Here is a 120,118-nt window from a genome sequence, read left to right as displayed (position 1 = left end):
CTTGTGCATACTGATGCAAAGGTGAATGTGAATTAAACAGTAGTTATCTGAAACAAATCAAGATACCTTGGCTGAAAAATTTATGAATTTCCTCTACAATAACTTCAATCGTGACAGCGGATAATAATGGATTTACTTTTTATATGCATTCATTTCTAAGAAATATCAAACAGCTGTATTTTGTCATAAGAAAATACTAAGAATAACATCTTGAATGTAGTCTTGTGGTACGATAAGACTTCAGTAACTTACGTGATTTGCTCTTTAATAAAGAAATTATGTAACAGCGCACTTCCTTCTGGTTTATCTTACAACGTTAACATGAATATCTACAGCATTTTCCAAGAAGAAGAGAGCACAGCAAATACCAGCAGAGACGTTATAGTTCTGACACTGAAGACCCCTTTTTTTTTTTTTTTTTTTTTTTTTTTGCAGAAAAACGTTTTTGGAATATTTTTTATCCCTAATAGGGAAATCATTATTCCTAACATACTACATTATTTCTAACGCCATCTTATAAATAATAGCAAGTCCCTCTTCGCACTACTGAAAATTATAAAAGCTGCTTGAGAACAAAGTCTAAACACGGGCTTTTATTTATTTTTTTATTTTTATTTTTTTTTTTTTTCCCAAGCCCTTTCCGTAGGCGTAGTTTAGAAATTTGTTTGGCAGTTTGTTAATAAAAACTTGTCAATATGGCAGCTGTTTCCTTTCACTCGTTTGTTCCTTAATGTGTTCTCCATTTAGAACCAGATTTCCTTTTAGTTGTCAACATGCCTATCAAATCTTCTGTGTTCGAAGAGTGGAAAAGTATTCATAATCAGTATTCAAGTGATGTCGACCTTATCTGGTAAAGTCCTGTTTCCATTTTAACGCTCAGATTATGCTTATGACATTTGTGTTTCATGTAGAATATTGTTCATGTTTCCTGAAAAATAAATAATGAGGAATGAACGAGCTATCTATATATGTGAATATGAGAATCACAAAATTAAATGAATGCCACTTTGTAACAACTCTTATCACATTCAGTAAAATATGACAAAAATAAAGAGCAATGACAAATCCCTGAGCAAGACCTTTTTTTTTTTTTTTTTTTTTTTTTTCCCCTTTCTTCTGTTTAATTTTCATGAAAATCTTAATTATGCATCTCGATAAAAACATTCCATTTTAAGTTACGAAATTTTTACGAATGCATAACAGCAGTCCCAGTGTAAGCATTGCTGCTGTGCAGAAAGGACCTTAGATAAAATTTAAAATGATATCGAATCATTTATATAAGTTGCTTTTAATGAATGATTATATAAGGTCGCTTACTATTTTAAATAGTAGAGAATGCGAACACTGATACGATAAAAATTGTATGATAAATAAGTTTCTGATATAACAAAAAATGTATAAAAATAACATGTATATATAACCATTAATCAGCCTTTAGAAGAAATGAAATTTTTCATTTTGGGATTATTATTTTGGAAAACTGATTAATAATATTTTTGCGATCTGGCCGTTTGAGAGTATCTTTTTCCTTAGTCTTACCTGTTCTGTAGAATTTCTTAAAGGATTTTTCATTCATTGTTAAAAAATAGGGGGAAGGGGGTGATCTGATCTTCTATTGCTTTGTTCATGACGCAGTGTCAGTAATATATAGTAATAAATCGTATATTATGGAAAATTGTAAATAAAACTGAAATACTGTTAAGAATTTGCTGGGCATACTTAAATAAACTCCTAGCAATATTTTGGTAACAGGAAGAGAAGATGCAAAACATTGTTAATTTTCTGTTTTTCTGTTATTTTTATGATATGATACACATCGTTCGGGATTTACAATTTTTGTTTTATCATCATTAAAATAAATTTATCAGTTCATTAATATCAATGTCACAGAAGCAAACTTTTTTTATACTTATGACCCGGCACATTATTTAAATCTTCAGATTATGTTGCACACTATTTCAAATATTTGTTGATTTTTTTTAAATATTTTTTTGTATTTCGTATCAACATCGCCAGTAATTTTGAAACAAATAGCATAGAATGTATTTATTTTAAAAACAGCTTGATTAGTTAAATTAGTATCTTCATCCGCTTAGTTTCAACGAAAACTCGTTTTTGATTTCTGCATCTTTCTTTCTAGAGAAATCATATTTATTGGGGAGCAGGAAACGTGAAAAATGAGCAAGGGATCCGATCTCCGGATCTCCCGATTGCTAGCCAGACGTGCTTCCAGTTGGACACGAAGACAGTTTAAAAGTAGAGAGAAAATGCCTTATATTCTCCCCCCTTAAAGACAATTCCTTATATTCTCCCTCACTTAAAGACAGACTGGAGAGCAGAAGTCCCAGTCACCAAATCCTGGTGATAACGAATTATCGTCCACCTTATTTTAGCTCAGGAGTCAGTTGTAGAATTATTAGGTTTATTTTGGACTATTAATAATAGTAAACCACTTTCAAAATAGATGGAAATAATTCACTTAAGACAAGCTCCTGGGAAAGCAGTTTCAGACTCATCCCTAAATAAACTCATTCCTGATAATGGCCCACAATTTGCCAGTCAAATTTTTAGGCATGTGCGCGATTAAGCATTTTAAGGTGGTTCCTGATCGATCACAATCAAATATTGCAGAATGGGTAAATCGAAATCAAAATTATTAACGCAAAACATACAATTTACTCCGAAATTGCTGCGTCAAAGAGTTCGCTCACGCATTAAGATAAGCTAAACATGACAAAACGGTAAAAGAACCCGCAGAATTATTTTTGAGGAGGAACAGCTGGATAAACATTCTTTCTAACAGAAAGGGAAGAAATTTTAAGATGAAAGCTATTCAGAAATCGGTAGATCAAGCAACTAGTAATTCAGATAAAGCTCGCGCCAAGTAACAGCTGTATTGTGATAAGAAATGGTATACGGTTAGTTTTAAAGTGTTAAAAATTAAGCATTCTTTATCATCCATACCACAGACCAAAGAAAGTTATGCCCCATATCTAAAGGTCCATATGCAATTAAGCGTAAGCGCGTAAGAGTAGTGATAGTTTACTTGCGGAAAAGACGGTTCTGAAGTTACGGCAAATGTGGATCTTATCAAGCCGTTTTATGAACGAGGATATATCACGTTATTAAGGGAAGTTCTTTATGCTATAGAAAATCGGCTGAGAACAAAAGTCAACAAAGGGAGGGGTCAAATATCTAGTGCCACTATGCCTGCCGTTGGTGCACTTAAGAAAACAGGATGGTCGAAAGTGAAGAAAGCGCGAAATGGCCTAGAATTGAACCAGCAACGAAATGGAAACCAAACTATCAAAGGAGCAGTAAAGACCAGTGGCGTAAATAAGGGTATGCAAGGAATGCCGTCGCATAGGGGCCCGAAGGCATAGGGGGCCCTTGAATGTCCTGCTGAACTACATTTTATACGTATGTATGTAGATATATATGATGCAGATAGGGGTCTGTTATGTTACGTAAGGCGTTACGTTCGAACAATGGCTAGCTCAGAAGGGATTCGTAAGTCATCTACCCGATGAATTAACAGCTATCTTGTCATAAATGGAGTACTTCATTTAAACTTAAGCAAAAAGATTTATTTACACATAAAGACAAGTTAAAAGAATAAAAAATATTTATCTAGCTACAATATCTATCTAGCCACATCATGCAAACATCGTGCTTAACTAACTAAACCGCAACTGTTCGTTTTCCTCTGGCGTCCCATGACGTCAGTCTCTATCTGGCTTTTGATTCGTTGGCTTAGTGATGCCATTCCCAACATCCTCCCCCCTTTGAGTTGCTGGATAGCTACTCAAAACATTCAAGTCTATCAAGTTCAGTCTAAGTGGCATCTTAACAGTTCTACCAGCTCGTGTCTTTATAGTCTTAGAACTGTCATATACATCGGAAACATCAGTGGGGTCCGGAGATCGGGGTGACCCAGAAATTTCTGAATGATGAGAGGTACTCATGTCATCTCCACGATGAGAATCTGAAGACTTTACAGCAGATTGATGTTTTTGAGGATCACTTGGATGACATGAACCAGACAAATCATCATCTTGGATTTCTAGGGGAAACACTCGTTGTATCGGACGTACTAAATTGTTAGTTTGCGTTCTTAATCTAACTGTTCTCACTTTGCCGTCCTTTCCTGGAATCAGTTCCGTAACCCTGGCTAAAGGCCAATTCAATCTCTTTTTGATATCATCTCCTATCAACACAACGTCATTCACTCGAATATTTGGAAAGTGTGAATTTTGCTGTCGTTTCTGAATAAGTAGTCCTAAATATTCCTTTCAAAAACGTACTCGGAGATCTTCCATTAATTTTGCACGAAATCTGATTCTTTTCCTGAGATGATTGGTGTCTACTGTGTCTATATCAGTTACATCTAAATTGGATCTATCGGTCAGAAACATGGCAGGTGTAAGTGGAACTAAGTCTTCTGTATCTTCGGATACATACGTCAGGGGTCGCGAATTTACTACCCTTTCACATTCGCACATAACTGTTTCCAGTTCTTCATAGGTAAGAACAGCTCTGCCCAATGTTCTCCTAAGGAGTTCTTTGACTACTCGAACAAGTCTTTCCCACCATCCGCCCCACCAGGCAGCAGTGGGGGGGGATGAATTTCCATTCGATCTTCTGTATTTCTGTTTGTCGAGTTATTTTACTCCAATGAATTTCTAAAAAATTATTATAAGCTCCCCTAAAGTTTGTACCGTTGTCTGTATAAACCACTCTAGGTCTTCCTCTTCTAGCAACAAAACGTCTAAATGATAACAGAAAAGCATCAGTGGAAAGCGACGTTATTAACTCTAAATGAATTGCTCTATAAAGAGCACACGTGTAGAGAACCATCCATACTTTGTCCCTACGTTTTATAAATAGGGGACCTGCTAAGTCAATACCAACTACTTCGAAAGCTGCAGTATTTTCCACTCTATCAGCAGGTAAGGAAACTGGTTTAGTGATGAGAGATTTAATTTTGTATCGTCGACATTTAATACAGTCCTTCACAACACTACGTATCGCTCTTCTTCCTCTTGTAATCCAGTACTTTTCACGCAATATGCTTAGTAATATCTGGGTTCCAGCATGACAGTTTTCTCGGTGAAAATATTCAATCAGTCTTTGAGTAAAGATACATTTATCAGGAAGAAGAATAGGTGAAATGAAGAAAGGCTTATCTATGCGTTCAGTAATTCGAGTTTTAACTCTGATAATTCCGTTCACATCTTTGAAAACACACAAATTCCGAATAGAGGTTTCACTAGGAAAAAATTGAGCTTGCACATTACGAATAAGCAGAATTTCAGCATTTTCAATCTCCTGCGTTAGAAGTTCTCCCCCCTGTCTAGTATCATGATGCGATCTTACATTACTGATAAATCTCAATATCCATGCAACCATTCTAACTATTGAATGGAAATTTGAGAATTTAATGGCATACCACGGGACTCTCTCTTCCGACAAATTAATATTACATAACCTAACCTTTCTCCTTTCAAGTGTTATTTCGGGTGTTTCCGTTATCAATATTTCGATGTCAGGCCAGTTGTCTCTTGCTTGCAACAACCATGCCGGGCCTTTCCACCAGCAGGATTCTAACAATTTCTTAGGGGAACACCCTCGCGAAATCAGATCAGCGGGATTCATTTTCCCTGGCACATGTCGCCATTCATTATTAGGAAACAGATTATTTATTTCTTTTACTCTGTTCGAGACAAAAACTGTCCAATCACCACGTTCTTTTAACCAGTATAAAGCTACCCTAGAGTCGCTCCAAAATATTGTTTTAATCTCATGGGCATTTAAAGCCTGCTTCACTGAATATGCCAACCTGGCACCAATGCAGCAAGCCATTAACTCTAACCTAGGGATCGTTACTTTCTTCAAAGGTGCAACTCTGGTTTTTGCTCTAACAAAGTAAATTTTTACCCCTTGAGAGGTTCTCGTTCTAAAAAAAATACAGGTGGCATACGCCTCTTTGCACGCATCTACGAAAACATGCATCTCAGTGGAATCATTTATTTCAACATAACGTGAGATTTCGATATCTCTTAATGCATCTATTTCTCTAAACCATCTTTTAAATGACATTTGAATACTATCTGGTAAGGGAGTATCCCACTTTAGATTTAAATTCCACGTTTCCTGCAGTAAAAGCTTAGGTGGTAAGATTGCAGGACTCAACAAACCTATTGGATCATATATTTTGTGAACTGTAGCTAAAATGATTCTCTTTGTAAAATTCTGATCTTCACTTACAAGATTAAAGTTTAAATTACACTTAAGAGTGTCCTTATCAAGATCCCACAAAATTCCCAATACTTTCGTGACACCAGTACTATTAGAAACATACTTACATTTTACATTACTCTCCCAGTTTCTTAAATTAAAGCAACCCCGTGACAAAATTTCTTTTGCATTTACAATAAAATCTTCCTGATCCTCAATATTTGCAACACCAGAAACACAATTATCTACGTAGAAAGAATGTTTCAGTTTTTGTGCTATAGCATCAAATTCATATGGTACATTATCTAATAAATGTGTAATTGAGGCTGCCAATAAAAATGGACTCGACTTTATAACCCAAATACTACTCTGCGATGTCGGTAAACAATCTGTTCAATCTCGAACGGATAAAAAAACCGCAAGAAATCTCTATGTTGAGGGGCTATACTTAGCATCAGAAATGCTTTCTCAATATCTGAAGATAATCCTATTGGATGAATTCGAAACCTATCAAGTATCTCTGGAATTATTTCTAGTAAGTTCGGACCCTTATACAAAAGGTCATTCAAAGAGCATTTACCACTTTCTCGGGCTGACGCGTCAAAGACAGGTCTGATTTTTGTAGTGGTACTGTCCTTAATTACTGGCCGATGAGGTAAAAAATGTCCCGTCTCAGCATTATCAGATACCTTTTCAATTATATTCAATTTCTCCCATTCCCGGAAAATCGTAGTATATTCTTCTAAAAATGCTTTATCTTGTGCTCGCTGGCACATCCTTTTATGCCGCTTCCAAGTTAAATCTTTATTTGTCGGCAAATCGGCCACATCAGATTTAAAAGGTAAACAAAATTCATATCTACCGTCCGAAAGAATTTTCACATTATTTTTAAACTCTTCCAAAACTCTAGAATGTTCTAAATTCTTTCTATTATTTTCAATGGGATCTGAAATACCTATGGATTCTAAAGACCATAAATCCTTTATCGAATAATTACTAACATACAACGAAATTGCATTCAAAACAGTATCATCATTGCTATCTCCAAATGACTCATTCTTCCCAGTTAACACATGTCCCAAACAAGTGTCAATCAAAAATAACCCTGACTCCAACCGAACAGATTTATTAGTAAATAAAGCGCCCACAATATCCGCTCCCAAAAGCAGATCAATCTCACGATCAGAAGAACCCAAATCAGACAAACTGATGCCTCTATCTTTCAGTTCATTAATAATTTTACTATCGTTCACTTTTGGCACTGTGCCACAAATTTTGCTCTCGGAAAGTGCTTCGATTTGAAAGGAGAATGTTTCATCTAATGCCGAAATCAACAAATTACTATAAACATCGTGAATCTGCGTTCGCGTTTCTCTTCCACCGAATAACGAATGCTTCAATTTAATTTTCCTTAATGGTTTAATGTCATATTTCTAGCAGTAAAACATTCTTTAGTTGGGTGCCGTTTTTCACAAAAGAGACAGTTAAAATTGCGCTTACCTGGGCTCTCAGAATTTGATGTACTTACTAACGCAGCTGCGGTGGCGGAATCTAAATTTTTATTTAGTGTATCCTTTTTCTTAGAAATATGATTAGAACCAAACCCAGTGCGGGCTAACACGACCATCTCTTCTCCTTTCACTTCTTGTTTCAGAAAATTCATCAAATTTTCAAGGCATCGGTCATCAGGCTGAGGTGCTTCTTTTAAATTTCTGTTTCTCTCCCAAGCAATTAATACTTCTTCGGGCAGGCAGGATTCAACTAAAGGCGTTAAGAAATCACCATACTTCACTTGCGTTCTTCCAAGACTTTCTAAAGCTCTAATCTTGGTTTCTAAATCATCGTAGAGAGTGGGAAGATCCGTCTTCACACGTCCACCGCTTGCATTACGCATAACCATGCTTAGAAGATCTCTGACGTATATCTGTACAAGTAAGTCTTCTCTTCCAAACCTCTCTCGAAGCTGGGCGATTGCTTTCGGATAATTCGAGGCCGTTGCCGGAAAGCTCTCCACTACCCGTGCGGCTTTGGACTGAGGAACAATTGCTTGCAGAAGGTACTGGAATTTATCTTCATCTCGAATCGTCGGATCTTCATGGATCTTCGAAAACTGGCTCCAAAACGTCAAAAATTCTTTTGCTTCGCCGTTGAATTTCTTTAGTTCGATCTTCGGCAGTTTAAATTTGCGCTTCTCTGGTAATTCAGTAGGTAAAGGATTCTTCAACAGCTTTTCGATTTGAGAACACAGTTCAGAATATTTATCTCTATAAGGCTCAGACGAAATAAAATCTTCTTCATATAGCTTTTCAGCTTCCTTAGATTGTAGAATTAGCGACGTTACTTTCTTTTGGCAAATTTCAAGTCGATTAAACTTGTCTCTAAGCTGTTGTTCCAGAATCGAAAGTAGCTTCAAATCAGGAATATCTGATTTCAGCTCTGCATCAGTTTTGTTTGCACAGGTGGTAAAGGAAGTTCTTAGACATTTTCTTTCGGTTTTCAGCTGTGTAAGCTCCATTTTCAATTTATTTTAGCTGTTATCGCGCCCCACGTTGGGCGCCACAATGTTATGTTACGTAAGGCGTTACGTTCGAACAATGGCTAGCTCAGAAGGGATTCGTAAGTCATCTACCCGATGAATTAACAGCTATCTTGTCATAAATGGAGTACGTCATTTAAACTTAAGCAAAAAGATTTATTTACACATAAAGACAAGTTAAAAGAATAAAAAATATTTATCTAGCTACAATATCTATCTAGCCACATCATGCAAACATCGTGCTTAACTAACTAAACTAACTGTTCGTTTTCCTCTGGCGTCCCATGACGTCAGTCTCTATCTGGCTTTTGATTCGTTGGCTTAGTGATGCCATTCCCAACAGGGTCCTTGCAAACAGATATAACAGCTGAATTCCGTGTTGCACTGAATACCCCCCCCCAAAAAAAGAGCCTGTATGCTTTAGTTTTGATTCCCCTCTGGAAGATAGCTTTCAAGTTGTAGATATATTAGGTATTTTTTGGAAGCAGGTGACTTGCTCCCGCCCGAAATCGAACCACGGTCCTCTCGAATTCGCTACAGGAATTCAGGCCCGAAGTCCACTAGAATTCGCGGAAATTCTAAGTTCAGGAAGTGATTTTATACTGCAGCGACATGTCAAATTTTGTCGTATAAGAAAAGAGTCAGTTGGCCAAGGAAAAAATGACTACTTCTTTTGGGCATTGTAGATTTTACACATCAACTCGTGTTTAACACTTGCTTATACAATTCATTTATTTACTATATCTCATGATAATGGTTCATTCCAGAAGAAAATTTAAAAAAAGATAAAAATATCTTTTGTGTATATAAATTGAAGTTAAAATATCAAAGGCCTCTCATTGCTTAATTATTTTTTAAACTCATAAGAAAATCTTATTCAATATGATTCATAAGCTATTGATATGTAAATATATTTGAACTTTTTACATCTCACAGAAGAAAAGATACGTTATAACGAATGATAGTTATCGCGAAATTTACCTAAATTAGACTGTCATCAATTGTAGGTGTTTCATATTGGTCATTGGAATAGAGCGGCCGTTATAACAAGCGTCCACTGTGTTAACATTTTTAGCATGTTTTTCTTAAAATCTAGCTGTTTATATATTCCTTTTCCAAATCAGCGAAAATATAAAGGGGACAGAAAACAATCAGCTATTTTACATAAACAATGAACGTTTTCTTGAGAGATGCAGAAACCCAATAGAAACTTTTCATACAATAATATAGGCCAAATAAGAATATTACCTAAAAGTTTCCTATAAAGCTTTTCTCTGAAATTTTTCATAAATGTTTTATCTTTTTTACTTTTATTTTACCCGTTTGTATTAGTTATGTTTTAAATATGCGTACTTCTAATTAGAGATGAGCCGAGGTTTAGCTGAATAACTTACCTTCAGAAACGAGAAGAGCGATTTGAAATTACAACGGTATTCCGACGGTGGCTTAAATGAATACTGATCAAATGTGGTCAAGTCATAAATTACAAACGACCCTAAACACGGGGAATGTTGAAAAAGGGAAGACTGAGCTCTTCGGTGTCGTGGGAAAATGTGAGGGTCGTTTAATCTAACTTCTCTACATTCCGTTTTATAGAGACGAAAATAAGAAAACAAATTGAATTCTTTGAATGAATGCAATTTGTTTACTATGAAAATGGATTATTGAACGATAAACTGTAAGGCAAGTAACATCTTTTCTTAAAAACATAGGAGTAGAAAGACACATATTTGTTACTTCAATGGATTTGTAGTGCAAATATTTTATTTATTTATTTATTTATTTATTTTCCAATGGCAGATTGTGAACAATTACAAATGTAACCCAGTCCATTAATCTATACAAGGCCAGATGTGGTGGTCTCTTTATTATGGAGGCACCTAATAGGTAGGCCACCATCGCCTATCTTATGAAGGGAGGAACAGTTACAGTCATGCCTTCTCCGAGATTCGAACTTTCGGCATCGCAGTCAGCTTCACTGACCACTATACCGACTGGGCAGCTTGTAGTGCAAATATTGAGTTTTGATTTCGAATGCTATGTTACATATATACGAAATATCTGAGAAAATAGTCATAACTCAAATGTCTTTCAATCTTTTCACGTTTAATGACTGTTTACCAAATTACAAATACATTGAGGGTGGCTACTGTTTGGTTAATTTTCTAACGCCCTGTTTAATTGTTTTTGATTCGGGATTTATAAAATAACGCAAAGTAGACTGCAGAAAATTCAAAGAATGAAGTTAATCATACTGAGAAATACATTATTGATGCAATTTTCGGTTATATACATATTAGTTAATATGGAATCACTAAATTATATTTATCTATATGTATACAGGAATGTATGAATGGAACGAAATATGTAATAAGGTATAAAATTACAAGAATTAAATTACCAAATGCCTGAAAACAGGTATAATAATTTTTATTAAACTGGTATTATTTTATATTTATGTAATTATTTTCAGTATTATTTTGTTTTTATATATTTCGTTATTATAATCGAATAATGAATAGATACATTTTTGAAGTATAAATCAAAGAAGTAACTAGGCATGATTCTGATACTTAATTTGGAATGCATTTTTCAAAAATAAAAGAGAAATTATGGTATACTATTTGCAGTTTTCAGTTTTCAAAACGTATAATTTCGAGAGTTTAATTTTGTTCATATATTTAATCTGTTACCGTCATTTTCATTAACCAACTCCAAAAATCAGTCCTAGTATTAAACTTAAAATTAAATTCATAAATGTGAATGATTCTTACAGTTTACAGTATAATACGCTTTGCTTTGGTTCACTATAAACGGCATATACCTTATCAAATTGTTGCCGTCAAATATTATCGCCCAGTATTATTTTTAAAGAAATTAAATAATGAAGATTCTGCATGTATGAATGTATGTTTCTCGCATTTTAAGAAAGCGACGGTACCTAGAGCCATTAAATTTTGAATAACGTATTCCTTCACCCAAACATGTGCCCAAATGTAGGATATTTATTTATCTTTCAGTTTTAATTAAGTCGTCTCTGTGAAAGCAATCTGTTGCCGCTGCTAGAAGTAAAACTCTTTTGTCTTCCACGCGTCACTATGTTGCTATTCAGAAAAGCCTAAGATACTTTCATATTTAATCTGGAAGGTTACTGAATAATAAGCTAAGCGTTTTAAAAGCAACAAGCGCAGTTCTTAAGAACATTTTTTACTACTTTCTGATATGATTTATTTAAGTAAACATGTTTAAAATCATGACATGTTTAATTAGAAGTATTCAGTATTTTTATGAAATTATATTAGCTGACTCATTAAAATCATTATTTTTTTATGATAACTATATTATGCGGCTGGCACGAGCGGCTAGTTTTTTAAAAAATAATATAGCGAATATAAATACACTGTTTTTAAATATATTGTGATTTTGCTGTTGAACTGAGTTTTATATGGCGCAAGTTAGTGGGTAAGTTAGATGAACGTGATACTTAATAAATAAATTTAGTATATAAAAACTTAATTATCAAAAAAAAAAAAAATTGTGAGCCATCTGACTAAGAAAATTGGATACTGATATAAAGAACTGGGAAAAAACTGAAAAGACTATAAAAATGTATGCCAACACTTAACGCTGCATCTAGAGTTCTAAACATATTTTAAAAAATTTTGTGATTTTGGTGTTGAGCTGTATGTGGCGTAATTGCGAAGAAAACGATGCTTCGTAATAAAGCTAAAAAGAAACATACAGAGGAAAAAAAGCGGGGGAAAGCTACGGTTAGCAGGAACGAGTACAACAGCAGACTGGTAGACTGCGTGCGCAGGGTAAAAAACTTTAACAAACCCTTTTGGTTGACCGTTAAAATCTAAAACCTTTCAGATTTTTTTCTTGCTTTCTGTTTTCTTTCCTTTTTTTTTTTTTTTTTTTAATACTGTATTTTTTTTTGGGGGGGGCAAGAAAATTTTTTGCATAGGGGCCCAAGAGTTCTAGTTACGCCACTGGTAAAGACCCAGAAAAACTAGCGAAAAGAAATGTAACATCCAAGCGAACGAGTTAATTTGGTGTTCGGAGACCAAACAGCTTAGTCAACAGTTGAGGTCCACCTGAGATACAACCGGAGGACTTGGAAATTCTACGCCTGTCAAAGAGATTGCGGGAGCAGCTAGGAAGGCCGAAAAGGTCGCGAGAGGACGATCACGAAGACGAATTCACCCAGCAACCAAGATTGGTCTAAGTATCCCTATCGCGAGTGAAAACTTGAGACGAGTTCCTCACAGAAATAATGACTTAGCGTAACGATAGTAAATGGCGCAGCTGCAATCCAAAGATAAGTGGATATTTATGTACTTTCTAGTCAAGTGTTATATTTATGTACTTTATAGTCAAGTTCAGATCTTCAGACACAAATCCTAAAAAAGATTCAAGATTCGAAAACTTGAATCTTCGCCTTTTTTCTGATATCTGCATATTCGAAACCTAATCTAAAATGTTAAACGATGCTACGTAAAATTGTTGAAGTATTATTTCAAAACGTTCGTTATAAAAATGTATACCAGTTGCTGCAGTTTCAGTGGACGTTGATCAGCAGTGTATCACCTCGCGGCGGCTATAAATATATTACAGTTCACAATCTATTATACTGAGCTTTACGACAGGTATTCTCCGATTTTATCCAGTCCTGTAATGGTACATTACATACCAACTGAACATTTAAATTTTGTGAACATTATCTACAATGCAGTTACCTTCAATATTTTTCTTATAACATTTTTGATATTCATCAATGGCTTGCTCTAACAATCCATATTTTATCTATATAAATTCATCATTTAATGATGAAAATGTATGTACAGTCTGAATTGATTTAGTAGTGGTTAATTCATTTAGTTGAATAAATTTAAACAAGAAATTTCACTTCACTAGATAATGTGTTTTAAGATTTTGACAATCTTAATATGCGACACTTAATTTTTCTAAGATAGAATTTAGCATTTCATGTCAGTATTTATCTGCGTGAACTCCTGAAACAATCCTTCTCCTCGATACTTACTTTATTTAAAAATTATTACTTTATTTAAAAAGGTACTAGGAAAATAATAATAAATAAATACACTATTGCTAAAATATTTCTTTTTTCAAATTATATTGAAAAATGTAACGTCGAAGAATTTTAATTATGCTTTTCATCAATTAATTTCTCTTTAATCTTTTTAAATAAATATGGGTATATTTTTAAAAACTCTAGTCTCTAATGTGTTTTTCATCAAACACAGATTTCATATTTTTCCCTTTTTCTTCTTATTATTGTTCTTACATGAAAGATTCGAGAAAATTCAGTATTTGTCCCGCCCTCTAATAAAATTCTATAATGCTAGTTTTCATATTCCGCTTTTAAAAACCTATTATTTCTATAACGGTAACTTAAAGAAAAAATAATGATTCTGTACATTAATTTCTTTTCCTTTTTTTTTTTTTCCCCAGTTACTTCCGATTCAGATTTTGACACAGGTATAAAGGAAGTAGTAGTAATAATATTTGCAGTAAAAATAACATAGTAAATAGTAATAATATTTGCAGTAAAAAATAATATAGTAAATAGTAATAATATTTGTAGTAAAATTATACTTACATAGTCAAATAAATTCAGTAATAACAGAACCTCCCAACAGAGCAAAATTCAATTCAAGATCTGGGAATATGAGGTTTTTATGATCACAATATTTTAAATCTCCTGACAGCAACTGATAGTTCACCAGTGGACATACCAGAAATTCGTTCATGGTTGGTTTCCCGCCGATCAAAAAACATAGAAATTTTGCGGCTTTCCCATACATTGCTGTTATTGAAAGAAAAATACTTAAAGACTGCTATTGAAAAGAAAGAGAATGTTCCTTCCTTTGACCACCATGAACTAGTAGCACTGTCTCATCACCTGATAAGGATGGTTTTTAAATGAATGAAACGTTAATTTTAATTGTAGCACTAATGCAGGGGGAAAAGGAAAAAAAAAAAAAAAAAAAACCTCATTCGAAGGAAAGTATTGAATGGTCTCCCTCCCCCCCAAAAAGAAACGTAAACTAATCGTAAATGTACTAAACCCGTCATAGTTAGCTCATCGAAAATTTATAACTGTTGATTCTAATTCCTCACTACATAGCATAAAAACATGGAATTTTCATATTCCGGCACTTCGACGATTTCATAATGATGCCCTGCCATAAAGATGCCGGCACCTTTATGTAAATCCATGACTATTCATCAAGATAAAGACCTTCACATGGGCGTCCTAGCATCTTGAAGAAGGTTGCATTCTTCGTGATATAAGCTGTACTTCATAAGAGTGCCGTGCACTCTTATGCACTAATTTGCATAAAGGTACTGAGAAATTTTTTCAAATCGATCATGTCGGTCAGACCAGCCCCATCCGCCCCTGACTACTACTGTTTCATAGCCAATCCTGTTAACAAACCCATTCCTAGGCCATTGGCTGCCCGCGTACTTTCCTAAAATTGCCAACCCCAAATTTTAAAAAATGCTCAATAATTAATAAAAAAGCTAATGCTCAATAATTAATTAATGCTTTCACTTCATACTCACTAAGTACTTACATATGACAAGTGCTTACAATGAATTTAATGAATTTAAAACATTTAGGCGTGGTATCGCGAAATTCCGGCCACCCCTGATTTTCGCCGCTCGCGTATTTTTACGTGCTGCACCCCCGCTAGGAACGGTCCTGCTTGTAAAATGAATAGGATCATTTGCAGAAGAACTCCGAAAAAACAGCTCTGCCAAGGTGGATCACCTACCTTATTTTTCAAATTAGGCACAACTGATCATTAGCTTTAAAGAAGAACATATAACTGAACAACAGATATCTGAAAATTTCCTTTGCAATATCCCAAATTTAGCACAGCCAGTGTTTGTTCTTTTCCTTTCTATTGATGACCAACCTAGATGTAAAGATTCATTTTATGAAAATAGAAATCTCTTAAGCAGCTTCCAAGATAAATCCTGCATATAAACGTATGCACGAGGGATATTTTTTAAGTAAGGGCCGTTTGAAAATAAAAACAGCGCACTTGTGTAGTATCTGTTGATTCAGAAAAACTTTAGAAACTTAAAAATTACTGAAGTTCTATTCAAACTAATTTGCATCCACAGCTTTAATGTGCTTTAAATATTTTAATGTGTAATGTAAATAAAAGTAATATGCTTAACTCCATCAGTGTTAGCTGAGAAATTAAGAACTATCATACAAATACAGTACTGAGAGGCTTATAATTTTTATATAACACATGAAATTACCTTGAATTCTAAATGAAAAATTGTTAAATAAATATGAAACTGTGATTTTAAAACCAGTATAACCTCATTTAAATTAAGAATATGGCTGCGAGAAATCTGTCAAAAAATACATTTTGAGATGGCTAACATTATACATATATTTTAAAAGTAATAACTGAAAATTCAACAAAGGAAGCCTCCTTATGATACTCAGTTTCAGAATATCCACAATAATCTGGAATATTTTTTGCTTTTTCAGCACATAAAGCTCTACCTGTTGTACTAATAATAGCTTAGGAGTTTTACAAAAGTTTAGACGACAAAAATGAAGATAAATCCCTGAACATAATATGTAATGCACAGTGATAATCAAATATCTTTCTATTTCATAACACTGACAATTTGTTACACAAGACACATTAATGCTAATCACAAATTCTTATGTAGAATCTGATATATTATCAAATGAGGAGTTTTTGTTGAAAATAAGGTGGATGAATTATTCCACAACTACATACAAGTAAATCATGCAAATAATGTATAGTTTATGATATGTAAAATTTTATAACATCAAACTTATACAGATACATTAAAAAAACTTTTATTCTGAAACAGACCAGCTTATGTCATATAATTATGCAAATTATTATCCCTTATTCTATGATGGGCTGATGCAACATTTCTAAGAAATAAATTATACATAGCACAAAAGCCTGAAAATTGTATCTACCAGAAGTAACACACTGTAATAAATGTTGTAAAACATGTGCCTAAAAATGTTGATATAATTAGAAAATATAAATTTATAGAAGTAATGTATCTAAAATGCATCCAGCCTAAAACTATGAAAAAATCCAATTATTCTAGCCCAGCATTCCCACAGTGCAACAAGCTTCAGCAATGAGCCACTTCTTCCGTTCCGAAGTTTGTTATGACTAGAATTCGTGACAGCACAGGAATTTTCAAACTGCATGCTTACGCTTGAAATAGAGCTGGTGTTGTGCTGGGGATTCGATAATCTTGAACATTTTAAAGACGCAGAACACACCGTACAGGTTACCTACACAGCTGCAACTGAGCACAGTTGTTTTCAAGGAATGGCGGGATACAACACAAGTACTCATTGCGGCGCATGTGCCGTCTATTGTATATACAACAAAACAGCCCTTACTTTTAACACACCATGTATATAAGTATATAAAAGAGCAATAAAATGAAACCCATATAATGAGTGGCCAATGAATGGCCATATAATGAGCCATAAATTTAGCATAAGATGAAAGAAAAGCTTCAATACATGTCTCAGACCTATATCAAATTTAGTTTCCTTTTTAATGAAAAAAATTCTATAGTTTGGTTTATTCTAATAGAAACAGGAGTTCTAACAAAGTCTGAAATAAATTGACATGCAATAATCGTCAAGTCAGGTTATATGAAGAAATATTTTTCACATCTGCTGATATTAATTACCTGAATCTATATTCACAATTTAGAATAAATGTGGTATTTAAGAAAACAGATGAACCCCTTTTATTCACTATAAATTCCAGCAAATCATAGAAAAATAAATTACTTTATATGTTATTAATGCTCCTGCAATGAACAAAGGATATGATAGTGAGCATATTTAAGTACCTCCTATCACAAAACCCTTCCTGGAGTTTTATGAGACAGTCCTAAAGAAAAGGTTCCATGAAGGAATTTCTGTAGTTGATTGACTAACATTTGTATAGCTAACTTGCATGTCAAACCATTTATGCCATGTATGTGTGTGTGCCAAATCCATTATGCTAAGACTTTAATCACAGGATTAAGTGACAGATGTTCTTTGATTTTATCCAATCCTGTAATGGTAGATAATATACCTACTGAGCTTTTCAATTTTGCGAGCTTTATCTACTACGCAGTTACCTTGAATATTTTTCTTAGAAATATATTTGATATTCAACAATGGCTTGTTCTAACAATCTATATTTTACCTATGTAATTTCATTATTCAATGAGGAAAATGCACTTACGATCTGAATTGATTTACTAGTAGTTAATTTAATTAGTTGAACATACAGTTAGTCAATAAAGTCTGCGTACATCAAAAAAAGTAATATCAAATCCAAATTTTAAGGTGCGAAAAGGGTAGTTTCTTATAGTTTTATTTTTTAAATATTTAGTTTCAATAAGGGACTTTGAAATTATTTAACTGTAATATTTTCATATCTAATAATTTATGCACACTAATTTTTAAAAGATAAGTGGCCAGAAATCAAAGCCAATAAAGTTTGCGTACAACGCGAAGGAGGCGGGGGATTTCTTATCTAACTTTTAAACTTCAAACTTGAGAATGCAAAGAAGGTTACACTTTCAAGGTCATTGACTTCCGAAGCAAATTTCACATTGATTGGAAGTTGTTATTTCTATTTTCTTTGACGAAAATGACAACCAATAAAGAAATTCCTTTAGTTACGAGACAACTAATTATCAAATTGACAGATGAAGGTAAAACTCTTCTTTATATTGGTAAAACCATTGGAAAACCATTTGCTAGTGTGCAAAGAGTTATTCAAAACTATCTTGACATTGGTAGTCTTGCTGTAAAACCAAGATGTGGGAGACCGAAGAAGCTAATGCAGAGAGAAGAAAGAAAAATTCTTTTACGAATTAAACAAAATCCTAAACTTTCTGCTGCAAGCATTGCAAAAGACATTTTTTTAACTAGCAACAAGGAAATTTCTCCTGAAACTTTACGAAAAGTGCTGCGAAAGGCCGATTATCATGGACTCAAACCTAGGTCTAAGCCATACATTTCCGAGACAAATAGAAAGAAAAGAATTGCTTTTGCCAAAACATATTTAAACTCTTCGCAGGACTTCTGGAACAATGTAATTTGGTCAGATGAAAGTAAATTTACAATATTTAAAGTTAATGGCCACCCTGTTGTATGGAGAAAACCAGGAACACAACTGAATCTGAGAAATTTAAATCCAACTGCCAAACATGGAGCTGACGGTGTGATGGTATGGGAGTGTATGTCGTCGAAAGGAGTTGGATATTTTCACATTATTGATAAAGTCATGGATAAGTATGTTTATCTGGATATTCTGAAGAAAAATCTACGAGACAGTGCCTGAAATTTAAACCTTTCTAATACCTTTATTTTCCAACAAGACAACGATCCGAAACATACAGCTAAAAGTGTGAAGGAATATCTCCTCTATCACACTCCAAGACAGTTGCGTACTCCTCCACAATCACCAGACCTTAATCCAATCGAATATTTGTGGACAAAATTGGAGAAACGAATTTGAAAACACAATATTACGTAGCGAAATGAGCTAATTAGTAATTTGCAGGAAGAATGGAAGAAATTTACGTCGGATGACACTGAAAAACTAGTTCAGTCAATGCCTAGACGTCTGCAAGCTGTTTTGAAGAATAAAGAATATCCTACAAAGTGTTGAAGTAATGCAAAAAACTTATATTTTGCTTTTTTTTAAAAGTGTACGCAGACTTATTGGAGGGAATTTCTGAGTTTTTTTGACAAAATATATTTTTGAGAAAATGTAAAAAGTATTACACTGATATTATTTACTTTTTATTTAAGCTTACAATTTTAGCTAATAGAAGAAAAAAATGCGATGATTAAAATACTTTTTTCTATGCTTTAAGTGTTTTTTCTAATTTAAAATTTAGTCTGTATGCAGACTTTTGTGGCTAACTATATTTTTAAATAAGAAATTTCATTTCACTAGGGAATATGTTTTAAGATTTTGAACTATTACATAAATAGAAGTTCAAGATGAAAAGTCTATAACTTCTCTAAAATCAACCCAAACTGATACTTCATTCGGTATTAACTTATTACATTTAATATTGCAAAAGAAAATATAAAAAAAGGTTTTTGCAGCTGCAGTTGGATAAATGCGAAAAAGCAGCTGTTCTACACAACATGATGTGCTAGTTTGCTTGAGTTACAAACCTGAAAAAGATATGAATGTTTGTGACTGCATTTTGTCTTTGTTGAATGGAACATTTAAAATCTTTCAATCTGAAAGTCCTCTCAAGAAGTTACTAAACGGAGAAGGAATGCACAAAACCTTCAGATACAAACCGACAGGATGTTCTGGATCAAAATTGCAATGAAGCTTAACCAACAAAGTTACTCTCCACCATAAGTGCCCAAGGCTCTTGATTACAAGAACACCTCTAACTCAGCGTTTGCCAAACTGGAAGGCGCGCGAATATTAGCCAGGATTGGTGCACGTGCAGCTAATACAGTCAAAAGTCTTTAATCCGGACTCGTCGGGACTTCGGCGATTCCGGATTATCGGTTTTTCCAGATTATAGATCATTAGTTTAAATCTGGTAAGATGGCATGCAGAAATTATAAAATTAAAAATATGAAACTGTAATTTATGAAATAAAGAGCAATTATGATCTAAAGGGTATCAAAATTTACAAAAAAAAAAGCTTAATATTTATTTGTTTACTTTATTAAACATTTCTTTCAACAGGCACATGAGTAAAGCATACATTATGCATAGTCGAAATTAGAAAATTGCAACCAGAAAACTATTTGATGTGTATTCGTGATATTTATAATGATGAGGAATTTGATTTAAATTATATCAAAGACGGAGTACATGAAGATGAAATACTACATTTAGTAAGGAATTATAAGCCGAGTAAAATAAAAACATCTGCCCTGAAGATAAGGATAGTGCTGACAGATCAACTTCCAGTTCATTGTGCACCACGACGTCCCCCCCCCCCCCCCCCCGCAGAGCAGCGTGAAATTGATAAACATATTTCGGAATGGTTAGAGAAATAAAGGATATGCCTTTATCCATTTTTTGCAGCAATTCTACTTTTTGTTTGCTGGACATCGAAACATGCTTTCGCTTCGTAGATCCTTTGGCAGTTCCAGAATCGGAAACTCTTTTTGACATAATCGAAAGTTCAAGCTTACTTTTATAAAATTATTCTGCAAAAAATAATAAGCCGGATCCACTTAGAAGATTAAGGAACAACACAATCTGCAACATTAACTAAAATAGATAATTAGATAATTTTAGCTTAGCTTATACCGTCCATTATACATTAAATGCACATGCGTAAAGGTCAGGGGGGCCCAAGAGCGATGTGCAGTGCAGAGAGAAAGTTATGCCACATATGCATGACGTCATGTGGGTGACAGTGTTAGTTCTTGGCGTGTTTACTTTTGTTGCATCAACAGTTTGATTTGATTTGTGTTGTTAATTTGCTATTATACCTAGGCGGAAGTAGCAAATTGTGCTATAGTGTTGTGTCAGAATTATACACGTTACTACGTTTTTTGGCGGAAAACACTCTTTACAACCAGATAAAATTTTTTTTTTAAATAAATTTATGTAGTTTTCATGCATAACTGTGATGTAATTTTACATTTATTTTTCATTTTACTGCTATTTTACATTTAAATTGAAAAATTTCTCATTTTAAACCATTTTTTATCATAATCTTCATTTTGTGTATGAGACTTACATTGTAGTGAGCTATTTAAACTCAGTGTCATGTTTACCAGTACTGAGTACCTGAATGATTAGTTAATAAATTTGCATATCCAATTTCATTCACATGTTTTGGTTACTTTCTTTACATCCCAAACGTAATTCTATGTCTATTCTAGCGTCTGGGTTAAGCTTTGCGAACTAAGTAAACTGATACATGCCTCACCGTGAGGAAAGAACAATTTCTCGACCACACTATGATGCAAACATCGAATGAGTGAGTGACATATTTCCTTCAGTGTTATTTAACTGATGCATACAGGTATGTGTGATGTAATTTAATTGATATAACTTACACATGCTTGAACCTGAAGGAAAACAAATCTGTATATAATGCTAGAATACAAATAGCGAAAGAGTAAGATATTCTGTTCAGTGTTATTTAACTGCTGCATATGTTTTAATTTTGATTCCATATAACTTGTTTTTAATTATAAGAGAAAGAAAAATAATTCAATATTTAACACACATTTCGAGTATAACAAAAGTATTTTAAGAAACAACCTGATAAAAATACATTAGTAATTAAAAATATTTAATTTGTGTACAGGCTGAATTGAAATTAAGATGTGGTGGTGTATTTAATTATGGCAAAGCACACTAGGGCTATCTGCGTAATAGGTGTGATGCCTTCGTGGATGACTTTCTCAGGGAAACTGGCTCGTATACACGTTACACATGAGGAAAGCCACGAAAACACCCATACAGCCAGCCCGTTCGTGGGATTCGGACCGAACTACCAGTGTTCAGCGACTTTACCACTCGGCCGCTGGTGGGCCGAAACTAAGATGTAGGGCAAGTTTATTATTATTATTATTGTGTGCATATGTGTAAGAAAATGTATGTTAATTGTTCCATTTTTAATGTATGGAAGGAAGAATAGGATGCCAATATCGAAGATTATTTACTATAGCAAATAATCACGTCAGGATAAATGTTATATAGAAATCTTGGGAGTGTAAGGGATTATAAGAGTACTTTTAGATTATACTGAAAATATACGCACTTCTGCTAAAATCTGAAGTGAATCAGTATGAAGTGACTTTTCACTTTAAAAAGAATGTGATAAGTATACTATTTAAAAGTATAATGACGGATATTAAGAAATTTGTAGAATTTTATGGTATTTAAATATGAATTTGTTAAGTCAAATTTTTTATATACATTTTTGCTTGAGATATGTAATTTAAACTGAAAATCACGATCATATATTTCTCATGGAATGTCAAAGTTCATTTGTATTAAAAAAAGTGCATGAGCAATGAAAATAAATAGAATAATACTTTTTGATTATGTTTTTGCCATGGTCTTAGCACTTATGCCATCATGTGTTCTGTTCAACAAGATTTATTTAATGCAAGCAATACTACGAAAAAATATTGAAAAATACCTTGTTTTACAATATTTATTTCCCTTAATTAACTTAAATATCATTTTTAATTTTCTAATGCTTTCCTTTACGAAAAGAATTTAATGTTTACAATTATTTTCAGCATTTGTACGAATTCTGTGCATAAAATAAACATTTTCTTTAACAAAATACTTAATCGGAAAGTATATACCCGGTATTTCCGGTGTATCTACTACATATAAAATGATCATTTTGCTTTAGTTTACATTTTTTACATTACCAAAATCATGTAGCAGACGCATCGGCCGATGCGTCTTGTCTCCCGGGTGACGTCACCAGCAACCAATGGCACACTTTTTCCGTTCCTGGCCTAACCTTAGTATATTAAAGAACCTTGCATAAAGGTATTATGCACATGTGTAAACGCATTACGCGTTTACGCATGCACAGAAAGTTTGTAGCTTTGAGGTCCGGATTATAGATCATTCTGGATTATGGACGTCCGGATTAAAGACTTTTGACTGTACAATATGTAACATATAGGTACATATAACTACTATGCTGCTTGGCCGACCAGTAACTCTCTAAAAATCAAGATAATATCGACTTCAGTTTAGCTCAGCAGTGTTAGATCGTGTTTCTTATTTTATTTTGACGTACCTAATTACTCACTAATCACAATAGTAATTTAATTAAGTTTAATTTTTTAAAGAAAAATAAATTAATTATCCTAATATTTTTAGAGAAATGGATAAGTTCTTGACTAGTTATAAGAGAAAAACCTCTAATAATGAAGAATCTGACGTTGGCACTAGTAGTAGGAATCCGGAAGGAAGAACTCCCAAGACAAGAAAATACGATTCGTCTTATTTATCCTTCGGATTTACAAGTGTTATTACTGATAATGTGGAAAAAAACCAATGTGCTTGTTTTGTTTGAAAGTTTTCGGCTGCTGATAGTACGAGACCCGGAAAATTAAAGCGCCACATTGGAACTATGCATTCTCAATACGTTGGCAAGTCCCAAGAATTTTTTCAAAGAAAATTGGATGAGTTCACTAAGCAAAAGCAAGCGTTCAAAAAAACAGTTCATATTCCATCAAATGCATTACTAGCATCGTACTCAGTATCTTACAGAATCACGAAGTGTAAAAAACTACACACAATAGGAGAAACAGTTTTGCCAGCAGCTATTGATATGGTCAAAACAATGTTTGGCAAATCATATGCAAAACAGTTGCAACAAATACCGCTTGCTGATAACACTGTTGGCAGAAGAAACGATGATATATCTGACGATCTTTGCGATCAATTAGTTTCTCAGATGAGCACTTCAAAATTCGCCTTTCAAGTAGATGAAGCAACCGATGTAGCTAAAGACGCACATTTAATTGCATATGTTCGATATGTTGAATAATTGAAGATATTTTTTTATACGAAAGCTCCACAGAGCAGCTCTCGTATAAAAAATATTACTGATCTACATTTTTACAAAAGTGACAAAAGTTGTTAACTACATAAAAAAAAAAAAAAAAAAAAAAAAAAAAAAAAAAAAAAAAAACACAGTCTATTAAAAGTTAAGTTATTTGCAAAGCTGTGTGAAGATATGGAAGCTGCTTACACCTCACTTTTGTATTACTGTGAAGTGCCCTGGCTATCTCGTGTAAAAGTGATTCAGAGGACACTTGAACTCAAAGAAGAAATTGCAATTTTTCTCGAAAAATTCGTAATGAGGATGCAAATATGTTTAGGGATGATAATTTTATTATTAAACTTACCTATTTGGTGGAAATTTTTGGAAAATTGAGTGTTTTGAATAAATCGATGCAAGGGCTACAAATGCATATATTGATTTAAAAAGATAAAGTGAAAGCATTCATTAAAAAATAGAGATATGTAAGACAAATGTGGAAAAAAATAGGTTCAACATGGTTCCACTTTTAAATTTATGCACCCAAGTAAATAGAGAAGCAAACAAAAATCTATTTGTTGAACACTTGGATGGTTTGTTAATTCACTTTTCGAATTATTTTGATGACCTTGATTTTACAAAATATGCGTGGATACAGAATCCATTTATCGACAAAGAAGATGACAAATTTGAATTAACAAGTATTGAGAAAGAAAACTTAATTGAACTATCTTGTGATACTTCTTTAAAACAAAAGTTTCAGAATGTATCTCTGATTCAATTTTGGCTAGATATTAAGAGTGAATATAATATTTTGTCAAATAAAGCTTTAAAAGTATTGCTGCTGTTCACAACATCTTTTTTATGCGAAACAGGATTTTCTGCATTAGCTGCAATAAAATTGAAATATTATGCTCGTTTGGTTGTAGAAAAGGAGCTTCGTGTCTCATCAACGACACCAAGATTTGATAAACTTTGCGCTAATAGGCAAGCACATCCATCTTATTAAGCTACAATACTAAAATATTGTTATTCATTTTTTCTTGTGCATAAGAGTGTATCTTAATAAATTTTTTAGTACTAAAAACTTTTGTGTTTGTAGTATTTTATAAAATGGAAGAGCGGCGCCATATGATCAACTATTCTTAAGGGAGCCATGATAAAATAAAGTTTGGAAACCACTGCTCTAACTGCAATTATGATTACTTATGTGGCCACTGTAATGCACAGACCTACGTATGAAAAACAGCACCAGTAAACATCTTTTTGCATGAAAATATATAATGGACTTAATATTTAACACAAGTTTTATTCTCTTAGGGGCAATAGTCATTTACAGCAAAAACTGCTGAGTTAGCTTCCATGCAGTTGTTGCTGAAGACACAAAATTTAGAATATAGCAAGAAAGTGTTAAAACCTAAGTAAGGTAATTCAAATGAAGATGGGCGTCTTGCTAATTTCATCTCATAATATTTGTTTATGTGTTATATGTTATTTTATTGAATGCAAATGACATATCCAACATAAATTTTTAACCAAATTGCATCTAGCTCTATGAGAAAGCATGAAAAAATAACTAAGCTTATACAACTCAATGTTGTTTTCTGCACCTGAACATTAAATACCGAATGTATATCTGAATTCAAGTTAAACTTTTCAAAAGAATATGCTACATTTATATTATATACCCAAAACCATCCACTGAATTTTTAAAAATTTTAGCCTTGCAGAAACAAAAAGTTCAAATTTAATATTTTTTCTCACTGAATTTTCTTAAGAGTTTATACCAAGATGAATGATTTTCATGTGCTTCTTTGAACAATTAAACACGCCAATTCAGCAGCTTTCTCATATTTTTTCAACAAGTTGATTACAAATTATAAATTAGGAACTTAGGCAGAAAATAATCAGATATAAAATCAAGATTTATTTTAAGTAATTTATTAAACTTATTAACAAAAATTATACAATTTTCCAAACCTGCAAAAAACCACAGCAAACAATATATTCCACACTTTTCAAGCAGATTGGAGGAAAACATTCTGATTTGTATAAAATAAGCAACTGATATATATGCTATTTTTACTTATAATCAATCACACACAATAAAAAGAATAAATTTTCAGTTTCTCAATAAGACATAATTTGAAGTTTTGGATTGTCTAAAGAGCTCTTTAAATTTCAAGGGGTTTACAGTATATTAATGCATCCAATATACATTAGTTAATGTTTCATAAATTAATTTTTATATAATTTCAGTGGGAAGAGATTTGTAGATGAATAACTTAACAATGCAGAGCTTGCAAGAGCTAATTTATTGCAAAAACATTTCAAAATTAAAATTTATTTGTATTAAAATGGAATCAAATTCCAATGCATGCTTTGAAGAATAATATAGAAAATGCTTGAAATGCATAGAAACACATCATCTCACCTATACTCATATTCAAAACTTTCAAAATGTAGCCAAATATGGTCAGCTCACGTTTACATATATACAGTTTCAACAAGCACTGAATGGATGGACTAAAAATCACTTTCATGGAACTAATATATATACAAGCAACAGTCAGTGCAGAAGGTATTTTACATTAAAAATAATAATAATAATAATAAAATAAAAAAATAAAGCATATTAATGAGAACAAATAATTTAACAATGAAGTGTAAAACTTCATTTTGGTCAATAAAACATAATACTAAAGCAAATACATCTTGTTAAACATGTCAGCAGTGAGATTATGAATCCAAAAAATAGACATCAGTAAATAAATATTAACTAAAAAAATGCAGTCTTAAAAAATACAGCCAAGTTAGCATTTAAATAAATTAACTTCCTTCCTTTAATTATTAATTAATATTTTATGGGCTTCTTCACATCACTCCCAAAATCCAATAAAATAAAATTAAGTATATTTATTTTAAAAGACCATGTAAAAATATTTGATTTGCATAAACAAACTGCTGAAGGCAAATATGTTTTTCTTGGGGCCAGATATTGCATATTCATTTATGGATCTAGTTGGTATGAAAGCAGTCAAGAACCTTTTATCTTATAGCTTGAGACATATGCAAAGGTGTAAGCATAAGTTCAAAGGCAGCATCTTTTAAATTTGCACCCCTCAAATTTGCTTCATGTAAATCACTTCCTGAAAGATCACAATTCTAAAAGAGAAAAATATTCAAGAAAATCAGAAAGAAATTTTTTTTAAAGGTACTCAGAACTGTGGTTATTTTAAGTCCAGAAATTTATCAAAGAATAGTGAAATAAATAAATCTTTAATACTACTGCAAGTTAAGTGATGCTGAGTCTAGAACAAAAGTCATAAAATTACCTCCAAGTCAGCACCAGCTAAAACAGCACCTCGAAGATCACAATTCTGCAAATTTGCATTTTTTAAAGTAGCCACTCTTAAATTGACACCAGCCATCTGACTGCCTTCCAGATTAGCTCCTTTGAGATTTACACCTGAAAAAAGATAATGGTAATAATGCTTGTGTTAGATTTTCCAACTAAAAAAAATCACTCGGTAATCTTTAGCATTACTTGAAATTTATCACATATGTATACAAAATAATTATGAACAAAACAAAATTATATAAAACAAAATTATAACAAACAACATATATTAATACAATTCAATATGACTGATAATTACTATTCTAAAAAAATAAAGAAACGAAAAACACCGCTGTTCCCAAGTCTGATAATTTAGGTACATGATTTAAAAGATACAGACTCCAAATATTTTAATAAGACATTAAAAAGGACATAGTTAAAAGGCCCACCAGCTGCTGAGCGGTAACGTCGCTGAACACTGGTAGTTCAGTCCGAGGTTCGAATCCCGCGAATGGGCTGGCTGCATGGGCGTTTTTGTGGTTTTCCCCATGTGTAACGTGTATACAAGCCAGTTTCCTTTAGAAAGTCCTCCACGAAGGCATCCCTCCCCTTAGGCAGATAGCCCTCGTGTGCTTTGCCATAATTAAATGCACACCAACGACATTTTAAAAGGCAATATTAATGCAAGCAGAAAATTAAAGGAAACATTTTGACAGAAAAAAATTCAAATATTTTTATTGACATAACTTGTAATTTTAGGACACAAAATAGATATTTAATAATGAGTTGGTCTACTCAAGCCTTAAGCATGCCACACATGTATGAATAGAATCACATAGTTGCCGATTTTGTTCTGCAAAAATAGCTGTTTACAAATTTTGCAATGACCATACATAACTGCAACTCTTATCAGTTTACAACTACCTCCAGACAGAAGTCTTTCTTGCAGACACAAAAGGAATTCTTGGTTTTCCTATCAGTCATCACATTCCAATTCTATTATGCTCCGTTCTATTCTATTCTGCTCATTGAAATCCATGACAACAAAGCCATCCACCATCATGATGTTAAGAAAAGAGCTTAGTTATAGGTTGTTACTTTTTGTGACTGTTGCATGCCAGTTGGTCATTTGTATATGACCTCAATATTTCTGGTTAATACCCTCTGTCTAATACTCTGATAAACTCTTAACAAGGTAGACTTAAAAAAACAGAACTCTTGTGATTTTCAAAACTGTATGACCCATCTTTCTGGCATATCGTAAGCAAGATAGTGCAGGGCATTTACACACACTGAGTGAATACTTAATCTGAAGTAATACTTCACTAAGCTAATGCAGACTTATCATCTGACTGACATCCAGTGTACTGCTTAGGGGTTCTGTGTGTTAATTTCCTTTTAGTTGTTATTTCCACCATTCTCCTAGTGGTATACGATGAAATTAAATTAATCACAAGCAGACTGACAGAAGTTCCCCCTTCCTCACAACCTAAAAACTAAATCGAACCTGGAAATACTGTTAAAAGTGTAGTTACTGATTTATGCATTATCTGAACATTATTTCTGAAAGCAATGAGCCATATGAACATTTACGATATTTTGCCAAAACTTTGCATCACATACTGACTCAAACTGACTCAAACTGACAAACATACTGACTTGCCCTTTTTAACATTTTCATCAAACTCTGTAAACATTTTTATCTAAGTTCTTTAATATTATATTAAATATTAAAATTCATAAAAGAAATTCACATATATTACTTACATTAATTACATTAAAAATACTTTCTGTGGTATTTTTCATGTATTCTTAACAGAAATCAATGAAGTAATTATTACTCCTTTCCTTTTGTTACAAATATGGCAGAATCAAAGGGTACAGTCTGTCATCATTGTTGTCACTACTTCCACCAATACTTAAAGCAAATAATGCATTACACACTGATTCTACAGTATCAGCTAGAGCACTCCCTGTTAGTGTTTTCACAATTCCAGCAACTTTGGTATGCCCATAGCTATTTTTTTTTTTTTTTTCTACAGCAGAATCCAGGAATATCACATTAAAAGTTCTTTCAAAAGGTCTGAAAATGAAACTGGAATGTTCTATTCAATTAAAAAACCTAACAAATCAGCAATTTTTATAATCCTTTTCTTTGTCTTTTATGAAGAAAAAATCCGATATTTCTTTAATTTCATTGCATTAATTTTTTTGTGAAATTTATTCATTTCTTTATGAAAATTATTATTATTTCATTTTTCTTTCTTTAAGAAAATGCCATGCGCAAATGAAAAGTCTTTGCTACAGACAATGCAATGTGCATGATTTACAGAAATTTCAGATGCTTTAATGAAAGGAAAATCCGCTGAATACGAGTCTTAAAATTTCTGGATTGTAATTTTTGCCTTTTGTTTTGAGGCAGTATAATTCACAAACTCAAAATATTCCAGTTTAATCATAACTCACAAGAAGCACATGCTATGTTTTTTCACCACAATCCAAACATATGAAAAAACAGCAGGTGCTTGAAAATATTAATGACTGGAGTTTGCAATGATTACAATTATTTAAAACCAGCAAAACTATCAGCTCACCATGTCATAAAAGATGTCACAATCATTTTGCCAATCATCATATGAATATTTGCCCATCATCACGAGTAAACTGATTTCCATTTGTGCACCATTTTCCTTGCCCCCTTCACTTTTTTTCAAATTTACAATACACTCTTTCTTAAAAATAAGCAACAAAGGCAAAAAATACAGAATAAATTAAACACTATTTAATGGATATGCATATAATTGATCCAAGAGGTTGGTGTAGAATTACTAGACCACCATAACAAATAATAAGGCAAATACATAGAAAAACACATATATTACAACCATCGCATTACAAAAGACCAAATGGGTCAGAAGCATACGCAGTAGAAACATCATGCTAAAAATGGGTATGATAGTCTCTAGCTGAAATGTAAACTTGACAAGGGCAAGACAAGCTGGCAATAGTGTCATTCATAACTTGTGGCAGTTGCACCCATTCCTCTGATAATACCTGTCAGAGGTCATGGAGGATGTCTGGTGGCACACTGTAACCCATTATCCATCATTCCAACATGTCTCTCACATATTCTATGGGACTGAGTTCTGGTGATCTAGCAGGTCACAGCAAATGTGGAATGGTTTCACTCTCCAGATAATTCTGCACCAATTGAGCTCTATGCAGGTGGGTGTTATCATCCGTAAATACTGCATCAGTACCCACTGCAGCAGTAAAAGGATGCATAAAATTGTGTAGAATTTTGTAGCAATATCAGACGGCTGTGATGGAATCACCAAGAAACACATAAAGGTCGATGTGGCCATTTGTTAATATCCCAACCCATACAAGTAAGCCTCTCCTCTGTGGTTCCTTTCTATGATATTGGGTCGCCGATAGCGTGTTCCTGGCTCTCGCCACATCACTGACCTTCGTGAATCATCCATAAAGAGCATGTGGCCCCATTGCTCTAGTGTCCAATTGTGATGTTCATGGGATGGGGACAAAGGAATACAAACAACAGCTTTTCAGGCATACAGTCCATCTTCATGCAGTCGAGGCTACACAGATTAGCATGATATGGGCCATTCTGCAACAGCAGGTGGACGTGACACCAGCTGTCATGCTATTAGTAATCTATGGCATCTTGCACATAGCAACAGGAAGCGATCGTCTGCCATTGTAGTAATCCTGTGCTGTCTAGACCCACATCTTCTACAGGGATTTTGATTCCTTTGGAAATGATTCCACAGCCTACTGATGACACTACGATGCACATTGAGCTCTCTCGCAGCAGCAGATTATCTTGAACCAGCCTGCAACATCCCGACAGCCCTCCATCATGCAAACGGTGTCTTCGGCTCATGCTTCCTGCTTAGGCTATCTCGGATGACATCGAACTATTGCTGCTTGCGAAGTGATGCATAGTTCTGGCATGCCCCTTTTAAGACTTTTCTGCAGGATTGCATTTTATGCTAACTTTGGTTGCCTATTTGCATTCAGCAATGCAGCTTCTACCTCATATGTAAATTGTATGTTTTAATTCCCTCTTTTTACATTCACACCTGTCACGTCTTTTAGCATTTGTTGCTTAATTTTTAAGTATGAGAGTATTTTCCATACTTCCCATACCTAGAAGCTTTTAAGGAATTTTGACAGTGGTTGAAGATTATGTTTATGTCATAACCTCTGTAACACTGATGAAATAAAATTCAAAACTCACAAAAGAATTAGAACTATTTATACCTCAATAAGCAGCTTTCTGCCAGAAGCTACAAGATGAGAGCTAGTGAGGTTATGTGGAAAGGTCGAAATCAAGCAATGATGCTATGTAAATTCAAATTTCATGGCTCAGTGCCTAGGACAAATTATTGTATGTTGGAACCTATTAATTAAAAATAAGTCTAAAACAGACGACAGTAACATATATATATACATGTTCATCTGAAATGTCTGAATGAGGAGATTTCTGATGAGATTACCTTCCATATTATTGTATGGTGGAAACTACTACCATATTTGACGGCATATAAGACGCACTTTTTTTCCCTAAATTTGGTCTCAAAAAGTTACCTGCGTCTTATATGTGAAGGTAATTGCATTCAATAATTGTTTATTTGACTTTTACAAAACGTGAGAACTAAAAGAAACCACGCTATTGTAACTTTTTTTCCTTGTGTGTGGCCGTCTAAATAAGGGTGCGTCTTATATGCCGTCAAATACGGTAATTAAAAATAAGTCTAAAACAGACGATGATACAGTAACATATATATATATACATGTTCATTTGAAATGTCTGAATGAGGAGAATTCTGATGAGATTACCTTCCATATTCGCTCGATTTCCAGCTGGGTCTTCCATGTTACAAGATCGCAGATTTGCACCTTCCAGATTTGCACACAGCATTTTTACACCAAGCAAGATGGCACCCTTTACAGATATGTAAAGTAAAAACACAAAATCTTAACACTGCAGTTTAAAACGTAAATGAATTATAATCATAACTTCTTGCATAAAAACATTTTATAGTTAATAGTAGTATAGAAAATTAGACTCAAATTTACTTTAAAATCATCTGCTAAATATAAGCATAAATTACTTTATGATATATCATTATCAATACTTTAAAAACTATATTAAAAGGCTGCAGTATAAAAAAGGATAATTCTTAAAGCTCCATACACTGAGAAATTATCTTTATTTTATGCTAGTTAAACTAAATAATCATTCTTCTGGGCTTTCAAGACTGACAGTAAAATCATTTATATTTGTGCATTACCTCCATGTCATTATGCTCATGTATGCAAAATAAATAGCCAGCAATAGTAAAATACAGTACACTCCCGATTATCCGCGGAATTGGGTGGCGCGGCTGCCGCAGATACAAAAATCGCGGATAATCCAAAAAAAGCTAAAAACCAGTATAGCAAAAGAGAAAACAGTAATTCCAACTTTGAAAAATTGTTTTATGTACAATAAAACGTAAAATAAACAGCAATAAGTGTTTAACTAACGCTTAATATTTTAGTATACTACATTTTAGCACTCAAAACTAACCTAAAATGCATTTTGTTAATGAAAACAGAAATGTGCTTTGTACTTATGAGAGGCGTCAAAGATACACAGAAAAATTAAAACATATGTACTGTTTTAATACCGTAATGTATTATGTAATTACAAGAGCATAACTGTAAAACTACACCTTTTAAAAGAAATCAGTCATTTGTATTTGCTTCTTGCTTTGGAAGCATTTCCTCTTGATCCAAGATTGCATTTTTTGTAGCATAAGTTTCTCGGCCAACTCCGCGTCGTCTTGTTCTTCCAAGCTCAGCAGTCTGTCGACTTGTTGCAAAGCCGCTTCATAAGTCTTCCGCATCTGCACAGTGGGCTCTTTTTCGCCTTCACTTCACTCTCCTTCATTCTCGGTCTCTTCCCTTGCTTTCTTCATAATTTCGTCATCTGTCAAGCATTCAAAGCCAGGTTCGTTGACGTCACACTCCAACCACTCGTTAATGTTTTCAGCATTGACGTTCTCACCACCCGCAACTGTTTTCACCATATCGGCAAGAGTTGCCGTGGGTGTGTCTACATCTTCATTCTCTTCTTCCCAACTCAAAGGGGTTCAGTTGTTGTTGGCTTCAACATTAGGCATGAGTTTTCTTCATGATTTATGAGGGTTGATGGTTTCACTGAGTCCCAAGCAGATGCAATATCGTAGATGCTGTCTGAGATTGTGTAGTGTTTCCCAAACTCTTTCAGATCATAACCTTCTTCAATTTTGGTCGTTAGCAGCTTGGTTCGGTATGTTCTCTTCATAGTTGCAATGACTCCTTGGTCCATGGGTTGGATTAGCACAGTAACATTTGGGGGGGGAGAAACGTTGCAAAAATTTGTCCATCAGAAGACTTTAGCACGCTTGTTGCTGGGTGAGAAGGTGCGTTGTCGATCAATAGCACAGCTTTTTTCAGGCAGGTTTTTTTTATTTAAGATGTTTACGCACTTGAAGAACAAAGATTTTTTCGAACCATCTTGAAAAATGTGTCGGTTCATCCATCCCCCCCTTTTTTTTTTGTTAAAGTAATCAATGGGAAAATTTTCTATCCTTGTGCCTTTGAAATATCTCGGTTTTTTTTTTTTTTTAAATTTTCCAATGACAACAAGTCTACGTTTATGTCCACCCGTAGCGTTACTGCAAGACATGATAGTGATCCTTTCTTTGCTGCTTTTATGACCCGCCGCTTTACTTTCACTTTCAGATGCTAAAGTGCGAGTGGGACGATATTTCTACAAAACTCCCGATTCGTCGGCATTGTTAATTTGTTCAATAGATAGCTCTTCTTTCAAAACAAATTCCTCAGATTAATGGTGGAAATCATCAACTGCTTGTTGGTCACCAGTAAGTTTCTCCCCATGAAGTCTAATTTCTCGAATTCCATGTCTCTGTTTAAAACGAGTCAGAACCCTTCATAGTTTTTCATGTTTTCATTGCGAAAGCTCTGTCCGACATTGATGCAAAGTTCACCAGTTTGTCTTTTTGCTTTAGAATGTCACGCACTGTTGTTTCCGCATTCCGTAATCCAATTCCATCTGCTGCCTTGTAGTGTCATTTGCTACTTTGGAAATTAATTCTAGTTTTTGCGCAATCGTCAACACAACCTTCTTTCATTTTCCTGACATTTTAAATCGGTAACGAAAAACACAAAACCAAAAGGCACAAGCACTGAACACAATAAAAGATAAGAAATTAACTCCGACCGGTTCGCGAATACTATCAGGCTTAAACTAACAATGGCGAGTGGGACGAAGTGGACATGTCAGTAAGATTAAGATAAGAGAGGGCGGTGGAGCGAGCACTGCAAAGGTGAGTAAGAAATCACTTACTCATTAGAGGGGGAAGGTTCCAAGAAGGCCTGGGATATTTATAAATATCCCTGGCGCTAAATACCGCCTGGTGCAGTCTCTATGGGTAAAAAATTCTGCTACAAAGCGCTTTCCTAAGTTCTAAATTTTCACCATGCCTAAACTTTGGATCCCAGTGCTTTCCCTAAATTGTAAAAAACTTCTCATCTCTTAATTTTGCTGCTTGGTGCTTCCCCAAATTCCAAAAATTTCGTCTTCCCTAAATTCTGCCGTCTGGTGCCGACATATTCTGCTGCCGCTTCTGGATTTATGGTGAATAACATATCAGTTATTCTTAATTAAAATAGCCCTAAATATAACCTTTTGACCTATAAGTTTCATTAAAAAAATCTATTTTTAGCATATTAAAAGAATTTTTTGTTGAATTTTTCCTCATCAACATGAGCATTTAAAAATCTATAATCATTACCAAGCATAATGTTAGCACAAAAGGTTGCCATACTCTTGTTATTCAATTCCTAATAAAAAAAAAAAAAAAAGAAAAGAAAAGAAAAAAAGTTTAGACATTGCTGCGCGAGTTATTACTGAAGCCGTCATGTATTGATAAACATGCGGTGATGAAGGCAAAATATAATAAATAATGACTCGCCAGGTTGGCATCAGGGATATAAAATAGGTGAATGTTTCGGTTTGAGATGTATGCCAAGCAAACACTCAGCTATGGAGCCAAATTATTAATCTCACAAATTTATGCTTACATGATTGTTTTTCCATAACGAGGTTATTTATTTAGTGCATAAGTGAAATTAAGAATCGGAATTTTTAGGTAAAAATCTCCACACGTTTTATTATGGAAGGAAAAATCAAATGCGCATGTGTAAAGCTAAAAAAAAAGTCTGTGAGGTTTGGATTTTAGATCATTCCGGATAATGGATGTCCGGATTTTGGACTTTGTACTGTACTATCTTCTTATAATATATAGAATACAGTAAAAACTTAGAATTTAACAGACCAATTTTACTGCAAGAAACTTTATGTAAATAAAATGTATAACAAAATGTGATATTGACAGTTTCATGCAATGCTATGCAAATTAATATAGTGCAAATTTTTATGCACATACAGGAAAAGTTTCAGAATTATCCATAATTACAATTTAAATACAAAAATTCTAGCAGAATTAATTAAAAATAGTAAACAATTTAAATTGTCGTACTAAGCAACAGTGTGCACCATGGAAGCAATTCAAAACAGAAGAGCGAAACCACAGATGCAAAAAACAAAGAATAAAAAGAGCCTAAGAAAATTATATAGCATGTTATTGCCACTTACAAAATACAATAAAGTATGAAATTATATTTTACTCCCATTCCCCCATTTTTACTGTTCATATAATCCTATATTTTTTATAGAAACTTGAAATTTCACTCTTGAAACTGATTTCATTATAGAATCAGCAACCAAATAGATTTTTTAATGTAGTTTCTGTCAAAATCTTTTCTACGTGTATTTGTTTCACAGAATATCAAACTACATGATGCACAACATCAATATGTTAGTTCTTGAAAGGAACACACGGTTTTTACTAAGGTCTGTAGCTCCTTTATTATCACAATATATTTGTAGAGGGCTATTTTGTGCTTATAAATTCATCTCAATCAGAATTTACGAGGCTACAATGTTTCTGTAGCCAAGAAATATAATTTCTTTAGCTTTTTTGCCCCACTTTCAGTGTTGTGATTTTATAATCTGTGAAAATGCTTTACATCTAAAAACTTTACGATAGCTGAAATTAGGCCTTTTGCCAGTCATGCCATCCATGCTTCATGGAGTTTAACCATTTACTGCAACAGCAAGGCAACAGTTCCTGCAATAACTTTCAGTGCCAGCCCTTAAAGCATTTATCATGATTTGTTTGATTCAATATTGCACAAGCTCTTTCCACAAGGATGTGATTAGATCTCTCTATAAAATCATTTTGTTAAGAGTTGCATGCAAGTGTTTTTAGTGACATATGCCTTCTTTTGTTGATTTCTACTTCCCTCTTACTGGGAATATCTTTTTATCAGTTTTTCCATATAGGTTTTAAAGATAAAAAATTTCTCATCTTTTGTTTAAAAAAAAAACTAACAAACATTCCAGTCATAACATTAACTAATGTAAGAAAATATTTAATGTTTCCATGAGATTTAATTTCTTTGGGTCCACCCACATTAGAATGGATAATTTCCAGCACATCTTTAGCTCTAGCAGCTTTCTGTTTTGGAAAATGTGCACACAGAATTTTAATTGTGTTCATTATCATCCTCATGGAAACAGTTTCCAGAAACCGTAGACGTCAACTTACTAAATCTGGATAACTGAGACATACAAGTCTGTGCCACAAATTAATAGAATCATTAATCATTATTTTTACTGACTATAATTGTATTTTGAATAGCATGCAGATAGTAGATTACCACCTCTAGCAGAAGCAGTAGCTAGCACAGTTTTAGTTTATTTCTGAACTAATTCACAATGTCCTGCATAAAAGGTTGTTAAAATTTTCAATTCGCTTGCAAGATATTTAACTGATATTAAACTACAGTCAGTCCTGGCATATACAAAACATTAATCAAGGTTATTTTTATAATCCTGACTTTATGTTTGGTGCTTTACAAAACACTACATGCACCTATGAATTACTGATCTCCGAGTCCTCACTGAACAAGTCTTTTAAAGTCAATGAACCAGTCTCTGTGAGGTGGAATATACCGATCAGTTTTTGAATACACAATCCATGGTTCATCATTAGCTATACTAATATTTGATTCTGCACTCAAAATCTATACCTCTGTTCCTTTTGGATCATGATTTGACTGATTTTTTAGTTTTAGTACCAATTTCAAAGTTTTCCTTTTGAACAGAACTGCTCTTTTTCGCAAAATTTAACATTACAGCTTTGTCTACTACAAATGTTGCATTTATCTTGAAAACATGAATAACAGGCTGACTTTATAGCAAAGCATTTTGCTCCAGATTAGCCATTTTTGCATATTTTGCCATTAACTTTTCACAAACCAGATTGGTTGTTAATTCTTATACAGTCAAAAGTTGTTAATTCGGACACCCATAATCCGGAATGATCTATAATCCGGACCTCAAAGCTAAAATCTTTCTGCGCATGCGGCGCGTTGACGCATGCTCATAGGTGTTTTACGCATCCGCGCAAGACATTTATGACTGCGCACATGCGTCTGCGCAAGTGCAGAATACGTTTTCGCGTCGGACGGCATAAGCTAAAATTATCTAATTATCTATTTCAGTTAATGTTGATGATTGCGTTGTTCCTTAATCTTCGAATTGGATCCAGCTTATTATTTTTTGCAGACTGTAAGAGCAATTTTATAAAAGTAAGCTTGAACTTTCGATTATGTCAAATAGAATTTCCGATGCTGGAGCTCCCAAAGGATCTAGAAAACAAAAGTATGATTCGATGTCCATCAAACAAAAAACGAATTGCTACAAAAAATGGATAAAGGTATATCCTTTGTTTATCTAACCGTTCCGAAATCTGTTTATCAATTTCACGCTGCTCTGCGTGGGGGGGGGGCGTCGCGACGAGCAATGAACTGGAAGTTGATCTGTCACCACTATCGTTATCTTCAGAGCAGATGTTTTTATTTTATTCGGCTTATAATTCCTTATTAAATGTAGTATTTAATCTCGATGTACTCTGTCTTTGATATGATTTAAATCAAATTCCTCGTCATTATAAATATCACGAATACAAATCAAATAGTTTTCTGGTTGCAATTTTCTAATTTCGGCTATGCGTAAGGTACGCATGCGCGCGTTGAAAGAAATGTTTAATAAAGTAAACAAATAAATATTAAGCTTCTTTTTTTGTAAATTTTGATACCCTTTAGATCATAATTGCTCATTATTTTATAAATTACGGTTTCATATTTTTAATTTTATAATTTCTGCATGCCATCTTGCCAGATTTAAACTGATGAACTCTAATCCGGAAAAATCAATAATCCGGAACCGCCGAAGTCCCGACGAGTCCGGATTAAAGACTTTTGACTGTATTGTTTTCCAGCCATGGTTAATGGATGGATATATGCTGGTAAATTTACTAAAACATTTGCAGCAACAGCTTGATCAGGATGTATCAGCAATACTTTTCTCATCTTATTTCCAATGTTGTCTCATCACTTCAATATATTCAGACATGTCTCTATAGAGTTTTAGGATTTTGAAGAAAACATTTCTTTGTCAGCAATATTAATCTGCTAGGATTATTGTCCTCATATAAATTCAACAGACAATCTCCCATGGACTTTGTTCCTGCTCAATTTAAAATTTCTTTGATCACATTACAATGGCTGACCTTTAACATAACGAATCTTAATGGCATTTGTATTTTCATGCATACATATCACAAATATCTTCGAGGTGATATCCAAAGTAAGTATCCACTTGCTGCAGTTTATTCATCCATGAATGTTGTCACAGTTTGACAGACATCACTTGATATTACAACAGTGCCAGAAATAATTATTTTTATAACATACGCTTTCCATCCCAAAGTAGACTTAGCACAACAGATAAAAAAGAAAAGTAATTTTCACTTTGTGTGGCTGCTAAAAACAGTAAAAAATTATTCAGTATACTGGGTCCATAATCAGATAAAATTTTAGCAACCAAAGTTCTAGCAGAAATGAAAATAGAAAAAAAGGTACTTACGTATTAACGCAACCAGGCCAAAATTCGCATAAATTGCCAAATTTGGCGACCCTACTTACGGCAACCCTACGTGTTATACGTAGTTTTGTAAAAAGAGCATGTGGAGATTCACAAAATTTTCCTGCATTTTCGTGCAAATTTTTGTAATTTATGAGAAAATAGCAGTGTGCATGGATAAAGTCAAGAGTGTGCGCAATGCCATTTTTATGCAATTCTGGGATGTTTTTTTAAGTAAAAATAAGTCGACGTGTACATGGTTATGGCAAATACGGTTTTCAATCAGTGCTAAAAGCAATAGCCAAAAGATTTCCGCCGAAAAAATAATTCTGCAACTTATTAAACCCTTCCGGTTTCGAATTTGAATAAGTTGCAGAATTATTTTTTCAGCGGAAATCTTTTGGCTATTGCTTTTAGCACTGATTGAAAACCATATTCGCCATAACCATGTACACGTCGACTTATTTTTACTTAAAAAAACATCCCAGAATTGCACAAAAATGGCATTGCGCACACTTCCGCCGAAAAAATAATTCTGCAACTTATTCAAATTCGAAACCGGAAGGGTTTAATTGCTATTTTATATTTTAAAACAAAATAATATAAAAAACTGTATTAAAAATTATCTGTAATTAATAAATGTACATTTTCTTTCTATTCATACTTTTTTACTCAAACTTACAAATAGCGCCAACCTGGTTGCGATAATACGTAAGTACCGAAAAAAATTTTAATTATCATTCTAAGTAATGGCATGCACCACACAAAAACAAAGTCAAAATTGAACAAGTGATACCAAAAGCTAACAACAAAATAAGCCTAAGAAAACTATGCAGCATGCTGCCACTTAAAAATACGGTAAAACATTGTAATCACATTTTAATTTCTGCAACAGCTAATAACTTCAACATTCAAGTGAATAAAAATCACATAAAAACATGAAAAACAGAAACATGAACATCTATTTAAAGAGAGATAGAAAGGGCTATAAAATAACATACTTCAAGATTAGCATGGGATAGATCTGTTCGTTCTAAACAGCAATAACTAAGATTTGCCCCAGATAATTTTGTACGATGAAGATTTGCATATTTAAAATTTATATGGCGAAGATCCAGACGTGACAAATCTGCTTGACATAGATTTACTCCCTTAAAAAAATACAGAATGCATACCATAAACACAATTTGTACAAGATACATATGCATACACTATGTTCAGGATTTGATATTAGCAATTCTTTAACAGTTAAATAAAATTGAAACAACTGGCAAAAAATACTGATAGACAAAAACATGAAAAAGAAATTAAGTATAGTATATATTGGCTGGTAAATTTAATGAAATTCCATTTCTTATTAAATGGTTAACATTTAAATTTACCCTTTAAAGATAAGTGGAATTTGATTAAATTTGTTAATCTTAAATGTTAAGGTTAAAAAATTTAAGATTTTCATTTCAACAACATTAAATGAATATAATGTTATCGATTTTATTTGAATTATTTCATATCATTAAAGGTAAGCAAAGCAATTCCAGTCTTTGCTTGAGTAAAAAAATTAGTAACTTTTCCTTACGTAAAGCAAATGGCTTCTGCATAAAGCCCACACAATATACATCTTTCTGAGACAACAACCTATGGTTCCAAATGATTTTAGTCTTCTGTGGAGGTACCTGTCTTAAACAGGTGATGATATAAAGATCTTAAAGAGACTGTCTTAAAGAGGTGATAATCTTATTACTAATAATTGTATGAAGGCAATCAACTGTAGGATATTTTATGTTAATTAACCAATTATTATGAATTCAGTCTTTACTACGACTTTTTCTGTATTTCTCACCAAAATGCAAATTAGTTAAGTATTTAAGCTGAGGTTTCTGGATTCGAGACAGATACTATTGCTGGCATCATGTGCACGCTATGCAGTTAGTTCCTGCCAGTTCTAATGGTTGTGATGATTTAACTTTGCAGACTCTCTCTGCTGATACTTGAAATCTCACACGTCAGTAAAGGTACTCAGCCAGCTTTTAGTTGAGTTTTTAATTGTGTAGCCTTTGAATACTGCTCAACATTTAATTTAAATTTGACTGTTCTATTTACTTGAATCACTACGAGTTGTGGCTATTGCAGCACAACAGTATGTACTTATATTCCTAGTTCTGTTTAAATAAAAAAGGTTTTTATAATCTTCTTTAAACTTTTATTGTTGTTCTCAGACATAGCAACAACTCACTTCACATCTGTTAGGGTTAGAGGATCTAACTAGCATTACCATATCAAATGTAACTCTATACAGTATATGAATTTATTATTTTATACATTGGCTTCCGAACATTACGCACACAATGCAAATTAACAATTTTTGAAAATGTAGTTGAATATAAGTGGCTGAAAATTGCTGTGGATGCAAATGGCAATATGCAAATACTGATACAACCAATGACGGTTGATAGTCCAAACACATGCTAATTAAGCCATTGTTGAAGACACCAGCATTTTTATGCCGAAGTATTAAGTGCTTGTGCTCCACTAACTAATCCAGAGAGGGGGAAGATTACAGAGCTCAACACCTCGCTTGGAATGTCTCATAATAGCATAACATCTTGTTCACAGATGAGGACAAATTTGCCCTAGAATTAGATAATATATGTATAAGGGTCTGAAGAGAATGGGGCACACAGAAACAGGCTCAAAACATCAGCAAATTTCACTTATTCGGAGGTGGAAGCATCATGATGCGAGTTGGAATTTCAGTGGGATATCGCATCTAGCTGCACAACTTTTAAAGACAGTTGCACAGTATTGGGATAAATCATCATTGTGAGATTATGTTACAGAAGTTGGCAATAATTTCTTCTTATAGATAATGTCCATCCTCACTGAGCTAACATTGTTGACGAGTATCTGGAGAGGCAGGCCATTTCTCGTATGCAGAGGCCACCATATTTCCTTCATCTTAATAAAAATGAAAATCTTTGGGATGCCCTCTTATGAATGCTATCTGCACATTTACCGTCTCCAGCCAGTATAAAATAGTTGGAAACTTCCTTAATTGAGGAATGGCCATTGCTAGCATTTAGATGGTTGATCACCTCACAGAAGGCATGGGCAATTTTTATAAAGTTTATGTGAAGGTCCAGGATTATTACTTACCTTAATAACATATGTTTCGTTACTTGCTTTATGCATGAACTTGTTAACTACCCAAATCTGATGTCAATATATAATGTATGAAAATTAAATAGTTTTCATTTGTACAAAATACTTGTTTCTTTCATGAATAAACACATTTTCTATCTTCATGCAACATTTAGTGTTGAGGCTTTAATTTTCCCTTTTTTTTTTTTTTAAATTTTACCATCACGTGGTTGACTTTTCGAAGCCAGTGTAATCATGTAATACAGTACAAAGTCCAAAATTTGCACCTCCAGACCACCAGTAAATTTACTTTCTCCCTTTTCTGGTTTTTTTCTCGCTTACAAAGTCTAGAAATGGAGTATATAATACTCAAAAAGCTAATGTTCCTTAAAAGCGATTTTTTTTCTGGACTAACCGAGATTCCTGCATGTTACTGTGAAACATTGCTGCCTAGGGATGTGCACCATAGCAAATGCCAATACCAATGATTAATGTTGGTCATGACCACACCTTTTGGCTTTTGAGATATCATTTTTCTATCTGACCTACACTATTGAGTGAACCTCCAAGACATATTTGTCTCGAGTGGGAATGTTGCTGATACCTGTTTTCTTCTCTTGGCAAAGCAGCAGGAAAGAAAGAAATAATTAGATTTCTAGGAATTAAAGTTCAGTTTTAATGCAACAAAATACACTTTTCCTTAATTTTTCAATGGCAGCGGTCGAATGGTAAAGTTGCTAAACACTGGTAGTTCGGTCCGAAGTTCGAATCCCGTGAACGGGCTGGCTGCATGGGTGTTTTCGTGGTTTTCCCAATGTGTGAAGTGTATACAAGAAAGTCCTCCATGAAGACATCCCTCCCCTTAGGCAGATAGCCCTCGAGGCTTTGCTGTAATTAAATAACCTAACTTTAATTTTCCAATTTGATCTAGCTTATTATTTTTTGCAGGGTATTATATTATAGATAGCTTATAAAAATTAAATTGTGAATTTTTGAATACACCAAAAAGGTTTTCTAATTCTGGTGCTGTAGCAAGATCTGAAAATTGAGAAGATATTTCACTGTAAATCAGAAAAAGGAATTTTCTGGGAAAAAAAAAAAAAAAAGATAAGACCTATTAATCTTAAAATCACGCTAGGAGTATGGCACCGGAAAGTCAACAGTATATGACATAAACAACAGAAAAAGGAACTGTGTCAAACTATTTTGTAATATCTCTTATTACCCCATTTTGACGAAGTCAGGAGAAAACCAGAGCAGCTAATGTATGAGTTCCTTACAAAACCTAATCTTACTTACTTGTACATCATGTTATGTATATTTAGCGAATTTACTGGTGCCTATTATATAATCTGTAAAAGATGTAAAAAATTAGCGTAAGTATGCAACTTACAAGTTTAAAAATGTTGGCAAGTGTCAGTGCCAGCTGTTTTCTTATTAATGTGTTGTGACAGCATGCTTATCCATTGCTTGCAAAAAATTATTGTTTGGCAGTATTATCCAAAACAGTCAACGGCAAAATATGTACCTTTCCAATTAGTGGAAATTTGTGAAGAAATGATGATAAATAAAAGTGACACAAGAGAAGTTCTTCAGTGTGATGACAATGCCTCAAGCATCAATATACTAACAGATGGCAAAATCTGCAGCATGGTTTTAAATCTAGAAAATATCACTACCGATAGTGATAAAAATGACAAAGAGATTACTGAAAATAGATTTCAATTAATAGTTTGGTGGGAATTCTCCACACTTTAGTTTCAGGGCTTGAACAATGGAACTTTTTAAATGAACATGAAATTATGCCTATTGAGGACTATTAGCATAGAAAAGGAGCTTAAATAACTTGAATTGAAAGAAATATCTCATAAATCAAACAAATAAATACTGAGCTTTTTTGTAACATTTATTCTATGGTTGTAAAAGCTTCATTACTTCACAAACAACCATTTCATAATTTTAATTTTATAATTTCTACATGTCATAGCAGATTTGAACTGATGACCTAAAAATCTAGAAATTTCCAAAATACGGAATTACCGAAGCCTCAATGGTTCCAGATTTTGGACTTTGTACTGTAGTAGCAATATCGCCACATTAAGTATGAACATTGCCAAGTTTACTAAGAAGAGGAATGGTTTCATGGAGGACTTCCTACAAGAAAATGGCTCATATTTAAGTAGCACACTGGGAAAATCATGGAAATGCTTATGTCACATATTCATTTGCTGGGATTTGAGTTTTCAACAGTTATATAGGTTCAGCTACTAATGATTATGTAGCTAATGGGCTGATATTACTGAAGAAACAAACTGGTGAATAAGAATGAATAAACACATACCTCCATGATAATAATTTTCTGTTATATCACGAGCCATTAGAATTTAATTTCTAAAAATTAATCACATCCTGCATGAATTGCAATTCTGAAATATTGTACTAGAATGGATTGAAATGGTCTTTAACATTAGACAACTTCATGCTATGCTTAGCAGCTTTGATCGCGGTTCTAAATAATTAGTAGTTTGAAACAACATAAGAAAAACAAGGAAGCACATGTAAATAAAAAACTTTCATCCTTTTACAGTTCACAGTACCCTTCAGTAGAAACTATTAGCTAGAGATGTAAACTTTTTAAGAACAAAACCATAATTTATTAACTACATATACAGAAATTACGATTGTGAATTAAAGATTACGAATATAAGTAAAAAGTTATGATAAAATGAGGGAAGATAGGAATTAGAAAAAAATAGCTAGCATGATTCATTACAAAAATGGTTTGGTTTATTTAGTTATGGCAAAGCACATGACAGCTATCTGCCTAAGAGGAGGTATGCCTTTGCGGAAGACTTCCTGGGAGAAACTGGCTTGTAGTCATGTTAAACATGGGAGAAACCATGAAAACATCCATGCAGCTAGCTTGTTTGCTGGGATTTGAGTCCTGGATTGAACTAAAAGTGTTCAGTGACTTTATCACTTGGCCACTAGAAGGCCCATTATAAAAATGCAACACTGATGTTATATCTATGAAATCTAGCTTGACTGTGATTCCATATATCCCAACAGAAACAAGGGGACATCAATGCTTAGCAAAATGTTTTAACGTTCTAGTCCCTTAAGATTATTTTACAAAAGTTTTATACACAAAGAAAAAGATTCATTATTTGACAAACAATTTTAGCTGTGGTGAAGGAAAAAAGTACATTACAATAACAGCATGGAAAACTCTCATAACATGTTAAACAAAAATTTTGAATAAAGCTAATTAAATATCGTATGCTAACAGATATCTCAGAATTTGTTTAAAACATGCATACTTTCTTTTCCCTCATGGAGAAGGAAATTTCAGACAGCTTCATATAAAGAACAGAAAAAATGTTTCAAGTTCTCAATGAGAAAAGAAAAATACTGCTATTTATGAATTCTCATTACGTGAAAATACATGATCTACGAATGATAATATAGAAACAGTGATCAGCTTGAAACAGTGAATATTAACCATAAATAATAAAAGCAACTATCATATGTATGTTGAATATGTGTTATTAGTAATATTTTAGATTTTTCTGTACCTGAAACCTTAGCTCAGAAGAATATGAAGTGGAAATTAATGTATTGATAACATCTCTTCTAGTAAGAGCTGCACTGTCTGATGAATGCTTTTGTTCATCCTATAAGAAGATAAAACTATTAATAAAGAGAAATGTACTGAGTTTAGAAAAGACAAATAAAATCAAGTAACTAAACATTTCTACAAATAATTAAAACAATATGTATAAAAACATAAAATCTTTCATTTAACTTAAAATGCAGAGAAATCAGTTACATGTTATTTCTGTATTTATGCATACAAAGTTCTTTTGAGATTCAAAAAAGGAAAGAGCATCTGATTTCTATCCCTGGTATCAGCCAGAAGTATCAAAGGAGTACATCTTTCATTAATTTTTTTTTTCAGAGTGTATCTTTGATTAAAATTTTTTACATTCTTTCAGTTTCTAAACTCTCATTACTGAAGAATCTAAAAGAGATAAATTCTGCAGATAATTCTTTTGCTATGCCATTTCTGAGCAACTGCGCTTTTCTTTAGATTATTACAGCAGCATATTCCTTCCTGAAACTTCCAATAAATTACTGTCAAAATCCTTCCATTTTAATTTTAGAGTATTTCACAAAATTTCTAACTGAGTGCTTCAGCAAGTTACTATTTGGTTGATTAAAAATGGAGGACTCAAAATAGCTACTGATAATGCACATTCAAACACTGCAAACAGATATCACAATTCTACAGATAGATGAAGAAAAACTCTAAATAAAAATTTTAAAAAAATGAGTAAATTGATGCAGAAAATTATTTCAGAAGAAGAAAAGGGGGCTAATAAATAATAACAACAATATAATATATCAAATTCTACAGCATCTCTCACTTGTTCCATTTTTTACTGAAAGAATACATACAATGATTTAGTATCTATTAAATTTTCAACCAACGGAAAATTAGCATGCACTACCCATTGATACATCTTCATATCATGTAACAAAACATTGTGGAATACAATACCACTAAAAAAATTGCAAAGCGAAATAATATTTGTTGAAGATTTTTTTAAAACTGTTAGAAGCTGATCTGAAAAATATTTTGAATGTGTTTTTATTAAAATCTCATCATTATGAATCAATTTCACAGTATTTGGTCGCAAAAAAATTTAATGAACTAATTAAAAGTAACCTCAAATAAATTTTGAAGATGTTTATCTCCTTTCATGAGTTGGACTATGCATAATTTTACCTGAAATCTGCTAGTAAAAGATATTCTGGCAGCCTTAGAAAGAATGTGGATGAATCTGTTTTCAGTGGATGGAGTATGGCATTCAAACAGTTGCCAAATGACTTTGTGCATTTCACAGAAATTCAGGTTTATTTCACAGAAATTCAGGTATGTATATGCAGCCAAAAATATTTCTAAAAAATTTCAATAAATTTTCTTTTTCTTTTATAATTCACTTTTACATGTTAACTACCAGTCTTCCTCATGCTTACAAGTTAATGCTTAACACAGGCCAAGACATTTTCAAATTTTTTGGATTATAATCCAAGAAATCTAAAACTTAGGTTTAAACAGAATTACAAGAGAACTTTCCCAATAAATTAAGAATCCTTAATATAGACTAACAGAGTTAAAAAAAAAAGAAGCAATAGTATACTATTGTTTTTGCAAACTTTCTATTGTTTAAAAAAAAAGAATGAGAATTGCCTACTTTTATGAAAAACATCTTTCAATGACACGTTTTTAAGGACTGCTTGAGCTCATTACATGTGAAGCAGAAAGTACGTGGTTAAATGAATAACAAAAAAACTCAACACAGACTATCTGCCCAGGAAAGGTAGGATTTACAGAGGACTTTCTAAGGGTAATTGTGTTATTGTAGCATCAAACATAAGGAAAAATATTGAAATGCTAAAGTAAACAACTTATTTCATAAGGAACTGTACCCATTACAAAAATACCAGCTTCCAGCACTTTTATTTCTTGGCCTTTACACAGGTGAATACTACCAGGGTACAACAAATTTAAGATCATAACTATTAGACTTATTATTTTATAACATTATACTTATTATTTTATACAGCTAATAAACAAAATAAATCTACAGGATACATACTTCTCATAAGAATATAATCATTTTAATGAATAAAATAATGAAACACACAGATTGCTTACAGAAACAGCTTCAAAATCAGAAATTATCAGTCCATAACTTTGGCACTTAAATAACATTTATACTATATTTACCATTTGCTTCAAAAGTTAAATTTTGTCAAAAAAAATTGCTTTTTTCTTAATGATATTTATTTCTCTCATAATTAGCCCAAGCTTTCAATAAAATTTTCTCATAAGCACATTATAAAGCACAGTTCCATGTAGATTAATTTATGTTACAGAAGCATATTTACGACTAAATAAGTGCAATCATACAACCTGCACCATCTTTTCCAGTATTTTTACTAAACTTTCGATTCCAAAAAATCTTGCTTCTTCCAAAACACCTAACATAAAAATAAATAAAGATGTGATAAAATATGAGAAAAGTAGCATACGAAGATATACTGAAATATTTTAATATTTCTAATCCTGAAATAAATATATAAGGTCAATCAAAACGAAAGCCGGAGTTATAAAAGCACATAACTGCAAAAATGTCAAACACATGAAAATGGTTTATATGTATTAAAACATGGTAAGATGTAAATTATAAGGGGTATAGAATAAGAATGTGAATGGCAGATCTCCAATTTTAGATCTAGAGGTAAGGATTATTTTTGCCAGAAGCTCCTGCCTCACCACCACTGTCAAAACTGAAGCAACGTATCATTCTAAAAGACATCTTTTTGCAAGAGTATGCCAACACTGGTGTGCATGGCGGAAAAAAAAAACTGTGATATTTTAAACTTACATCAAGGGGTCAATTACTGACGAGACCCAAGCAATGGGCTGTAGTAAATATCACAACTGTATATCAACTGAGGGGGGCTTGGTATGAGATTGAATAATCTGCTTTGTTACATAAAAAGCAAATACCAAAACTGATAAAGCAAGAAGAGGAACCGGAAGATTGCATTAAAAGTTAGACTTTCTTATTTGGAGAATTTTTTTAAAAAATCTGATATTTATTCATTGCCAGATTAGCATTTTCTTTATGTTTCATCATTTAAAACACCTCTGTAATTCAAAGTATATGACTATGACCAACAATTGCAAAAATAAAGCCCAGGTAAGGACTTTAAGCCAGGTAAGTGGGTGGGTATACATGTTTAGTACTGCCAATTAAAATAAAACTTTAAATTTACTTCGTACAAGGAAGTAAAGAGTATGCAGATCACATAAATATCATTAATTGTCTAATTTTTTAAAAATTCTTTTTCAAAATAAACTCTGATTCCAAATTTTCTGAATACAAAATCAGATAGCGTATGAATTTTGTAAATGAACCAGTTTTGGAGGAAAATTATACATAAATTTAAGTGAATAATTATTTTTGTCTTACACTGCATTATAAAATGAAAATAATCACAGTTTTATGAAGTTTAACAAACTCTGTTTTATAAAATAACACTACATGCATTTTACAATGGGGTTTACTGCTCACAGATTTAGTACTAGCTGATATTAACACAGCTAGATATTTATAATACATACATCACAGGATTCTGGAAAAGATTTCATGATGTAAATACAATACATGTAACTAAATATTACCTTGGGGATTTGTACTTTTGTCGAGGATCAGTTGCCCATGCCTTAAATAGTTTAAAATGGGCTCAAAATAAACAGGACTTCGATCAATAAGAAAGGCACCATTATTATCAACAGAGCTTGGGCATAATAAAGCACTGCCTTCAGATGCTATCATACATGCCAGCATAGAATTTGGTTCTTTCGTTGTCAGTGTGCTTCTGTTAAGAAAAAATCAAAAATATACTACATTAATGGGACAAATTTAATTCAGTCAGACTGTTTTTAAATGCATAACACATTTAAAGTACATGATGGAACAAGGTATTTGTCAACCAGAAAGTAATCAGTCCAAAATGCTGCTTAGGATTTTGATAGGACCCTCAAACTTCCTTCATAGAGCTCTTAATTGCTAAATCAAAATGGATCATTACCCCTGAATATGTATAATTTTGCAGCAAACTCATAAAAAAATTCCATGTATAGATTGTACAGTTTATCAGGAAAACCATCAATATAATCCCATTTTAATTTTATGAATTCACACATTTAAAATTTGCTGTAGGTGGAAACTACCCAACCATCATAACATTTTACTGATGAAATCAAGTACAGTACAAAGTCCGTAATCCGGACTCATCGGGACTTCAGCGATTCCAGATTAGGGGTTTTTCAGAATTATAGATCATCAATTTAAATCTGGTAAGATGGCATGCAGAAATTATACAATTAAAAATATGAAACCGTAATTTATGAAATAAAGAGCAATTATGATTTAAAAAGCATAAAATTTTACAAAAAAAAGCTTAATATTTATTTGTTTACTTTATTAAACATTTCTTTCAACACGCGCATGCATAAAGCATACATTATGCATAGTCGAAATTAGAAAATTGCAACCAGAAAACTATTTGATGTGTATTCACGATATTTATAATGACGAGGAAACTGATTTAAATCATATCAAAGATGGAGTACATCGAGATGAAATACTACATTTAGTAAGAAATTATAAGCCAAATAAAATCAAAACATCTGCCCTGAAGATGAGGATAGTGCTATCAGATCAACTTCCAGTTCATTGTGCGCCGCGACGTTCCTTCCTTCCCCCCCCCCCACAGAGCAGCGTGAAATTGATAAACAGATTTCGGAATGGTTAGAGAAACAAATCATTAAGCCAAGCTGTTCTGATTATGCAAGTAATATGATGCTAAGTAGAAAAAAATGCGGTTTTATTGATGAAATCAAGTACAGTACAAGGTTTGTAATACAGACTCATCGGGACTTCAGCGATTCCAGATTAGGGGTTTTTCCAAATTATAGATAGTGCTAACAGATCAACTTCCAGTTCATTGTGCGCCGCGACGTTCCTTCCCCCCCCCGCAGAGCAGCGTGAAATTGATAAACAGATTTCGGAATGGTTAGAGAAACAAATCATTAAGCCAAGCTGTTCTGATTACGCATGTAATATCATGCTAAGTAGAAAAAATGCGGTTTTACTGATGAAATCAAGTACAGTACAAGGTTTGTAATACAGACTCATCGGGACTTCAGCGATTCCAGATTAGGGGTTTTTCCAAATTATAGATCATCAATTTAAATCTGGTAAGATGGCATGCAGAAATTATACAATTAAAAATATGAAACAGAAATTTATGAAATAAAGAGAAATTATGATCTAAAGGGTATCAAATTTTACAAAAGCTTTATATTTATTTGTTTACTTTATTAAATATTTCTTTCAACACGCGCATGCGTAAAGCATACATTATGCATAGTCGAAATTAGAAAATTGCAACCAGAAAACTATTTGATGTGTATTCATGATATTTATAATGACGAGGAAGCTGATTTAAATCATATCAAAGATGGAGTACATAGAGATAAAATACTACATTTAGTAAGAAATTATAAGCCGAATAAACATCTGCCCTGAAGATGAGGATAGTGTTAACAGATCAACTTCCAGTTCATTGTGCGCCGCGACGTTCCTTCCTTCCCCCCCCCCCAGAGCAGCGTGAAATTGATAAAAAGATTTCGGAATGGTTAGAGAAACAAATCATTAAGCCATGCTGTTCTGATTACACAAGTAATATCATGCTAAGTAGAAAAAAATGCGGTTCATTTAGACTGTGCCTGGACTTAAATGACACTTAAAACCTGGTGAATCCATTTCCAAATATTTAATTGCCATGCGTGAAATGGCCAGTCGCAGTTCTGTTGATGATTTATCAATTCTTGATTATGTAATCAATGGGATACCGGATCAGAGTAGTAACAAAATTATTTTGTATGGGTGTAAAACTATTTCTGAATTCAAAGAGAAATTTAAAATTTATGAGAAAATCTGCATTCGAGATACGAAGAATATGGGTTATTCAAGTACTAGCACACAAAATAAAGCACGCGCTATACCTAATAAGAGTACAGAACCAAGTATAGGGCACGTAATATATGCGCATTCTTTACGCGCATGCTTAAATCATACAAAAAAAAGTTTGTGGCTTTGAGGTTTGAATTATAAATCATTCCGGATAATGGACGTCCGGATTACAGACTTTGTACTGTATTATGCAAATTTCTGGCTTTGTATATAGACAATATTTCCGATTTCAAACTAAGATCAAAACTCCGAGGAAAATCACTCAAAGAGTTTTTAAAAAAAATTCTGGATTTGAATAACCTAATAATTGCTCTAAAAGTATATTTAGCCAGAAAGAAGTTTCTTTTGGACTGATCTCTTTACTCCAGATTATGTTAAACTATTGAATTAGAAAATTGAGGTAATTTTATATTAAACATAATAAGAAACAGCCTAAAGATTATGCAAATTTCTAAAAATTAGCAGTTTTGTTATGTTTTCACCTAGCACTGCACAGTTGCAGGCTCCTCTGGATAAAATGATAAAGCAATAAGAGAAAAACAACAAATGGCAATCAACTGTACCTTCATATGAATGCTTCAGAATTTGCAATGAGGTCAGTATTCCATCATATGGTACTTCAAACTCTAGCATTTCCTACGAAGAAATACAGCCAAACTAAAAACTACTTTGTGTATTCTGTAGAGAGCTCTGTAGTGCGTATACTGCCATAAAGCACTTCTGAAGCACACTAAAAGTCCAAACTAAGCCCCAGCTGTACACCACCTCTTGAAACTGAGAAAGCTCCCCCAAGATAGTTACAGCAAATAAATCTTCATCTTATCTAGTTCACATGCCATTCAAAATAACAACAGCGTGAACAATGCAACTGCTTGTTCAACTTCACCCTTCCTCACATTTAGTTCACAGCTTATAGAACTCAGTATACCTGTCTAGAAAACAGCAACTAGTGTGTTTTGTGCCCCAGCATTTGATAAAATTCACCTCATATTAATTACATTACGACAATGTCATCACACAACATCACAATGTTTCACTCCCTTTCACATTTAGGAGGAAAAAGCAGCTTCAGAATTTTAATGTGCATTTTGTTTGGCCATAGACAAAGGATTCCACCTGTACACTTACAACTACATTTTCTGTCAATGAATCAAAATTCATCACTATACTTAAAGTTAAATCACTTTTCCTTTGGCAAATAACAGATTCTCTTATACTCATATGAAACCTTAGTCATCCTCTGTCACCAGAAGATTATTATTGTGCCTTGATAATAATTGACAGGCTTACTTGATAATCACAGGCTATATCAATCACAGATAATGTGGATTTTTCAGCTGCAAATTCTATGTATACATAAAGATTTTCATTCAATATCAACAATTATCAACATGTCACAAAAGTTAGCAGTTTAAGAATATTCTTTTTAACCCGAGAATCATGACTGCTTTTATCAAGTAATGAAATTTGTTGTCATTTGGTGTACATTATTTTGTTATTTAAAACATTTCGCTCCTCATTTCCTTTACAAGATCTATATGTCCCACTGCATGGTATGGAAGAATGAAATAAGTAATTAACAAATATAGCTAATAAAAGTTGTTTAAATACAGGTTTTTATGGGATAAAACAAATGTCATGCTATTCATAGGGTTAAAGCTTTAAACAGATTCTACAGGTTGGACATAATTTCCATACTACAGTTTATCATCCAAATACTAATGAAATGAGGGGAAAAAAGATTTATATTTTTTATGCTACTTAACTAGTTACATTAAATGTCTTTCTTTTGCCTCTAGTCAACATTCACACGAAGAATGACATGAAAAGCATTTCAAGAATTGGCGAAAGAGTTATAAACAAATGTTGGCAGGTACTACTACTTGCTTTTTCTGTAACAATTAAATTTCTGCAGTAAAGCAATATTGTGTTTGTCTGAAGAGTTATTATTCCTTTAAGAAGAATTAAGTTTCATACTGAAGATGCTAGATAACAAGCGTTAAGATTAAACAGAAAAGCAGAATCTTTCACTAGCTAGTTTTGAGCGAAAACAAATAGCTTATTGTCAGTTTCTTAATTTAATCATTACCTCGCACGAAGCAATGGCTGTTTGATTTGAATTTCAGGTTGTATTTTGTAATTTACACCTTAATGGTAAATAAATAAATGTTTTTAGTTTGTTTAAACTTGAGTTGTTATTTAGCTTACTGGTACTATTGCTTCGGAGCAAAGGTGAAACCTAGCAAGAAAGCCTGCTGATTCTAGCAATTTGAAAGTAGAAAATAGTAATACTGTTACACAATATCCTTCAGATTTCATCAAATCCATGAGATACATAAATGGTCATTTCCTCCTGTTATTCTGCTTTGCTACCGTTAAATACTACATTAAGACCATATTGGTGTAATGGTCATTTCTTCATGTCATTCTGTTTTGCTACCATTCAATACCATATTAAGGCCATTCTGGTGTTATGATGCATTAACTATTTTATAGTTCCAAACTTATTATTTCCATGAGAGTTTTCATCACCAACAATTCCCAATCCCAGTACAATGGATTTTCAAGGATACTTTCAACAATAAATGAAAGGCCTTTCATGTTTATCAAATTCTTGATAAATGTATTTGTTAAACTCAATCCCAAATACCTAATTGCTTCCCTCTTCTGTGAAAATGCCTATTCAAAATGTTCATGTTCCCAGTATATTCAAGACTTTCAGAAGGAAACTGTTCAACCTGGAAGAAACTGATTCTTCACTAAGAATCTTGATGCAGAATATGCTGCAGGGTATATATCCTCTTATTCAAAAACCTGTGAGTATATGCAAAAATGATGTGGAAGTTACTCATTCAAGAAACTGTCTTATGCTTCTGTCATGTGGTAATTTATAATATCTGTATTAGTTAATATGTTTGCAAATAATTATAAATAAAATAAACTACTTTTATGCAGCATATCCAAATTTTAATAAGAGCTCCTTCATTACTTAAACCGAGCCCCTCAGCAGTAAAGCCACTGAACACTGGTAGTTCAGTTCAGGATTCAAATCTCAGGAAACAGACTGGCGGCAGGGGATTACATGGTTTTTCCCATGTGTAACATGCATACGAGCCAGTTTTTCTAAAAAAGTCATCAATGAAGGCATCCTTACCCTAAGGCAGATAGCCCTTGAATAAAAACCAAACCATTACTTTACCTCAAAAGCCAAATACATTTACAAAATTTAGATTTTATATCTATTTAATGAATGTAATAAAACGTATTAATATATATATATGTATAGATATGTGTACACACACAAATTTATATTCAACTCATGTTATAATATTACTCAAGGAACTGACAAGAAAGTCTGCTATATCAAATTGTCACTGTATCATATGTAATATATGCTTGGAAGAATGGTCAGAACTTTCTTATGAGTTATTATATCGAGGTACTACTGATGGAAAATCACTGTGTGTGTCTGCATGTATGCAGAAAGTAAAAACCGTTTCAACAAACAAAAAACTTGTTTAATGAGAACAATCAAAAAACAGAATTATGTAACTTCTCAAATACATATTTAAAGGTAACAGACGAGGGTTTCAAAGTGACCGTCTTTGAAACAGTCACTTTGGAAAACTATGGAAAGTTGACATATGAAAGGACCTCAAACATATAAAAATGTCACCATCTAGGACAGGAGTTCCCAACCTTTCTGTCCTTAGGAGCACATTTTAAAATATCTGTTGGATGGCGGGCAGCATTTACTTTTTCAAGGTGAATTTACAGAGTTAATAATACATGCACATAAAAAAGAGATTTGGTCGCATTTCGCTTTGTGCTGGTATCTGTGCTGGGCTCAATTTCTATTTCATTAAAAATGAGAAAACTTTCACATAGAATTTTAATGAAAATTAAAACATTTTTATTGTGATCGCACAGTGGCGGACACAAATGATTGGTGAGTGCCATGGTGCCTGCAGGCATAGGGTTGGAAACCCCTGATCTAGAATGCCTTAAATGATTAAACAATTCTCAGTCTCATTTCTTTTTCACTAAAGGAGCTGTGACTACAGCACAATCTGAGGCTTTGCTTGGGAAAAAAAAAAAACATTGTATGAAGACTCGGCAATTAGGTATGGTTGGAGATTTTAGGCTCCAACAAGAGGGAGTCTCCCACACAGAAAACTGATTGCTTTTGAGATAATTTATTTAACATTAAAGACAAAAGAAACATCCTTAGGATATTCAGATAAACAACATTAGGGTCCTAACAGGGGCTTTCATATCCTAACAGCATGCATTAGCTTCCGTACTCCCTAGACTTCAGTCTGCTTTTCTCTGGGCCTGTATTAGAGATAAGAACTATCACAACACCCCAAAAGCAACTAAAAACCTCAAAATAGCCATTGTTAATTGTTAAAACTCTAACTATCCCTATTTGGTAAAACCAGAAGTGCTAAATTTGTTCTTTGCATCAACTGAGAGGGCACTCTGATATAAAATGTTCCAAACAAGTTGAAAGTGGAAGTATCCATAAATATATTAGGGTAAAAGGCATAAAATATTTTGGTTTTCATCAGTGAGGAACAGTTAAAGGAGTATGGGAAAGTAAAGGCTTTAATATTAAGAGAGTTTCAACCAATCGCATAGCTTATGAAAACAGTTTTAAGAAAGCTCAGAGATTTATATTATTTTTCTTAAGGAAAATCTTTAACTCATGTCAAAATTTCACGAGTCGAGAAGTCAGAAAACAAAAGGTCTAGCTTTAGTAAAGCGCTAAAAACTAAGAAACTAAGCATAAAGAAAGAGTCATCGTGTAATTTTGGAAACCAAAACAACAGAACTGAAAGAAGTTGCTACCATCTGTGTTGGCAAAGGTGATATGCTTCATTTCACGTGGGACTGCCCAAAATGCTCTAAAAGGAACAAAGCTTCACAGAAAAACATAGTGTTAGGGATTCAAAATGAGTTAAGTCATATGGCTAAGTTTAAGCTTGAATACATTGACTTATTTGCAAATGGAAAGGAAGCAAAATGTTTAAAATATTCAGTAAGTGAATTAATAACTTTTTGAAAGATTCTTTTTCCAAACAAACCACTTTGGGTTTACTGCAAATTAAAAGCTGTTTTAACGACATCATGCAAGCATAATCAGCAATATCTGTTTTCTCAATGAAGGCAGGTGAAAAGCAAGTTAACCTTGAAGCTGCAATCCACGATGACCTACTTACAGAGAGGATTATCCCACCAAAATGTTTAGAATAATTGAGAAATATATTTGTCAATCATATGTATGGGGTGCCAAATTCATCACCAAACAGACTGGCTGAACATGAGACTCAGTGCTCTGAAAACATTTTACATTTCATTTTAGCAGGTGTAGAGGAAGAGGATATAAATTTATCTCACATTACGAATGGAGAATTGCACAATGTTATTTCTTGTTTGATTAACAATGGTTAGCTGCGGAAACATAATCCCAGTACTCAGTACATGAATTAAATAGCTTAAGGAATACTTACAATGAGTTATCAGCAAAATTAGCTGTTACAGAGAAAAGATTGAATTCTATAGAGTCGCACAGTTGAAATCTCCAGTTTAAAAGTAATCAGCTTGTGTCAAAAAAATGGCAATATGAAGATACTATTAATGACTTAGAAGATGAAAGAAAATGGGAGTTTGACATGAATGCGTTGAGGACTGCTGAATTAGAAAATCAATTATGGAGTCTGAAGGAAGAATTTAGCTTCAAAGCAAATGTTAAAGAGAAGAATATTTTAGAATTAAGAATACTGAAGACATATGAGATATCTGATGTTATTATGAGTACAGTCAAAAGTCGTTACTTCGGACACCCATAACCCGGAATGATCTAATCCGGACCTCAAAGCTATAAACTTTCTGCGCATGATGCATGTGCGTAAGACCTTTACAGCTGCGAACATACGTGTGCGCATGTGCAAAATACGTTTAAGAATGCGCGTTTAATGTATAACGGACGGTATAAGCTAAGCTAAAATTATCTAATTCAGTTAAATGTCGAAAACTGCGTTGTTCCTTAATCTTCGAATTGGATCCGGCTTATCATTTTTTGCAGACTGTTAGAGCAATTTTATAAAAGTAAGCTTGAACTTTCCATTATGTCAAATAGAATTTCTGATATGTATTTACTAATGTGTAAAGGATCTACAAAGCGAAAGTATGTTTCGAAGTCCATTAAACAAAAAGTGGAATTGCTGCAAAAAATGGATAAAGGCATATCCTTTAAAAGGTCGCTTCCGATAGCGAAGAAAGTGACACAGAGGTTATTGAAAATGAAAAAATTTCGATTGACAAATTAGTCGGTATTCTCGACACCTGTTTTTGTTGTTTGTCTTCTGAATTGGCATATCCTTTGTTTATCTAACCATTCCGAAATCTGTTTATAAATTTCACGCTGCTCTGCGGCGGGGTGGAACGCCGCAGCGCGCAATGAATTGGAAGTTGATCTGTCAGCACTATCCTTATCTTCAGGGCAGATGTTTTTATTTCATTTGGCTTATAATTCCTTACTAAATGTAGTATTTCATCTCGATGAACTCCGTCTTTGATATGATTTAAATCAAATTCCTCGTCATTATAATTCGCTTCCGATAGCAAAGAAAGTGACACAGAGGTTATTGAAAATGAAAAAATTTCGATTGACAAATTAGTCGGTATTCTCGACACAGCAATTATAGGACTTGAACAGCGGAACTTTGTAACTGAACAAGAAATTATGTCTGTTTATAGAATTAAAGAGAAAGTATTATCACATAAAAAACGAAGCAACTTAAACAACTTACAATGAAAGAAATGTTTAATAAAGTAAACAAATAAATATTAAGCTTTTTTTTTTTGCAAATTTTGATACCCTTTAGATCATTATTGTTCTTTATTTCATAAATTACGGTTTCATATTTTTAATTTTATAATTTCTGCATGCTATCTTACCAGATTTAAACTGATGATCTATAATCTGGAAAAATCGATAATCTGGAATCGCCGAAGTCCCGACGAGTCCGGATTAACGACTTTTGACAGTATAGTAGAAATTATAAACGAAAGTTAGCAGATAAATTAAGACAGCTGAAAGAGCAATACAAGTCGTAAATAAAGTGCAGATAAAACTGTTTCCCCTATATGAAACAAAGCTTGCTGATATTCAAGAGGAATCGAGTGCTAAATTGAAATCATCTCATTCTAACAGGAAAATATTATGTTCAAAAATTGATGAAAAAAAATTTTAGGGAACCTTCACTGGATGAGGAGAAAAAAAGTGAGTAAATTATCATGAAATAAAGATGACAATGATATCATAAATCACATAGTGAGGACAAGGTCTAGATCAAATAAGCAATCAGCAGTCAGTATCAAAAAAGCAGTCAGTCCAAGATAATTTATGAAATGTATTAAAACATCATTATCACTATAAAGATAGTGATAATGATGTTAATACATTTTGTACTACAGACGGGGGGAAAGCAAGTACAGAAATTTGACCAAGAAAAGGCTACTGCAACAAGGACATTGAAGGTTCAGACTCTGATGACATGGGAAGTGATGCTAAGAGAAACACCTTGACCAAAAAAAAAAAAAAAAAAAAAAAAACCCACTGCATCGCACGCACAGCATTACAAAGCGCAATCTCCTAATGACAACACTCACAGTTGCCAGAACTTATCAACTAAATTGTGCATTATTATTATTATTTCTTTCTTTTTTTATCATACTTGTAGGATGAGGTTAGGATTAAAATAGAGGAAGGCAGTGACATTTTAAGGGTATTTAATGATGAAAGAATAAACATGATTATGGTATGTACATAGTGAAAGGAAGTAAGATAAAAAGTTTGAATCGTCGTGAAACGGAATTACATCTTTCGAGCGGCATAGTTCAGCTGCATCCATCACCGTGTTCTAACCTCATCGGAATGCAAGTCTGTCCATTTCCTCACACAGCTTGAAGAAGTATCTCGCTGCTGTCGCTGTTGCCAGATTTAGGAAAAGGCGGACGAGTTATAGGAGCGAATTACCACACGCACAGTTTCTTCAGTATTCTGCATGTTTAGATCATTATCGACATCATCATCATCATTAGCTTCATGACTGTCAACATCATCTTTGTTGTCATCAACATCAACTTCATTGACATGATCTTCATCAACAACAGCAACGTCATCTTGATCAACATGATTAACATCATCTTCATTAGCTTCATGAGTGCCATCATCATCATCAGCACCATTAGCGTTATGATTGTCGTCATCATCAATATCATGATCTTGATCCATGTCGTCATCTGCGTCATCACTGTCTTCATCAACATGATCGTCATGAGCTCCATGATTGGTATCAGCATCATCTTTGTGATCGTGATCATCCAAATCCAAATTGTCATCATCTAAATCCAAACTGTCTTCATCTAAATCCAATTCTAAATCGTCATGTGCATCATCATTATCATTTTCCTTAACTGTTTTCTTCAACTGAATTTCATTTTCTGTTATTTTCTGAAAATCTTCCATAGCAGTGTTAACTTCGTGTGGTTGGTGAGGAGTAATGATATGTTGAACTTCTTTGAGAATTTCCAATTTTGAGATGTGTGAAAGATCAGGTGGAAATGTGTGATCATGAGTAACATTAGCAACATTAACAAAAATTTGATCATTATTATTGTTGCATTAATGAATACCATCTTTATCAAATGTAAATCGAGTTTGTTGCAAAAAGTCTATTCCAATAATCGCATCAAGAGGAATCACATAGTCTTTTACTACATGGATTTTAGCAGGTAAAATAGCGTTTTGAATTTGAATGTAGTCCTGAAAGAATCCAATACTTTGAACTGTGTCTCGGCCAAGTCCTGAGAATGTAATTCTGGAAGGATGTAATGGTGGAGAACCAATTTTGCGGTATGTTTTCTCCGTAATAAGTGTTGCTTGTGAACCAGTGTCGTAGAGAGCAGTCAATTGAGTTCCTTTAAGTTGAATATCAACATGCATAGGATTTTTAGAAAAATTTTGAGTAGAAAGTGCATTTACAGTACTATCAGATGTAGAACAATTAGGAGCAGATTCCGTGGTAGAACTACCAGAACGTTTGGGACAGTTGGAATGAACGTGACCATAATTTTGGCAGCCATAACAGAATTTGCAGTTAGATTTATTTGGACAAGTATTGCTTTTGTGACCTTGTAAACCACAAGAATAACAAACTGGTTGAGTGTCTGGTGTACGTTTAACATCAATTTTAGCATTGGAAAAAGAATTTGTAAATTTCTTTGGAGTATTTTGCTTCAAATGTTTTGAATTGTTAAAGAGTTTTTCATAAATCTTCAGTTTTTCTATAAATTCAGGAATGGATTTACAACCGTATAAAATTATTTTATTGTTTGATGAATCAGGAATACCATGTATCACATACTCAATCAAAGAAGAATCATCTATAGAACCTTTGTGTGCGAGGTCTCTCATAGCTAAAAAATATTCTTGTAAAGTTTCAGATGTTTTCATGTGACGAGATTCCATTATTTTATGTAATTGAAGGCTATTAATTTTTTCCGAAAATTCACCTAATAAATGGTGTTTTAATTGTTCTCAATTAGTAATTCCACGAATTGATCTTATTAATGTTAAAGCTGGACCTGTAAGACATTTTTTAACAAAAATTACTTGGTGTACAGGATTCGTGATTTCATAGAGATTAAAAATATCTTCTATGTCAGAAATAAAAGTTTTGACACTGTAATTATCCCGAGAGGAAAAGGGTTTGATCAAATCAACAATGTCCTTTAAGCCAAAACATTGAAACGGAACAGTCTGTGTTTGCGGGTTAGTTGATACCAATAAATTTGCAGGCGCACTTTTCAAGAGAGATTTTTGCCTCGATTTGTTTACATAAAGAGTCATCTGAAGCGTGATTAATGTTCTTTTGGGCGAACTTTGCACCAAAGCGTCTTCTTCAAGGTCGCTGTAGTCAGCGGAATCTGATTTTAATAACGATACATCAGCAAGATTCGTAAGAATATTGTTAGCACAGTTTTCAAAATCGGTGAAAAATTCTAAATGCAGTACGCTACATATGGCAATTAAATCCGCAAGAGAAAATTCTTTTATAATTTTTTGTTTCGTTTCTTCAAAGTTAAATGGTTTGGGAAAATCAGAAAAATTGCGTAACCTAGCACGATTCTGCCGATCACCATCTGAGCCAAAAACTAAACGATGTAAAAGCTTGATATGCTTTGTACTGGCAGTGTTTAATGACTATGCAATGTTGGGATAATCGTTAAGTGTAGCCATTATTTATCAGTTTCGTTTTAACCAAATATGAAATTCCACAAAATATGTATGTTTCGATTTGATCAAATATTATTTATCTGGTTTCAGAAATATTCACACCAATATAAATTCCTAATTTTTCTAATTTTCACAATAATATTAATTCTTTTTAGTATATGACACAATAACTATGATGTTAAAACACTCAAAAATCATAAATGAAATTGTGAACATATGATTCAAACAAATGGTAAGATATATCGTCAAACAAATCTTCATATAAGACTATGTTAAGAATGAAAAATAGAATTTCACGTTAAGATGTGATATCAAAATTAATAACTTAAAATAATGTTCTACAGTCCTTGTAAAATATAGGCATCACAAGAAATAAGAAATTTATGCACCAAATTCGAAAACGAAAGTAATTCTTCAAAGTAACTTTTTTAATATATCACAATTCTGTAAATAGTCAGTAATGGATTTTCATCAAAGTCAAATACCTGTAGTTTATTCAATTAAACTTCATCAAAGCTGTTTAATTAATTATCATCAACATCAAATTCGAAAACGGAAGTGTTAATTCTTCAAAGTAATAATCATTCAAAAATAAATGAATTTTCATCAACATCAAATGCCTTTCGCTTCATCAAATAAACTTCATAAAAAGGCGTCATCAAATATTCATAATAACTTGAAAAGAATATTACTTCCTGATTAGCATTACTTCATCAAATAAAATTAGCTCTACTTACGTGCTGACGAATCACAACAACTGGAATCTTGTGATATTATTCCACAGCAGTCCATCATTAATAGCTATACTCGGAATGTTATATGGTAGTCTAGGGGGTTTAAAAAGTTTAAGAGAAGAACAGATTTTAGTTCAAGGAGTCGAAAGAGTTCGTGGGCCGAGCCCCCATGTAGGATGAGGTTAGGATTAAAATAGAGGAAGGCAGTGACATTTTAAGGGTATTTAATGATGAAAGAATAAACATGATTGCGGTACGTACATAGTGAAAAGAGATAAAAAGTTTGAATTGTCGTGAAACGGAATTACATCTTTCGAGCGGCATAGTTCAGCTGCATCCATCACCGTGTTCTAACCTCATCAGAATGCAAGTCTGTCCATTTCCTCACACAGCTTGAAGAAGTATCTCGCTGCTGTCGCTGTTGCCAGATTTAGGAAAAGGCGGATGAGTTATAGGAGCGAATTACATTTTTTAACACTTCCCCTCGTCAATAAAAAAAAGGAACAATAATAATAATAAACTAGAAGAGAAAGTCACTAAAGGCCCATCTTATTACAAACAATCAACAGTCTTGGTTTAAAAAGAGGTTCAGTCATTATGTCAGCAACTTAGTCCTCTGTAGGTATCTGCTGCACAATGATTTGTTTTTCTAGAACTTTCTCTCATATGAAAAAGTGCTTGATATCGATGTGTTTTGTATGTTCATGATTTATAAAAGTTTAACTGCAGTAGTGTCATCTATTTGAATTACTAGAACTTCATGTAATTCTCCGCCATTACATAACATCACTAACTCCACCTGTAGATTTCCCTGTTCTTGACATCCTCCGAAATTTGTGTCACTATAGCACTCGAATACTCCTGGTTTGTATGTAATACCTTTAGAAAGAGAACCTGCTATGTATCTAATTACATGTTTCACTTTCATTGAATCATCTTTAGATGGCCTTTTAAGATGACGTGAAAGAATGCTGGCACAGTAAGCTAATTCTGGTCTTGCATCTAACATAAGATACGTTAAAGCTTCTACAGTTTCTCTATAGGGAAAAATTTCTGTGTTTGGCTTATTTTCCTTTTTCTTCTTAGTTAAAGTTTCTTCCAGGGTAGGAGTTTGACACTGGTTTGCAATCTTCTATCCCAAATTTTTGGAGAATTTTTTGCATAAGCTTGCTTGCTTACTAATTCTGATACTTCCATCTTCAAGATGCTAAATTCAAGTCGAAGAAAGTATACTGCTGGTTTAGTTGTGATTCGAAATCTCGACTGCAGTTCTCCAAGAAATTTTTCACATTCTTGTAGATGCTACCAAACCATCATCTACATATAAGCATATGGTTAGCTTCTTCGCATTTTTGTTTTTTATATATAAGCATGGATCTGCTTCACTCGTCTAGAAGCCAAGTTGTGACACAAAGTCTCCAAAATATTTATTCCAACACCGTGAAGCTTGTTTAGTCCATATAAACTTCCTTTCAGCTTACAGAGCTCATACAAACCATCACTATATCCTTCTGGTTACTGCAAGTACACTGCCCTCCAAAAGTTTTTTAGCAATTCTGTAATTTTTCTTTTACATTTTTCCATGCCATCAACAACTGTAGAATAGTAAAAATTTAGAAACGTGGATTTGTATTCTGAATTTAAGATATACATAGCCCTTTTAAAGAACTTAACCTTCTAAAACCTGGCTTAAATTCTCATAATATAGCCTTTAGGATGGCATGATCCAAAACACTTTTCTCCCCTCCTTTACTGTCCCCTAATGAGAAAAGTCGTTAGCATTTATCTCCTCCACAGATACAGTAAAATTTACATGTTTGTCAGGCACTGCACAATAGTCTAGAATAGGTTACTATATTTGCAACATTTTCGAGGTTTATTTTGATTTAATTTAAGCTAAACTGCATTTATTTATTAAGAACAAAGTGTATACAATGTTCATATAACATTTACTATTTCTCATCAATCTCAGTAATTATTTGTAAATTTTAAGTCATTGTTTCTACTAGAAATTAGTAATTAGCATTTGATAATCTTTTTTCATTAATAAAATAATAGTAATGAATAATTTAATGAAACAATAATAATGCATTTATAATAATATTCATTTCTATTAACTGATTAGAATATGATTCATTTCTATAGATTTTGAGATGAATTTATAGCAATAATTAAGCTTTAAATCTTTTTTTTTTCCATAGTTTTGTTATTGTAATATGAAAAAGAAAATCAGATATATTAGATGTGTTTGATTATTTAAATTTTAACAGATATTACTTTGGACTGTCTGGCAAAGGATGTATATCTGTAAAAAATAATTCTATGTACAAAATTGGATTTTGTTAATGTTAGCAGAAGAAAAAATTTCCAAATACCCATATATTCAGTCCATTTTATCTGCAGTGTGAAGCCTGGTGAGATAATTTCTTAAAACTTTGCATTTTTATAGTAGTGTTGACATTTACAATGTGGGAAATATTTTTTTATATTTCTTTCAGTGATCAAAATGATTACCCAGGAATATTTTCAAAGCAAAATTATGAAAATTGTTTATGACATTATTCAATTCATAAAGTTCACAAAGTATTCAATTCATAAAGTATCCTTTAATAATTCAATTCATAAAGTATTCAATTCATAAAAGTATCCTCTTATATGTGAAAAATTGGTATGTCAATTAAATTATCCATGGACCAATAATCTCAAATGCTTTTTCAATACGTCCCATGAGTAACACTAACCCAAAAAATTTCTGAAGCTCATCGGACGTAACTGCCGTCCAGTCGCTTTCATGCTTTCTTTTTCCACTTATATTTGGTCGCAACTCTAAAATTTGAGAAGCATATTGACTCGTTTCTATGGTTAAAATTTTAAACAATTCATCTGAAAAGTATAATTTAAAAAATCAACAGCAAGATTAGTTTCCGAAAATTAAGTCTTTATACCAGGATTACCACTAAAGGTCAATATGTTAATTTTATCATGCTCATTTTGCTGTCTCCATTCAAATAAATTATTAGCGTTGCTTTTGTAGTCATCGGCAACTTTATCTTTATTAAAAGATTGATTAAAACTATTTCTTCTGTATCAGAACAGTACAAATCTGTATTAGCAAAAGTTTCCTCTTCTATATCTCTTAGCAACTTATTAATTTCGTCCTGACCAAGACCTTTGAAACGAGGTGCCTTTATAAGAAGTGAATAAAACAACGATGAAAAACGTTACACTGAAATCACGAGAAAAAGCTCTAATGTTTGAAAGAGAGATAGCATTTGTTTTATTTTTAAGTACATTGGCACGAGATGAAACCTACGATCTTCGCCAAAATGTAGCCAACCAGCTAAGAAATGGGAAACAATGCATAGCCAAGGGCTGCTCTGAACAGGAAACTGGGCCACCTAGAGAATCTAAAGATAAAAGATTACTCGAAAAGGGGGGCAGAAACGCTGGTACAACACTTGTACCATAGCCGGCTTAAAAGCAAATAAATTTCATGCTACAATAGCTGTACCGCCGGCTTTAGAAAGTTAATTAGAAAACTAATGCTATGATGCGTTGTAATTAAGGAAACAAAAGTTAGTCTTTAAACCAAAATTATGAATTAACAGGCACATATTTACTGGTAGAACAAACTGTGTATTAATTATATAATTTAAAAATCATGGACCAGATATACAAACCTGGTTGTTGCAAAATGTTTGCCTCCAACATTTAGAAGCAGCCAGTCAGGATTTGTAAATGTTGTGCCAGGTACTGTAGCAATTTGCATATCATGTGGCATTGATATATAACATTTGCCTGCTGCTCTGGGCAAGGTATTTGATGAAGCTACAATTTAAAAGAATACATTGAGCATAAAGAAGTAGGTGGAGGGTTATAAAAAGTAAGCTATTAGAAATTCACAGTTAAGTCTTGATGCTTAAGTACAGATTTCCAAATCTGATATACGTACTATGAATTAAAATTTCAAATTCAGCATCATTACTTATTATTGTACAGTGAATCTAGAAATACTGACATAGAGTAAAATCTCATTTAACTATACTTTGCTTAACTAAAACAGTAAAGAAAATAACATCAAATCCAGCAAATTTGAAAATCATTCATTTTTAATAATAGAAACCTGTTGAAATTATTCACTTTTGTTAAAACTTTATAAACTTTCGCCCTTCAGTTCCTTCCTCTAGAAGCTTTCTTTTTCCTCCAGTTCGGTCACCCTTGAATACCTTCTTTTTCGCCTCTACCTGCGGTCTTGGCCGTTTGATGGCAGCTGGTCTTGGCGGAACCGGGACACTTCTCTCTCATTCCTGCTTGGACCTCGTTGCTGGCCGTTTAAATTTTCCTTGTACCTTTTCCTCCGCCGGTGGTGGTCCTTCCGCAATTCGGCGACATTTGCTGCGTAGAGTCCTGTCCGATGAGTAGATCTTCCGTTTGGGAGCCGGGTTATAGTTGCCGTTATTTCTCCTGGCTTTCTTTGCATTCGTCGTACTTCTCCCTTCTTCATTCTGGGGGTGGTCGTGCTTTCTCTTTTCTGGTCGGTGGAACGGCTTCTTTTTCTTGTTACCTTCAATTTTCCAACGGGGAAACTTTCTTTTCAATTGCTCCTGCCTCCTAATGGCTTGCCCTTGTACTTGTTGTTGTTCCACCTCTGGAGCTTGTGCCTGCCGTGCCGGATACTGCAAAAGATCTTTGAATATTTGCATTTTATTACGATCATAGTATGGTTTTATTTGATCGATGTTTGCGGAGCATGTTTCACCATTCCTGGCTTTTAACACCACTACAGCGTGAGTTATTTTTTCTATGACATATGGTCCTTCAAATCGTGGAAAAAATTTGGCGGTTTTATCTTCTGGTGCTGAAGAAAGTGAATGCTTAATTTTTAATACTTCATCTCCTACTTTATAAGTTACTCCCCGTCGTTTCAAATCATAATAGAGCTTTTGTTTTCTCTGTGCTACTTCAGTGTTCTTTTTTGCTTCTTTAATTAATTTTTCTATATCACCCATTTTAAATTCTGTGGCTCTTAGTTGAACATAAAATAATTTATCTAACGGCGTTATAATCTTTCTGCCTAAAAATAACTCAGCAGGAGTTTTGCCCGTTGTATCATGTTTTGCGGTCCTAAGGGCAAAAGCAAATTCATTGACATAGTTATCCCAGCTTTTATGAAAATTTTTAACATAACTAAGGATAATTTTCACTATATTTCTATTGACCCGTTCCGCTATATTTGATTGCGGCCGATACGGGACCATTTTTAAAAGACGTATGCCCAGTTTTTGGCACATGTCTTCAAATATATTACTTACAAATTGAGGACCATTATCCGATATAACTTTTAGGGGTGCCCCGTATTTTAAAATATATTTATTTAAAATAGAATCAGTAAGTAATTTCGTGGAGGCTCGTTTTAAGGGAACAATTTCGGTCCACTTACTAAAATGATCAACCATAACAAGGAGATAGCGACTTTTATTTAACTGACTTTTTGGGAAAGGGCCCAATAAATCGATGGCAATTATTTCATTTGGAAAATCGGATTTAATACTATTTAGAAACCCGGCCGGGCCGAAATTAATATAATTAACTGCTTGACATGTTGGGCAGGACTGGACATACGCCCTTGTTAACTTTTGCAGTTCAGGAAAATAGACTACCTCGCGTACGCGTTGGATAGTTTTTCGAATACCAGCATGAGAAGCTAAAGGGCTGTCGTGTAACTCCTGCAGGATATTTAATCTAAGACTAGCTGGGATAACAGGTCGAAATTCGTTGTTAGTTTTTGTATAAAATAATAGACCATCTATTAGTTCGTAATGGGCCGCCCTATTTCTTATCGCCACAATATCTTGGTGGCTAAAATTTTCAGGATCCTTTAAATACTCATAAATGCTTCCAAACTCAGGATCCTTACCCAGTTCGGTTATTACAGTTTCTCGGGAATTTATTGTACATGCTGTGAGCATTGCCACCTTTACAGTATTACCTTCTTCATCTATTTTTATTCTGGATAGGGCATCTGCTACGATATTTTCCTTTCCGGGGGTATGCTTGATTACCAGATTATATTCTTGTAGCTTGAGTGCCCATCTTATTAACCTTGGGGATAAGTTTTTCCCTGAGTACAATCTAGTTACCGCCGCATGATCAGAATACACTTATATTGGCGCTCTTCCAAAATAGACTCGGAACTTTTGCACTGCTAACAGAACTGCAAGTGCCTCTCTCTCGGTCGCGGAATAATTTCTTTGTGTTTGATTTAAAGTTCGACTAAAAAATGCCACGGGCTGCTGATTTTGCGAAAGTACCGCTCCTACCGCATAATCCGAAGCATCTGCTGAAGTTTCTAAATTCTCATCCTTTTCAGGAAATTTCAACACAGGGGCTTGCGTTAATGCTTGTTTTAATTTTTCGAAAGCACTATTGGCTTCGGCCATCCACGAGAATCTTGCCTTTTTCCTTTTTAATTTTAACAATGGTTCAGCAATAGCTGCAAAATCTTTTATAAAGGACCTATAATATGAAGTCCTAGAAAAGAAGAGAGCTTTTTAGCCGTATTTGGTGGCGGATACTTTTGCACAGCGATTATTTTTGATTCGTCTGTCTCGATTCCTTTCTGAGATATTTTGTAACCTAAATATTTTAATTCAGGGGCTGCAAATTTGCACTTTTCGACATTAACTTTTAGACCAGCCTCATTTAATAAAGAAAACACCTGTCTTAAATCCTGTACATGTTGGTCGAGATTATCACTAGTAATAATGATATCGTCTAAATAGATAAATGTGGACTTTCCAAGAACAGGCCTTAACACAATGTCCATATATTGCTGAAATGTTGCCGGTGCCCCTGAAAGGCCAAACGGCATACGCAGGAAAGCATAAGTGCCAGACTTGGATATAAAAGCAGTCTTAGGCACGTCCTCCGGTCTAACCCCTATTTGAAAATAACCAGTCGTTAAGTCTAAAGTCGTCATATATTTGGTAGACGTTATGTTCCTTAGAATTTCTTCAATAATAGGTAACGGATATACGGGATATTTAGTTATGGAGTTTAATTTACGATAGTCAATCGCGAATCGCCACCTTTTTGGATGTGTCAATGGATAGTCATTGTTTTTCTTACATAAAACCACCGGGCTAGCATAACTACTTGAGATGGGCGTTATGATTTTTTTACGTAGCATATCAGTGATATGCCATTCTATAATTTTTTCCTTATTCTTATCATACCGGTATGGTTTTTGGCGAACTGGCATTGAATCTCCGGTGTCAATACTATGGTTAGTAACTTGAGTAAATCCTGGAATATCACTAAATAACGAAGCAAGTACACTTACCACTTGTCGGATTCTTTGTTGGCAGGTGATCAAGGTTTAACATTGGCGGTTCCGATTTTTCTTCTCGAACTGGTTTCATCGTCAGCTTAAGGGACGCTTCATTAAAATCCAGCTTTGCTTCTGCCTCTGAAAGAAAATCCATCCCTAAGATAATATGTGCTTGCAGATTCTTTACTATAAAAAACATAACCTTTACTTGTTTGTCCTTGATACGAATGTATAGTGGTAATTTACCTATGCACTTACATCTTTCTCCTTGCGCAGCTAACACTGTCGTATTATCCGAATTATATATGCGGTATTTCCGAAAATACTTCCTAAAAATATCTTCTGCCACACAGGAACACTGCGCGCCTGTATCCAGGAGTGCGGTGGCTGGGATGTTATTCGCCAACACTTCAATCTTCGGAAGAGTCAAATTTTTCACCATTACTGTATTTAACTTGAAGGAAGAGGGGTTTTCTTGGCCTTCGGATTTCCGCACCCTCCCGTCAGCAGAAATCCGTTTTAGTTTAAATCCTTTTTTTCTTTCCATGCTTTCCTTCTTTTTCCACTGGCCTTGAGACTTTTTTCCTGGATTGCTATTGAACTGTCGACGTTCGCCGGCTGTTTTTGGATGCTCGGGTTTCCTTGCCCACTGATTCGCTTTGCTTCCGTAGCCGTGTGCTTGACTTTGCTGTGGTCTTGGCTCACCAAATTGGTTTCGTTGTTGATATTGGCGTCTTCTTTCAATGTCCGCCGTTCTTCTACTTTCAAACTAGATTGCTAGCTCAAATAACTTTTCCAGTGTAGTCGGATTCCTTAATTCAATAAAGTCTTGTACTTGGGGAAGTAAACTCGGCAAATTCACTTGAATTATCTCAGGATCCGGACGGTTTCCATACAAGAGTTTGAAGACGTGAATTTTTCTTAAAATAAAGCTTGAGAGATTTTCAATTCGTTTCTGGTATATGCTGAAAAGTTCCGCTTCTAATTTAGCATGATCCCTTACGACAGGGAAGGCTTTTACTAAGGCAGTCTTGAAATTTTCGTAAGTATAGGTGGGACTTCCCGCTTGACCCAAGAGACTTCTGCCTATGCATTTGAACCAATTGAGCGCTTGGCCCCTCAAAGCGCTGGTAGCTAAGGTGACTTTTTGGAACTCGTGCACGGGATACATCATGAAGCGGTCATCTAGTTTTTCCAAAAAACTGGTTCCCGGTGAGAAATGTTGCTTCTGGTTTCATCGCTGCGCGCATGGTCTGGACGATGTAACCAAATCCTTCCAGGGCGGCAGCTGGCATTTCTGGATTCTGAGCCGCTTCTGCAGGCAGCACAGGTTCTTCTTGAAACTCGGCCATGGTTATTCTTCTTCGTCGGGCGCCACTATCAGGTTCAGTGTTCCGCCTTACTTGCTTGGGGAACATTCCAGAACCTGACTCGGAACAGGGAGCTTACTAAAGCTATGTTCAATAAATGTGGGAAATAGACAAGATACACAGGAAGGGTATACGAAACCCTTTATTTTTCACTCTTTACAATAATTTCCGGACTTCGGAATACAGAGACCAACTACTTGTGGTCTGAATGTAAGAATATAAAAACATTAACTAAACTCTAACTTAACTCTGGAATAATAAACAAGGGCCTACGTGGAAGATTGGCCGTAGATTAACAGGAAGCCGTATGTAGTACAGAGAACTGTTAACACTACAATACGTTTAAAAAATTATTAAGAGGATTAAACCTCTGGCCTGGAAGGCAACCAGCAACCGAGTAAAACTGCTAAGGCAAGCGGCCTGCTTCGACTAACTCCTTCCTCTCTCTCACTTGGCAAAAAGCCACAACTTAAGTACTTGGCGTTCGCCAGACAAATTTTGCATAAATAAGTAAACGCTTTTAATTCTGGCCGGAAGTAGAAAATAAGAAGTGATAGTAAAGATTTAAAATAAAATAAACGTTAGTAAAACTTAAGATCCTTACAAGCCTACATCAGGACTCAAATGATAATTGGCAGAGATTGATTTTGTTTGCTATGGAACATGATATGGTGGTTGCCAGTACTTGCCTTTCACACAAAAGTATTCATAAAATGACTTAAAAATCTCCAGATTGTGACACTTCAATCAGATTGACCACATCTTAATTTACACCAGACACATATTAGATGTCAGGCCATTACCTGGTAATGATGAAAATCAAAGCAAGAATCTCTTATGCTTGTAAAAATCAGGGGTTGAAATTAGTCCCCTGATTTTTAAGGGATCCCCTGATTTAAGAGTCCACTGTTAAGAGAGAAAGATATAAAGCAGAAACACCAGAATGAATTGGAAACTTGATCAAAAGACCTCAAATTGGAAGAAATAGAGTGTACAGATGAGAAATGGAATCTGTTAAAAACGACTATTATTGAAACTGGTAACAAAGTCTTAGGAAGAGCAAAAAAGAGAATGACTGATGACCAGTTTGATCAAGAATAAAGGGCTGCCATTAATCTTAAAAATAAGGCACATAAGAATATGCTTCAAAGAAAGCACACTAGGTAGCTGCTAAAGAATACACTACTTGACATTGAAAATACAACACCAAGAAGGAGTGGTCAGAAAGGCAACCAGAGACAGAGAGCGACGAACAATAGGTGATCTTTGTTTCGCAATGATATGCATAATACAGAGCGAGAACAGCATCAACACAATAACTGGCTCTCCATTTCCTATCAACCATTTGCCACAGTTCATCTTCTGAATGCGGCAACGGCAGGGTCTGCAAATGGAGTCCAATCACATCCCAAATGTGTTCGACTGGTGAGAGATCAGAAGAGAATGATGGCCAGGGAAGTATCTGTACACCTTGCACAGTTGGCTGATGTGAGCAGTGGGTGGTCGGGCATTATCCTGCTGATAAAGAGCACTGGGCACTCCCAGAAAGTAGGGCAGTGTCACCAGCCACAGCAAACATCCATGTATCGTTGGGCCGTCATAGTGCCCTGAATACAAAATACAGGTGAGTGTCATAGGTTGGCCCTGAATACTTGCCAACCTATGACACTCAAAAATCAGGAGATTCTTTTTAAGAAATCAGGAGATTTTTCACAATGTTAAAAAAACTTTTTAAATGATAAAAATGTAGTTTTTAATAATGAATTAACTTTAAATAGTTACTAATTCTTAAATGCAAGCAACACAAAAATACCTTACACATAAAAAACATTTTTAGTACTTGCATCGTTTAAGGGGGGGAACCATACTTTAATCAGTTTTCGTACAAATGTTATGAACAGTGGCAGATTTTGCTTTCATTTAGAAAGAAACTTCATAATTTTGTTCATAGCAATTGCCCCATAGGCCTGCTTTAGCTAATAAAAGTTTTATTGATGTGTGATCACTAATATTAGATCTAAATTTAGTCTTCATTTTCGCAACAGCACTGAAAATCCTCTCACATTCTGCATCTGTTCAAAAAGTACTTTATATCAGAAAAAGATGCATTTGCTAGAGCAGAAAAATCAGCAACTTTAGCATGCAAAATTAATTCATCGTTGACTGAAAATTTATGTAGTATGTAATCACATACTCGATAGAAGTAACTTCTAACATAAAGATAAAACTTATTTTTGTCTTCTGAAAGTTCTACTTTTGTAGTTGCAGCTCCTATTACCAAATCTTCATCTTTCTTCTGATTTTCCATTTCACCATAAATCACATCATATACAAAATTACAAGGCAAAACACAGACTGGTTTTACAAACTTTGATAAAATGTCTTTAAACAGATCATAAATCATTGATTGCAAAACATGAATTAATGGAATTCTGCTTTGTAGAACTGTGTTAAGAACATCGAATGATAGCAAAATGAATTGTAAAAAAAAAGCAAAATGCTTTGTTAAGGTCCGAAGAAAAAAACATAAATATTCGTTCTTCACAAGATAAACATACAGTAATCGGAAAATGTTTCGTGTGTTGAGCAATTTTTTTATTTTGAGAAAAATTTGTATCAGCTTTACGCTTATATTTTGTGGTATTATTTTGAGAACAGCCAGTTGAATTGGTGAATGGTGGAGAAATTACTTTATTTTTCTCAAACCTATTTTTAACAATCGAAGCAGTAACTACATCTCCATTTACTTTAGGTATTTTATAACTTTAAATAGAGCCTTTTATTTTAAATCTCGAAGCATTTACTTCTTCTTTAAAAAATGCAAGAAGTGGGTTCCATTGATCGAGGATTCTAGATAAGCATTTCTTTAAAGACAGCCAGCATGTACACACGTTTCAAAATTTTTCTCATTTCAGTATTATGCAGCTGTTGGAACTGTTTCAATTTTTCCTTCCTTTTAGAAATCCTTTCAAGATAATAATAAATATCAACAATGTGTTTATAAACATTTATTGGTAAAGAAGCTACTCCTTTTTCAGCAGCTAAATTTAAGAGGTGACAGGTACACATCATAATCTGCAAATCTGAATTTTCCTTTCTGAAGATGCCTGCAACACCAGTCTTCAAGCCTACCAATACTGGTGCATTATCGGCACCAAGACTGCACTCAATTTCTGAAGACTCTGGATTAAAAAAAGAAACAACAATTGGATACAGTTTTGAATCGGTATTATTGCTTCCATCCGTAGAGAGGCAGAACGGAGCTGTTTTAATGCAATCAATAACTGAAGATTTATTTTTCAAATCCATTTCTTTAACAATTGCACCTGTTTTGGTCCTTGCACTTGAGTATTTCTTAGCGATTTCACCATCGGGAAACATTTTTCTAAATAAAGCTGCAGCATGATCCAATGCATTCAGTGGCAGGTTGTGCTCCAGTAAAAAAGCAGAGAACAGACATTGTACATTAATAACTTTTTAGTCCTTTGTTTCCGAAGAAAAATTTAATTTTTCGTTTTTTTCAAAACAATTTATGTTGTCCTTGTGTTTTTGTGTACGCACATGTTTGAGAACACCTGCTCTTCCCCCATACGAAATCGAAAAATCGCAATGACAGACAGTACACACCGCAAATTTATTACATTTCCTTGAGGAAGTAATGGAAGGAAAGTCAAATGTGTACGATTTTTGAAACGTACATGAGTATTTCACCTTTCTCGCAAACATAACAAAAGATGATAATTTCTAAAACTATTTCCCGAAGGCACGTGTACTCACACAACTCAGGACAAGATGAATGAAATAACTAAAGAACATCTAAATAACAGCCTTAAGCTTGCTTTGTGCTCATTGGCTAATATATACCAGATGACATGCAGTGGAGCTCGATGCCCATTGGAGAACGACGTTTCTTGATGCTTTCACTCACAAAACAGAAGTTCTCATCTGATTCACAAGGTTTTGTTTTAGATATAATCTAGAGAAAATTCAATTGCTTTCAGACGTCCAAAATCACTTTATTTATTTATTTTTTTTTATAACGAAGCCAAGTTCCATAAAAATCGTGAGAAATTTTAAGAATAAGAAAAAGTCGGGAGAAATATATTGTAAATCGGGTTGGCGGGAGAGCTGTTGAAAATCGGGAGTCTCCCGCCTAAATCGGGAGAGTTGGCAACTCTGTACAGGTGACATGGAATTGCATGCAATTGCACCCTAAACCATGATGCCGATTTGCCCCCCCCAGTGGGGCATTCCACAATTGCTGTCAGATTGAACCTGTCTCCTCATTGATGTCACACTTGTACACAGGAACTGTCATTGGAGAAACAGAAATGTGACTCATCTGCCATTCTGTCATCCATGTCACTCGAGCTCGGCATCATTGCAGATATTGGCAACTATGATGTAGGATCAATAGCAGTCTTCTTAATGGACGCTATGAGTGCAGGCCACTAGCCACTAATCGGCGGCAAATGGTTCTGGTTGATATGGGAACATCCATGGTGTCTTGAACTTACTGTAGAATGGATGTAGAAGTGGCTTGCAGATGTGCCACCGCTCGTTGGTGGAAGCGGTGAACCATGCATGCTGACGTCACTCTGGTTGTACTGGCACCCTTCAAACTTGCTATATTTCCTTGTTCCAACCATCGTCACCACCACCAGCACACTATGGACAGGCCCAGGTGTGCATCAACTGAGATTTGCCATATGGACCAACTTGCCCTTCTCAGTCCGATCACCAGGCCCCTAGTAAAATTGTCTGCCTGCTGGAACTTCCTCTGTTAACGACAGCCTGGTATTCTCTGCTATTACACGCATCCTCTGAGACAAGAAAAAATTATCTACAATGATTTCCCTAGCAGAAATAATGGCACAAAAACTGAACATTCTACAGGTTCCTTTCCTCATACCTTCTTCAATGTGCGCTGGAGAGCTGTGCATTTCATATCGTTCGCATAACTCGGTGACGTGCATCTACCATGAAATTTGCGTAATTTTTGGGCCACTCCTTCTTCCATTTTTCAATGCAGGGTAGTGTATAAATGTGCTTGAAAAATGAAAAAGATCCACTATGCTAAAAAAGATGGACTTTCATCAAAATCTTCTAACTAATGTTGAACAATTTAGAGAAGTGTGAGAAAGTAGAGCTTTCTTTCATGAAATTAGTTGTAGATGCAGAAGTTTTAACCCATTAGCCGCTGGTGTTGCGTTGACACAACGGTCAAAATAAATGCATATATAAATATAACTACCTAAGATATTTTATACCAGCAGATGATTTTGTGTAGGGAATATTACGAAGATTATTTCTGTAAAAAAATATTTGCCTTCAACAATCATTTTGTTTATAATAATTAATCTCATACTTTAGGCAAAATTTTCAACCGGATATTTTTGCTGAAAATATTTAATGAAAGAATTGATATTTTTCGATTAAAGATTGGTTCACTCCATCCAATTGTTCACAATAAAGGTCTGCATTAACAGTTTGTCCAGGTTTCAGCAATTCAAAATGAACAATTCCGCGAATACTCCATCAAACATCCAGAAGCGCCTTTTTGGGATGTAAACCCTATTAAAACTGCCTTCTGAGTTTTGGATTATCATATACGACTATTTTTTGTATTGCCATTGAAGCAATATGTTGCATGTGATGGATAGGTTGGCTTTGTTCTTTTCAGACAGATTATGGGAGACTTAAACACCTACTTTGCTTATTTTTCCATTCTGCTTTAAAAGTTCTTGGATGGTCGACCAAGGTTGGTTAAGAGTGTTTGACATGGATTTGCTTCCACTTCTGCCCTTAGCATGTTGTTGTTGACATGCGCAGAAATGACATTGCTTTCCGGCCCCCCTATTATAATTTCTACATTATTTTACTAGATTTAAACTGATCCGGAAAATTCCGAAATCCGGAATCACCAAAGTCCCAAGAAGTCTGGATCTCAGACTTTGCACTATATTCCAAAGTATACCCAATTACTTAATTTTCATTGTGATACATGTAATGCAGTTGGCTATCATTCAGTTGAATAATTTTTTTAAGCATCATGTATTATTTTTTGTAAATATCCATGATTAAAATGACCTTTTTTTAAAATTTTATTCGTAATTACTGAATTTCCATGTTCATATTTCATATTACACCACACTCTGTGCTACAAATATCATTATTTTTGTTATTTTGTCACCCTTAAAAGTTGTGACCATCTTTTGTGTTGTAACCTATATGATGTTAGTACAAAATAATGCTGCTTTGGAACAGGCCATACTTAAAAGAGGGCCCATTTTTATATTATGGCACAAGCTACTCAAACATAGCATATAACAAATTTAAATTTTACAACAACTTGAATTATACACTATGTGACAAAGATGCTTCTGTTCCCAGCAGTAATTACAGATGTAGGTATGACTGATTTTAAATTGAATATTAGGAACATTTCATGTTTATAAAAACTTGCATTTGAAGAAGAGAATAATTTGCCAATTTTATTAATTATTCATTTTAATGACTGGAATCTCTAGTGTCAATATGAAAATTTTATAAATGAATAAAATCAGATCAGATATGTCACATGCAATATAGGAAATATATTTCCATGTACAAGCTGAGAATTTTGAACAAATTGTTTGCTCCTTAAGTTTGGCTTATATACGAGTTCAATATGACTTCCAAATAATTCAACTGCAAAAAATTATTAGTTTTATTTTATTTAATCCTAATCTTCATTAACTAAACTTCTCAATACCCAAATGCAGACTCTGAATTTTTGTAGCAATCTCTACTCTGTGAGAATGGCACTAACCTTCATTTAACCATTAATATCACTAACATTTCTCTCATGGATAATATGATCTTGAGTTTTAGTCACAGCACTGCTGGTGCAACATATTTTGAATGATCATGTCTAGTCTATTTTTCGTATGCACTCACTATCATTTAATTAATCTGATAGATGCAAGTTAGATGACTTTTTATTCAAATTTTTGTCAACATACAGCTGGGTTTAGAGCACAATTTTAAAATCTTATGCACAAGTTTTTATTTTTGACTGAATTTTGCAATAAAATGCTACACTTTGGCTTATACATGGGTCAACTAATACTCAGAAATATATAAGTACAATTCCACATTTTCAGGAAACACATTATCAGTTTTAATTGAGGTAAGGGCCATTTTCAATAAAGCATTCTGAACATACATTTTGGAAAATAGAACGGGGGGAAAAATTTGAAATTTGAAATCTCTACCCATACTAGACCAGTTTTAAAATTAAAACATGGTGAGTAACATATTGCTTGCCTTTCGTTTTAATTAAATATTATTTGCATGAGTCGTGTGTGAATGATTGATTCAAGCCGTGTAAAATGTACAAAATCAAATTAGATTTCAGACCGATTTCCGTGACTGTTAAGGATTTGCAATGATCTTTAACTCCAGCTCACTTTTAAAAATACATAACTCCTACATATTCTCCTTGCTAAAGTATTTCAATGACATACAGTGAGGAATGAAATTAAAAGTATTACATCTTACCTAAAAGATACATTTCTACAAAAAATGTACTAAAGGTATAGAATCCTTTTTTTTTATTAGTAGTATTACACCTAACACAATTTTTTTAAATAAGATATTATGATACATGTAATACATTTTTAAAATTTATAATATATATATAAATATGAAATACATACCAATGTATGGTTCTCCAGACGAAACATATAAAACATCATCATCCCTATACAAATAAGGCAGCTTTAATGAATATCATAAAATAATAAATATAAATGCTGTAATTAATAACTTAACTGGTGTTTAAGATTTTGATCATTATATTAAATTACATAACACTGAACACAAATGAAAAATAAAACTAACTTCTGTGCTAGCATTAAATCAAGAAGACCACTAAGAGCTTCAAACGCATATGCAAAAATTTACAATATAATAATTTTTTTGAAATTTTTTATTTAGCTACTACTGGCCATATAAAATGCAATTCCATAAAAAAAGTGATATTAAAACTGTACAAGATGAACAAATAATACAGGGCACAAGGGAGAAGTGATTAAAATCACAGCTCTGTTCGATTTGCAGAACAGGAAAAACATCAGTATTTTAAGTAGCTGCTATGACTGGCAGTAACTCCTGTAACATGGTTTGGCACTGAAAGAGGCTTTAATATGTGCTTGGGGTATGAGAGTCACTCCTGTTTGCACACACTGCCTAAATGCATCTGGCATAGCTGGGTGTGGTACTACATTGTTGGCATAGTGCTAGAGAAGAAGGCTGCCATAGTCTTGGGCCAAGTTTCAAATCTCAGATCAAGGCACGGATGTTTGTCAGTGCATGGGGTCTCTGCAGCATGGAGTACTTGTTGCATGGGTACTAAGCATGGGTACTATGCACAGCATGAGGTACTAATACTTTTGAGCTGAGTTTCATCTCCAGAGGTTGATGGCAGAGGAAGAAGAATGGGAGACCCTTGGGGTGTTCTTCCTCAAAAATGGGACAAAGCTTTCCTTTTTCTTGTAGGTGTACTTCAATTAGCCTCTGTAATATACCCTGGACAGGGTTTTTGATGATGAAATGGCTAGATAACCAACTTGTTTTGATCATTAAAATATATATATGCATTAATCTGTGTCCAGTCACTTTTTGCACATTGTTCTCAGCATTAAAAATAAAATCTAATACCACTGACTGTAACAGACTGAAAACTTCCGTTTCATTTATTTGATACAAACAATATATACTTTTTTAATACTTTGATATTTCCCTTTAGTCTATCAGAAAGAAGCCAAATGAACAAGCATCTGGCAGACTAAAGGGCTGAAAGTTGAATACTTATAGTTTGAACTGAGTTCAAATGCCAGTGAATGGGCTGGCTGTATGGGTTTTTCATGGTTTTCCTCATGTGTAATGTGATAAAATGGTAATTTCCCTTAAAAGTTCACCACAAAAGCATCTTCCCAATTACGTAAATAATCCTTGTGTACTTTATCATTCATACTCAACAAATTTTCTTTTTATACATTATTGAATGAAACAAGCAGATTTTCTCTGTTATAAATAATGAAGCTCTTAAAATCGAAAATGCTAGCAAGCTGATTTTAATGTTAATCAACATTAAAGATTTAATTTGAGTTGCCAACAGCAGATATTTTTATTGAAGATGAGAAACAAAATACTTTCATTTCTTGTTTATTATATATCATAACTTTTTTTTAAAATGTTGGTACTTTGTTATGGCAGCCCCCAAGATTGAATCTCCAATAAACTGAGATATCTCAACAAAATCTGGCCACGTGCTCTTATATCTCACCACATGATCATTTATTAGCACCGGCTGCATGTGCTTATACTTTACCATGTAATCGCATATTAGCACCTTTTTGCATTTTTGCTTTTGCCATGTTCTTATATTATTAATTTTTTATGAGGTTTACAAATTTGCATTATTTATTTCAAAATATATTCATTGCTTTTTTGTGAATATAATGTTAACAATCTTTAATGTACCAAGTAATGAGGTGGATGCCATACCATTTTTTCAAGAAAGGAGTTTTACCTGACAAACAAGTACACAAAAATGGCCACAATATCAAACTTTAATGATGAAACCATTTAAAGGTTCAATGTTAAAAAGTGAAAAAAGATGAAGAGCCTTTGTGTTGGAAATTGGTTCAGCAGTTTCATAATATCGTTCATCACTGCTACTAGATTTATGTATTCTTGGGCAGAGGAGTTAATGTCCATGAAATGGTGTAACAAACAGTTTAATATGTGTGAAAGTGCTGCAGTTGACTCGAACAACTGCATGAGATAAAACAATAATAATGATAAGGATTCTTAAAATTTTATTAGAAAACGACATGTCAGCATAATTGTTATATATTGTGTTTTTATTTTTACATTTGCGCCTCACGAACTTGGTGAAATTATAGTTCAAATCTTGGCACAAGTCTAAAATCGCCAAATATGGTTGGGGGCTGTTATAACAGAGAAGTACCAAATTTTTTTTACGGTAAACCCTTTTTCTAACTGTTGTACTCCAATTTTAAGTTTGCAGACTGCAAAATCTTTAATAAATTATCTCCAAAGGAACAAATAACATGAATCTATGCTTTGCAAACATTCTTTTTAAACAGTCTTTTTGAATGACCATTATATAAAAGCTCAATAATGTTAATAATTTCTTTTAAATATTTAAGCCATTCCAGTTGCAATAATTTGGCACACTAAACTGTGTTAGGTGGCTCAGCAAAAACACTCTCTTGAAATAATGACATCCTAACATTTCAAATAAAAGTTTATAAATTAATAAAAAAATTCATAGACACATCTCTAGAAATTTAAGAATGATCTTTTTCTAGTCAAGTAATGTATGAACAAGCAATACATGAAAAATTCATTTCTTTATAGAATGTTGACAGGGGATGTGAGATAATACTTTTTCAATATAAAATTAATTAGGTGTTAATGCAATAAAATTTGATTAGAGCATTCATAAACTAGCAATGTTTATGCAGAATTTTATCAAAACTGAAAAAAAATTTCATCTTAAATGACTTGAAGTAATTCAGTATGCTAAGTTGTTTACAACACTACTAAAAATTAAAAATGGAATTTGAAATAAAGTAGTACCAGACACACTTTTTGGAAAATTTACTTTTATTTTTATTATTATTATATGAACTAACACATTTCTGAATATTTTGGATATTATTACATAATATTAATATATATAATTATTAGTCTCCTACACAGGAAAATGAAGTTACATTATTTTAATATAAATAATAGGAAGAAATATTGTAGCGAGCTTGCTAAAAAGTTACCGGGAGCTATAGCTCCTTGAAATAGTTCAACGCAGTATTACTAAAATATTGACATAGAAGAAATTTTTTTAAAAAATTATAAACATGTAAAAAAGAAAAAACTGCTTACATGTGAAATAAAACTGTTTAAAATCAATGTTGGAAAACATGTGAATGCACGAAAAAACTAATCTGATCGTTGTGACATGTGAAAAGCTATTTCTTCCTATTATTTCATATTTTTGCAGCATTTTGCGCAAAAAAATTTTTAAGACCAAATAGGTCTTGCGTCTCATTACTTGTTAGCTTTTCAATTTCTATTTCGATTATATTTTAATATAAATAGTTAGAAATAAACAAAAGACAAATTAATTATTAACAATATGCATTTAACTAAACGAAAATATAGGATCATGAGTTGAAATTAAAGGTTAAGGCATATTTTACATTACGAACGAAACCCAACTCTTCAACAGGAATTATCTACTTTTAGCCACCACTATGAATCTTTTCAGGCACATATTTGCAAAACCACATCATTTGCAGTACTTCTGCTGCAGAAACTGCTTAAATTATTTATTAAAGTATCACAAAAAAGAGGTAAAAAAACTAAACTGGCTTATTAAAACTATCTCTTGAAGTACAATTACAAATTAACAAATACTAGCTAGTGCTACATGCAGGATTTCAGGAAACCAAGTAGTTAAATCAATGAAAGAAAATCTTTTTCCTATCATCAGCTCCATTATTGGAGATTCTATTCTGTGCTCTAACAGATTCATTCACCAGTTTACCAGATTCATTCAACAAAATTCATTCACCAATCAATAGGTTTGAGAAATGGATGGCTCTTAGTTTCAGGCTAAACAGCTATACTAGGTATTTATCACAATACTCTCTCTGAATTGCAGATTCACTCACTATTTAAATTCAAACTAATTTTCATTCTGGTGAATACCAACAAAAGAAGCAGGAGGCATAGGAAAGAAATGATATAAAATAAGAAGTTAGTAGCAAAAACACACCTTCAAATGGAAATACACTTTTTCCTTGAAGTTTTTGAGAAAAAATGTTAAATTTTTTTTTAAATCATGATCAACTAGCATTTATTCAATATAGCAAATGTCAATACCTTTTATTTTTGAAAAATATAGAAAAACAAAGTAAATAAAAAACTGATTTTAGTACAAAATTTTTACAGTGTTCTATTTTATGCATCATTCCTTTAGAAATATTTTAATGAATTATGTTTCTTTGAAAATAAAATAACGTAAAAAGAATCAATAATATCAACAAAAAAATGTAGTTGACAGTGAGATTTGATTTGACAACTTAGTTAGTAGCTTTGCTTCATATCACATATTATTAATTTTAGTAATATCCTCTTAATATTCCACTACATGAGGGAAAGTCAAAAATTATCCAAACTTTAGGCACAGAGCATCTACATGATAGTCACACTGCCTTCTGTACATACATGCTTAGAGCTGGTGTTACTGTGGCTATGTAAGCTCAGTTTCACATTGATTGCATCATTTTACTTGCTGCTGTGGCAGTAGAAACAAGGCTGCTGCACTACTAGAGTGCATCAGGGAGGAACAAAGAGTAGTGATCCGGTTTCTCTGGTCAGATGTGTGTTAGGATGAAATTGATTGGATATTTTCAACAAAATACAGAGGCAGTGCTTTACCACCTATGAGTGGATTGAAAACTTAAAATAGAGAAATGTGTGTAGAAAGAGCAAGTTGCCTTTCAACTTCTGCCACAGATGAAATGATTCAGCAAGTTTGAGAAGTAGTAATAGCTAAGAGAAGCGTTAACATGGATGAGATAGCATATTTTCTGCAGATTACACATAGTTCTATCATACCATGCATCTTAACTTCCATAACATCTCTGTAAGATGGGTGCCAAGATATCTTACTACAAAGTACAAGTGAATGTACACTAAGGTTGGCCAATGTTTACTTGACAGCTACAACAACAAAGGCAAATAATTTTTAGCATGGGAACAAAAGATAATACATGCATTCATCCAAAAGAGAGTATGGAGTGGAAATATCCAGGATCACCATCAATGAAGAGATTCAAGCATCTGGGTTTTGACATGCTAGATTATGCTGCCTACAGCTCAAGTGTTGCCTCTTCTGACTACTGAAAGATGCTTTAGGAGGTCACTGATTATTTGTGCATAAATGGCTGCATGAAAACCAAAAACCTTCTATTTGAAGGGGATATTCAGGCTTATTGGACTGCTGTACCAAATTCACCGAAAAAGAATGGGACTACATAGAAAAATAATATACTTATTTAGTCTCTACTTTTGTGTTAATAAATTCTCAGAACAAGAGTGCAGACAATTTTTTACCCTTGTACAGTCTTCTTTGTATAATATATTATGACGGCCATACAAGACTAAGGATTTTTGCTTTTAGAACATCACTTGCTATAGAACTTATATAAAGTAATGTGACAATAACACAAGTAATTATTACCTCATATGTATATTCCCTACTTCTTAAAATAAAGAATTTAATAATATTAACCCTATCTAAGACACTTCAGAATTACAAAAAGACTTTAAATAGGCATGAATTTGACTTTATGTTAAACAAGATTATCCATTAAAAAGGCAGTTAAGTGCATTTCAGGTACTTAAAATTGTTTCACCTCTTATGTAGAATAAAATTTAAGAATTATCATTATTTTTCTTCACTTGAAAATAAAACTGCACAGCATTAAAGTAAAAATTTTTTCTGAATAAAACTTTTTATGAGGCTCAGATTTTTAAAGATTAGGAATATCATTTCTTACCAGTACAATTTATAATATACTGAACTGCCAAAATGTTATGACCACACCTAAACCATAAGAACACACTTATCATAATGATGCAGGTAGTGTGTGAGAAGGACAGAATGTTATTTAACCCTTTGCACTCGGGGCCTTTTTCATGTGGCACACCAGCAACTCGAGATGTTCCGCAGCCTTTTTAATGCATTTCTTACCAGTAACTTAAAACCATTACTCCCACAAATTAATGTATAAAATTTTTATAGTTTAACATTTATCTTTACAACTTTATAAACATTATTTCTTAAATATTAGTCTCTGTTATTATTCTGTGTATGATATTTCATGCAATAATTCCCAAGATGCATGCCTGGCTTGTTGGGGCAAGTATTACAATAATATGCCATTTGATGCCTTTTTCCGGGTTCATTTCTCTGATAGATATGAAAAGATAAGATTTCAGATAAGAAAATCTTATTTCCATTTAAAGGGGTATCATTTTACACTTCATAAGATTATACAGAAAGAGTATAGGAATCTGCTTTGAAGAAAATAAACATACACAGTTATTGCCATGCATTGAGTTTTTGCATCAAACCAAGTGGTGAGTGAGAGTCACCTCCCACATTTGCGGCATCAAATCACATGGTGCACAGCGAGAGTCACCTCTTGAGTGCGAAGGGTTAATAGCTGCAACAGGTACTAAGAAGTAATTTTGCTGAGTAGGTAAGTAGGAAGGCTGCTGATTTAAGCCACTTAAGACCAGATTTTGATGGCTTGAAGGCTTGGAACAAGTATCTCAGATATGGCATTGCTCAGAAGGTGCTCATGAGCTACCATTGTTAGTAGCTATGAAAAATAGAAAACAGATTTGAAACATGTGCAGATTGTGATGGTTCAAAAGCTAGGAACAAGTATCTCAGAAATGGCACTGCTCAGAAGGTGCTTATGAGCTACCATTGTTAGTACCTATGAAAAGTGGAAGACAGACTTCAAACACGTAGCAGATGCCAAAGCATTGGAAATCCATGCATGACACTGAAGAATATACCACTTGGTGAAGGCAAATAGGTGGCTGCTAATGGCTGATCTGAGAGTCGCATACACTGGAGATCCAAGTATGAGGGTATTTAAGCCCACAGTTTATTGAATTTTAAGTCTGTTAGACATCGGACTTTGCAGCCGATACTCCTTTTATATGCCTCTGTTATCCTAGCATCACTGATATTTGATTCTGAAGTATGCCTATGAACACTGTGCTTTGTCTATGCAGCAATCAAAGAGAGTTGTAAAAAAATTATGATTATTCATCACATCGATGGACATATCACGGTATGCAATCTTCAAGATAAAAAAACAGTTGCAGACTGCAAGACATAAACATGCCAATGATGAATGTACTAAGCTTTGGGAGATTTTCTCATGGGCATTCACAAAGCTAACAGTTTTTGCTTCCATGACAGCTTCAGACTACAAGAACATCACTGACGACTAATTACATCCTGTCATGGCTCCTGCTCTCCCCATACGTAACTGGCTCTTCCAACAAATCAACACTTCTTGTCATATGACTGCAAATATGCTACAGTGATTTGAAGAACATGCATAAATTCCAGTTGATGTTATGGCCTCCAAACTTGCCAGATAATCTTAGTGAGCACATCTGGGACATAGTGAAACATAAGCTAAGAACTCATCACTTACCTCATCTAAAGCTACAGGAGCTATATGGCTTCTATTTGCATATCTGGTACAATCTCCCTCCTGATGCTTCAAGGACATGTAAAATCCATGCAGTGATACTTTCTACAGCTAACTTGCATACTAAAGATATGATACTAGAAGACATGATACTAGACGGGTGGTCATTATGTTTTGGCTGATCAGTAAAAGTGAAGAATTAAGACATTAGGAATTAACCTAGAGATCTTTGAAATGTATGCATTAAAAAGCATTAGTATCATAATATTTGATAAGGAAGCAGCAATAAATCTTCTATTAGTAATCTACTAATTACACTTATGACAAATTTTTCATTTTACTTCTGTTAAAATCTCCAAACAATTTTTAAGCACTCATATAGTTTTCTTTGTAATACAGTCCAAAGTCTTTAATCCGGACTCGTCGGGACTTCGGCAATTCCGGATTAGTGGTTTTTCCAGATTACAGATCATCAATTTAAATCTGGTACGATGGCATGCAGAAATTATACAATTAAAAATATGAAACCGTAATTTATGAAATAAAGAGCAATTATACAAAAAAAAAAAAAAAAAAAAAAAAACGAACTTAATATTTATTTGTTTACTTTATTAAACATTTCTTTCAATGCAAGTTGTTTAAGTTGCTTCGTTTTATGTGCTAATACTTTCTCTTTAATTCTATAAACAGACATAATTTCTTGTTCAATTACAAAATTCCACTGTTCAAGTCCTGTAATTGCTGTGCCGAGAATACCGACTAACTTGTCAATTTTTTTTTCATTTTCACTAACCTCTCTGTCACTTTCTTCATGACTTTATCCATTTTTTGCAGCAATTCCACTTTTTGTTTGATGATCATCAAAACATGCTTTCGCTTTGTAGATCCTTTGGCAGCTCCAGAATCGGAAACTCTTTTTGACATAATCGAAAGTTCAAGCCTACTTTTTATAAAATTGCTCTAACAGTCTGCAAAAAATCATAAGCCAGATCCAATTAGAAGATTAAGGAACAGCGCAATCTGCAGCATTTACTGAAATAGATAATTAGATAATTTTAGCCTAGCTTATACCGTCCGTTATACATTTAATGTGCATGTGCATTATGCACATGTGTAAATGCATATGTGCATGAATAAAGGTATTATGCGCATGTGTAAATGCATTATGCGTTTACACATGCACAGAAAGTTTGTAGCTTTGAGGTCCGGATTATAGATCATTCCAGATTATGGACGTCCGGATTAAAGACTTTGTACTGTATGCAGAAGAGAAACATGCCCATATCAAATTCCAAATTATGTAATCAACCTTAGATTGAAGTAAGTTTTACAGAAAAATTCCATATTTTGAGTGACACAAGTACAGTCCTTCATCTTCAAGAAACAAAAATATGCTGCTCCTTGAGAAATGCATACACATTTTACAATAAAAACAGCATCAATCTAAGATCAATTTTGGTTTTCTTTCCTTTTTGTCTTTTTAAGTAATCAAACTAGTTAGGTCAATAGCTATTATTATTACTTAGGTTAGCGATTTAAAATTCAGTACTTCAACTATTGTTATGCTTCATCTTACCAAGAAGGTTCTCTCCCTCCATTTTCTGTCTTTCCCTTAATTTGCCAGTATTAAGGGATATTTCCTGATTTTCCTCATTATGAATTAGCATACAAAAAAGGATAAATTTCCCACGAGAATAGCTACTACATTATACTTATACAAAATGCATTAACCTTTTTTTTAATAAAAATATATAAACAAAGCATGCATTTTTTCAATCATTAATTCTCATAAAAATAAACCAGTTTTAGTTACGAAATACTAAAGGTATATTTGCAGTAACAAACCATATATATTGAGCATGCAATAAAAATTTTTGCTTTTCATACCTAATGAGAGTGATATCATCTATTTCTCCACCTTGAGCAGTATACAATACTTTAGCAGAAATATTGAGTTTTTTTGCAGCTGCCATCAAAAGATCATCAAGGGTATCAGATAAAGGCAACAGCTACAAATAACATAAAAGTGACAAATTAATACAGACAATTACTGCATACTTAATAAATCACTAATATTTTAACTCTGATACTATACTAACAAATCATAAATAAATGCACATATCTGTAGCAATCCAACTCATATTACAATAAAATTTGAGTATAGATTAATTTTACCCATAAGCAAAATTCGTATGACACAGCAATAACTAGTTATGAGAGCACATGATAACAGTACTTTGATTATTTGCATACCCATGAAAAGTCAGTCACTTTGTGAATTATTTAATTTATTGAAAAATTAAAACTTTGGATAGCAAAATTAATAGATGGATACTCAATCCATTTTTGTCTGATCCAAACTCAATGAACAACAACGATTTTTGAAAAGAACTGTGGAACACATCTACATCGACTTTCTGTATAAATTATAAATAAACTTACATTTTTGTTTTAACTACTAAGCCTTAAATAAAATTCTAATTTGCCTAATTCTAATTCGTAAATTTGCCTTGAATAAAATTCTAAATAAGTACCTAGATACTACTTACACTTGTATAGAGTCCCTAAAATTTAGTAGAGACATTGTCTTACTCTCAGTTTTGACAAATACTGAAGACTAGTAATTAGCAGTTTTCAGAAATTTAATTTATTTAAGCTCAGTTACTCCAAATGATCCAAATTTTTAAATGTGAAGTCTGAATATTTTGAGTCTGTTTTGAGTCTCTAACTGAAAGTTAAGATTCCCCACAGAATTTTCTTGGCACTGGAACTGTTATATCTTTCTTTCTATCTATCTCAGGTTGCTGCACAAGGGATTTTTTCTCAATGATAAATTACACCCCTAAAAATATGTTCATATCACTGGTTTTCATACATTAACCAAGACCTTAAGCCCATTATTCAAGATGTAGCTTTTGTGGTAGAAGATTATTCAAGATATATGTAGAAAATTATTAAACAGTATAGACATATCAACATAACCACCTCAGCAGATATCACCAAATTTTCAGAATGTGCCAAATATAGGCTAACAGTGCATACAACAGCTTTTCAATTTTAAAAAGCAAAGTCATCATTTAGTATGCATTCCAAGTTCTAAAAGTTTTTAATGATTGGCTATTTTCTGTCATAAATTCAATTTTAAAATATGCACTTGAGGAATTTGCATATAACAGAAGAAAATGTGATGAAATTTCTGCAGGAATTTTGCTGTAAAATCCTGAACATTGACATTTACATTTAATGAAATTATATTTCAGAAAATGATCTTTTTGAAAATACAATGTGAAAAATTATAATTAACACAATGGGATTTAAATCGATAATTGGTTTGAAAATAGTCATCTGTCTTTCACTACAGCAGTTTGATTTTTCTAGCACAGAAGCAGAGAATTTAAGTGGCATTAAATTCTGCCAGGTAGAATTGGAGATGGTTGACAAGATTAAAATAGACTGTAATAGTTATAAAGAAAAGATATAGACATTGGATTAAAGAGGCCAAAGGAAACAAACTTGTATGAAGGTTTGTATCCTATCCTCCTTGTATAAAGGTTTGCTGACTGGTTTTCGAGATTAAAATGTACGCAATACATAATTTTTTGCAATTATAAGTCATGATTTGCTTTCTTAAATAAAAACTTCTTAAACAATGCCAATGTAATTGTCATAATATGGAACTACCCATTAAACTTGAGTGAATATGCAAGGAAATAAATAAATTTTGAAATGCAGATGTTTTGGGGACTAGCGAGTTGAAAATAGATATCTTCTATTATACATTACTAAGCATATGTAGATTGATACTATTTAGTCTGAACTGATACTATTTAGCCTTGATTGATACTATTTATTCTGAATAAATAGTTAAGCATAAGTTTAAAGGATAAAACAATAGAAGATAATATGGAAGTATTTTTAGTATATTATTACAACTGCTCGTCATTCAGCGACAGTTTGCAAAGAGCTCCGAGTAAGTTGCCACTTTGGCACAATCCATTAATAAGAAAGCTCAATTATTATTAATTAGCTCAATGGTGTCATTTAAACAATAGGGCAAGGAGGCATAATGAAAAAGAAGACCCTATTTTTAGTACATTATTATCAAGCTACAGATAAAAATCAAAATTAGAAATGAAAAATTGAGGTAACTGAGTTCTTAACTGAGTACAGTTAAAATATAATACTGTATTTACTTGCATATCTTCCCCTCTTTTCCTACTAATTTTACTGCTTGAAAAAATATGAGGGGGAAAATATGAGGTTCATAATATTTCTAAACAAACTGCTTTAATGATAAACACAGCACACTAAAAAGCACACATAAAGAAACTATTATTATTATATTATGCACTTCAAAGCATTTAGCAATTTCAATACAGTACAAAGTCCGAAATCCGGACGTCCATTATTCAGAATGCTCTAAAATTTGGAGCTCAAAGCCACAAACATTTTTTTTTTTTAAATTAATGCTTTACGCATGCGCATTTGATTTTTCCTTCCATAACAAAACATGTAGATATTTTCACTTAAAAATTCAGATTCTTAATTTCACTTAGGCACTAAATAAAATACCTCGTTATGGAAAAACAATCATGTAAGCATAAATTTGTGAGGTTAATAATTTGGTTCTGTAGCTGAGTATCTACTTGGCATACATCTCAAACTGAAACATTCACCTATTTTATATCCCTGACGCTGACCTGGCGAGTCATCATTTATTTTATTTTGCCTTCGTCACCGCATGTTTATCAATACATGACAGCTTCAACAATAACTCATGCAGAAATGTCTAAACTTTTTTATTATATTAGGAATTGAATAACAAGAGTATGGCAACCTTTTATGCTAGCATTACGCTTGGCGATGATTACAGATTTTTAAATGCTCTAAGAAATGCAGACGAGGAAAAAATCAAAAAAAATTTCTTTTCATATGCTAAAAATAGATTTTGTTAATGAAACTCATAGGCCAAAAGATTACATTTAGCGCTATTTTAATTAAGAATAACTGAGAAGCGGCGGCAGAATATATCGGCACTAGACAGCAAAATTTAGAGAAGATGAAATTTTTGGAATTTGGGGAAGCACTGAACGGCAAAATTAAGAGATGAGAAGTGTTTTACAATTTAGGGGGAAAGCACTGGGATCCAAAGTTTAGGCATGGTGAAAATTTAGAACTTAGGAAAGTGCGTTTTAGCAGAATCTTTTACCCATAGAGACTGCATCAGGCGGTATTGAGTGCCGGTCCTAGATGAAGCCTTAAGTATATGTGGGAGTTTATTTATTTAGGACTCAGATTAGTTTTAAGCATGTGCAAGAAATAAACGTAGGTATAGTAAATAACTAAACTAATACAATTCAGGCTTAATTCAGTACACAATAGGAGCAAGACAAAATTTTGCGAAACAATTTGGCTTTTGTCACCAATCTCTGTGATACACAGCAAATAATGTATAACAGATGCTATTAAGCTAGGCTAAAATTATCTTTCCTAATTCTAAGGCATTTCAATTAATGTAGCAGACTGCGCTGCTCCCTGATCTAATTTGATCCAGCTTATTATTAAAGCAATTTTATAAAAACTAAGCTTGAACTTTTGATTATGTCGAAAGGAATTTCAAATTCTGGAGTTGCAAAAGGATCTACAAAGTGAAACCATGTTTCGATGTCCATTAAACAAAAAGTGGAATTGCTGCAAAAAATGGATAAAGGCATATCAGTCTCAAAATTATGTGAGGAGTATAGCATTGGAAAGTCCACTGTATATGAAACGAAAAAAGGAATTTTTTGAATTTTTCGTAGAAGCATCTTAACTGTTTAATAAAGTAAACAAATAAATATTAAGCTTTTTTTTTTGTAAATTTTGATACCCTTTAGATTATAATTGTTTTTTATTCCATAAATTATGATTTCATATAATTTCTGCATGCCATCTTACCAGATTTAAATTGATTATCTATTATCCTGAAAAATCCCAAATCCAGAATCGCCGAAGTCCCGACCAGTCCGGATTTTGGACTTTGTACTGTAATATTTTTCTTTTCTTTTTTTTTAGTTGCACAAAATGCTTTTCTATCTGCACATACAGTTTCCACTGTTACCATACATCAGAAGTTTCTAAGTCACTTATTGAAAAAACTAGGGGGAGGAATTAGGTTAGGGGGAGAAATATGCAAGTAAATACAGTATTTAAAATAAACCCAAAGCAGATTCAAACAGCAATGATCAATAGCAAACAACTATTATTTTCCTTGAAAAATTTAATTTTCAACATAGTTTAAAACATAATGTAAATACTACACTTTTTACCTTTTGCAGTATCCAAAAATTGTGCATACAAAGTACACTACAGAGACCAGACTACCACAAGAACTTTAATACTCTGTCCACAAAATTATTCAGAAAGATCATCATATCCCCATAACTACTGAATCTACATTTTAATGTTTAGTGGAAAATTGTTTCTGCATAGTTTTGCTTGACAGCATATTATTGTATTTTTTTAAATACTATTTAGGCCCTTGATTCTAAATATGATGACAGAATAATTGCATTTTACTGCATAACACACTAAAATATGATTTTTTTAAGTATCTATTTTTATTCTCTGTGGGTTAATTCTGTTTACTGTACAATTCTAGAAGCTGAAAAATAATAAATCAGTGATAGATCATCAAGTTTCCATTAAACTTAAATGAATTTATTTATTTACTAATTTATATTTTTCTTAAACCCTTCTGCAATATTTAATATGTTTTGAAGCCATTCAACATGCATAGCAAGAGAAATCAAAAACACATTTGTGTTAGATGGAGATCATACAATTCTAAATTATAAAATTCTATTCAAATTTCAGACTTGCTGGATTAAGAGGAAAACTCCATAAAATTTTATTCCATTATTATTTTATAGTAATTAATGATTACTTATAACTGTTTAATGTTTTGTATTGTAGCATATATAGTGTGTTTTATTAGGTAATCCTCCAAAAAATCAAATCTATTTTTCTCTCTCACTTTACAAAGAAACATGAAGTACCATTTTCAAGTAACACTGATTCTTGTAAAATACACAGCAATGATACTGTTCAAATAATGACTTGTAACTACATCTTCCTATTAGACAGTTATTTTTATATGTCGGCAACATACGAGCATTTCAGATATACTGAATATCATTTAGGACTGCAGTATGTACTTAGCACCACTTCATTTCTTATGAAAAATTAGTGAGAAATGCAGTCTTCAAGGAAACACCCTGACTTTCTAAAAATGTTCCAGGAAACAAAACCATACAATAAACATCACATGGCCATCTCAACCATCTGATCGAACATTTCTCAGATTTTTTCCTATGAGGATATATGCTTATAAAGCAAGCAACATTACTGCAGCAATCTAGATTACTGAAAAGACATGCTTCAGAGAAGATATGATATAGAACAGCATTGTGTTGAGCAGTACATATAGGTGGGTAAATATATTTGGTACTTTTGGATTAGCAGCATTGCTATCAAAAAATCACAAAAAGTATTCATAAAGCAATATATTATCAAAATAGTTGCCAAAACGTATTTTTGTGGCAACTCCAAATGCACATGTCTGTATTGGCCAGTGTATAATGCCAATGTTGTGCAATTTTCTCATGATTTCGTAAGTGAAAACAGATCACTGCATGCATGGAAAGAATAAAAATGCACAAAAAAAGGGGGAAGCATTTCTTGAAAAAAAAAGATTAGCGTTTTGGACAACAGTGCACACAAAAAGGGGAGAAGCATTTCTTAAAAAAGATAAGTGTTTTAACTCCAAAAACATTTATAATGATTTTTTTTTCTTTTACAATTTTATTAAATGACTGCTCTTATGTGGAATTCTTACTTTGCCACCATTCTGAAAATGTCTGATGTCCTTCGCACATTAGCCACCAATGAGTTAGCAAAATTTCCCTAGCCACCCATGAGTTTGCAGCTTTTCGGTATGGGTGTGGAGAATTAGAAAAAACCATGTATTTTTAATATTTTCTGTGACAGGTGCTGCATTTCCACCCATTATTATATGAATTATGATTAGAAACTGGATTTTTATTCTTTTATTTCCAACTTTTACAGTTATTTTTGTATTTAATACTGCTATACTATGTTTATATTGTAAACTTTATTATTCTTTTGATTTAAATACTTATTATTTCTAAATTTATTTCTAAATTTAAATTATTCTTAATCATTTTTAAATATATATATATATATATGTAGTATATTAAGTGTGTAGACAACACCGGTACTTTAAGCAGCTAGCATTCATCATGGCTGAGGTTGGAAGGCATACAGACGAAGATAACAAAACTGGATTTTGACGAAACACCAATCTTTATTTTTACAAATATCAAACCATCTTGGTAGACATTTATCCAATCATGGTTAAACACAATACGTTTTGGGTACACTGGTTTTAAAAGTACAAGGTAAGCATCTTAGACAGGAAAGTATAAGCAGTGAACGGCAGAATTCAGAAAAAAGAATGGCATAGTTGCTTGCAAAGAGTATTTATACTAAGTAGGTGGTTAATTTTAGGTCATTATGTAACATGAAAAGATCTCGAATTTGGGAGAACTACTGAACTTGGGGAGGGGGACACCAAATTTAGAATAGTTAATTTTGAGGTCGCTAATTGTTCTTTAACGCAGCTATCGTATTTTGTTGTATCTTATATATTCCCCCCTTCGTAAGAAAGGTTGGGAGAGCATTTGGGGAGAAAAAGCATTAATGTAATACTGAAGCAAGAGAAAATTTATCATATGAGGAAAGACACGAGAAAGAGTCTAGAGTAGAGAGAAGGGTACCCCTTGTATTATCGTGAAGTTGCTGTTTCATTTATGGTAGCCTGAGTAGTTGAATGTTATGGAAACCCTATTATGATGTAATCAGTTGCATGATTGCGGTAAATTTGTAAGGGCTTGTGTATGTGTTGGTTAGGAAGTATATTGCTTGTTTTGTGGTTTACACAATAAAATGGCTGAATGTGGTAAGATTAATTTGAAGTTTCTGTATGATTTAGAAATAAAGGGGAAAAGAGCTTTACTTGACTGGTGTGTAAATAAAGGTTTACTTAGTAGCCATTATTAAGCATCCTGTTTGTAGAAAGGAAATGCATATGGTCGAACGTCGGACGATAAACGGCGCTACGGAGGATATTTTTTACTCTTATTTTGAGAATTTATATGTTGACGCCAGTATACAGATTCTAGTTCAGATCATTTTAGGAAGTTTTTGGATGCTGTTAAGGAATTTTGTTTCACTGAAGACATATTAATTCGTAAATAAGTGGGTATTTCTTTAGTGTAGTGTACAGATGAATTTCGTTTTTTATGTTATTTCATTGTTTCATTTAAAATGAAGTTTACTGAGATTATATATCTATATATATTGGTTGGCTGCTCCTTTGACTTTTTAAGTGAATATAGTTCGATGTGTCCATGGACAAGGTCAAGAGTGTGTGCAATGCCTAGTTTGTGAAATCCTCTGATGTTTTTTAAGTGAAAATAGGTTGATGTGTACATGGTTAAAGTCAAGGGAGTGTGCAATAGTTTGTACAATTCTCTGAATCTTTTTTTAAGTGAAAATAGGTCGTTGTCTACATGGATACTGAGTTTGTGCAATTCTTTGTCTTGTAATTTTGGCTTTGGTAGCGACATTTTGTACAAATCGCCGCTACACAAGCCAAAATAACAAGTCAAAAAATTGCAAAAACTCGGTATCCATGTACCAACAATTTTTGCCAAGGGGTACCTGTAAATATATTTTTACCAGCATCAAGGACATAGGCTGCAGGTTTTCCTATGTGCCATCACTTTTTATGACCTTTCTCATATACAGATTATGAAATACTTAAACATATAATGCATTTTATTTTCATGAATGTGCTGCGAAGAATATTTATGCTTAGTTTGTGATTATGAACTTGAGGTGCATAAGTACAGCTAAACTGCTATTGGTTAATTTTAGGTTGTTATATAATGTAGAAAGATCTTGAATTTGGGAGAACACCAAATTTATAATAGTTAATTTTGAGGTCGGTCGCCAATTGTTTCTCAGCCGTCGTATTTTGTTATATCTTAAACATATATATATATATATATATATATATATATTATGTTGCATTATAAATAACTTCCATTTTTAATTAAACATTTATTTTGCTTTCATTAAATAACAAACTTAAATTAATTTATTATGTATGACCTTCTCCCATCTTCCTGACAGCCTATTAATTCCTTTCTAATATAGTTGGTTTGGATTGGAGAAAATTTTCGACAGCCTGACTGACATGCTTTCAGAGTTGAAGGTTTCTCAATTCAAGAAAATTTGTAAGGAAAAGAAAAGTCTGTGAGGGCAAGGTCCAGAGAGTAAGGTGGGTGTGGTAAAAAGACCATCTAAGCTCTAAAATCTTTTTTTTTTGAGTCCCACTTGCTGTATGTGGTTGCACATTATTGCATAAAATAATGACATTTTTGCGAATGATGAGTGCAAGATGCTTTTTGTGGCATTTTTCTTGCATTCTTTGTAACATGCATCTACAGTAATCATTTTCTTTTTTTAAAAGTTATCTCTGACAACTCATAATGAATTACATCTTGGCGATCACACCACACACACAAAATCTTTTTTTGCATGGCTATTTGCTGTAGGATCTGGTAGGAACAGTTGATACTTATCAAGCCATTGTCTTTTATAGATGATATTGTCTAAAAGGTAATCAATTTTAGACAGCATCTACAGTAATAATTTTCTTTTTTAAAAAGTTACCTACAGTAATCATTTTCTTTTTTTAAAAGTTATCTCTGACAACTCATAATGAATTACATCTTGACAATCACACCATACACACAAAATCTTTTTTGCATGGCTATTTGCTGTAGGATCTGGTAGGAACAGTTGATACTTATCAAGCCATTGTCTTTTATGGATGATATTGTCTAAAAGGTAATCAATTTTTCATTTCCTGATATAATTCTGTGTTTTTATCCTTGGAAGCAGATTTATAGCAACTGACATATGATCTTCATTATTCCATTCACTGAGACTGTGAGGTGCTCACACTCCTAACTAGCTGATGTTCCCCTATTTCTCCATGTGGCACAAACAGTTATTCATGATGTATTTTAAGCCTCCCTGCTATACTTCATGATGACTGACATAGATTTCATTCCAATAATGCCTTTAAAAAGTCGTCATCAAAGTTGGAAGGACGTCCCATCTTCAGTTTATCTTTTAAGGTCGTATCTCCAGAATAAGATTTCACAAACCAATTTCTAACTGCCCGATCAGTTATTAGTCTTCCACCCTATACACTACATATATTTTTACCTGTCACTGTTACACTAGTGGCCTGTTTAAATTCCTGAAGCATCACAGGATGAATACACACTTTTAACTCTCCATTCTAGGGGTTAGGAACATTTTAATGCAATATGCACCACACCACACAGCTGTCAGAAGACTAACTTAACCCATATCCATTTAATAAAAGAAAAAACATATTTGTCCTAGCGACTCATAGTTTGGCAGATACAAACAATAGACTAGCTGTCTGCAACAAAAGCTATTTTTGACTCAACCCGATTTATATAAACTGTGTCCAAAAAAGTACTTACCTGTCCTTTATTTTTACAGTTGTTGATTATGGTGTGGTGTGGTGGTGTATTTAATTATGGCAAAGCACACGAGGGCTATCTGCCTAAGGGGAGGAATGCCTTTCGTGGAGGACTTTCTAAGGGAAACTGGCTCGTATACACGTTACACATGGGGAAAATGTTGATTATGGATATATACAGTAAAAGTCTGACTATCCAGTATCCAAGATTCAACTAACAAGAGAGCTCAAGTAACCAAAATAATTTACAACTTTAGAAATATTTAATAAATGAGAGATTTGTATAAAGCTCATAATATTGTCAATGTGTATACATCATACATTCAGGCATCAAAGAAAGATATGATATGCGACTCTCAAAATGAGTAAATAATGGAGATGTAACGTGAAAAATTATGATTGGTGATTTAAATTTTTATGTGCTAGATCCATAATTTGTATCTCCTTTATCTAATTAAATAAACAACAATATGATCATTTAAACTTCTACTGCAATGATTGCCAACATGAACTTTCATGTTTGGTGGGATTTCATACGAGGCCTACGAAATACATTGTTTTATATAATACTGAAATGCAATTCCCCCCACCCAAATCTTAATTTTAATTTAAGGCTTTTGATATTCAAGTTGATAAGCAAAATGATTGTTTTTTATAATTTTAGAGCAGAAATTTTCCCACTATTTGGCTTTTCTAATATATCTGTCCCGGATGGGTCAGATTACTCTGGTGACAAAGCCTATTTGACTTAGCACAATCAAAGGGCCACTGAGACTATGTGGTCCCCACTTTGAAATCCATACCATGCAGGTGCCAAATCGTATGTAGACGACTCCACTCAATCATCCAGAATTTTACATATCCGGAATTTGGCATTTTCTGAGCTTTTTGGATAGTTCAGCTTTTACTGCACTTACATTTACAAAAATGTTTTAAATGATAAAAATATTCTCATGTTTTGGCATTTTTACAGACATAAGTTTTTTAAAGATTATGAAATCTAACATTTCACTTGTTCTTCTAGTCTCTATATTTTTGTTAAGGAAAATGTTATACTCATTATAAAAAATGAAACACCATTTGATTTCCATATGACAAAAACTGATCGAGATTTCTAATTTTAAAATTTGCAATTGTTGATGTTATTTTCAATTTGCACTGAGAGGCTGGTAAATAAATAAATCAGAAGACTTCAATTGTTTTCCCTATGAAATTCCTTTATTATTTACTACAGCCTTGAATTTTTTTTTATTTTGTTACCTTTGGTAGGCTGGAAGAATTTTCAAACACATAATTTAAATGTTTTCAAAGTTTAAAAATATGCTAATGTTCTCATGAAGTTTAAATTCTTCAGAATATTAATTCAGTAACTACAGAAAAAATGCAAAAAATACTACGAGGTTTCTACATGCCAATACTGAAGCCTGCTAATGTTTTTTAGAACACAAATTCTATAAGATTATGTGAATAAGACCATCATTTTGGAAAACTTGGTATGTTAGCAATTACCTATTATCCTGTCAACTGTGAAATTTATTGGTGATACCACAAATGTTGTGCAAATTGTTCCTGCTAAATTCTAAAGGAACTCATTCCTCTTTATCTAATAAACAATCAGAATTCGACCTATTTCATCCTTTTACTTCATAAAAAGGCTTTTATTGAGTCTGCTACTTTATTAAGCTTTCCAATTTTACCAGAATTTTTTTTTTTTTTTTTTTTTTTTTTTTTAATGTTATGAGTACAAACTTCACACAGGTAATTGTTCCAAAATATTACCATTTTGTCAGCCATATTCAGCTGATCAAATCATGTCCCTTAATATTTTTATTGATGGTAGAATTCCACAACTTTGAAAATAATCTACTGTTTGCTTTTCTGTAGAAGAGAGGTCCAAAATTCTAATCGATTATTTATTTCCATGTCATGCTTATCTATAATTGGTGCTAAATTGTGCTGCATGGCAACAATTTCATGGTTGATGGTACATAAGTACCAAAAATTTATATAGATCAGTACTTTTCACAGTAATATGCATAGAAATGTTCATCCCTTAAGCACTTAATGTAAGAAATCTTTTTTTAAATTGATATTTTACTTTTAGTTATGTACAAATGCAAACATTTCAATCTTCAATTAACATACAGCTCCTGAATATGATCTCCTGCTTCGATAAACATCTTGGTCAATTTTAATCATATGGGAGTCACAGATTTTGTGTTTTATTATTTATAATAAATACAAAATTATCCTAAATATGATGATTGGAGGAAATCATAGAATGTTAGATTTCTTAATTTTTACAAAACTGATTTCGTTAAATTTGGAAATACTAAAAAATAAATATTTGCATCATTTAGAATATTTTTGTACCTGGAAGCAAATGTCTACTGCTAACAGCTGGGAAAATAAGGGCCAGGTAAGGGCTTTGGTCAAAAGTGTGAGTGTGTGTACATAGACATGTATGTGATGATGTGGTTTGGGGAAGGGAGGCAGATGAAACCCAAATCACACTTGAATCATGGCCAAGACTGTTACTCAGATGATGAATGGAATGGAAATCACAACTGGCTTAATGGAAAAGGCACCATTTTTATTTTTCACAGGAACAATTATCAGCAATATGTTTTTCCTCAAAACTGGTACAACTCTAGGGATGTTAAACATGTTCCACAATTTTTTATATAAGTTATTTATATTTTACAGAAAGAAGATGGCAAAGTGAGAGATGTGGGTTATTCAGGCAATTGCAAGCAAGGAAAAATGAAGAAACGAAAAAAAAAAAAAAAAAAAAAGGGTGGTGATGCAGAGTGGCTATTTATAAGCTCTGGCTTCATAGTTTCCTATGAATTTTGATTGGTTACCAGACCGTCACACTGCAGAAAATAGCAAGGGGACATACATAATTTAAAAAAGCAAATTTAAAGCTCTAATTGCATATTGTTAATAATTTAGTGTCATAATTTATATTTTACAATTATGTGTGTGTGAATATATATATATATAAATCAAAAATCTGATTCAGATTTTTGATGTGTGCAAAAAACAATAAAACATTATTTTCAAATTAAAACGGATAATCAATACACATAATTCTAAATTTTCAATATGGAAAACAGACTTTAACTGAGTACAGTAACTTTTAGCTAGATGGAAAAATAATCGTTGCAATGTGAGGTTAACTTTTTTTTTTTTTTTTTAATGAACTAGGAAACCTTTGAGGGAATTATATAGGAGAGAACACATACAAACTGCAAACTATCCTTAATATGTTCCTAACAACAGTAAATCTATTAATTTATTTTGACTCCGCTGTGTGAAAAAATTGAACGTATTCTCGTTAGAAAATTATTTGGTAAAATAATAACCAGAAGCAGATGCAAATAGAAATGAATGGGCTGTTCTTTGATATATGTTTCTTATTATATATATTTGATTACTTTTCATAAAATCAGTGTACCATTTCGGCATGCTTTAAATTCAGAAATACAGTGGAAGAAAAAAGTATTTGAACAATATAAATTTGTGCAATAATTTTACTACAAATGGTGTAAATTAAATTATATTCTCACATAATAACCAGTTCACATAACATATGTAATAAATAAAAAATAGTGTGTTTGTTGTAACTAATAACATACAAATATGCAAATATTTATGGGGGGAAATAGTATTTGAAATAAATAATTATAACTTAAAATCCAATGAAACCAATACTAAAACTAAAATTTAATATTATGTAAAAAGTCCATTGTTGTCTATTAGAGCCTGTAGTCTTCTAGGTACTGATTCTGCTATTGGTTAGATCTGATGATACATATTCCCATATTTTCAAAAGAATAATTCTGAATTCATTTTTATTTGAAAATTTATATTGTCTAGCTTCTTGATCCAAAAAATACCACAATGAGATCAAGTGATTAGGGTGGAGTGTTCAGTCTTTGGGAAACTTTAGATAAGAAGTATCCCTAGCTGCATGTTAAGGGTTGTCATGTTTTCTTGCATTCAAAATTCCCTCAATTATAGCCAAATTACCAGTTCCATTCCAGTTCATACTACACTGCACCATAACACTTCCACCACCATGCTTTAAGCTGGGCACACATTTTTAGGATTTAGAGCAGTTTTATTTTTTCTCCAAACAGTTTTGTTGCTATCAGATCCAAACAAGTAAAATTTACGGCTGATCTTTAGAATATGGTAACTGGTAGTTTGGCGACATTTTGGAGGCGATAAAGGTTACTACCTGGGACTTTGGTAATAATGTGAGCAGTACTCAGTTCCGATTACGCATTATTTTGTGTGAGGGAAATGAGAGATCATGGGATATGTCATGTGATATTAATGGACGAATTACGGTTCTTTAATCGGGAAAAAATCTGGAAATTTTGTATTTGGCTTTATTCTGTGTTGTGTGAAACAGTGTTCGTTAATTTTTGGATCCCATGGCCCTAACTAAAGTGAATTCGAAATGGGTATTTAATGGGATTGAAAGGGGTAGTAATAAGTGTTTCTTTAAGGTTGTGCGAGATAGAAATAAAGATGTTTTATTAAGTTATTTATTTTACCTGGTACCTTGCTGTGAACTATAAGTGTGATTTTAAAGATCCTGAAACAGAAATAAGAAAAGTTTATCGGACACGTAATCAAGATTCTGAAGAAGATTAGGTAAGTTAGTATTTTTAATTATTTGAAGATATTCTTTTTATGCATTGTTGTAAATGTAAGGTGGAAAGGAATTTGGTATTATTGGGAAAATTGTTATTAGCAATGATTTAGTTTAAAGTAATTAGGATTGTAAGCTAATTTTTATTAATTTAATGTATGTGCTTATTTATATTTTAAGTAGTGTTTTTGAATTTAATTATATTTTAATTAAATGATAGTTATTTTGTGAATTTTATGTTTGTAGGAATTTGGTATACGTTTTAGTTGAAGTAAACGTGCATGGAAATAATTTAAATATTTGACACTAAGTATTTGTAATGCTTGCGGTATGAATTCGTTGGTGACGTTTATAATATAATAGATGATTTAGAGGTAAAAGTTTTTAGATATTTTATTTATTTTATATGTGGAAATGTTCATATTTGGAAAGGGTATATACTTTTTCGCGATCAGGTAATTTCATATATGTTCTTTTTACCGGGTTTAAAGATTCAGAAAATTGTCATGTATTTTCGTGAAATTTTTCTAATTTATGAGAAAAAAGCAGTGTACATGGATATAGTGAAGAGTGTGTGCAATGCCATTTTTGTGTAATTCTGGGATGTTTTTTTAAGTAAAAATAAGTCGACGTGTACATGGTTTATGTGTATGTGTTATTTTGAAAAACGCGTAAGTATTGTGCACTTTTTCCCAATTTTGCAGTAAATATTTGTCATGATTAAACAGTTTTGTTAGATAAAATTTCTATCGGCTAGTAGATTGTTGGAAGAAGTGTTCAGTAGATAAAAAGAAAAGAAACATGTCTTTACTTCGTGAAGACAAAATGGCGGCGGGGGAAAAAATAGAGGGTTGCTGTATGAGAGTTGGTCGCCAAAAAATTGCCAAGTTACCATAATCTAAAGATCAACCAAATTTACTTGTTACACCACTGAAAAGTCTTTCTCCAAAATTCTAAAGGCTTATTTATATATTCTTTTGCAAAATAAAGCCTCTTCTTATGATTAGTTTCACTTATATAGATCTTTTTTTCTTGCACTAATGGCTTATATCTGAATTTATGTAGGTAATTTCTTACTGTTAAAAGTTAACATAAATACCTGAACAAGATGCAAGGTCATTACATATTTCTACAATAATAACAAAAAAATTTTTTTTTTTTTTTTAACTTATCTTTAAATCATTCTGCTTTCTCTTACTGTAAAGAACTTTTGGCTGCCCTGTCATCTTTCTTCTGTTTTTGATACTCCCACTTGATTTACATTTACTTATCACATACTAAACAGTTGATAAATTTAATCTTATAATTTTTGCTATTTCACAATACAAGGAGCCATTATTTCTTAAATTTACTATTTTATCACACATTACTACTGTCAACTCAATCTGCTTTCCCCAAATTCTAAAATAATAAATTTATAATAAAAAAAAAAAGGGAACTAGAACTTATAAGACTAATAAAATGTTCTAAAACAAACTGCATTTCTTTTTCTTTAACTTTCAGTATTTGAAGTCAATTTTCAGCTTTTTCTTTGGTTATTCAAATATTCCTCCCTCCCTTGGAAATTTGCACAATTTCGTTTTTCGCTGTTGTGACAAGATTACATGATAGTTATTTTTTATTTATTATATAAGGTAATTTGAACTAGTTAATATTTAAAAATTTAATTTACATCATTTGCAAAAAAATAATTGCATAAATATGTATTCTTCAAATACTTTTTCCTTATACTGTATATATAATATATATATATATATATTACTCTTAGAGCTGATGCGTCAATCTAAAGCTCGCAGAACTTTACGTATAAGTATCACAAAATTTCATGAAATAATTTTCACGAAAAGTTAAAACATTTGGCAGTACGCTTCATTTTGTGTAATCAGGAAAAGATCTGAAGATTACGATAAATGTTACACCACAGGATGAAATTCTAACATAAGAAACACATATACACTAAATTTCAAGTAAAAAGCATTTGACAACCAGCCCACTAAATTACCTTTCCATCAACCCTCGATCCATTTTTAAATACAACAACTCTTCCCATGGTACAGTTTCCAGTATTTACAATGTATATTAAAATGCATTAAGTTTAATTTTGCTTTCCTAAAAAATACGAGCAGCATAAAACGAAAAACACACTTCAAAACTAAGTTTGAGTACAAATGCCAAAAGACTATATACAAACATAAACAGCCGGGAATACTACAACTGCCAGATGCATAAAAAGGTAATTAATGTTAATTTATCTTTTAACTTGTTTAATTCGGGAAGAATACGTATGAATTTCCCTTTAAATGGTTTTTAACTGTTTTAACAAAATTGTATTGGAATTTTATTGAAAGTTTAATTAAAAGTTTATTCAAATTATTATTTTTAGTTAAAAGAAGAAATTTAATAACTTTATTCAAAAGTTGTTAAAGTTCAAAGATATAACATTTTGTTAAATTCCGATTATTTGAATGTTTAGTATATTAAACATTACTTTTAATGTTTAGTATATTAAACTTTAGTATATTAAACATTAAGGAAATTAAGTTTTGTACGAGAGGTATTAATTGAAACTTTTGGTACACGTCTAACATTTCAGCAGTTCAGTTTCTTTTATGGTTATCTGGAGAAATTATCGCCAAGCACTCTAGCCATCAATTTAAATTAACTTGGTTGTTCGGTTGGTTGGTGTCGTGTCCTTTGAGAAGTCAAATGTCATTTTCCACGGATCATGGGTGGAAATCACAGCTTTTGCCACTTTCACAATCTTTTCACTATACAGCTGTCCCTGGAAAGGAAATTGCCCCAAACTTTGCTAAGCTGCAAGTATTGCGGGACAGGTGAAGACGTGTACTGTAGAAGGCTAAGTTTCGGGCTAGTTTCTACAAGTTCGATATGATCTGGCACCATCTTCATCAATTTTTATTCCTCTAAAATGGCAGGTTCTCAATCTAGTAATGGTCTTTGTAATTTCTCTGTTTGCATCAGCCTCACATATCCAATGGTTTTCTTAATAGATTTCTCTTTGAGGCTATATCTGGCATTAACATTAGCATTTTCAAGAGTGACGGGGATTGAGTTGTTGAGATTTCTTGCACCTTTAGCCAGTTCACCAGCTGCCTTGTTTCCATCGATTCCAAAAATGTGCAAGTATCCATTACACAGTGCATGTCTTTCCCATCTGGTTGATTGTTTCTAGGTGCTGGTGTACATTCTGGGCGAGTCTTGAATGCCCTTTCATTATTGCCTCTGGGACAGCTTTAGAGTCACAATAAATTAAAAGTCCTCTAGCTTTATCATTATCATTTAATTGGATGTAAATTCTCAGGGCCTCTTGGATTGCTCTTAATTCACATGTGAAGTTGAAAGCGATGTTGCCTGTTCCATGGCTTTGGAGTATAGTTGCTCCATTTGGTACAGTGATATGAATACCGGCTCCACCCTGCTGGATAGTCTCATCCGATGAACCGTCTGTGTAAATTTTTACTAAATCAGCTTCCAAAAATGACTCAATTGTTCGAGTACCTTTTGCCTTGATAAAAGCTTCAGTTTCCTTTCTTATACAATCTTCTACTAGATCGAGATTTATTTCGGTATAAGACAGGGTTTCTTAAACTGTGGGTCGCGGGACCTGCAGCAGGGGGTCGCCAAAAATTTTAACAGTTGTGATATTTCTTTAACTTATTATAATAATTTTACAATTACCAAATATTTTTACACAATGTATCTGAAAATAAATAAAGATAAGATAATAGACAAAGAAAAAAACTAAAACGTTTCGACGCATTCTTTTTATAACATAAACTTTCATTTTGCTGGCTTTGCACGTGACGCTGCCATTTCGTCTGTTACTTATTTAAATTTTTCACATTGTTCTATGTCTTAAATTAGAAATTAAAGTTAATGACAAACTGCAATAGTATATTACAGTATAAGTGAAAAAATTTATGGTCAAATGTAGTAGTATGAAAGTAGGTTTGAAATTATAGATTTAACATTTGAATGCTCACGACATGAAGCTCGGAGATTGGTTGACTTCTTTACTTTAATGCTTAGTTCTTATATTAAACAGAAAGTTAGTTTCACTCATGCTTCTGTCGGATTTGAGCAATACTTATGGGGTCCTACAAAATTTTTGTAAATATATTGGAGTCCTGGAGGTCGCGAAAAAATCTCATTGATATAAAGGGTTTGCAACTGAAAAAAGGTTTAAGAAACCCTGGTGTAAGAAGCAGGTTAGATTCTTGAAGGACAGTGTAGATGTCATGTTTGAGAGCAATATTTTCTCTAATCTCATTGTCATATTTCAGAGTAGATCTCTTAAGTCTTGAACTGTTGTTCCAGTTTCCACAAGTTTTTCTGCAGATATGCCCCATGTCAATGCTCCTGGCCTTGTTTGTAATTTTGAGTGTGAGATATTAATTGAATCCCCCCCTGTAATACAGTGCAAAGTTTGAAATTCGGACGTTCAGTATCCGAAACCACCAGCCAATAAATAAATAATTAAAAAAAACCCCCATACGTTTAAGGAATGGTTAATATAATACAAAACACTCAATAAAAGGAATCAAATGTGCCATAAATGCGAATTTTTCTCCCGACTGAGATGCCTGCATGTCACATTCAGACACTTATTACTGGCTAGGGAGTCCCACCGTGGCCAATGACAATACATTGATTGATTTGTATTGGTGTTGAGATCACACTTTCGGGCCTTGAGTGATTGTGAGAGGGTAGCATTTTTCTGTCTAACGTATACAGTAAGTGAAGCCCTGCCTATAAGTCATCTCACTAAATTTAAACTGATGATCTAAAATCCAAAAATTTCCGAAATCTAAAATCACCGAAGACCCGATTCTGGATTTCGTCCATTTTTCTGTGACAATATTTTCATAAGTAATAAACTGAATTTTTTAATATTGTCAAAAGAATAGTAATCTTTTCAACACGTTGAAAAATGTGATTTTTACATGTAATTTGTTCTTTAATAATTCTATACACTAAATAGCTATTTCTATTAAATAGCTATTTTTATTTACAATATATCATCATGCCTTCCTTTCATACCCGCTCATATATCTTGTTAAAATCTTAAGGGCAACCTTAAAATAAAATTTATTTCTTTCAACTTCTTGAAAAGTTTTTATTCATCGATTTTTAACTGAAGAATATTTCCAAGGTGAATGCTGTTAATTTTATTTTCGTTAGACCTCAGACTTTATAAATGTTATTCAGATTAAAAAATCTGAAGACTTCAGGCAGTGTGATTTAACAGGAAAGTTCTGAAATTTTATGCGCAATGTAGTAGTTTGAAAATGTAGTAGTTTTATGCGCAATGTAGTAGTTCTGAAATTTTATGGTCAAATGTAGTAGTATGAAAGTAGGTTTGAAATTATAGATTTAACATTTGAATGCTCACGACATGAAGCTCGGAGATTGGTTGACTTCTTTACTTTAATGCTTAGTTCTTATATTAAACAGAAAGTTAGTTAAAACTCCATGAGCTAAAACGGAAAGAAATATTCTGGATGTAAACTACTATCAGAATTTTTGCAGATAATCAAATAAAAGAGAAACGCATCAATGTAAAATTTATAGACAAAAAAGCAACCTTCTGTTAAGGTATGTTTTGCCAAAATAAGTTTCCTTTTCTACTTAATTTTAAACGCCTGTAGGTTATAGAGACAATGTTTTTTTGGAAGCATGAATTGTAGACTCTACGTAGAAGAAAAAGTTACGAAATCTCGCTATGTCTTTCAAGAACAGAAACCAGAACAAGGTTTTTAAATAACCTTTTCATTTGAACTAAATTTACCAAGATGCACGCACTCGGTGCTCGCCAATACAACCACCACTTGGGAGCTAAACTAAATTGCACAGAAAATAAAAATGTAAAAAATAACAATAAATAAAATGGCTAAACGACTGGCTTCTTGGTTTTCTAAATTGCTAAATTGACTGGGCATAGCAAAGTCGAGTCTATAATATCAGTCTAATTTGAGAGGTGTCTAACGTCAACTAGAGAGCTAATTTCAATATCATAAACTCGGAACTAACTCCGCTACTCCTCCTGACGAACTCTTGAAACGCAACTTAAATACTACTTCTGAACGCACTTAGATTTTGAATACTACGTCATTAAAATTTACATTCCGGCAGAAACGTAAATCAGAAGGGAAAGGAAAGTCGAACTAAAAATAATTGGTTAGAATAAAATAAGGTCTTTATAAGTTATTTAAGTGTTAGCCCGTTTGAGAATAATTTCTTGATGCTCGGATCGATGACTTTATTAAATTTCCTATAGTATAATTTGATTTTCTTATAAGAAGTACACATCTTTCAATGGTGTCCGCCGAAAACATCGCGGACAAAAACGTCGCTAAGATAACAACGCTAGGCGAAAACGCCGTGGGAGAAAAGAAAGCAAAGAGAAAACATTGCAGTTCTAAAACATCGTGGTACAAAATATCGTTATCGAAAAAAAAGCGGTTCGAAACTTCACAGTTTAAAAACATCGTCGTCTAAAATATCGTGGTAAAAACAAAGTACATAAAAATCATCACATGACGATGACATCGCACGCATGCGTTTTCAGATTTTAAAAACTGTAAATGCGTGTTCGCATGATGATTTGGGAGCGCAAGAAGGAAAGATTGATTCTTTTACTTTTAATACAAGTATTTTGAAAGAACTAATAAATTTTTGCTGAAAAAATCAGAAGGAAACATTTAAAAATTGAAAATAACTAGAAAATTAATGTAACCTACAGAACTTAATAGAGTTTAAAATTTACATAATTAATCTTGGTTATTAATAAATCAACACTTCTCATAAAGTTTTACTGATAATTTATGAAAAGTACAGTCTAAAAATGGTTAGAAAAATGAAGACATATAACTGCATGAGGTAACTTCTTTAAAAATTTATTAGTTTGTAAGGATTATGTTAATTTTTTTAACAGTTAAATTTTAAGTTAAAGTTCCTTTCCTGTCTAATTCTTCAAAAACTTCAACTTACTACTTCCGGCGATTTTTTTCGCCGATTAATATTTTTCCAAAACTTCCAAAACGTAGTTTTGGAATCATTCTGAATACTTAATGAGGAGGAGAGGTACTTAAACCGCGAAGTCTACTTGCAGAGTTAAACAGCATCAGAGTTTCTGATTTGCGCGCGTCTGCCTTTTGGCTACTCTCTCTCTCAAAGCTGTTATTACGCTCGGCCGTACTCAGGCCCTTGATAAGCTTCGTAGTCAAATAGAGTTAAGGGGCCAACTCGATTAGAATCTTGATAGCTTCGGCTATATCTCTTTAGTTAGTCTTAGTTTTAGTTTAATTTTTAGTCTCTTAAGTTCAAGCCCAAGTGTCGGCTTTTATTGTACACTCCAAGACGGAATTTTGTCAATTCTTATTGAAATAATAAAGGGTTAGTTACCCTTCCATCTTGCTGTTTCTTGTTGCACAAACTTAAGCGATTATCCGCTAACTGGTTCTTAAGATTCGTCACTTTCTACAATAACTGAGAAATACACTAGTAAGAATCTTACAAGTTAATATTATCAAATTATTTTCTTTCACATTTGCTAATCTGATATTGTTTTACTGAAAACTATTTTTTATTTTGTTATCGTTTATTCCTAAAGTGTCGTTAACATTTTCATCTTGCAATCAATTTTTTGGATGTCGATTTGTTAGTTATGATGAAAGTCAGTTACATAATATGTCAGTATGGGATTTGAAAAGCGCATGTCTGCGATGATTTGTAGGTACTTTATTTTTTACTATGATATTTTCGCCGAAGATGTTGTTAAACTGCGAAGTTTTTGAACTGCTTTATTTTCGACCACGATATTTGTACGATGATGTATTTTTAGAACTGAGATGTTTTCTCTTTGCTTCCTTTTCTTCCCACAATGTTTTGTACCAGTACGTTTTTGCCTTGCCTTGTTTTCTCCGCGACGTTTTCGTCCGCATTGTTTTTGCCGCGATGTTTTTGGCTGTAAACCTTTCAATAGAGAAAAGATGTGAGACCTAACTAGGACTTTACGTGAAGCATTCTTTATACATACATTATAATAAATTTATTTCTTTTTTTAGAGAATTATTAAGTCTTAACTTTCGATTTGTTGCGAGTACTGATATAGCAAACATGTGAATTTGATATGTAGTTGTTTATCACTTGCATCAACTATATATTAAACACAAAGATAAATAAATTATATTTAAATTGCTGTCAAAATAAAAACTCTACAGATAAAAAAGTAAAAATCCTTGTCAAAATATGTTAAGTACATGAAAGTGAATAATGCCAATCTAAGTTTGCTTTTTACGTAATTTTATGTAAGTTAACGCAGTAAGATAGTTATTAATATTTTACATACAAAAAGATAATACGCATGCAAATGTCAATTTTATATGTAAGAAATGTACCAGTGAGATCACGTCAAATCGCATGTAGGGTGACGTTTTCCTTAATTTTATATAAACTAAGTGTTTTCCAGTTATTTGCATGCCGGATTTGCTCGCGTATTTAGCGACTTCCTAGATTTTTAGCGCCAGGCTCCGATAAAAATATTCACATAATTCTCCTCTTTCTCATTGCTTCCAGAGACGGCACTTCCCTAAATTTTAAAAAGTATTTTTTCACGTAGGGCTTGTTTTCATCTTAGTAACAGTGACAAACACTCGCAAATGACCTGTGAAGGTCACGCCGAAAGTTACTCCTCTAACTGTTGAACTTTATGTCAGCCTAGTCAGTCTACTATTTCGCTGAGGCAGCTACATAATCCCCTTCTTTAATTATTTATGGATGATATGAGGCCTAAGGAGTAGCACAGACAGCAATAAGAACGGCCGAGATTCAATTTGCAGTGAGATAGAAAGAAAGATATCTTATTATATATTGTAATGTTCATATTACTATGCATTTTTATTATAATTTTGGTTTCTTTTAAAGAAATAATATTGACCTGAAGTGATTATTAGTGACTTCTTTTTATTTGCTGCAATCTTACTAAAACTGAATCTTTTGAAACTGAATCTTTTGACTTTTTTTCCCGCTTTCCATTTCCGAACGATATAATTAGTTATAATAGGGGTATATACGCTATGTAAATGGTTTAGTAATTTTTCAATCGGTGGAAGATTAAGCGAAAGGAAAAATAGTGTATTTTGAGCCAAAATTCTCTCCCCCCCCCACACACAGAAGGGGAAACGAAGCAGGATGCAAGCAAATAAACACATCCCCTTGTAGAGTCATTATGTTAATTGGAAACAGGCAAGATGAAAAATAACAAACGCCTTCGCCGGGAATCGAACCACGGACCTCTGGAATACCGGCCCAGCGTGCAGAACCACTATATGTGCTCCATAACCAGGACCCTCGACCTGGGAATCCTTACGAGGTTGCTATCCGGGTCACGTAGGAACCCTCAGTGGCGGCGCAGGCCCCACAGTCCCTGCGCGGCTTTATACATAGCCTCAGTAGGACGAAAAATAGAACGTCTCTAATGCAAAAGATAAAACGCTAAGACACCTTTGCTTCGGGGTACCACTCCCTCAGCATCGGATAAATTCAAATTGGTGCCCTTCCGTACTCTGTCAGTCCCCGTCACTGGGACTCTGAGGGCTGAACGCCCATCGACAAGGTCACAAAACCATCTACCATATAGCTCCATCACAGCCGGAGGAACAGACACGACAGTACCAGTACGGTCCCTGCCAAGCCTGAACCAACCTGAGTACAATACTCGGGCTCTAGTCCTGTGAAGTCAAATTATTTACCCCCGTGGTTGAGACTGCCTAGGTACAGATCCTAACCAGTACTTCCCAGGCGTTCGCCCAGGAGTCAACCCCCGGGAGGGAGCAGAGACACTACACCACGAAGGACGCTAGGCAAATGGGATAAATACCTTATATACTCCCCTTTTTAAAGGGCGACTAGGGATTTAGGAGACCTAGTCGCCAAATCCTGGGTGCGGAGAATCATCATCCAGAATTCTTTTTAGTTAGGACTCCACTTGTAGAGTCATTAGTTTAATTGGTAGCAGGCAAGATGAAAAATAACAAACGCCTTCGCCGGGAATCGAACCACGGACCTCTGGAATACCGGCCCAGCGTGCAGAACCTCTGCACCACGAAGGACGCTAGGAAAGTGGGAGAAATACCTTATACCCTTTGGCCAAGACCTCGAAACTCTTCCACCCCTTATTCATAAGTTAACATTTGCTTAAGTCCAACCAAATTTAGCATATTAATTAACATCACTAACTTCTACAGAGCAGACTACATTCGTTTTCTCTGTTTGATCATATTTTAAACGAAAATACTTAAACTATAACACAATTTATGTAGATTTGAGCATGTCTGAAACCTGAAATAAACTTGAATTGGAAATACTAATCCTTAAGTGTGTGTGTGTGGGGGGGGATTTTCGGTTAAATGTTCACTATTTTGCTTTTCCGCTGAACTTTCACCTGACTGAAAATGGACATCACCATATAAATACAATTGAACTCTATTAGCTCACTCTTTCGAGCGAGGTCTTTGCTAACCATGCCGGCAATCAATTTAAAAAAAATCATTGGAAAATAAAACAGCATTACAAATGGACATAAAAAAATCAGTAATACTTGCAAATTCTCTGATCAGTGACTGATGTTTTGCCCTTTCTTATCACAGATAGATTGTTTCCTGACCTTTCTTCTGTATATTATAGTTACCCGTTCTGTGTCGTCTGTGTACCTTGTAAATGCTGCAATGCTTAGTTGATCTTCTCCTGGCCAAAAGCAGCTTAACGTGTTGGTTAACGCTTCTGAGAAATACATCGGAAGTGTCCTGAACGTTCAGCACGGAAACAGTTATCAGCCGTTAGCATGCCTTGCAGAAACTCTTTCGCAGAGCAAAAGTACAGCACGTAAGACAAAGAGCTACTCGTTATTTACACAGTATTAGCAGAAAAATACTTCGGACGCAGATTTGAAGGATAACATTTTAGCAGATTCACTGACCACTTACTGACCAACCACATAACCAATTGACTTTTAATTTATGCTTTTACTTCAAAATCAAAACCCATATCTCCGAAACGAACCAGGCATTTTAATTATGTACTTTATTTTAGCACGGACATTCTAACATATTTCTGGTTTCAACAATGTTGTGGCAAATACACCGTCGAATATTCAATTCGCTCAGATGGGGGATTAGCTGTTGCTGTGTGTTGTGACTTATCTCCCTTGCCTGAGAGTAACATCAGAACAGTACCAAATTCCCAAATTCATCGTGGTAAGGAGAGCAGTACTGCCCCTAACATTGGCAAGAATCTTGAGCACCATACAGTTGACAGTACGACTTTGCTCAGTTCCGCCCCCAAGTTTGATGAAGAGAACTCGAACCTAGGAGACGGGTCCTAGGGTCTCCCAACCCTCTTCCCTTACCACCAACCTCTCGAGAGGACTTTCGGTTGGATGCAATTAAGAGTGCCTCATGCCGCACAGACACTATACGTTTACAAACATCCATGGCTTCTCCGGGATTAGAATCCGTGCCCTTCGGTAACGCAGTAGACTTCCCTAACTAATATACTGTCTGGCCGGCTCGAGGGTTTATTTAGTGAAGCTGGCTGTCGTGCCAAAGAGCCCGGGTTCGAATACCGTGGGAGGCATGGATGTTTGTAACCGTATGGTGTCTGTCTGGCAATGAGGCACTCAAAATAAACAGCAAGCCGAAATTCTCTGGAGAGTTTGGTTGTAGGAGAAGAAGGGTGGGAGACCCTCTAACCTTACTGCAGGGTGTGCTCCCTCAGAATTCCATCTGGGTGAAAACTTAGCGGTTAACAAGGTCCGGTGATACCTAACATGCTTACGTAGATGCTTAGGTGCCAGTCTTGCTTCAACCTGCATCTATATCTGCCGAGCATTCAGACAGTTGGGGAAAATGCTATTATAGCCCGGTCTCACTCAAATGATAGTGAACTGAATCTTAATTTTTTTATGCTTCCCAGAACCTGTTGCACTTAAGAATTCGTGCAACGGAAAAACTGATTCAAAATAAGTTTGTTTGGCTTTCAGTGCTCAGAGACATTTTAGACTGGATTCCTTCACGCTTCAAGTGCCTACAATCAAAAGTCACCCAGCAGATCTGCAGCCTATTTGACATGCGATCTGAAAGGCCTGATCACGCACATCCTGGTGGTCAACTAAAAGTTTTCGATATTTGTTTATTTGTGTCGACAGGTATATTCGTTGATCGGAAACAATATCTGTTGAATCTGTGACTCGATAATACATCTCCGGCGGATTTCAGCATTCGGCTTGCCATTTTTCATTACCAGGAAAGGATGAGGTTTGTATGACTGGCACGGGCAAATTGCGTAAAGCTGTCGGAATTCAATTTATAGCATGAAAAATGCAGCTTTCATAAAAATGTCGGAACGCCCATGCGAAAATCTTTACATTAATAGCCGACATCGTTATGAAATCGGTGAGGTGACGGGACAGGAAAATTTTCAGCTGTTATGCTATGCAGTAAAGGTTTTGGTACAGGAAATATGAATTTAAGAGGAGCTTAAGAAGACGATGAGTTTGATACATTTACCATCAGTTCAGCTTTGGATTTTTCGAAGTGTCGTTAATTGTATTCTTCCAATTAGTGTACTGACAAAACGGCGTATGAAAAGTAATCCAAGTTTATATTAAAAAATAGCAACACCATGCAATGTAGGATTAAAGGTTATTTCATTTCCTTTTACCCAATACCAAGTTCGGAAGGAGTGCGTGGCTGGCTCGGATGAAAATCTCAAACTTGGCTAAATATTGGAGAAAACTTGAATTTCTTTAATTAGACGAAGTACTGGCATGGCAACACCAGTTCTGGCAGTTTACCTTTAGAACCATAATTTTTCGCTAAGTCGCTTTCTTGGTTCAGAGAGTAACTTTTCATCTAATTAATATTTTGTCATTTTACAAAAGCAGCTTCTCATAAAATTTGATGAAACTCACTATACTGCACTCATAACATTTTAGAGTGTGAACAGGTTTGGGCGGAATAAATGTAGATTCTGCTATTCTTCAATTTCATAAATTCTAAACATTTTGCCGGCCAAAAATTCTACTGCCTGGTGCCTTCCCTATATTATAAAAATTTGTCCATCTTTAAAACTTGCTGCTCGTTACTTGTCTAAATTCTAAAAATTTTGCCGCTCGGTGCGATAGCATCGATTACATCGGCCTGGCGCCGTCCCTGGGTATTCTGATCAAGGCTTAATTTCAAAAATTAAAAGTACCGGAGCCCTATAGAAGACCTTCAGGAAAAAGGAACAAGAATAAATAAATGATTAAGATGACTAATAAAATCATTAACTATTAAAAAATTAAATAATTGATGGTTAAAGTAATTAAATAATTCATTATTAAAATAATTAAATAATTGATGGTTAAAGTAATTAAATAATTAACATTAAAATTTAATAAAATGCAAAGAGATAAATGAGAATTTAATAAGCAATTTTTAATATAATTTTATTACTAAAAATAAAGTTTTCAAGATCAAATTTCTATTGAAATTATTTTTTCCAGTTACGTAAAAGAAATGCCGGAGCATTCTTATATAGGGCTCCGGCTAAAATTATGAATTATCTCCAAAACTAAGAAGTATCGGAGGCAGGCTCCGGCGCAATTTAAGCCCTGATGCTGATGACTGAATTTGAGCAGAATAACTTTTGTTTCTGCAAAATTCTCTTCCCTTGGAAACGCGTCCAGACGTTTCAGTATTCAAAAGTGGTTGAATTTTATATTTTATCTGTGTATTATATTTTCTTTATCAACCCCACATGCATTCTGTCACCTGAAAAGTATTATTTATGGCCTACATTCGTTTCCAAGTGAAGAGAGCTACTGTCATTATAAAAACTGTTATCTTTTCGGCACCTGTAAAATAGAAATGTAAATTCATCATAATTATTAAACTAATGCTGTTGGAACGAATTACAGCGTTAGCTAAAAAACAACACTGTTAATAATAGTAAAAATTTACGTCATTCTTATGATTATATAAAATATTTTTTTACCTGTTAAATTTATTTGTTGTCTTTTCCGTTTTAAACTTGTCATTTAGTATGCTAGTGCTGCCATCTATGTATAACATGATTAATAAAAAACTGTACTTACGGCATTCATCGCCGCCACCGATTCAGTGATATACCCAATAATTTCAAAGCCCCAAAATGTATGGGGAAAGGGTGAGGAGAGAGAATATTTAATTATGAGGGAAGAATAAAAATGGAATAAATCTCTAAAAAGCAAGGAATACTTTGCTGTTCCAATTCGATTTGTTGACAACAATGGTATATCTATTTAAAATTAGTAATTTAGGAAAATTAATTACTTTAGAATGAATAAAATTCCAAAGAAATTAGAAATTGTACGATTCCAAGGCGCATGCTATATTTAGCCACACTTATATTGAGGTAGAAGCTGCTTCAAGAGTTGAAGTAATACAGTGTCGATCATTTCTAATGAGACTCCTCATTTGAAATCAGTACGAACTACAACAATAATTTAAATCAACTTACACTGCTTTTTTTGGATGCCTCATATATGATATTCTATCTATTGACTAAGATGTGAGTACATAATGGTTCTCATTTTTTATTATTTAAAATTACTGGGTTAATGTTTGGTGAATGCTTTAATAAATAGTTCTCAAAAAGGGGAAAAAAAAAAGAGTAGCCGAATGGTTAGCATGTTCTTTATTCATTTCAGAAGTATTACTTTAAAAGAGAAATGGAAACCATATTGTAATTATGAATCATTCAGTGTTTGAATGGCATATGCAAGGATAAGTTTTAGTTTACTTTTCCAAATAATATATATCTTTTTTTTTTTAATCTTTTTTTTTTTTTTTTTTTTCAATATCATTTCCCTTCTCCTTCGGTTCTTTATTTTATTTTTCATTGAATTAAAAAAAAATTATTAAATTGCTTTTTTATGTAAAAGTTTGCTATAATTTTCTCTTTCCTCCTTTTTCATGACAAAACAAAAATCTTTAGATCTTAAGATAACTGTCTTCCTAACAGGCTCATCAAATAGTTGCTACGAATTTATTATAAGAGAAGAAGAATTTATTATTATAAGAAAACAATTTCTTATATCAATGCATTTTGGGAATAACTGTTTGAATAAACGACTTTAAAGTATAGCATCTGAGTAAAACATGTTCGTATTTGTTACAGACGAAAAAATGTCATGAAAATACTTATACAAGAAGTAGTATGTTATATTTGAAGTATTAGCATTCACTACTTACCTAATCATTTGGCAGATGTTCGGCTTAGTTAATGACATAAATAAATCATTATTTGTATGTCTTTCTTTCTGTTTTCTAATATTTTCCTTTAGGGTTGTTATCAGAAAAAATTCAATGAAACCATTCGTCATATTTTAATCAGGAAGCGAATTTAGTTTCCGTTGTGGTACATAGATGGCAGCATAAGTGTACTAAATATAAACGTGTTCTTTAAAGAGGAAAAAAGTACAGTGATTCTTTTAGAACTTATTTCACTGGAATGTAGTTTTGTTAAAAAGAATGCGATTTCAATGCGGTTTGCGACAAATAATTCAGGAGGGAGTAAAATTTAGTGATTCGTCCCGTTTTAGATGTGCAACGCCGGGAAAAAAAAAAGGGGGGGGGAACGAATAAGAAATAACGAAACCCACAACATTCTGCAAAATTCCATACAAGAGGGACTGCATACTGTTGAAGTCAGAACAGTTTGATGTTTCGCCACACGCCACACGTCAAAACAAAGTAGAGATTTGATCAGGAGCTTCTTTGGGGACCGCATTATTTCCAAAGATTTGTGGCCTCCTCGGTCACCAGATCCATCGTCTCCAGATTTCTGCTTATGTTTTCTGAAGGGTCATGTCTATCGCGATAAACCATGGACACTGGGCGAATTAAAGGCCAACATTTCTAGGGAAATTGCAAACATCACTGCCGACACATTGCGGAGTATTGCAACCAACATGGAGCAGCCAGTTCGTTATGCCTACGCCAGGAGATGGTCATTTTCAACACTTACTGTAGTGTAAAACTGCATTCAGACGGGAGCATAAATTCTCTTATGAAAATGCTGTTATGAATTCCAAGAAGGAAAAAAAAATGTAGTGAAATAT

At 33.3% G+C, this 120,118-nt stretch overlaps 1 protein-coding gene across 2 annotated transcripts; it reads right to left on the bottom strand.

The window, feature by feature from the left end:
- Positions 1 to 26,283: 26,283 nt before the first annotated feature.
- LOC118188943 (BTB/POZ domain-containing protein KCTD9) lies at positions 26,284 to 106,158 on the bottom strand. 2 transcript variants are annotated; one of them, XM_035359471.2, is made up of 11 exons: positions 105,956 to 106,158; positions 89,528 to 89,649; positions 80,021 to 80,064; positions 67,301 to 67,448; positions 50,222 to 50,418; positions 48,944 to 49,011; positions 46,539 to 46,637; positions 40,827 to 40,976; positions 32,562 to 32,667; positions 27,694 to 27,827; positions 26,284 to 27,523 (listed from the first exon to the last, which is right to left on the bottom strand). In XM_035359471.2, the coding sequence occupies exons 1-11, from the start codon at positions 106,001 to 106,003 to the stop codon at positions 27,407 to 27,409; spliced, it is 1,233 nt and encodes a 410-aa protein (XP_035215362.1). In that variant the 5' UTR covers positions 106,004 to 106,158; the 3' UTR covers positions 26,284 to 27,406. The 2 variants fall into 2 exon arrangements, with proteins under 2 accessions (XP_035215362.1, XP_085666233.1); XM_085810107.1 differs by lacking the exon at positions 40,827 to 40,976.
- Positions 106,159 to 120,118: the final 13,960 nt, after the last annotated feature.

Source organism: Stegodyphus dumicola, chromosome X2 (genome assembly GCF_044657685.1).
Source record: "Stegodyphus dumicola isolate Sdum_Otavi_A_Nest chromosome X2, ASM4465768v1".
NCBI lineage: Eukaryota > Metazoa > Arthropoda > Arachnida > Araneae > Eresidae > Stegodyphus > Stegodyphus dumicola.
Note: the sequence above shows the minus strand (reverse complement) of the source record. Positions and strands in the feature narration are given on the sequence as shown.

Coding starts and splice junctions, on each gene's coding strand:
- LOC118188943 (XM_035359471.2), bottom strand. CDS start 106,003: ATGGGAAGAGTTGTTGTATTTAAAAATGGATCGAGGGTTGATGGAAAG. Junction 49,012..50,221: donor CAAAAGTACAAATCCCCAAG/GTAATATTTAGT, acceptor TTTTTATGTTAG/GTGTTTTGGAAGAAGCAAGA. Junction 27,524..27,693: donor TAGCTGGTGCTGACTTGGAG/GTAATTTTATGA, acceptor TTTCTCTTTTAG/AATTGTGATCTTTCAGGAAG.